Raw genomic sequence first — 144,179 nt, 5'->3', positions numbered from 1 at the left:
CTCGATGTAACTGTTCCCATTTACGTTTTAATTTTGATTGTGTAAGTTCATGTGATGCCTTAAAAATGTCACAGTGACTCAAAGTGAAAGATTTATCCAAGAAACAAAGGAAACAGCATTCTTTTATGCTTTTATGTTCTCATTATTAGTATTCTTACTAATGATTATCACCTTATAAATTATCATCACAGTATTATTAATAAACATTATTGGAGTATTTTTAAGAGCTTTCTGCATGCCAGACATGGCTCCAAAGGCTGGGGTAGACACAACACAATCAGATCAAACACAGAACCTGTTCCACATGGGGCTCACAGTCTTAGGGGAAGAAGGGCTGGGCATTTAGTCACCATTTTACAAATGAGGAAACCAAGTCACAGAGAAGTTAAGAGTGTCGCCCAAGGTCACAAATTGTTCTTATTGTTTATTCTTTCCTTATATGGCTATAGCTAGTCTTCTTTCCTCATCTGTCCTTAGTTTGGGAGCTACTTGATGATCAGGGTCCAAGTCTAATTCTCATCCATGTATTCTTTCCCAGCACCTGATACAGTGCTTTGCACACAGTAAGTGTTTAATAATTACTAGTGCTTCTACTACTACATGGAAAGTTTTGCCTTTTTTGGCATTGATATTGTTTCCAGTTGCTGTTTTATGTTTCTGTTCTTTTGGTATTCAAGGCTTAGAGCAGTTATGGAGATGATCATAGCAGGTCAGTATGGGGAAAAAGGTTCATTTGTCTAAAAAGTGATGCATTTCCCTGGTAGCTGAAAATGGGGATAATGTTTCCTACTGAACTAAATTAGAACAGCTCTGCTTTCTGATTTTTCTCAGTTGCTTCAGCTAGCAAGTAAGAATATATACTGATGTGGATTTCTTTTGAAGACCATCTCATCCTGCCAAGTTTGATGGAGTAGAATTCCAATCAAAAGTAAGCAGCTAATTCCAATCAAAGGGAAGCAGCTTGGCCTAGTAGATAGAGCCCAGGCTTGGGAGTTCTAATCCCAGCTTCATCAAGTGTCTGCCATGTGACCTTGAGCAAGTCACTTCACTTGTATCCCCCCCAGCGCTTAGAACAGTGCTTGGCACATAGTAAGCACTTTACAAATACCACCATTATTATTATTATTATTATTCTCTGGGCCTCATTTACCTCATCTGGAAAATGGGGATTAAGACTGTGAGCCCCACATGGGACAGGGACTGCGTCCAACCCGATTTGCTAGTATCCACCCCAGCGCTTAGCACAGTGCCGGGCAGATAGTAAGCACTTAACAAATACCACAATTATTATTGTTATTGTTATGTGCTACATAGTCTAATAACTGGTGGGCTGCCTAGCCTAAAGATTCCTTCTATGAAAGTAAATACGCGAAAACTCAAAATAATTTATGGAATGTACTCAACTCTCCCTCGACCTTCTTTCACCAGACGGTGGGGAAAGAGGGGGGTTGCACAGCTACAGCTGGGAATCCAGTTTGGTAAGCGCTTGACAAATGCCACGATTATTATCCTTATTACTTAGATTTAGTATAAAAGTCCAGTCTGCGTACTATGTTGGTGCTACAATGTTAGACGTTACTAGAAGCCAGCACATACTCGCTTCTGGTAGCGATCCCAGCGTCTGCCAAATTACATTGCAGTTCACATTCTCGAGTGAGATCTGAAGAGGACCGTTGCACAGGAACACATCTAAAGAGGCAGAGCCGTAAAGATGGAGACTCCCTCCGCTAAACCCAGGGGTGATAGCCGCTAGCCAGGGCAAGCTATAAACGTTTCATCCTAGAGAGGGCTACGGAACTTGTTTAGTCTGACTAGTTGCACTCATGAAGGAGCAGAGAAGATCTGCTCTGTCATCTTAGTGGTTGAATTCTCTCCAAACTTATTGTCCCCCTCCTCTCTCACCCCATCCCCCTCATCCTTTCTTCCATGGCCCTCTGGGCCGCGAAACTATAGACACAAATAGGTCACGACCTTCCCAGGTTAATCTCTGTTCATGCTTTCATTCACTTGTATTTATTGAGTGCTTACTGTGTGCAAATTATATTTATTGACCACTTACTGTGTGCAGAACACTGTACCGAGTGCTTGGGAAAGTGTAATATAACAATAAGCAGATACATTCTCTGCCCACAGCGAGCTTACAACCTCATTCATTCATTTAATTGTATTTATTGAGCCCTTGCTGTGGGCAGAACACTGTATTAAGAGCTTGGAAAGTACAATTCAGCAACAGAGACAATCCCTACCTAACAATGGGCTCACAGTCTAGAAGGGGGGAGACAGACAACAAAACAAAACAAGTCTTGAGGGAAAGACTGTTGTAGTGTACTCTCCCAACTGCTTAATACAGTGCTTTGCATACAGGAAGTGCTCAATAATATGGTGGAATAAATGAATGAATGAGACAGACATGACTATAAACAAATAAATGACAGATAGGGACATAAATGCTGTGGGGCTGGGAAGGGGGATGAATGAAGGGAGAGGGAGAAGAGGAAAGAATGGCTTAGTCAGGGAAGGCCTCTTGTAGGAGAGGTGCCTGCAGTAAGGATTTGAAAGAGGGAGAGTGCAATTTTCTGTCTGATATGAGAAGGGAGGGTGTTCCAGGCCAGAGGTGGGATGTGGGCGAGAGGTTGGTGGCAAGATAGGCCAATGCGGACCGTTGCCTTCATCCCCACCCCCACCTAAATTGAACTCAAATCCTCTCTGACCTAGAGCCCACCCCTAAAGTTCTCCAGATTAGACTCCTGGGGAGAATTGCTGAGATCACACTGTCAGGAATCTGAAAAGATGGCTGGAGCCCTCTGGATTCAGGTTTGGCCCAAGAATCCCTTCCTGAGAGAGAAGATAGGACCGCTTGTCACAAGCAGATGGTATTTGTTAAGGATTCGCTATGTGCCAGGCACTCTGCTAAGCGCTAGGGTGAATACAAGCAAATCAGGTTGGACACGGTCCCTGTCCCACACGGGGCTCACTGTCTTTATCCCCATTTTACAGATGAAGTAACTGAGTCACGGCAAAGGAAAGTGAGCTGTCCAAGGTCACATGTCAGACAAGTGGCAGAGCTGGGATTAGAACTCATGACCTTTTAACTTCTAGGCCCATGCTCTATCCACTCTGTCTACACACGCTTCAGTTCATCTGATGGGCAGGTCATTTATGGGCTATGCTCAATGTCAGGTGACAAAACAGAATGCATCAGGCTCCTTGCTGACCGCTCAGCCTCCTGTCTCTCCCTACTCCAGTCCATACTTCACTCTGCTGCCTGGATCATTTTTTCTACAAAAACGTTCAGGCCATGTTTCCCCTCCCTTCAAGAATCTCCAGTGATTGCCTAACCGCCATCACTTCAAAGAGAAACACCATTGGCTTTAAAGCACTTAATCCCCTTGCCCCCTCCTACCTCACTCGTCATTCTCCTACTACAACCCAGCCCACACACTCTGCTCCTCTAATGCCAACCTTCTCACTGTGCCTCGATCGCATCTACCTCACCGCCAACCTCTAGCCCACATCTTGTCTATGGCCTGGAACGCCCTCGCTCCTCGTATTTGACAAATAATGACTCTCCCCCACGTCAAAGCCTTATTGAAGGCACATCTCCCTAACAAGTCTTCCTTGACTAAGCCCTCCTCTCCCTGAATTGCTCCTTTTATTCATCTCCTCTACCAACCCCACAGCACTTATGTACATATCTGTCATTTATTTATTTACATTAATGTGTGTCTCCCCTTCTAGACCGTATCCTCCTTTGGCCGGGGCAAGTGTCTCTTGTACTGTGTTGTACTCTTCCAAGTGTACTCCGCACAAAGTGAGTGCTCAAGAAATACGACTGACTGACTGACTGAAGATCGGATCTTAGACAGTCAAGTTCTTTAATGCAGTAGGTCTCCTAGCATCGAAACTAGGTGGGACTCAAGAAGAGAATAACCCAAACTGCTCCTTGGAGAGCTGACATCGTGGAATCAAAAACAAAGAGGGCAGAGGAAACAGTTTGAGGACATAATAAAACAACGCCTTTAGACAATGCTGACCCCCAACTGAAGACTGAGAGTCACTTGCTGAGGAAAGATCAGCAAGATGCACTGCTAGCAAGAAAGAAGCAGCTCTTTTGGAGCCAAATTTCATAAGGAGCAAGAGACAGGAGGGAAAAGAGGAAGCAAGAGTAGAGGCTGTGAACATTAAACACGACAAGACAACAATGAAAGCCTTTTTGTGTGCACGTTGTAACTGGATATGTGGTCCTGTTTTGGTCTTTTGCATCACAGACCCACTCATAGGTGAATTTCACCGTCCCTGCTCTCCTTTCGGGAAGCAGCGTGGCTTGGTGAAAAGGGGATGGGCCTGGGAGTCTAGGACCTAAGTTCTATTCCTGGCTTTGCCTCTTGTCTGTTATGTGACACTGGGCAAGTCACTTAACCTCCCTGGGCCTCAATTTCTGCATCTGTGAAAGGGGGATTCAATACCTGTTGTCTCTCCTCCTTAGGCTGTGAGCCCCACCTGGGACAGGGACTGTGTCCAAGCTGATGATCCTGTATCCACCCTAACCTGTAACCCATAGAATGGTGCTTGGTACACAGTAAGCCCTTAACAAACACCATAATAATAATAGAAATAAATGCCACAGTAGCAATACAAAGGACAGTAATATATAATATTGACTAGTTGAAATAAAGGAGACTTTCAGTGGGGTTTTAAGTGTGTGCGTGGTGGTGGGGGGGAATCTTAAAATTTGGGTAACGAGGGACATGAACATGTGGATATTATTATTTTCTCCTTAGCTGTGTTGTATTATATAGTTCTTCAGACTAACCCAATGTAATATTGCATTTTATTCAAATGCGTCTATTTTCTGAATGCCATTCAGCAACATAACTATCTTAAACTAACAGAACATTCTCCTTCCTTCTTCCCTGAAAAATCCCCTTGGTTTTCCCTGTTTTAAATATTATATCTATTCATTTAAATACTACATTGTGGTGATTTTTTTGCAGTTCTGATATTTATTCTAATATACTAATATGGGATGATATTGTGAAAACCAAAGTGTACGGGTAATAGAGCGCGGCCCTGGGAGTCAGAAGGACCTGGGTTCAAATTCTGACTCCAACATCTGTCTGCTGTGTGACCTTGGGCAAGTCACTTTACTTCTCTGTGCTTCAGTTACCTCATCTGTAAAATAGGGATTAAGACTGTGAGCCCCATTAGGCTCCTGTCCAATCTGATTGAATTGTATCTACTCCAGTGCTTAGAATAGTGCTTGGCACATGGTAAGTACTTAACGAGTATTATCATTATTATTATTACTATTATGGGGTACACAGCCAAGTGTAGAGTTGACACAGAAGGGAGCAGCCAGGAAAAGGACAACTGCTTATGGTCCTCCAACCGCCATCATGGCAGCTGAAGCTGAAAGTTAAATGTCATGATGGCAGTCACATTTTCTATTTTTGTTCTTGCTAATCCCAGCTCCACCACTCGTCTGCTGGGTGACCTTGGACAATCACTTCACTTCTCTGGGCCTCAGTTACCTCATCTGTAAAATGGAGATTAAGACTGGGAACCCTATGGGGGACAGAGACTGTGTCTAATCGATACCTTGTATCTACCTCAGTCCTTAGGATGGTGCCTGATACACGGTAAGTGTTTAACAAATACCATTATTATTATTATCATTATCATCACATCCACCAAACTAGCTCTCTTCCCCCCTTCAAAACCCTACTGAGAGCTCACTTCCTCCAAGAGGCCTTCCCAGACTGAGCCCCCCTTTACCTTTGCTCCTCCTCCCCTCCTCACCGCCCTGACTCTTTCCTTCTGCTCTATCCCGCCCCGGACAGTACCTGTGTATATTTGTACATATTTATTATTCTATTGATTTTATTAACGACGTGTATTATCTATAATTCTATTTATCTATTTTGATGCTATCGATGCCTGTCTACTCGTTTCGTTTTGCTGTCTGTCTCCCCCTCCTAGACTACGAGCCCATTGTTAGGTAGGGATTGTCCCTATCCGTTGCCGTATTATACTTTCCAAGTGCTTAGTACAATGCTCTGCACCCAGTAAGCGCTCAATAAATACAATTGAGTGAATTGAATAAAATGAATGAATTGAGCACTTACTGTGTGTAATGCACTGTACTAAGCACTGGGAGGGTGCTATCCGCCAATAAACGGGACACATTCCCTGCCCACAGTGAGTCTGCAGTCTAGAGGCTGTAACAGTTCCTATACGTTTGCTCAGGCGGAGGATAATCTGAAAGTAAAATGATCATTACCCATTGAAATTTTAATCCTTTCAGCAGGAAGATGATTGTGTAAGTGTAAGATAGAACGGATCACTTTGAATGGCCTTAACCTGCTTAGTTTAATCCTCAGGGGTAAGCAGAATAATTGATTGAACTTGGGCTGTGTGTTCTGAACCCCCACTGTCCCGCATGATGGCGAATGGAAGGCTTCCATGTTGGTAGAGAAACCAAATTGGATAAATTGTTCTTCCTATTCCATTTGAATCCTGTTCAGTGCCTGGGTTATGAACTGCTAAGGCCTGCACTGCTGGGAATCAGTCCTAGAATCAGAAACAAATGAGGAAAGGCGTCTTTAATAATAATGTTGGTATTTGTTAAGCGCTTACTACGTGCAGAGCACTGTTCTAAGCGCTGGCGTAGACACAAGGGAATCAGGTCGTCCCACGTGGGGCTCACAGTCTTCATCCCCATTTTACAGACGAGGTAACTGAGGCGCAGAGAAGTGAAGTGACTTACCCACAGTCACACAACTGACAAGTGGCAGAGTTGGGATTCGAACCCATGACCTCTGACTCCCAAGCCCGCGCTCTTTCCACTGAGCCACGTTGCTTCTCTTTGGGCGAGGAGAAGATGGAAAGGACAACTAGGACTCCAGTAGCTCTTTATTTTGCAGTGCATTCATTCAGTCATATTTATTGAGCACTTACGGTGTGCAGAGCACTGTACTAAGCACTTGGAAGAGGACAATATAGCCATAAACAGGGACATTCCCTGCCCACAGTGAGCTTACAGTCTAGAGGGATGTCAGGGCAGGGTGGGATTCAGACGGTAAGCTTTTCAGATGAGATGCAGCGCGGTCCAGCGGATAGAGGGTGGGCCTGGGAATTAGAAGGACCTGTGTTGCCATTTGTCTGCTCTGTGACCTTGGGCAAGTCACTCAACTTCTCTGTGCCTGTTCCCTCATCTGTAAAATGAGGATTAAGATTGTGAGCCCCATGTGGGACTCGGACTGTGTCCGATTTGCTAAACCTGTACCATAATGAGGGTATTTGTTTGTGCCAGGCACTGTTCTAGTCCAGTGTTTAGTACGGAGTCTTGCACATAGTAAGCGCTTAACAAGCAGCATTAAAAAAACCAAAAAAAAAAAGTCAAGTTCATTCATTCATTCATTCAATAGTATTTATTGAGCGCTTACTATGTGCAGAGCACCGGACTAAGCGCTTGGAACGGACAAGTCGGCAACAGATAGAGACGGTCCCTGCCGTTCGACGGGCTCACGGTCCGATCGGGGGAGACGGACGGACGAGAACGATGGCGATAGATGGAGTCGAGGGGAAGAACATCATCAGCCCGGGGAAGACACTGGAGGTACGGCCTTGCGGCACTTTCCGAAGATCAGTCAAACAGTCGTATTTATTGAGCGCTTACTGTGTGAAGAGCATTGTACTAAGCGCTTGTACTAGAGAAGCAGCGTGGCTCAGTGGAAAGAGCCCGGGCTTGGGAGTCAGAGATCGTGGGTTCGAATCCCGGCTCCGCCACTTGTCAGCTGTGTGACTGTGGGCGAGTCACTTCACTTCTCTGTGCCTCAGTTACCTCATCTGTAAAATGGGGATGAAGACTGTGAGCCTCACGTGGGCCAACCTGATGACCCTGTATCTCCCCCAGCGCTTAGAACAGTGCTCGGCACATAGTAAGCGCTTAACAAATACCAACATCGCTTGGAAGAATACAGTGCAACAGTTTTGGTAGACCCATTCCCTGCGCATAACGAGGTAATTACCACACCATCAGTCAGCCATTTGGCCAGGAGATATTAGCTACAGAATGGCAGTGGGATGGAGGAGATCTTTTAACTTGATGCATCCATTAGTGACCCATTAACATCCTTTGAGGATCTATTAACATCAATTAGGGTCTTGGGGCTAAGTCGCCCAGGGTGCCTGATAGAGAAGCAGCATGGCCTAGTGGAGAGAGCACGGGCCTGGGGGTCAGAGGTTCATGGGTTCTAATCCTGGCTCCTCCACGTGTCAGCTGTGTGACCTTGATGGTGATGATATTTGTTAAATGCTTCCTGTGTGCCAAGCACTGTTTTAACCTCTGGAGTAGATACAGGGGAATCAGGTCGTCCCCTGGGGGGCTCACACTCATAATCCCCATTTTACAGATGAGGTAACTGAGACCCAGAAAAGTTCAGGGACTTGCCCAAAGTCACACAGCTGACAGGTGGCGGAGTCGGGATTCGAACCCAGGACCTCTGACTCCCAAGCCCGGGCTCTTTCCTCTAAGCTACGCTGCTTCTCTATGGCATATGTAAGGTTTAGTAATAACAATAGTAATAATGTAGCACTGGGGTGGATACAAACAAATCGGGTCGGACACGGTCCCTGTGCCACGTGGGGTTCACGGTCTCGATCCCCATTTTCTAGACGAGGTAACCGAGACCCAGATAAATTAAGTGATCTGCCCATGGTCACACAGCAGACAAGTGGCGGTGGCAGGATTAGAACACATGACCAGTGGAAAGAGCACGGGCTTTGGAGTCAGAGGTCGTGGGTTCGAATCCCGGCTCTGCCGCTTGTCAGCTGTGTGACTGTGGGCGAGTCACTTCACTTTTCTGTGCCTCAGTTACCTCATCTGTAAAATGGGGATGAAGACTGTGAGCCCCACGTGGGACGACCTGATTCCCCTGTGTCTACCCCGGCGCTTAGAACAGTGTTCCGCACATAGTAGGCGCTTAACAAATACCAACATTATTATTACCTTCTGATTGCCAGGGCCATGTTTATTGGTTTCCTACCTCAGTAAAGCAGACCGTCTGGATCTGTGCCTGGGCTTGGTAAAGTGTAAGCGCTTAGTACAGTGCTCTGCCCACAGTAAGCACTCGGTAAATACGATCAAATATCAGACAGTTCTGCTGGGGCCAACTCAGCGTGGCTCAGTGGAAAGAGCGCGGGCTTTGGAGTCAGGGTTCATGAGTTCGAATCCCAGCTCTGCCACTTGTCAGCTGTGTGACTGTGGGCAAGTCACTTAACTTCTCTGTGCCTCAGTTCCCTCATCTGTAAAATGGGGATTAAGACTGTGAGCCCCACGTGGGACAACCTGATTCCCCTATGTCTACCCCAGCGCTTAGAACAGTGCTCGGCAGATAGTAAGCGCTTACCAAATACCAACATTATTATTATTATTATTATTAGACCTAAAATCCGTCACCTTGCCACGGAACCTTCTAGAGCAAGCTTGGCGGTGACAATCTCCCCCTAAACCAGGGAAAGGAGCGGAACAGATTCAAGTACCGAGTCTCACCCTCTTTCAAAAGTGGCACCTACAAAACACTGGGATCGATTTCTGCCCTCCGTAAACAGGAAATGTCCATCAACTCCCGGACGTTCGACGTTCATAAAGATCAGCATGAGCCAACTCAGAGAAACCGGCTCTTCACGATAGCGTGTCTCGGAGTATTTTAGATGCTGCTCCTTGCTGATCATCAGGTAATCCTTCTGTCACATAATTTATCCGTACAAGTTAAAACTTTGCATATGTATACGCAATTCAGAATGGAGCCATAAATTGGTAACCTAGCCTCCTCTCTAATGGCCTCACATCATCACCTCTTTCAGCAAGTCGGGACTAAGGGCACCCGGTAAACGCCTATGATTAATCTCACACCATGATCCATTCCATATTTCAATATCCAACTGGCACATTTGGCCTTTAGAGGAAGAGAGGAGTTCGCTTTCCAGTGCTGTCAGTCTCTGTACCTTCCTGCCTACAGCAAACTTGAAAAAAAAATGACTTGTGAGAGATGTTAAGCAACCAAACCTTTTATAAAACATGTCAAGATTAATTGCTGGTTTCACTCATGAGCCGTAGACTGTTTTCTAAGGTTCTCATCTTATTAGATACAGTGATTCATATTCGCTTTCTTGGCAAAACATCTGCTGCTTTGCAGATATCGCCATCAATAATATACGTAACGATCGGGTTATTCCGCCAACATCGGCTCACTGGGAAAATCAGAAGAATAAAAACCATGCTAGAAATCTCTTTGGTATTTGGTATTTGCACTTTAAGCGTTTTCAGAGTGAACTTATTCCTCTGACAAAAGAAATGCTCGTGGTAATTTGACTATAAAATTTGCCTCCAATTCAATCCCAGTGATCAAATTCTGAAATTAACTGTCTTTGCTAAAGACTAAATTAACTACGAAACACTTCCTTCACTCTCTGGTATCTTGGGCGAGTCACTTAACGTCTCTGTGTCTCACTTTCCTCATCTGTAAAGTCAAAAGTAGGCCACTGTTCTCCCTTCCCCCTAGACTGTGAACCCAGCGTGGAATCTGGACTGTGTCCGACGGGATTATCTTGTAGCTGCCCAGTGCTTAGTACAGTGCTTGGCACATAGTAAATTCAGGACAAATATTACTATTATGAGGATGATGCTGATGATGATAATCTCTAAGTCTCCATGGAGCTTTTGATCCTGAGTCAGGAAAATTACAGCTATCAATCAATGAATCAATCGATAGTACGTCCTGAACACCTACTCTGTGCGGAGCACTGAGCTAAGTGCTTGGGAAAGTGCAGTAGAATGGGCAGACATGATCTCTTGAAGGATCTTACAATCCGGCGGGGGAGATGGATATTTAAAGCAACATAGTGTAGAGTTGAAAGATATGGACATAACTGCTTTTGGGGTGTGCAGGGCAAATACCCAAAGGTTTAAGGGTGAGAATTCAATTGCACTGGTGATGGGGAAGTGTTGAAGAGGTAGTAGAAGGGTGGAATAGGGTGAGGAGATATTAATCAGGGTAGGCCCTCTGGAGGAGATCTGATTTTAGGCTATAGATTGTAAACCCCTTGTGTTGTAGTAATTGGTAATAATAATAATGATGGTATTTGTTAAGCTCTTACTACGTGCCAGGCACTGTACTAAATGCTGCGGTGGATACCAGCAAATCGATTTGGTCACAGTCCCTGGTCCACATGGGGCTCACAGTCTCAATCCCTATTGTTCAGAGGGGGTAAATGAGGCACAGAGAAGTGAAATGCCTTGCCCAAGGTCACACAGCAGGCAAGTGGCAGAGCCGGGATTAGAACCCTTGACCTTCTGACTCCCAGGCCTAAGCCCTGTACACTACATCCTGCTGTTTCTCTAGTAGCCCAGGACTCAAAAATGAAATAATTCAACTCTCCCATACCAAATGATTGTCTATTTAGACATTCTATGCTACGATATCTCTGAAACAGCCTCGGAGGATAGAGACAGTCCCTGCCCTTCGACGGGCTTACAGTCTGATCGGGGGAGACGGACAGACAAGCGCAATGGCAATAAATAGAATCGAGGGGAACAGCATCTCATTAGACCAATAGCAAATAGATAGAATCAGGAGGGTCTGATATGACTCTGACAGCTGGAAATATTACAAAAGACATACCGACTTCCTAAAGATTTCACTAGTGGCACCAAGAAACCATGCTTAACATCAAGTGTCAGAACAAGATTTCCAACAGTGTGGTCTTGGAGTGCGTCAGCTCGCCAGTATGGAAACAGTGGTCCCGGAACACAGCTCTGTTGGTCAGTACCTTGAAGGAGAATGGCTGAATGAATGTATACACGATCAGGAAGGTCCCAATAGGAGACCCAGCAGTGGACTGAAAAAGGCCGCCGCAGTGGACAGACTAGATTGGTGGCCAGTGAACAGGATAGTGGTGGCTCTCCTTGAATTACCGATTGGGGTTCCAAGAGGTAGGTTTGAAATCAGAGACAGATCCTGTAAGGGACACATCCATCAGCCCAACCAGGATGCAGCTTTAGCATAGAAATGTGGCCTGGTGCACTGGGAATTAGAATACCTGTGTTCGAATCCTGGATCGGCCCCTTGCCTGTTGGGTGACCTTAAGCAAGTCCCTTAACTTCTCAGAGCCTCAGTTTCCTCATCTGTGAAATGGGGATTAATGTCCATCGCTCTTCCTCTTAGGCTGGGGAATCCCAGGTGGAACAGGGAGGGTCTTTGAGCTGACTGTATTGTATTTATCCCAGCAATTAATAATAATAATAATAATAATAATAATGTTGGTATTTGTTAAGCGCTTACTTTGTGCAGAGCACTGTTCTAAGCGCTGGGGTAGACACAGGGGAATCAGGTTGTCCCAAGCGAGGCTCACGGTCTTCATCCCCATTTTACAGATGAGGGAACTGAGGCACAGAGAAGTGAAGTGACTTGCCCACAGTCACACAGCTGACAAGGGCGAGTCACTTAACTTCTCCGTGCCTCAGTTCCCTCATCTGTAAAATGGGGATAAAGACTGTGAGCCCCACGTGGGACAACCTGATTCCCCTATGTCTACCCCAGCGCTTAGAACAGTGCTCTGCACATAGTGAGCGCTTAACAAATACCAACGTTATTAAGTGGCGGAGCCGGGATTCGAACCCATGACCTCTGACTCCCAAGCCCTTAAAACAATCACTATTATTGCATGTGAACAGTGCAGGAGGGAGGATTGGTTATATATATCGATCTTCTCAGCTACATTCGCGTGCAGTAATGAGATGTCTTCCTCAGAGGCATCCTGTTTGAAAATGGACACAGACACACATACGCGCGCACGCACGAATACACAACACCTAGCAGATACTGTGAGGACTAGAGCTTCTGGAATGAATATTTAAACTCCTTTGGGCAGGGAACACATCTACCAACTCTACTCTATTCTGCCGAGCACTTAGTACAGTCCTCTGCACACGGTAAGCACTCGGTAAATACCGTTAATTGATTTCACCAAACTTTCTGTTCTCCGCGGTTTAGTTATTTTGTGACGGGCTCTTGTCAAGGTATGGCCTCACATGATATCTATGGGGAAACTGCTGTTTCATCTAACTATAAAATGAATGATCAATGAGAGAAGGAAAATAAACCCGGTCTTGATAGCCTTCATTAATTCTGAGTCACACCTTCTTCGTGGTTGAGGTTGGATTAAGGGCAGGACTAGAACCACCTTTTGTCTGTCAACGTTACACAGGCCTTACTCTTCCTTCTCAATCTATTTAGTTGCCATTGTTTTTACGAGATGTTCTTCCCCTCGACTCTATTTATTGCCACTGTTCTTGTCTGCCCGTCTCCCCCGATTAGACCGTAAGCCCGTCAAAGGGCAGGGACTGTATCTGTTGCCGATTTGTACATTCCAAGCGCTTAGTACAGTGCTCTGCACATAGTAAGCACTCAATAAATACTATTGAATGAATGAACGAATGAATGAATGCTACAGCTGCCTGGGTGAAAAAAAAATAGCCCTAACTTTCCACAGAGTCTCTCAAAGCTGACAACAGTTGTAACAGTGAATGACACATAGTAACCGCTTAACAAATGCCATTATTATTATTATTATTACTCTCACACCAAGGCCAAGTTCTTCAGATTTACACAGATGCCTTAGCTCATTAGTAGGCAGGTGAAACAAATAAGGCTCTAATCTGGGGATGGGTGAGGCTGTTTTGAGGGACGGAGGGAGGAAGAGCCTAAGATCTGATAGGAAAGAGGAAGCAGGATCTTTCTGTAAGTGTCCTGGAAAAAGGAAGTGAAAAAGGATCCACCTTTGCCAGAAATCAGGGTAAGAAAGAAGGTTGTATCTGAGAAGTTGTATCTGAGGATGAAGGAGGGGAAGAGAGAACATATCTTTTACTGAAGGAAAAATGGATGAGTCAGGTTTGGGATCTGATGAGTTTGGGTTTGAAATTCCAAGAAGATTTTTGAATAGGGAATTGCCATGTAGAAGAAAATATGTGTGGTGCTTCAGTCTAATCTCTTGTGTGTTTACTTAGATTTAATTGTCAAATCAATCATTCAGTAGCATTTATTGAATACTAGTGTGTGCAGAAGATGATATGAAGTGCCTGGGGAAGCAGCATGGTGTAGAGGTTAGAGTAGGGGCCTGTGAGCCTGAAGACCAATTATTATTGTTATTATTATTACAATACAAAAGACTTGGTACAGATGTTACCTGCAGATCTATGTGCAACCCCTAGAAAGGAATAGATACTTCTTGGAGCTTTTGTCTTCTGTGTTTAAACTTTCTGCGTTCAGGATTTGTTTCAGGGATTGTGTAGATTGTTTAATATACATCATTGCTAATAATGCTTTAAAAGTGATATCAAAAAATTAGACTGTGTAATCTCACAAATGATTTTCATAACCGGCCTGATTTTAAGATGTTATCTTCTGGACTTGGAAGATCATTCCTAGCAATTGGAAAGTTTTTCCATAGTCAGCAACTCTCTTAAAATCTAGGCAGCGTAGGTCAATCAATCAGTGGTATTTATTGAGTGTTTAGTATCTGCAGAGCACTGGCCTAAGAGCCTGTGAGAGTATATTAAGACAATTAGCAGAATACGACAGAATTAGCAGATGGATGAGGATAAGTCTATTTTCCAAATGGAGGTGGCAGAGAATTTTAGTGATCTGTCAGAAGTCACAACTAGTCATCAATAGAATGTAGATAAGTAGACTTCCCACAGCCCAGGTAATTGTCACATAGCTCCACAGGTCATCAATGGTAGCTCAGACTCTAAGCACTTGATTATTGCTTCCTGATAATTAAGAATTTGTCATCTTTCCAAGCAGGGAAATACATGTTCTCCTTCCCATCAATGAGCAACAGAATTTGTGTGTATTTTGCAGAGTAGCTTCTACTTCAGGCTGCATTTCCACCTCTTCATCCGTAATTCCATGCTGGAAAATCCTAAAATCTGACCGGGAAACTAGGTCATAACGAATATCATAAAGTATTCAATGCTACTCATGACTAAGGATAGAGTTATGTGGTTCAAAATTCTATATATTTTTTTCCAATCTTGATGAGGTACCTACTGTTAATCTATGTCCTGAAGATCTACCATCCACTGTTAATAAGATAAAACACACACTAAGAAACTTAAACACTTCAGAGAATATTAAAGAAAACAAACGTCTACCCTACAAATAGAATTTTAGGTAAGTCCGCAAATGTTTTAACATGAACTTTATCATTTCCTTGATAAAGCTGTAGCCAAGGGAAACAACTGAACCGAAGAGCAATGTTTTACATGTCTATTTTTGTTCTTGGGAAAAGCCTTACACTAACATGTAACCTGAATAATTTTGCATAGCAGAACTTTTCAGTTTTAATCTTCTATACTCAGTAGATCAGCCTCCTTACAATCGGGAGGGTTCTTGTTTTGAAGTTTGTGCTCTAAGCGGCACCCCATTTCTAATTGTATACCCGCCGTCTGTCCACTTCCATGGCTGTTGAGACAATCCTCGGCTTCCCAAATGTACTCAAAGGTTTCAGTAGCCTTATGCCTACCGCTGAAGCAAAAACACTTAGCTATTGTCATTGTTAACTCATCAGCACCAACAATGACAAAACAATGAAAGCAAAAAACTCCAGCAGCATCCGGGAAGAAGATCCATTCCAAAACATGGAAAAAAGTGATCAGAACCCCCTGGGATGGGAATGCTAAATAGCAATGGTCTATTTTTGCTAAGCAAACGATGTTATTATTGTATTAAGCGCTAACTTTGCGTCAAGCGCTATTCTAAGTTTAGAGGTGAGTACAAATTAATCAGATCAGACGCAGTAAGAGGGAGAACAGGCATTGACTTTCACTTTATAATCACCAACACCGTTTCACCTTCCAAATAAGAGGAAGACAACGTAGATGTATCCATGGTATAAACAGCGACATCTCCTCATCCGTCAGTGTGACAACCAAAGATGTGAAACTGCAGCCATACGAATATAATGATAATAATAATAATGTTGGGATTTGTTAAGCACTTACTATGTGCAGATCACCGTTCTAAGTGCTAGGGGAGATTCAGGGTAATCAGGTTGTCCCACGTGAGACTCATAGTTAATCCCCATTTTACAGATGAGGTAACTGAGGCCCAGAGAAGTGAAGTGACTTGCCCACAGTCACACAGCTGACGAGTGGCAGGGCCTGGATTCGAACCCATGACCTCTGACTGCCAAGCCCGGGTTCTTTCCAATGAGCCACGCTGCTTCTACGAAGTGCCCACTGGCTCCTATGCTTCACTTGTAGACTGGTGTAGAAAGAGTCCTCGGTTCCTTCAGGAATTTACACCCTTGGCCGAGAAGACCCCCGGAGTCCTTGTGACCTCAACCTAGCCGGTTCTTTCCAGACCAGCTGGGCCTGGTGGGTGTAGATAAGGCAGCTAGAGGTAGAGATAAGATTGAGTCAAGACAGCCAGGCAGGACCCAGGTCTTAGCTGAGAGAAGCAAAATCAGGGTGCTCGGCATCCACAAGGACCATGAGGAGTCCTGTGCAGCGGTGAAAACCTGGGTGACAAAATCGAAAACAAAATAATAATGTTGGTATTTAAGTGCTTACTATGTGCAGAGCACTGTTCTAAGCGCTGGGGGTGATACAGGGGAATCAGGTTGTCCCACGTGAGGCTCACGGTTAATCCCCATTTTACAGATGAGGTAACAGGCACAGAGAAGTTAAGTGACTTGCCTGCCCAAGGTCACACAGCTGACAAGTGGCAGAGCCGGGAGTCGAACTCATGACCTCTGACTCCCAAGCCCAGGCTCTTTCCACTGAGCCACGCTGCTTCCAAAGTAAACAAGGTGGAGTTGTGGTTGAGAAGTGAAAATCGACAGTGAGAACACAGTAGATCCAGTGTCTCTGTCCCTGCAGCCAAGAAGAGACAAAGCTCGTTAAAGCAAATCCACATCCCTGGGCTCCCTCTCTCAATAGCCCCACTTTTGGGGGGTATTTGTAAAGCGCTTACTATGTGCCCATTACTGTAATAATAATAATGTTGGTATTTGTTAAGCGCTTACTAGGTGCCGAGCACTGTTCTAAGCGCTGAGGGAGATACAGGGTAATCAGGTTGTCCCACGAGGGGCTCACACACTTTTAATCCCCATTTTACAGATGAGGGAACTGAGGCCCGGAGAAGTGAAGTGACCCACCCACAGTCACACAGCTGACGAGTGGCAGAGCCGGGAGTCGAACTCATGACCTCTGACTCCGAAGCCCAGGCTCTTTCCACTGAGCCACGCTGTAAATGCTGGATAGATACCAGCTAATCAGGTTGACTACGGTCCATGTCTCAAATGGGGCTCACGTGTTAATCCCCATTTTTACAGATGAGATGTACGAAGCACAGAGAAGTAAATTGTCTTGCCCAAGGTCACCCAGTAGACATGTGGCAGAGCCGCAATCAGAACCCAGGTTCTTCAGACGCCCAGGCTCGTGCTCTATCCTCTAGGCTCAACATGAGCAAGACTGAGCTCCTCATCTTCCCTCCCAAACCCGGTCCGCTCCCAGACTTCTCCATCACCGTGGATGGCACGACCATCCTTCCCGTCCCGCAGGCCCGCGATCTCGGTGTCATCCTTGACTCGTCCCTCTCGTTCACCCCACGCATCCTATCCGTTACCGAGACCTGCCGGTTTCACCTCTACAATATCGCCAAGATCCGCCCTTTCCTCTCCACCTTACTATTACGGGCTCTCGTTATATCCCGGCTAGACTACTGTGTCAGCCTTCTCTCTGACCTCCCTTCCTCCTCTCTCGCCCCGCTCCGGTCTATTCTTCACTCCGCTGCCCGGCTCATCTTCCCGCAGAGACGATCTGGGCATGTCACTCCCCTTCTTAAACAACTCCAGTGGTTGCCTATCGACCTCCGCTCCAAACAAAAACTCCTCACTCTAGGCTTCGAGGCTCTCCATCACCTTGCCCCTTCCTACCTCTCCTCCCTTCTCTCTTTCTACCGCCCACCCCGCACGCTCCGCTCCTCCGCCGCCCACCTCCTCGCCGTCCCTCGGTCTCGCCCGTCCCGCCGTCGACCCCCGGGTCGCGTCCTCCCGCGGTCCCGGAACGCCCTCCCTCCTCACCTCCGCCAAACTGATTCTCTTTCCCTCTTCAAAACCTTACTTAAAAATCACCTCCTCCAAGAGGCCTTCCCAGACTGAGCTCCTCTTCCCCCTCTACTCCCTCTGCCATCCCCCCTTTACCTCTCCGCAGCTAAAGCCTCATTTTCCCCTTTTCCCTCCGCTCCTCCACCTCTCCCTTCCCATCCCCACAGCACTGTACTCGTCCGCTCAACTGTATATATTTTCATTACCCTATTTATTTTGTTAACGAATTGTACATCGCCTTGATTCTATTTAGTTGTCATCGGTTTTTACGAGATGTTCTTCCCCTCAACGCTGTTTAGTGCCATCGTTCTCGTCTGTCCGTCTCCCCCGATTAGACCGTAAGCCCGTCAAACGGCAGGGACCGTCTCTATCTGTTGCCGACTTGTTCATCCCAAGCGCTTAGTACAGTGCTCTGCACATAGTAAGCGCTCAATAAATACTATTGAATGAATGAATGAATAGGCCACAAGGGCCAAGAGGAGTCCTGGGCAGTGGTGAAAAACCTGGGTGACCAAATCTAAAACAAAATAATAATGTTGGTATTTGTTAAGTGCTCACTATGTGCAGAGCACAGAGAGTTGCTTCTCTGACCCCTTCCGAGATTTCTCTTGGATAATTTGGGCGGAGAGACTGGCTCCTTTGTCCAGTAGGGAAAAAGTTCTACATCCTGGGAAGCTTAGTTAAGGTCGAGCTTCCTGTTGACTGGGAGGGGTTTACTGCTAGACTGTAAACTCCTTGTAAAATTGGAAACCCTTTGAGGGCAGGGATCCTGTCCACCCACTCTGTTGCACTGTACTCTTCCAAACGCTAAACACAGCGCTCTGCTCAAAGCGAGCCCTCAGTAAATGCCACTGACTGCTCCGAGACCAGCCAGAAGAGCCCTGATGTGGGCATCTAGTTCTCTCCTCCCCTCTCAGGGTGGCACCTAGATAGTTTCCAGTCCTCTACCAGTCTCGGCTATGGGAGGGGGAGTCAAGCAGAGGCCTGTCCAGTTCATTCCTAGCTTGGGCAGTGGCTAGCCACTCGTCAGCTGCGTGACTGTGGGCAAGTCACTTCTCTGTGCCTCAGTTACCTCATGTGTAAAATGGGGATTAACTGTGAGCCTCACGAGGGACAACCTGGTTACCCTGTATCTCCCCCAGCGCTTAGAACAGTGCTCCGCACATAGTAAGCGCTTAACAAATGCCAACATTATTATTAGCCAGGGGAAGGCAATCTGCTACAAGTCAAAACTCACCCATGCTGGGCAGCAGGGCACGGGAGAGAGTTCATTCGTTCATCCAATAGTATTTATTGAGCGCTTACTATGTGCAGAGCACTGTACTAAGCGCTTGGAATGGACAAATCGGTAACCGAGACAGTCCCTGCCCTTCGACGGGCTTATAGTCTAATCGGGGGAGACGGACAGACAAGAACAATAGCGATAAATAGAATCGAGGGGATGAACATCTCATTAAAACTAGCAAATAAATAGAATTAAGGTGATATACATTTGAGGGCGGAGATTCAAGTTTACTGCGCGGAAGGCAGCGGTGGTAACCACTTCCATATCTTCCCCAAGAAAACTCTGTGGCTACACCACCAGAAAGATTGCAGATGAAGAATGGGAAGTACTGGGAGAGAGATGCCCGTGGCATCGCTATGGGTCAGAAACGACTCGACGGCATAGGACAAGTTCTCTCCTCCTGAACTATATTTGGGGTAAAAAAGCTAGAATGGGTTAATCTGATTATGATCTTAATTTGAGGATTATTTTAGACTAAATACTATCCCAGGCCTTTCCCCAAGCCTAGCACACAGTTTAACATAGGAAAACCTTCATGTCTGGGCTTAACCAATCCTCAGCTTGGCCCTGACCGTCTTAAACCTTGGTGGCCGTAAATAGTAATCATTTAGTAGTATTTTATTAAGCACTATACTGAGCACTTGGGAGAGTTCGATAGAGCAAGAAGACGTGATTCCTTCCCTCAGTGATCTTACAGACTAGTGGAGGAGATAAATGGTAATGTACATAAGTGCTGTGGAATTATCCTTAAATTCTATTGCCTCGCAAACATTTCTTTAATATTCTCTGTTGAAACCTCTTCCAGTCTGTGTTACCGGCGACTTTGATCTTGATCAAAGTCCCACGAATGCTAGGACTTTCACAGAACTATGCACTGACTCCCAGTGGGAATTTTTAATTCCTTATCTGCCTCGGATGATATTGAACACAAGGTATTTGGTAATTTTAGCTCAAGTTCAATGGTATTCAACTAAGCAGCCCCAATTTTGATCTTCCAAGGAATAAATCTCAGTGGAGATCAAATAGTCTCCTTTTCCCCGTAGCATCCGTGGGGGGAGGTATGGTGGTCAAACTGAAGCAGCAGGGTTTTGCGGATAGAGCACAGGCCTGGGAATCAGAAGGTCATGAGTTCTAATCCCGGCTCCGCCACTTGTCTGCTGTGTGGCCTTGGGCAAGTCCCTTGACTTCACCGTGCCTCCGTTGCCTAATCTGTAAAATGGGGATTGAGGCTGGGAGCCCCACATTGGGACAGGGACTGTGTCCAACCCGATAGGCTGGTATCCACTCCCAGCACTTAGTACAGTGTCTGGTACATAGTAAGCACTTAACAAATACTACAGTGATTATTATGTCGCGACCTGTTCAGTCGATGACTTTTGTGCCCCAGATGGATCGCGCGTTGTGAGCAGGGATTATTCATTCATTCCGTAGTATTTCTTGAGCGCTTACTATGTGCAGAGCACTGTACTAAGAACTTGGAATGTACAAACTCACCTCCTCCAAGAGGCCTTCCCAGACTGAGCTCCCCCCTTTTGCCCTCTGCTCCCTCTATCCCGCCTTCACCTCTCCGCAGCTAAACCCTCTTCTCCCCCCTTTCCCTCTCCCATCGCACCCCCTCGGCACTGTACTCGTCCGCTGGACTGTATATATCTTTATCACCCTATTTATTTTATTTTGTTTAATGAGATGTACCTCACCCTGATTCTATTTAGTCGCCATCGGTTTTTACGAGATGTTCTTCCCCTCGACTCTATTTATTGCCATTGTTCTTGTCTGCCCGTCTCCCCCGATCAGACCGTAAGCCCGTCAAGCGGCAGGGACCGTCTCTATCTGTTGCCGACTTGTTCATTCCAAGAGCTTAGTACAGTGCTCTGCACATAGTGAGCGCTCAATAAATACTACTGAATGAATGAATACAAATCGATAACAGATAGAGACAGTCAGTCCCTGCCCTTTGACGGTTTTACAATCTAATCTAAGGGATTAGGGCTGCCAACTCTGTTATATTGTACTCTCACAAGTGCTTAGTACAGTGCTCTGCACACAAGCTTTTAGTCAATAAGATTGATCACGTCTGGGAGGGTTGACAGTGAGTGGTGGTAGAGAAAATAACTGAGAGTCAGCAGATGATGGGGGTTAACTCCAGCTTTACTTCTCTGGGCCTCAGTTTCCTTATCTGTTAAATGGGATGGGGACTGTGAGCCCCCCCATGGGACAGGGACTATGTCCAACCCGATTTGCTCATATCCACCCCACTGCTTAGGACAGTAAGCGCATATTAAGCATTTAACAAATACCACAGTTGTTATCATCACCGTAATCCTCGCAGGATTTTGTTCCTGGAGTTTCAGGCCCGAGGTTCTTCCATGGTTCTTGATAGTAACCTTCATCATCGTCATTATCCTTCCCGTTGGATACAGACGAAATGATTACTTTCCAGGGATTGTTGGATGGAGTAGTGAGGACCACCAGTGTTAATAGTCCCTGATTCAATTAATGCGGATTTTGGTAACTCTTCAAAATAGAAATACAGCAAAATCTAGAGAGTAGTTGTGTACGTGTACTGAATTCAGCAACTCAGTTTGAGAAACAGTCTGGCCTAGTGGAAAGAGTGACTACTTGGGTTCTAACCCCAGCTCCACCACTTACCTGTTGTTTGTGACCTTGGGCGAATCACTTCACTTCTCTGGGTCTCAGTTCGCTCATCTGCAAAATGGGGATTCAATACCTGTTCTCTCTCCTACTTAAACTGCGAGGCCCAGGTGGGACCTGATTATCTTGATTCAGTGCTTGGCACAGGGTACTTTATTATTATTAAAGAATTATTATTAGAGAAGCAGCGTGGCTCAGTGGAAAGAGCCCGGGCTTGGGAGTCAGAGGTCATGGGTTCGAATCTCAGCTCTGCCACTTGTCAGCTGACTGTGGGCAAGTCACTTCACTTCTCAGTGCCTCAGTTACCTCATCTGTAAAATGGGGATTAACTGTGAGCCTCACGTGGGACAACCTGATGACCCTGTTTCTACCCCAGCGCTTAGAACAGTGCTCTGCACATAGGAAGCGCTTAACAAATACCAACATTATTATTATTTATTCAAAGTAACTGCCAAAATGGATGCGGATTTTTAGAAAATGCCGCCGCTTCTGGGGTTTGGTGTCTCCTGCTCTGTTTCAGGTGTTGAAATCCATAAACTAGATGCTCTTCCTTATCAAGTCTTTAGGAGAATCCTGTAGAAGTAGTGTGTTTACTTCACTTGTTGTAGCTTGGCATTTACATCTAGTCCTGCACTAAAAGGGAGAGCAGAGAGTTATAAGAAAATGAAATGTACAAAATTACACATCACCTTTGTTGTCTAAAAACCATCCAGTCCACATACTTTATAATGAAGGGGAGGTTCTCATTTTTCACCAGTCTAGTGCTGGTGAAAGGGAGGTAGAGGAAAGACAAATAACAGAAGTTCACAACTGGGAGTCTGATTAGGACAGAATAACCAAAGAAATTCTGAGATTTCAATGTTCGAAAATAGAGAAGAAACCACAGAGAGGATCAGTTAGCTGCCCCAGGCCTGAAGGAAAGCGAGAATTAAAAAATTCCTGGATCAACTAGTCTGGAATTTTAAAACCGCAGGATACTGTAGCCCCTCGGGGACTTTAGCGATTTAGGCATCTGTTAGGTAGCAAACACAGTTAAACGTGGACCATCAAAGGCATTTTTAAATTAAGTAGGATTTTAGTAGAAAGTCAGCAACTGGAGAAGTTCTGGTAGGCGGTTACCGGTGAGGAAGGGGGTCAGTGAAATAATAGAATTAGATGACAAAATCTGTGTGGATGATAAACGTGGATCTGAAATTTACCAGAAATAAACTAGTGTATATGTGGAACACCAAAACATCAAGGGGATTTGGGAAAGATTTGAAAGACCGTGATATATGATTTCTTTCCTACTTGGGAGGGAATTTACGGCAAAACTAAAATCCATCAGTAGGAGCTAAGCAGTCTGAGTACCCTAAAATATTCCAAGTTGAGTGTAAATATTTCAGGTCTATTGAAAAAGGGAACGTTCAAAGGCATTGAGACTGGTTTCAAGGGAAATTAACAAAGCCGGAGGGAAACTGAGGAGAGGAGTGCTTTTAAAGCACTCGATCGGTTTGCCCCCTCCCACCTTATCTCACTGATCTCCTACCACTGCCCAGGCTGAACATTTCGCTCCTCTAGTGCCAACCCGCTCACCGGGCCCCGATCTTATCTATCTTGCCGCCGACCTCTTTCCCTTGTCCCTCCTCTGGCCTGGAACTCCCTCCCTCTTCCTATATGCCAGACCACCGCTCTCTCCAACTTCAAATCGTTTTTTTAAATTGTTTTAAAATTATGGTATTTAAGTGCTTATTATGTGCCAGGCCCTGTATTACACCCTGGGGTAAGTACAAGCTAATCAGGTTGGAAATGGTCCCTGGCTGACACGGGGCTCACAGTCTTCATCCCCGATTACAGATGAGGTCACTGAGGCACAGAGAGAAATTAGGTGACTTGCTCAAAGTCACATACCAGACAAGTGACAGAATTAGAACTCAGCTCCTTATTAAAGTCATGTCTCCTCCAAGAGAGCTTCCCTGATTTAAGCCCTCTTTTTCCCTGACTTCTTTTTCCTTCTGTATCATCAATGGATTAGTGCTATATCCTTTGGACGTTTGATATCCACCCCACCCTCAGCCCTACAACACTTAGGTACACATGTGTACATTATTTATTTTGATGTCTGTTTCCCCATCTAGACTGTAAGCTCGTTGTGGGCAGGGAATGTTTCTACAAACTCTGAACTACATTCTTGCAAGTGCTTAGTACAGAGCTCTGCACCCAGTAAGCCCTCAATCAATACAATTGATTGATTACTCTCCCAAGCATTTGGTGCAGGGCTTTGCACACAATGGGTGCTCAGTAGGTACTGCCGATTGATCGCAAGCCACTTTGATGAGCTTCAGCCTCCTCATCCACAAAATGGGGATTAAAAATACCTGTTCTCCCTCCCTCTTAATAATAATAATTATGGTATTAAGTGCTTTCTAAGTGCCAGGCACTAGACTAAGGGCCGAGATGGGTCTAAGCAAATCGAGTTGGACACAGCTCCTTTCCCACGTGGGGCTCACACTTTCAATCCCCATTTTACAGATGAGGTAACTGAGGCCCAGAGAAGTGAAGTAACTTGCCCAAGACCGCACAGCAGACAAGTGGCCGAGCTGAGATTCGAAACCAGGATCGTCCGACTCCCAGGTACCTGTGAGCTCTATATGGAACAGGGACCAGAGTTTAGCATTTCCTATGTGATAAGCACTGTGCTATTTATTATTATTTTATCATTATTATTATTTTTGTTCCCAGAGTTTGAACAGTCTTTCACGAGCTCCTGTCCACTCTGTGGCTTCATGGGAATGGTCTTCCCTTGTGTGGTGGCAGGGAGAAGAGGGCACGAAATGGAACCCTTCTCTGGATCCCTGTGCAATAAGCACTTAGTACAGTTCTCTGCACTCAGTAAGAGATCAATAAATCACCACTGACTTGAAAAAAAAATGACATCCCCAAGACCTCTAATTGCTGGCAGTTCAATTCTGGGTCTTAAGAAAATTCCAAAGGAGATTCAAGGCACAATATGATTTGGCATTTGATTGTACTTTTTCACCTATCCTTTGGACCATTAGAAATGAAAAAACAGCAGTGCAAATAGGAAGATGTGACAGGGAGATAGTCAAAATGGTAGTACAATATATGTGTTGGAATTTTTTTTTTCCTTTTAGAGTAAATTCTTCATTATTAACCTGGTTGATTGAAAACATATAAAAATTTGAACCAGAACTTTCAATATTTCAACAATTGCAACATGTTTATCTAAGCTCTATTTCCAAGCTTGTTATCTAGACTACAAGCTCACTGTGAGCAGGGAACGTGCCAAACAACTCTGTTGTATTGTCCTCTCCCAAGCGCTTAGTACAGGGCTCTGCGCACAGTGAGTGCTCAATAAATATGATCGATTGAACCTCATTAGCGTGCAACAAGGAATCTTGGCTCTGAACTCAGTGATTCTGTAGTTTTCAAATAAGCATTTTACTAGTACAGTGCTTGACTGTAGAATCAGTCACTGAAGATTCGTTGCCCTTAGAGTTCTTTTATGGTTCTCTGGGTATTTGGGAACTTATTTACGCCTTCCTTAGCACTCAGTTATTCATTCTGACCACATAAGTTGCAAATATTTCTGTTTCTCTCTCCCTGTTAGTGTAAAGCTCCTTCTGGGCTGGGAACACGTTATTTTAATTTCTATTTCCCAAGTATTTAGCACTGTGTACACCAGTTCCTAGACCGAGAGCCAGATTCAGTTGGGTAAGGAACTGTCTAATTTGATGGTATTGGATCTAACCTGATGCTTAGCACTGTGCTCGATGCAGACTAAGGGGTCAGCAAATACTACAATTGTTAATAATAATGATTAATATTATTATGTGCACTCACTAAGTTCTTCTCTATGTTACTGCTATTACTGCTAGATGCAGTAGCATGAGCTGAAATCTGTGTGATCCTTCCCCACAAATAAGCTCTCTTTTGCTCAGCTCACTTGCCCCTCCGTGTCGCCTATGCACTGAAACTTTTGACCTTTGGACGCTTGATATTCCCCCCACCGTCAAACACGGGGCACTTATTTATATATCTTTAAATTATATATTATAAATCATTCATATTCATGTCTGTCTCCCCCTCTAGACGCTAAGCTTATTTCGGGCAGGGAACGTGACAGCTAATTCTGCTGTGTTGTATTCTCCCAAGTGCTTAGTACAGTGCTCTGCACATAGTAAACTCTAAATAAATAATGATTGATTCAATTCAGTCATTAGCCCAGCTTGGGTAGTTTGTTTCAAAATTGGGTTTATACTGGTAACATTCTTTAGCTTGCATCCCGAATTCAGTGAGCTCGGTTACGACAGAAGAAAATCCAGAGTACGACAGTTCTCTCTTGCCATTCCTGCTTTTCCAGATTTTCGCATTAAACTGTGGGTCGAGGCATAAAGTTTTTGCTTTTCAAATGTCAGCTGTTCTTTTCTTTTGCTACTGGTTGAAAGCCAGCATTGTCAGATAGGAGACAAGTTGGCAATTATCCTAACTACCAGTGGGAATACATCGTCTCTCCTGGACTTATATTCTTAAATGCTACCTAAAAAAAAATCTGTATATAATTACCTCAATGATCTTGAAAATATTAATTAAAGAGCTAATAATTACTCTGCTTGGGGCTGAAAGTGATATAATTAGCTTTAAACTGCGAGGTTTTATTTGGAATCGATTAAGACATTTATTCAGTGGATTACTTGGCAGAGAACGACTTCCCAATCCTGTTAATAAGTCTTTACCGGAACAGAAACATAAACAGGGGCAAATGTTTGTTTACTTTTGGGTTCTGTTATCTGATTTAGGTTTCTTTTAATTACTCGGAGGTGGATGCCTTGTTGAGCCCGAAAGTGTCGCAGGCATGTTAGAGCAGAGGGAGCAGCTTGGGTAAAATCTGGAAAAAAATTGCTTTTGTCTCAAACTGAAACCTATTCAGTTGGCTGAAAGGTTTCTTGAAACCTGGGAAATTTCAGGAGAGTCCGTACCAGTTTTTCCTCGTCTTCCATTTCCAGTGAGAGATTATAATGGTGCCAGCCTCAATAATAACAACAATAATGATAGTAATAATGGTATTAAGTGCTTACTATGTGCCAAGCATGTTCTAAGCGCTGGGGTATATACAAGGTAATCAGGTTGGACACGGTCCCTGTCCCACGTGAGGCTCACAGTCTCAATCCCCATTTTACAGATTAGGTAACTGAGGCCCAGAGAAGTCAAGTGACTTGCCCAAGGTCACATAGCAGACAAGTGGCAGAATCAGAATGAGAACTGCTGTCCTGACTCCCACCATGGTACACTACGCCATGCTGTTTCTCTGAGTTTCCAAGGAGGCTAGGAGCCACCTGGATTTGAACCAGGGACCTCTTGATCTGCAGTCAAAGACTCCATTTACTCATTCAGTCATATATTAAGTGCTCACCCCTGTGTAGAGCACTGTACTAAGTGCTTGGGAGAGTACAATATAACAGTAAACAGACACATCCCCTCTAGACTGTGAGCTCGTTGTGGGCAGGGAATGCACCTGATGTTATGTTGGACTCTCCCAAGGGCTTAGTACAGTGTTTTGCATGCAGTAAAAGCTCAATAAGTATGATTAGATTTATTATTATTAATAATTACATAATAATTTCTTGCCCACAATGAGCTGACTCCACCCCTGAACCCTGCCCCCTCCAATTGAAGTGTGACTTTCCTGAGGTGTTACAAGTGGTTCTGGTTGTCCTATCGGATCGACCAATCCCTAGTAGAAAATGTTGAATTCTGACCCAAGTTGGCTCCGCGTCCCCTCTGCTGTCTGCCAGTCCCAAGATGCAATCTGGTTCTGGGCCGGTGCTCGCCCCCAGGTCCACTTTCTGGTCAGTTCTTGAGGAAGGGGCCGGGCGGCCCCTTCCCCTCCAAGGCTGGGTGGACCTGTGGAAGAGAGTTCATAGGTGTTTGAGAGTGGAGCATCCACCCCCGCTCCACTCTCCACCCACACAGTCCACATTCGATCATATTTATTGAGTGCTTACTGTGTGCAAAGCACTGTACTAAGCGCTTGGGAGAGTACACTGCAACAGCAGATACATTCCCTGCCCACAACGAGCTCACAGTTTAGAGGGAGAGACGGACATACATAAGTAAATGACAGATATATACAATGTGCGGGGGGGATGGGAGGAAGGATGAATGGAGGGCGACGCAGAAGGGAGTGGGAGAAGAGGAGAGGTGGGCTTAGTCAAGGAAGGCTTCTCGGAGGAGATGTGACTTCAATAAGGCTTTGAAGTAGGGGAGAGCAATTTTCTGCCTGATATGAGGAGGGAGGGCATTCCAGGCCGGAAGTAGGAGGTGGGCTAGAGGTTGGTGGCGAGATAGACGAGATGGAGGTACAGTGAGAAGGTTGGCTTTAGAGGAATAAAGTGTGAGGGCTGGCTTGTAGTAGAAGAGGAGCGAGGTGAGGTAGGAGGGGGCAGGGTGACACGCGATTCTGGCGGAAGAAACCACGCTCCAGAGATCCCATCCTCCCTTCCCCCACCATGGGGATCAACCCTGGAGGAGAAGAGGCTTGGCGTAGTGGATAGAGCGTGGGCCTGGAAGTCAGGATTCCAGGTCATGGATTCTAACGCCGGCTCTGTTACTTATCTGTCGTGTGACCTTGGGCAAGTCATTTCACTTCTCTGGACCTCAGTTACCTCATATATAAGATGGGGATTGAGACCGTGAGCCCCGTATGGAACAGGGCCTGTGTCCAACCTAATTTGCTTGTATCCACCCCAGCGCTTAGTACTTGGCGCACAGTAAGCACTTACCAAATATCATAGCTCTTATTATTCTTATGAGACCTGGAGTGATACGAAAGACATACTCGAAAGGAGGGTAGATTCGTATTCATTCCTAAATAATTGAAAGAGGGAGAAGGGCCTAATTTAAGTATTTGAAAATTCTCTTCCCCCCCATTCCTCTACCCACCCCACCTTCAGTTCACCGTGGGACCGCCTCTGATCCATGCACCCAGTGCCGGGGGAGGGGTCTTGTAGGCGGCCTGGATCCCTTCCTCAGGAGCTGATGTTCGCAGAGGGCAGAGGCCACCCTCTTCTCTGGTGCTGCCCCCCGGCTAGTGAGGTCCAGCGACTTGGTCATTTCATTTAAACCACCAAACCACTGATAAACGGTGCCAACGTATTCTGCTCGATTCTCGGATCATCTTGAAGGACTCCACCTAAAATTGTAGCACCAATCTGCTGTGGAACCTGCTGAAATATTTTACTGAACACAGTGCTCGGTACGTAGCGCTTAAAAAAATACCGCGATTATTATTTCAATGGAATTCATGAGGCAGGGGTGAAGGGGAACCGATGTATGCGCCTGAAGAAACAGTAAAACCATGTCAAACAGAAATGATGCTATTTTGAAAGGCTCCAGTGTTGACAGATACGGTGATAGTCTAGGAACGTTGATTGTCTGACCCTGCCCCGAAATGGGATTGGTGTTTTGGATGGTGATATCCTTGTGAAATTCCAACCCTGACTCCGACTGCAGAGAACCTGACCGCATCAGTCAACTCTGCTGCCTGAAGCTGTGAGGTCTACCCAACCTCATTTTTATTTTTTTTTTTTAGTTTATTCCCACCTAATCCAGGCTGATCCTCAGAACCTTTTCAGCTTCTCTTGTCACTAACTGTTCCTTCAAATGTGGTGATGAATTTGAGAAATCCTTTATGAAATCAGGTTGTAATTTTATATCTCTGCCAAATGACCGATCTCTGAGACAACAGACTCAGATAAATCAAATGTACCGCAGATGGACAGGGTGGATAGAGGCCTCACCCAAGGTTCTGGGTGAGGCCAAATTGGAAATGGATTAGAGCTGAGGTTGAAGCGAGAGTAGAATGAGGTGAGGACGGAAAGGTATTTTTAATTGAACTGCAAAACGATGAGACTAAGAGGAAAGAAATAATTCCCTAAGAGAACTCCTGATTTAGTGGCCATGTTTATATGGTACAAATCTAATGCCAGCTAGAAAATGTCTTCTGAATTTTTGTGTTTTAATTGTATTGTCTCTTGTCAGCCAGATAACTAAGAGTGGGGCATTTGAGAACAGTAAGAAGCAGTGTTGTGTAGTGGAGAGAGCGCGGGCTTGGGAGTCAGAAAGACCTGGATTCTAATCCCTACTCCCCCTCTTGTCTGCTGATCGACCTTGTGCAAGTTATTTAAGTTCTCTGTGTCTGTCTCATCTGTAAAATGGGGATAAAGACTGTGAGCCCCATGTGGGACATGAATTGCGTCCCACCTGATTAGCTTGTATCTACCCCATTGCTTAGAACAGTGTTGGCACATAATAAGCATTTAACAGTGCTTTCTTGGGCAATCCAGCCTGGTTGGGACTGAGATATTAGATTACGGTCATGTAGACTGGATCCTATTTTCATGACCTTTGCATTCTCACAAATGTAGACAGCTCACTGTGGGCAGGGTATGAGAAGCAGCGTGGCTCAGTGGAAAGAGCATGGGCTTTGGAGTCAGAGGTCATGAGTTCGAATCCCAGCTCTGCCACTTGTCAGCTGTGTGACTGTGGGCAAGTCACAACTTCTCGGTGCCTCAGTGACCTCATCTGTAAAATGGGGATTAAGACTGTGAGCCCCACGTGGGACAACCTGATTCCCCTGTGTCTACCCCAGCGCTTAGAACAGTGCTCGGCACATAGTAAGCGCTTAACAAATACCAACATTATGTGTCTTTCAGCTCTGTTACATCCTTATACTGTACTCTCCCAAGTGTTTAGTACACTGCTCTTTTCCAATCTATCCCTCCCTTTTTCAGAAATCTCCAACTACTTCTTTTCCTCATCAAACACCTGACTGTCTCCAAATCTTCCCTCCAGCTCTGTCCTTATCTTTTTTTTAATGGTATTTGTTAAGCGCCTACTTTGTGCTAGACACTGTATTACTCACTGAGGTAAGCACTAAAAAATTCCACAGTTGTTGTTGTTACTAGAAGGAAAAGCAGAGGAATCATTTTTTCTCCCTTCTCACCACTGGTGTGTATTTATGGTATTTAAGTGCTTACTATGTGTCAAGCACTGCCCTAAGCACTGGGGTAGTTACAAGCGAATTAGGTTGGACACAGTTGATGTCCCATTTGGGGCTCACAGTCTTAATCCCCATTTTACAGATGAGGTAACTGAGGCCCAGAGAAGTTAAGTGACCTGCCCAATGTTACATAGCAGACAAGTGGCGGAGCCGGAAATAGAACTCAGGTCTTCTGACTCTTGCACTTGTGCTCTTTCCACCAGCCCACACTGCTTCCTTAAACACATCTCTTTCTTTTCATGGTATTTGTTAAGCACTTACTGTATGCCAGGCTCTCTACTGAGCACTGGGGTAAATAAAAGCTAATTAAGTTAGACACAGTCCTTGTCCCACATGGGATAAGGTTCACAGTCTTAATCCCCATTCTGCAGATGAGGTAACTGAGGCACAGAGAAGTGAAATGACTTGCCCAAGGTCACAGGCAGCAGACAAGTCAAGGAGCTGGGAATAGAACCCTGGTCCTTCTGACTGCCAGCCCCATGCTCTATCCACTAGGCCACCCTGCTTCTCACTTGGTTTATACATTTGGTTTAAAGCTCTCTCCTGGGTGATACTCCCTCCTTTAGTTTTCCCACAGCCATTTTGGCTGGGACTTCTTAAAGGCATCTTATTCCTGGGGTCCAGCCAAGAGTCTAGTAGGCCACCCAGAAATGTAGCATTCAGATTAACCTTTGACTATAACCATTGCTCTGAAATATAAATGACTTTCCTTCACTTTTATTCTCTTGGTTTCGGTGTTCTCATCACTTGAGGCTTTCCAGCCAGAGCCAATTTGCTCATTGCAGAGGCCAGAACATCTCTAAAAAGTGTACTCTTACATTTATTTTTCTCCTCTGGGCCTTTTCCTCGAAATATCTGCCCTCTGAGCATTGTCTTCAATTTCTTTGTCAACATGCCTTATAGTGGTAAACCACTGCATGTAGTTCATATACATGACCTGTGGTTTGGTGTAATAATAATAACTGTGGTATTTAAGTGCTTATTATATGCCAAAGACTGTATTAAGCCCCGGGGTAGATACGAGATGATCAGATCGGATGCAGTTCTGTCCCAGTGGAGCTCAGTCTCAGTAGGAGAGCAGATATATTGTACAGATGAAGAAGCTGAGACCCTCAGAAGTTGTCACTTAACAAAGATCACCCAGAATTTTGGTCTTCTAAAATGCTAATTGGAGACTGTTCTGTAGTACAGGTGCTCTGCACACAGTCAGCGCTCGATAAATTCGAGTGATTGTTCCATATGCAACCTGGGTAGCAGAATTCAGGGAGACCATTTAATGCTGGTCTATGGTGATCCTTGACTGAAAGAAAGGATTGATTTGTAAAATGATGAGCAAATCTTAACTTTTCTTTTAAGGTCAGATAACTGTTCTTTTGTACCTAAAGAAGATGCCACTAGCAAGACAATTCACCTGTGGTGCACATGAGCCTGGGTAGGATAATATAGAACCCACAATCTTGGCTACCTCGTGCATATACAAAGGCTGACCCTTGTTTGTCATTTGCTGTGCCTCTTGCAGTTTTCACTTTACCTCCTTGTTACTTGATCTGTCTGAAGCTTCTGGTCTGGATGGTAGCCCACTATATGTTGGTGAATGGTAATGGACTCAGTTTTCAGCAGGGATTTAACATTGTTCAAGACTGGATTGCATTCTTAAACAGTGTTTAACACATAATAAGTGCTTAACAGATACCATTAAAAAAAAGTTCCAATTTCAGCTCAACAATAGAAGATCTGTTTGGGGTACCTGCTGATATCTGTTCTCGCATGTCCCACCCAGTATGGAGGGGTTTAGATGAGTAAACATCAAAGCTGGGAGACTGAATTCCTTCTAGCACTTAATCATTAGTGATCTTCTCTTGCCATTTCATGAGAGTTCCCAGTACTCTACCAGTCTTGATTATAAGAGGGAGAGTCAGAGGTCTGTCCATTCCATTCCTAGTTGGGCAGTGGCTAGCAAATGGAAGGCAATCTGCTACAAGTCACCTGTGCTGGGCAGCAGCGACATGGGAGAGAATCAAGGGTGAAAATTCAAGTTTACTGGGCATGTGGAGGCAATATTTTCATATTTTTACTAAGAAAACTCTATGGATCCACTACCAGAACGATTGCAGATGGAGGTGGGGCGTATTGGGAGAGATGTGTCCATGGCGTCGCTATGGGTCAAAGACAACTTGAAGGTATAAGGCAATAGGGTGTAAACAACATTAAAGGAACTGCTCGAGAAATCAGATGTACCTATTGTTTAGATTATATTCTGCCAAGTGCTTAGTACAGTGCTCTGCACACAGTAAACACTCAATAAATATGATTGAAGACGTAGGGCAGCATTTCAGCTCTGTAGATTTTAGTTTGTTCTAAAGTTTAATAGCACATTCCTGTCACACTGTTGGATGGAAGTTTTTGACATGGTTTTCTACTTCCTTGTCTATCATTACCATTGGCCAAAGTGCTCCCTTTGATACCAAATTCTGTGATAGCATTTAGCTCTGATTTAACTCTAGGCAGATACTGGAGAAGATGGAGGAGAAGGAAGAGAAGGAGAAATCGTTGTAGAAGGAATTCAGGTTTGACTGAATTTAGTTGAAGATGGCGATGACTCATCTCTTTGAAAATATCCCAGAGGAAGAAGGAGAGATGGCATCGTAAGGTGCGTGAGCTACCGGAGTTGATGAAGTAATTTGGGAGTCAGCCTCATGATGGCTGGAGTCATATGAGTGGATGAACTTCCTGAAAGAGTGAGTAGAAAAAGGAGTCGTGAAACTGGAACAGAGGCTTATGGGGCTCCCCCAGGCAAGGTTGAGGAGAGGAAGAGCCAGCATATGAGATTGAGAAGGAGCAGTCGGAGAGAGAGGAATGGATGGCAGTGAACTGGGGAAATGAAGGCTGGGGAGTTTCTAGGGGAATTCTGGGGAACGAAGGCAACATAGTTGTCTAGGATTAGATAGTCGATGCCAGTAGACTTGGCCAATAGGAGGTTGTTAGATACTGGTGAAAATAATTTGGAAAATGAAGGGAGGAACAACCAGATTATAATAGAAAAGAGAGTTGGTGGAGAGGAATTACGTCCAGAAGAGATAATATTAATTACGGTATCTACTAAGTGCTTACTTAATGTCAAAACTGGGTTAGATGTAGATACAAGATAAACGGATCAGACCTAGTCTCTGTCCCACATGGAATTCACCATTCCAGAGCCAGGAAGAACGGCTATCATATCTCCGTATATAAGATGAAGAAACGGAGATGCAGAGAGGTTAAGTGACTGGGTCAAGGTCTCACGGCAGCAGGTGGCAGATCTGGGTCTAGTATATGGGCTTCCTGCATTCCAGGCATTGGGTTCTTTTCAGTATATCATGCTCCCATTTAAGGAGTTAGAAGGCTTTGCCTAGGAAAGGGAGAGTGGGGAGGTGATAGCTGGAAGATGAAGTGGGAATCTAGACTAGGCTTTTCTAGGGGAATTTGAGCATGTTTGAAGGAAGAGGAGAGCGAGAGGTTGAAAATGGCATTAAGGATGAGGAGGTGGGTGGGCACAGATAGGGAGGGTAGATTTTTTTTTGTGTGTGTGTGTGTGTGGGTGATCTTTTAAGAAGCAGCTGGGAAGAAGCTACTACTGGCATTTAATAACAGTGATGATAATAATGATATTTAAGTACTTACTATGTCCCAAACACCATACTAAATGCTGGGGTAGATACAAGACAATCAAGTTAGACACAAGAATTCCTGTCCCTCTTGGGGCCCACAGTCTAAGGGGGAAAAGAAAACAGGAATCTTATCCCCATTATAAGGAAACTAAGGTACAAGAAGTTAAGTGACTTGCCCAAGGTCACTCAGCAGGCAAGTAGCAGATCAGAGATTGAACCCAGGTTTCCTGAGAACTTGAAAATTAAGATGTAAAAAATAGCCGATTCCAGTGCGTGCAATCTAAAGTAGAAATTACCTACATAGACATGTTAGGAAGAAACTTATTCAGCGCAATTGACTTCTTTTTTTAACTTGGGAGAATATTTTGTTCAAAAAGAGTTTCATAGATCATCTAAAGCACATAGTTGATAAAATAAGAATGCCAACAATTGTTGATGTTCACTACATTGTTCAGCTAATTATGCCTTATGAGTTGTGACACTGCCTTTAATTTGCCTCACCTTATGATAGCTGCTCTTGTCTTGCCTTATGCCGTCGAGTCGTTTCCGACCCGTGGCGACTCCATGGACACATCTCTCCCAGAACAACCCGTTCTCCATCTGCAATCATTCTGGTAGTGGATCCATAGAATTTTCTTGGTAAAAATACGGCAGTGGTTTATCATTGCTGCCTTCCGTGCAGTAAACTTGAATCTCTGCCCTCAACTTTCTTCCATGCCCTGCTGCCCAGTATGGTTGAGTTTTGACTTGTTGCCAATTACCTTCCACTCACTAGCCACTGCCCAAGCAAGGAATGGAATGGATAGGCCTGGTCTAATGGAAAGAGCTTAGGCCTAGGAGGCAGAAGTTCGTGGGTTCTAATGCCCGCTCTGCCACTCGTCTGCTGTGTGACCTTGGGTAAGTGACTTAACTTCTCTGTGTCTCAGTTGCCTCATCTGTAAAATGGGGATTAAGACTGTGAGCCTCATGAGGGACATGGACTGATCTGATTGAGTTGTAAGAGAAACAGCGTGGCTCAATGGAAAGAGCCCGGGTTTGGTAGTCAGAGGTCGTGGGTTCTAATCCCACCTCCGCCGCTTGTCAGCTGTGTGACCGTGGGCAAATCACTTAACTTCTCTGTGCCTCAGTTACCTCATCTGTAAAATGAGGATGAACACTGTGAGCCCCATGTGGGGCAACCTAATTCCCTTGTATCCACCCCAGCGCTTAGAACAGTGCTTGGCACATAGTAAGCGCTTAACAAATACCGACATTATTATTATTACCCCAGCGCTTAGAATAGTGTGTGGCATGTAGTAAACATTTAACAAGTAGTATTATTATTATTTTTATTAGGTATACAGCCAAGTGTAGGGTTGACACAGAAGGGAGCAGCCAAGAAAAAGACAACTGCTTATGGTCCTCCCATCACCACCATGGCAACTGAAGCTGAAAGTTAAATGTCATGTGGCAGTCACATTTTCTATTTTTATTCTTGCTTCTCTGCAGCACAGGGGTGAGGGTGTGTGTGTGACTTTTCTATAAGGTCCTTTTGGGCAGAGATCATCTATAACTACTGTTTTGTATGGTGTTCTTCCAAGTACTTAGTTCAGTATTCTGCACTTAGTGATCGCTCGATAAACACCATTGATTGATTGAACTCAGTGCTCTCTTTGGTGGGATTTGGAGAAAAGCAGGTGGAAGTGACAACGTGAGTGCAATGTGGGAAGAAAACACCATTGGGGGTTGGCAGACCTGGGTTGTAACTCCAGCTTTGCCACTTGCCTCCTCTGTGATCTTGAGCAAGTCAACTTCCATGTGCCTCAGTTTCCTCACCTGTACAGTGGAGATAACATCTCTGTTTCTCCCTCCCCATCAGCCTGTGAGCCCCATGGGACCGATCTGCTTATATTGTGTCAACACCGGCGCTTAGAACAGTGCTTGGCACATAGTAAACACTTAATAAATGCTATAATTATTATTATCTGATTTTATTGAAATTCCCTCTTTCCCTCTGCATCTCCTAGGTTCTTGGATCTATACCTTTTGAGAACTTGATAATCACCTTGCCCTCGGCCCCACAACACGTGCACATATCCATAATTTATTTAGATTAATGTCTGTCTTTCCCCTCTTGTTTGTAAGCTCCCTGTGGGCAGAGAACATGTCTACCATCTCTGTTGTACTCTCTCAAGCATTAGTAAAGTGATCAGTACATAGAGTGATCAATAGATTCCATTGAGTCAGAGGCCTTGGGTTCTAATCCTGGCCCCGTCACCTGTCAGCTGTGTGACTTTGGGTAAGTCACTTGACTTATCTGTGCTTCAGTTACCTCATCTGAAAAACAGGGATTAAAATCTGTGAGCCCCACGTGGAAGAACCTGAATACCTTGTATCTACCCCAGTGCTTAGATCAAAGCTTGGCACATAGTAAGTGCTTAACAAATGCCATTATTAATGAATTGATTGATTAACCTCCAATTATTAGTGTTTCCCTGCACTCCATTTCCCTGTGCCTTCCTCTGTACAGATTTCACCAGTCATTTAAGTTCATACAAAATAATGCATCTAGTTAGTATATGGTGAGACCACGAGTAAAGTCAAAATCATAAAGAATAATTTTATAAAAATAGTTTTGTTGAAAATGTGCTGCCTATTATGACCAAACTTCACATGGTCTGTGCCACTGTTTTGGAAGGAAACTTTCTTCACTTTACCCCTTCCCGCTCCCCTCCAAAAAATGCAACCATTTTTGTAATTTTTGTAGACTGTGACTCCAGAGCATGTCTATAAATATGTGTGGATAACTCACTATTACTTTAGACTAAACATGCTTGAACAAGCTACCTTTCACATCTTAATTTTCAAATGCCATTAATGGAGTCTCCAGTAAATCTTAATACCAATTATTTCTATCTGATTTAACTGGCAATCCTTATTGACGCATGGAAAACTGGTGGTCTGTTTTCTGAACGATAATTATATTGTGCTGTTGTTAGAATTAGAGCGTCACTTCTTTGTTGAAAGCTGGTCAGGGCAAGTTTTGAACTTGGTCTTAATACCACTTGTCTCCTATCAGCCGAAACATCTAGAGTCAAGAAAAAGACTTCAAATAGTACTTCAGCAAATTCAAAGAACTTGAATGGTGACTGCCAGAAATGTACTATGACGATAACATCTATTTGTGACACTTTTCCTAGTAACAGAATTTAGCCATCTAAATGTATTCAAGAGAAAATGCGCTCGTTAATGGTCTCTCTCTGGCAATAGAAACCTTGGTTTTAGTTCTAACTTTCTAAATAGAAGTTACGCTACGGAAAGCATAGTTCACTGAAGTTTATGACAACTTGATGCCACAAAACTGGTGCTAAAATGTCCCAAAAGTTCACATCAAGCTGCTTTCGAGAGAAATAGCTTTTTCTCTGGTATTTTTTCTTGTATCTCGAAACCTTACTGCTTTTTAGTAACCATATTTATACACCTATATTATTGCTTTATGTGACTCTTCCCCCTAAACCCACGTATTTGTCTTTCACCCTTTTTCTCCAAACATTTCTTTTTTCCATCACCATACGAGCTTCTGAAAGAATATTACTTTAGTCTTGACTTTTTCTGCCATTTTCTTCAATAAAGCGGCCGACTTGAACAAAAGCAGTACTGTACCTGCTCCTGGGAGCCAGAAACAATGACGAGCTCCTTGATAAGATTAGATGTAATTTTAAATGCATCTAGGACAAACTGTTCTTCCCACTAGGCCCCATTCCTCTCCCTCAACTTTAATTCCACCACAGAAAGCAGTTGAAAAATTACTGACAAGAGCCAGACGGCTTTGGTGTGTGCCACCTCACAGACATAGAAACATGATCTGCATCATTTTTAGCCTTGGCAGACATTTTGTGCGTCTTAAAAAAAAACACGAAAGAAAAGGCAATCTTATAAACCCAGGCGTGCACAAACTTTCGACATTCCTGGTTTTACTGTTTCAGGAAGACTTTAAATGCGGAATATCAAAAAACTACACCGAAAGCTTACGTGGTATCAATCATGCAGTAGGGTCTCCTTCCAAACATTAAATGTTGCCTTATTTTGAAGTTAATTTACTGCAATTTCAAAGGCTTGGTTTTGTTTTTTCACCTTTTAGCCTTGGATTTCTTTTTCTCTTTACTGTGTGATTGTATCAGTGATTATATGGAGAAAATGGTGGTAAGAATGGTAATTTGTTGAGTGAGTAGAAATTTCTAGGTATTAAACTTTTTTTGTCATAAGATGGGAGTTCAGTCAAACTGCAAAATGATTCAGAATCCTTGCTCCCACACGTATCATGAAGGGATCAGAAAAGCTTTCGATTGTAATATTTAGACTCTATACTTTTTCCCTTCTATTCCCATTTTCTCCCAACAAATAAGACCCAAAGCTGAGTTGTATATTATTTTATTCATAGTTAGCAGGAAAATATATGAATACAGAGAATGAAAAGCAATTTCCAAACACTTTGCTAGTTTTTTTGATTTTTCTGTCTGAAGTTGTGATCTCGAACCAGGACACGTTTCTTTAGCTTACTTCATTGCAATTAATCTCCATTATCTTTCACACTAAGATGATTTTTGATTTTGAGTTTGGCTGGACTTTGGGCAAGGTGAACAGCATTATCTAACCCACAGATTGATGAAATATTTAAAAGGGCAAGGCTTCCATTTCTTTTTGAAAACTTGCAGAAAACAGAAAACATTTATGAAATCTTAATCCTCTTTCCATCTCATCCCAAAATTCTATTGTTGCTACTGTTATGGGTGGGGAGAAAGATGGTGAGAGGTTTCACAGGATGTAAACAGCTGGAGTTTTAAACTGTGAACCCCAAGTGGGACATCTACCTTAGTGCTTAGAGCAGTTCTTGGCACATAGTAAGTGCTTAAATACCATAATAACAATACTATTAATAATATTGGCTAATCCTGCCTGCATGCTCTCCAGGGAGAAGAGGGAGATGTGTTGATTCCTTGGCATTTTCATGACAAAGTTTTTGTTTTTTTTCCAGTAGATGTAGCCAAATGTCCAGGATACGTTAGCCATTCCTGAGTAGGAGACATACTAGATTTCAAATTTTAACATTGTACATAATCCTTAGTTTTAGATCGTATGCTTCTTGGCCAAGAGTTTATTAAAGACTGTAATGTCTCTTATAACTTGGTAAGACCCCAAATTTGGGGAGGTTGACAATCATCTACTTGTGGTCCCAACAATAATTACGGTCTTTAAGCACTTATCACATGCTAAGTGCTGGGACAGTTAGGAAATAATCAGATCGGACATGGTTTCTGTCCTACATGGGGATTATAGTCTAAGAAGGGGGAAGAACAGGCATTCTCCATTTTATAGATGAGGAAATTTTGAGGCACAGAGGTGTTTGAGCTATTGACAGAGCTGGGATTAAGCCCGGGTCCTGTCTCCAAGCTCTGTGCGCTTGCCAATAGTTTCTTCTTGTTTTCCACCTTGCTCTTTTTAGGGTAAAGAAGCTCTGAAATCTCCCCCCTCACCCCAAATCACACACACAAACACACACACGCACACCCTCCCCCTCCCCCCTCAGTAACATTAAAGAAATGTTGCATGGTGTCTGCCCACAATTGGGGGATTTTTTTTTTCTTTTTGGTTTTCAAATATATGTATGTATATATATGTATGAGTGTGTATATATTTATACACGTGTGTATATATATATGTGTATCTATATACACACACACACACACACAAATGCTTGTATATATGTATATATGTGTGTGTGCTTATATATGTATATTTATACACGTATATATGTGTGTGTGTGTACACACATATGCGTGTATATATGTACACACATAAGCATATATATACACATACACATATACACCCATACACATATACGCATATACACACACACACACACACACATATATATATATATGTATATATATAAAATGTAGTACTTGTTAAGTGCTTGCTATGTGCCAAGCACTAATACCAGTTAGATTGAATACGATCCGTGTCCCACAAAGGGCTCCGACTCTTAATCCCCATTTTACAGATGAGGTAATTGAGGCCCAGAGACCCGAAGTGACTTGCCCAAGGTCACACAGCAGACATGTGGCTGACCCAGGATTAGAACCATGACCTTCTGACTCCCAGGCCGGTGCTCTATCCACTCAGCCACACTGCTTCGTGATTACATAGAAAACCTTTACCCATCCTACAATGAATACTCTAGAATTTTATCTGGGAGAAAGATTTGAACTATTTCAAACAGTTTAGGTAGAAATGCATGAACTGCTAGTTGCAGCTGTAAACCTTTCAACACTCAAATAGCATAAAAAAAATCTTCAAAGTGTGAATCAAGTGAAGCATATGCAGATTAAATACATTAAGGACATTAGAAAAACTCTTAGAATTCGATTTCAAATCCAACTGCTAATTACTTAAAAATAAATTTGTTTCTATCTTTAATTTTCAATTTCCATCTCCTTATAGGTAATAATAATGTTGGTATTTGTTAAGCGCTCACTATGTGTCGAGCACTGTTCTAAGCGCTGGGGAAGACACAGGGGAATCAGCTTGCCCCACGTGGGGCTCACAGTCTTAATCCCCATTTTACAGATGAGGTAACTGAGGCACCGGGAAGTTAAGTGAGAGTTTTACCTTGTAAAAGCTCCTAGGGAAAGATCAGTACTTTATTGATCAGGGATCTTACATGTATTAGAATGAAAACTAATCTTTCATAACAGCTCATTTTCAAAATTAATGCTTTATGTAGACCTAACTGTATTCTGAGGTGAATTGAAATTACCTGTTCTCCTTCCCACTCAGACCGTGATCCTCATTTGGGATTAGGCCGGTCCTGATCTGATGCATTTTATCTATCTCAGTGCTTAGTACAGTGCTTGACACATAGTAAGTGCTTAAAAATATTATCATTGCTATTACTTTTTAGTTGCTTAAAATTGTATGGAAGGCAACAGCACTCATAAGAGTCACTAACTTTATCACAGGGAACTTTATCACATAGTAAGCATTTACCAAATGCTATTATTATTATTATTATTATTATTATTATTGTCACAGGATTTATTGTGGAAATTGGGTTTTTGAGAAATCCATTCATATAATAACTGTGGCATTTTTTAAGCACTTACTATGTGCCAGACACTTTTCTAAGCGCTGGGGTAGATACAAGCTAATCGGGTTGGACACAGTCCCTGTCCCACATGGGGCTCACAGTCTTAATCCTATCTTCAGGTTAAGGAGTTGAGGCCCAGAGAAGTCAAGTGATTTACCCAAGGTCACACAGAAGACAAGTGGCAGAGCTGGGATTAGAAGCGATAACCTTCAGACTCCCAGGCCTGTGCTCTACCCACTATGCCATGCGGCTTTTCTAAGATCTTAAGTCATTAGGCTAAAACTTGTACTAGGATTTGGGATTTAAAAAAAATCAGTCCGGCGCTTAAAAACAAAACAATACACCAGCGACTTGGGCCATCCCTCCCAGTGGCTTAGTGTAAGAGCACGGGCTTGGGAGTCAGAGGTCGTGGGTTCTGATCCCGGCCCCGCCACCTATCAGCTGTGTGTCTTTGGGCAAGTCACTTCTCTGTGCCTCAGTTACCTCATCTATAAAATGGAGATGAAGACTGTGAGCCCCACGTGGGACAACCTGATGACCTTGTATCTCCCCCAGTTCTTAAAACAGTGCTTGGCACATAGGAACCGCTTAACAAATAGCTTCATCGTCATTATTATTATTTAAAAATGCCTTTCGAAGACATCAGTGATCTTCATTTTGATTTTTGCTGCTCTTCTCTCGAAAGGAAAATGAAAGCGTTCACCGTCCACCATTTCTATTGCCATTGCATTAAGAGAACCCCTGTCATCATGGGTGACCCCTAGAAAGGTGAAGAGGATCCCATTAGACTCTTCCCTCCCTTCCCTCCTCCACCCCTGATCCAGCACACGTGTGCACATGCACGCACACGCACACACACTCACACACTCTGCATCCTGCCTCTGAGACTGGACAGCCCCATCTAAAAATAATCCCGGAAGGTGTCGAAGATAGCCCCCAGGCCCTCAGAAGGGATTGAAGGGAGAGTGAACTCGGTCCTGGACTCCCCCCCCCCCCGCCCTTTCTTTACCCTATTTCATGCCCACGGTGTCTCCATTTGACTTGTTAACATCACTAGTGGCATAGTGTTCACTTTAATTGCTGCTTTCATTGAAAGCTTGGCTCTCTCACTGGTGCTGGAAGTGTACTGGCAAGAAGCCAGGTTTTTATTTGTCTCTACAATACCTGCCAGGAATATGAGTCTAAACTTCCTCAGCATCATTTGCATTCCAACTTTTCTTTCCCACATCATGTGGCCGTGACTGTTTATTATTATTAGTTGGAATAATAATAACAATAATAATGAAATTTGTTAAACCCTCTCCGTGCCAAGCACTGGAGCAGATACAAGATAATCAGGCCAGATCCAGTCCCTGTCCCACATGGGACTCACAGTTTAAGCAGGAGGGAGAACAAGTACTGAATGCCCATTTTACAGATGAGGTAACTGAGGGGCGGAGACACGACTTGCCCTGGGTCACACAGCAGGACAAGGGGCAGAGCTGGGATTAGAACCCAGGACCCTTGACTTTATTGGTCTGTGCTATCAATCAGTAGTATTTGAGCACTTACTATATGCAGAAAACTGTTCTAAGTGCTTGGGAGAGTAGAATACGAGAGAAATTAGCAGGCACGCTCGCTGCCCCTAATGGTATTTTTTTTTTGTTAAGCGCTTACTGTGGGCCAAGCACTGTTCTAAGCGCTGGGGGATACAAGGTGATCAGGTTGCCCCCGTGGGGCTCACAGTCTTCATCCCCATTTTCCAGATGAGGGAAGTGAGGCCCAGAGAAGTGAAGTGACTTGCCCAAAGTCCCACAGTTGACAAGTGGCAGATCTGGGATTCGAACCCAAGACCTCTGACTCCCCAGCCCTGGCTCTTGCCACTGAGCCATGCTGCTTCTCTAATAATGAACTATTCTGTATATATATTCTATATAAGTTCTATAATGAACTGGTAGTCTAGAGGGGGAGACAGGTATTAATGTGAATAAATAAGTAATTCATAATAAACAATTTAAAGATAGGTACCTAAGTACTGTGGGGGGAGGTGAATGTCAAATGTCCCCAAATCACAGATCCAAGTGCAGAGACGCCACAGAAGGGGGATTGGGGAAAAGGGGGCTTAAATGGGGAAGGCCTCTTCGAGGAGAGATGACCTTAATAACACTTCGAAGGTGGAGAAAGTGGTGGTCTGGGGTATATGGAGGGGGAAGGAGTTCCATTGTAGGAGGAGGAGGTGGGAAAGGGGGCACTGGCAGTGAGGTAGACAAGATATCTCCGTGCTTTCCATTATATGTGTAGCTCTGAGAGCTAGTTTACTCCCGGAGAATAGCTCCGGTGCCTGTCAGGATCTAAACAAGACACATCCTGGGCCTCGTTTGTGGGTACAGGTTCAGGAGCGTGGAAGGATAGCGGTGAATCAGCAGGGAGTATCCTAGAGCAAAAGAGAGACACAGCATGATTTGAACGGGATGGAAGGTTGCCGAGAGAGGCATCTCCCTTTTGGCCCTCCCTCACGTCAGAGAAATCAGAAACTCGTGTTGATGAAATCAGAAATAATTAGGAAAGCTCACGGCACCTTGACTTTTAGCTTTTGAATGCTGTCTGGGGACTGAATAGATGGATAAATTGGTGGGCCAAGGATTGGGTTACCATGGGAATGATGTCAGGAACAATAATAGGTGATATTCGCAAAGTATTTACTATGTCCCAGGCACTGTACTAAGCGCTGGGGTGGATACAAGCAAATCGGGTTGGACGGAGTCCCTGTCCCACATGGGGCTCACAGTCTTAATCCCGATCTTACAGATGAGGTGACAGGCCCAGAAAAGTGAAGTGATTTGTCCGAGGTCACACAGCCGACGAGCGGAGGAGTCGGAATTAGAACCCAGGTCCTTCTCACTCCCGGGCCTGTGCTCTATCCACTAGGACATGCTGCTTTGTTGTCCACAGGGGTGGACGGTGGGGTCAGAGTGGGGCAGCTCTTCAAGAATCTTGTCTATTAAGAGTCCTGTGGACTCTGAGGCAGTATGTGATAGAACGGACTGCCATAATGTATCGATGGTATTCATTGAGCACTTGCTTACTTTACACAGAGCGCTGTGGTAAGCGCTTAGGAGAGTAGATGATTCCTGCCCTCAAAGAGTTGACAGTCTAGTTGGGGAAGACAGACGTTAAAATAAATTACAGGTAAGGGCAGCAACCAAATATAAGGATTTGTACATACGTGTTTAGGGTTTGGGATTAAGTGCATGGACAAGGCGGTAGGGGGAAAGAGAGGGTATTCAGAGAAGGCTTCCTGGAGGAGATAGGACTTCAGTAGGGCTATGAAGAAGGGAAGATTGCATCGGCATCTTGCATAGGAAGGGGGAGGGAGTTCCAGGCAGGTGGGAGGGTACGGACGAGGGTTCGATGGGGGTTGAGGCGAGAGTGTGGAAGAACGAGTAGGTTGGTATTGGAGGGGTGAAATGCCTGGGCTGGTTTGCATTAGGAGAGAAGCCTCCTGCGGAGGCTTCCAATTTCAAGAAGCAGTGTGACCTGAAAGTCAGAGGAACTGGATTCTGATCCTGGCTTTACTGCTTGTCTGCTCTGTGACTTTGGGCAAGTCACTCATCCTCTCTGGGCCTCAGTTTCCTCACCTGTAAAATGAGGTTTCAAGAGCTGTTCTCCCTCCCTTTAGACTGTGAATCCCATGTGGTACAGACAGGTACTGTCTGATAGTACAATGCTCTAGACACAGTAAGTGCTCAATAAATACGATTAAAAGAATGAATGTATATTTTATCTGCCCTAATGCTTAGTACAATACTTGGTACTTAGTAAGTACTTAATGCTCTAGTTATTAATGATGATAGTTATTATTATTAAGCACTGTATTAAGCTCAGGAGAGGTACAAGATAATAATAATGCCACATTATTAATAATGTGGGTATTTGTTAAGCGCTTACAATGTACAGAGCACTGTTCTAAGCGCTGGGGTAGTTACAGGGTGATGGGGTTGTCCCAAGTGAGGCTCACAGTTAATCCCCATTTTACAGATGAAGTAACTGAGGCACAGAGAAGTTAAGTGACTTGCTCAAAGTCACACAGCTGACAAGTGGCAGAGCCGGGATTCGAACTCATGACCTCTGAGACTCCCAAGCCCGGGCTCTTTCCACTGAGCCACGCTGCTTCTCTGATCACTACAAGATGATCAGGTCCCAAATGGGGTTCGCGGTCTAAGTAGGAGGGAGAACAGGTATTGAATTCCCTTTTAGCAGATGAGGGAACTGAGGCACAGAGAAGTTCAGTGATTTGCCCAGTGTCTAACAGCGGACACGTGGTGGAGCGGGAATTAGAAACCAAACCCTCTGAATTCCAGGCCATACTGTTAGATTATAACTTCTCATTACCTCAGACCTGCTCCTTCCTTCCTTGGTCTGTCTTTCCGAGGTGGATAGAATCAGTCACGGTGAGGGAATGAGGTTCGAGAAGAGCCTGGAAGGAAGGGAGAGGCCCCAAACGATTACAAATATACAAGGTGACATGTCCTTGAAGAGACAGGCCGAAGCCTTTCACGGAGCGTGTATTCCCACAGAAGCCCACTGACCTTTTACTCTGGGTTATGTATTCACTAATTAGGTTCTAAAGGCTTTCAAGGAGGAAAACGTTTAAAGGATAGAAGTCACGCAGTTCCCGAAGCCCCAGGGCAGCACTCCTTTTGTGTGAACGAGGATGAGGTAGGAAAACATCAAAGCTTGTCAGCTTGCTGTTTAGCCCAAGTAGCTAAATTTTTTTTAATGATATTTATTATGCTCTTATTATGTGCCAGGCACTGCACTAAGCGCTGGGGTAGGTACAAGATAATCAGGTGGGACATAGTCCCTGTCCCCATGGGGCTCACAGTCTTAATCCCAGAGAAGGTAACTGAGGCACAGAGAGATGAAGCGACTAGCCCAAGGTCACACAGCAGACAGATGGCAAAGGCAGAATTAGAACCCAGGTCCTTTGACTCCCAGACCCGTGTTTTATCCACTAGACCATGATGTCATAGGTGTCTACCTGTCTGGTGTCTTCGAAGGCTGTCTGGAGCCATGCTATTCTGAGGACAAGATGGAGGTTGTCCTGGAAACCGGGATGTCCCGAGAGCCACTCCAAAAAACGAAGGTTCATTCAATTCAGTTGTATTTATTGAGCACTTACTATGTGCAGAGCACTGTACTAAGCGCTTGGAATGTACAATTCGGCAACAGATAGAGACGATCCCTGCCCAACAACGGGCTCGCAGTCTAAACTATGCAGTTTTTCTTTGGACTACAACCACTCTACCCATTTGTCTTTGACTCTTGATATTTTGAATTAAAAAGATCACGATGAAGGTTAAAATAATTCATTCAATAACATTTGAGTGCTTAGTCAGGGAGACGGACTGTATGGAGCATTCTGCCTTTTGTCTGCTGTGAGACCTTGGATGAGTCACTTAACTTCTCTAGGCCTTTGTTTCTTCATATGTAAATTGAGGATTCAATACCTGTTCTCCCTCCTTCATAGGCTGCCAGCCCCACGTGGCACAGGGACTGTCTGACCAGATTAACTTGTATCTACCCCACTGCTTAATGCGGTGGTTGAAACGTGTTAAATCCTTAACAGATACAACAATTATTACTATTAGTTGGTGCAGAGAGCTCTGCTGGGCACTTGAGAGGTGGCAGAGAAAACATTTCAGTTGAAGTCCTAAAACGTAAACTCCTTGAGGGCAGGATTCATGCCTACAAGCACTTTTGTTCCCTCCCAATGCTCAGCACAGTGTTTTGTACATAGAGCTCAATAAATATAATTGATTTTTCAATTGGACCCAGAAGCAAAGGGTGAGGCTTATTACGGGGTTTTTTTTAATTGTTAACTGTGGTTTTTAAGAGCTTACTTTTTACCAGACACTGTTCTAAGCACTAAGGTGGGTACAAGCAAAAATGGGTTGTACAGAGTCCCTGTCCTAAACGTGGCTCACGTCTTAATCCCCATCTTACAATTGAGGTAACTGAGGCATAGAGAAGTGACAGGCCCAAAGTCACACAGCAGACAAGTGGCAGAGCTGGGATTAGAACCCAGATCCTTCTGACTCCTAGGCCATGCTGCTTCTCAGTTGGTTGTCTTAGAGTTCAGTTGTTTGAACATAGGAGCTTGAGTGAGCAATTGAAGAAATAATTTGAAGCATAAATGATAAGCTCCTTGAGAGATGGGATTATGTTTGCTAACTCTATTGTATTCCCCAAGATCCGCATAGCATATGGATTCAATTAACTCAATTTACTTGGTCTCAGTTCAGGATTCACGCTGATTAATGACCATAGAAAGATGTTCAGCGGGATGGGTGAATCATCCATTCAAATTTTCAAGTTGTAAAAATCATTACTATTAATCATTGGTATTTACTGAGCACTTACTGTATGCAGAGCATTGTATTAAGCAATTGGGAAAGTTCAGTACAATAGAATTGGTGAAAATTATTATTATCATCATTATTAGTATTATTATGGTTTTTATTAAGGACTAGATCTGTGTCAAGCACTGTTCTAAGTGCTGGGGTAGATACAAGTTAAAAGTCAGTTTGGATACAGGCCCTGTCCCACATGGGGCTCACAGTGTAAGTATGAGGGAAAACCGGTATTTAATCTCCATTTTACAGTTGAGGAAACTGAGGCACAGAGAAGTTAAGTGAGTTGCTCAAAGTTGCACAACAAGCACTTGGCAGAGGTAGGATTAGAACCCAGGTTCTCTGACTCCAGGCCCTTGCTCTTTCACTAGGACACGGTGCTTCTTTGCTTATCGTATACAAGGAAAGATGGACATTAAAACAAATTTACAGTTAGGGGAAGTAGAGTATAAGAACATTTACATAAGCGCTGTGGGGCTGGGCTGCTAAGTAACTAGTTGGAAAAGGGAGGGAAGATAGGAGAAATGAGGGCTTCGGGAAGGCCTCTTGGAGGTGTCAGTTTTCGTAGGGTTTTGAAGGTGGGGACAGTGGTTGATATAAATGAGAAAGGTGTTTCAGGTGAGAAGGACATTGTGGGCAAGGAGTTGGTGGTGGGATAGATGAGATCGCGGTACTGACAGGTTGGCATTAGAGGAGCAAAGTATGCATATTGGAAGCAGCACGGCATAGTGGATAGAGCACAGGTCTGGGCGTCAGAACGTCATGGGTTCTAATCCCGGCTCCGTCACTGGTCTGCTGTGTGACTTTGGGTCACTTTGCTTCTGTGTGCCTCAGTTACCTCATCTGTAAAACAGGGATTGAGACCGTGAGCCCCACGTGGGACAGGGACTGTGTCCAACACAGTTTGCTTGTATTCACCCCAGGGCTCAGTACACGGCTTGGCCCATAGGAAGCGCTTAACAAATACCTCAATTACAATTACTGTAGTAGGAGATCAGTGAGGTCCGAGCCGATTGTGCAGATGATAAGGAGTGTCTGTTCGGTGAGAACATGGATGGGCAATGAGTTCAAATCCCAGCTCTGCCACTTGTCAGCTGTGTGACTGTGGGCGAGTCACTTAACTTCTCTGTGCCTCAGTTCCCTCATCTGTAAAATGGGGATTAAGACTGTGAGCCCCACGTGGGACAACCTGATTCCCCTGTGTTTACCCCAGCGCTTAGAACATTGCTCTGCACATAGTAAGCGCTTAACAAATACCAACATTATTATTAATCACTGGAGGTTTTCGAAGAGATACAGACTGACGGTTTTTCAGCAAAATGATCCGGGCAACTAAGTGAAGTGACAACAAGAGGGGAGAGGCAGGAGGCAGAGAGGTTAGCAAGGGTAACGATGCGGTAGTCAAGACGGGAAATAAGTGCTTGGATCAGTTTGGTAGCAGCTCGGACGAAGAGGTGCGGCCTTTTCTGGAAGTCCTGCTCTTCCACTGTCCTTCCTAATCCTTGTCCCAGTCACCCACTCTTCCAGTCATCTCCTGATCCATTCAAATTGAGAAGGAATCTCTGCTCTAGCTTCTGTTGTTGCCCCCGATTAACGTTGCAAAGATTCATTCATTCGATCGCATTTATTGAGCGCTTACGGAGAGCCGAGCACTGTGTTAAGCTCTTTGGAGCATACAGTACGACAATAAATAGACGCACTCCCTGGCCACAATGAGTTTATTCATTCAACAGTATTTATTGAGCGCTTACTATGTGCAGATCACTCTACTAAGTGCTTGGAATGTACAATTCGGCAACAGAGACAATCCCTGCCCAATGAGAGGTTCAGTTTACAGTCTAGAGGGGGAGGCAGATATTAATAGAAATGAATAAATGACAGATTTAGACATCAGTGGTGTGGGGCTGAGAGCGGGGGTGATTGAAGGGAGCAAGTCAGGGCAGAAGAGGGAGGGAGAAGAGGAAAGGAGGGCTTAGTCAGGGAAGGCCTCCTGGAGGAGATGAGCCTTCAAAAAGGCTCTGAACGGGGGGAGAGAGAAATTGTCTGTTGGATTCGAGGAGGGAGGGCGTTCCAGGCCAGAGGCAGGACGTGGACGAGAGGTCAGTGGCGACATAGAGGAGATCGAGGTACAGTGAGAAGGTTGGCATAAGACCTCCGATGTGTGTGTTTGGGGTGGACATTATAATGCAGGAGAGGCCCACAGAGTCTAGTGCAATGTACAGCTATGCCCGCTGAAGAGCCTCCCTTAATGGCATAAACCCTTTTATCATTCTAACAGAAAGAACAAGAAAATACTTGTTTGGAAAAAAAAAAATCCGTATGTTCATCCTAACTTGGTCTCCCTTGGCTGAGCAGATTTGTCAGATATTTCAACCAATTGATTGTTCTTCCCCCCCCCCCCCCCCCCCCCCCCCCCCCCCTATTATTTCAAGGCCCTTAAGTATGTGAAGCCTTAAGCTGTAGTTTATTTAGATTGGGCCTAAATCCTGTTGGGCTCCCAGTAGGCCCTCAAAGGCTGCTGCTGCTGTTTAAGATGATGATGATACATAATGTGTCAAGTAACCTCTCTGCTTCTTAGCCTTTTGGAATTAGTGTAAGAATTCACCTGGAGGATATATTAAGTCACCTAAAATCATTTCTAGGTGTCAATTTTTCAAAGTAGCTTGTTTATGCAAGGAGAGAGGTTGGGGTAGTGGAGAGAGCCAAAAACATAAGTCTGGGAGTCAGAGGCACTGGGTTCTAGTCTCAGCTCCGCCACTCATCTGCAGAATGACTTTGGACAAGTCGTTTAACCTTTCTAGACTTCAATTTCCTTCTCTCTAAAATGGGGATAATAACGCCCAGCCTCTTCCAACATTATAAGTATGTTATCAATCACTGATATTTCAGTGTCTGTTATTAATCAATAGTATTTACTGTGCACTTTACTAAGCACTTGGGAGGATACGATAGAGTTAGTAGACGTGATCCCTGCCCTCAAAATGCTTATCACTTCATGGGTGACACAGACACGAAGCAGCATGACGTAGCAGATAGAAGATACTCCTGAAAGTCAGAAGGTCATGGGCTCTAGTCCCGGCTCCACCACTTGTCTGCTGTGTGACCTTGGACCAGTCACTTCACTTATCTGTGCCTCAGTTACCTCATCTGTAAAATGGGATCGAGACTGTGACCCCACGTAGGACAGGGACTGTGTCCAACTTGATTAGTTCGTACTTACCCCAACATTTAGTACAGTGCCTGGAACATAGTAAGCGCTTAACAAAAAAATGCGTTATCACACAATGTTGGAAATATATAGTGGGATCCCTCAGTCACCCTGTAGCTATCACTGGAGAAATTTGGGAACATCAAATTTGGGTGCATTTATATTGTAGTCTCCCAAGTGTTTAGTACAGTGCTCTGCACAGAGTAAGTACTCAATAAATATGAATGATCAAACATTCATCCATACTAGGAAAAAATCCTTGGTCCTAATCTCCATTACTGAGGCTTAATGTTGGCATTTGTTTACTAACGTGTCCTCCGGGCTCATAATAATAATAATAATGTTGGTATTTGTTAAGCGCTTACTATGTGCAGAGCACTGTTCTAAGCGCTGGGGTAGAGACAGGGTAATCAGGTTGTCCCACGTGAGGCTCACAGTCTTCATCCCCATTTTACAGATGAGGTAACTGAGGCACAGAGAAATGAAGTGACTTGCCCACAGTCACACAGCTGACAGGCGGCAGAGCCGGGATACGAACCCATGACCTCTGACTCCCGAGCCCAGGCTCTTTCCACTGAGCCACGCTGCTTCTCTGTTCTAGGCTCATGTTTTATCCACTAAGCCATACTGCTTCTCTATTTGCCCTGCCTGCTGCACTGTCTATGCAAGCTAAGGACTTTACCCCACAACACTTATGTACATATCCTGATACTCCGATTCTTCCCTCATCTGTAAATTATTTTAAGGTCTGCCTTTCCCCTAGACTGTCAACTTCTCGAGGGTAGGGATTATCGACCAACTCTAGTGTATTGTACTTTCTCAAGTGCTTAGTAAAGTGCTGTGGACCCAGAAAGTCCTCAATAAATATCGTTAATTTGATTCTGACAACCCTACTGGTAGAATAATAAAAATTGCGGTATTTGTTAAGCGCTCACTATGTGCCGGGCACTGTACTAACTGCTTTAAGAGAAATCCTACAACCCAGAATTGACATCTTTTTAAAACTTAAAATCTAACATCAGGGGACATTAAGAATGAAGGACTGTGGTTCACTATTTTCCCAGAAAAGTCTCAACTTTTCATGAAATTCAAATAAAACATAGTGTTTGCATTCCATTGGGCAAGTGCATAGAAAAAGCTAAGTCTTGGAATGAACTCACTGAAAAAGAAGAAAAAGAAGAATGACTTTGATATCCTATAGTACAATTTTCATCTAGATGTGAAACAGGGATTCAAACAAGGGTGTTTGAAACAAAATAACTCCAGAGTTATAATAGCTATTTCTAATTCGTAAGTATGATCAGAATGATTTAGTTATTGTATCAGAAGGTTAAAAAAAAAGAAAGCAGAGGACTAGCTTAATCCTGTAAGAACATTTTTATGTGCTGTGGAATATGCCTTCAATACGTACAAAAATGAATCTAACAGGTGTGACCGGTGTCAAATCTATAGCCCCAGTTCAGTTAAGGTACTCACTGTAAATCGACCAGAAACCTTAGCCCTTCTTTGAGCCAAGAGATGTTATGACAATGGGTAAGTGAATAAGAAAAAGAACTTCCCTTGAACTTTAAAACGGGGTTATTCCCAGCATTATGCTGACCTCTCTCCTCTTTGAACTGCTTAGGGATTGAGGGCCTCTGGAAACATAAGAAGACTGGTGATGTTTTCAGTGGCAGTTGTGGAGAAGGTGAAAGGACACATTACACAAAGTTTCCCCCTCTGGTTTTGTCTGTGAAGACCACAGAGATGCAGATATCCCCTTTTAAGAAAGAAACCCTTGTCCGTTGTCATTAATAAAGGATGGAAGAGGTAAGGAATTTTGATTCTAAGATGCGCTTCCTTAAGTGAAAACTGCTTTTTTTAGCCTTGGTACCAACTTTTGGACTACTTGATTTCTTCGTTACGTCAGTCAGTGGTATTGAGCACTTACTGTGGGCAGAGCACTGTACTAAGCACTTGGAAGAATACAATATAACAATAAACGGACACATTCCCTGCCCACAGTGAGCTTAGAGTCTAGAAGGGGGAGACAGACATTACTATAAATAAATAAATCATATTCGTCTCTTTCTAGGAAAAAGTTGGTTTGCTTTTGGAATATTTCTAATTCAGCACTTATAAATTGGGCCGGGTCCTTAAAGAACTCATTCTCTGAGAAGCAGTGTGGCCTGTGGAAGGAACGTGGGGGCTGGGAGTTGGAGGACCTGTGTTCTAGTCCTGCCGTGTGACCTTGGCCAAGCACTTAATTTCTCTATACCTCATTTTCCTCTTCTGTAAAATGGGGATTCAATACCCGTTCTCTCTTCTACTTGGTCTGTGAACTACATATGATAGGGACATGTGTCCGACCTGATCACCTTGAATCTACGCCAGTGCTTACTACCGGGCTTGACACCTAGGCTTATTATCGTTAGTATTTATGAAGCGCTTACTACGTTCTGTAATTCATTTATATTGACGTCTGTCTCCCCCTCTAGACTGAAAGATCACTGTGGGCAGGGAATGTGTCTGTTTATTGTTTTACTGTACTCTACCAAGCACTTGGTACAGTGCTCCGCACATAGTAAGCGCTCAATAAATATGAATGACTGACTAAGCCCTGGGAAAAAATACCCAAGTGGGAATTAGATACAGTCGAATGACTGCCCATCCTCTCCCACCTCACAGTACTTTCTTTGCACCCTGGTATGCTCCCTATCTGGCACCATTTCCACGGATGCACTGTTTCTAAAATTGCAGGTAATGTTGAACCCTGAGGGCTCCTTGGAGTCCATTAGTTGAACCTTCTGTACTACTACTACTAATAATAATGGTATTTAAGCGCTTACTGTGTACCAGTGTACTAAGCGCTAGGGTGGATACAAGCAAATCGGATTGGACACAGTCCCTGTCCCACCTGGGACTCACAGTCTCAATCCAGCAGCGTGGCTCAGGGGAAAGAGCCTAGACTCGGGAGTCAGAGGTCATGGGTTCGTATCCCGGCTCTGCCACCTGTCAGCTGTGTGACTGTGGGTAAGTCACTTCACTTCTCCGTGCCTCAGTTACCTCATCTGTAAAATGGGGATGAAGACTGTGAGCCTCACGTGGGACAACCTGATTACCCTGTCTCTACCCCAGCGCTTAGAACAGTGCTCTGCACATAGTAAGCACTTAAATAAAAATAAAAAAATCCCCATTTTACAGATGAGGGAACTGAGGCACAGAGAAGGGAAGCGACTTGCCCAAGACCACACAACAGACAAGTGGCGGAGCCGGCTGTTAGAACCCACGACCTTCGGTCTCCAAGGCCCGTGCTCTATCCATTACACCATGCTGCTTCCCAGTCTGCATGATTTGAAGTCTTGCCTCTCAGGGTAAAGAGGGCATTCAGCGTTCAGAGATCATTTCATTCTTCACCAGAGGCTGCTGCTTGTGCTACAGACACCTGCCTCGTGGAAACAAAGCTGAGACCACCAACTCGCTTTAGAAAGACCACCACGCAGCTGTCAGATGATGAAGACTTTTAAGTTGCTACCGAACAACCTTAATTCAAACCCGTGACCTAGGGGTGAAAAACCCATATCCTATTACGTCCCCTCAAGCAAATGAAACGTTCTACTTCTAAATGGGAATTTCACTTCAGTGAATGCCAAAAGCGTGTCTAGCCGAGGAAATAAAAACAGTTTTATCCTGCGGGAGAGCTTTGTCTACGAACTCTGTTGTACTCTCTCAAGCTCTCAGTACAGTGCTCTGCACACAGTAAGCGCTCAATAAATGCAACTGACATTATCTTGGTCGGCTCCGATAACTCTTCCGTGAGAGAATCATAGCGGACAGTGGGCCCTGGGCGGTTTTAAGACTTAGAAAGGTCTTGAAATTAGCAAGGCTGATGGGGCAGGGTGGCCTATTTAAAAATGACAACTTTGCCCTTCCGTATCACTCTCCTGCAAGGTTATCATGGAAATTTCTTCCATTTGAGAGAATTGTATTCCTCAGTTCAAGTGGCCACCCCACAGTGTGAGATGACATGCGACTTTTTTGTCGGGGGGAGAGGGGGATGCGCTCAAAAGATTTTAGTTGTCTGTCATCAGGCACAAGTTTAGATCCTGCCAAGCCAAAGGGGCTTGGAATGTGTCGGTGAAGAGGACACTCCAGATGGTACAATACGCTTGTCTACAGGGGAAACGTGAAAAAGAATGCTAAGAGGTTGTAGCAATGTTACTTCGCTGGTGTAAGTTGCAGAGAGGAGAGTAGGAGCTCTGGAAATGAGTCTCGGTGATGAAATGGTGCACTTCAACCTTTCAGTTTGTACACAAGCTTCAGTGCAGCAGCATTATCTGGCAATTGGCCTTCTTATGCTTAATTTTCAGCCTACAAGTAGGAGTCAGGTTGTTGAGGATATCCTCACCATTAGAGTTATTCAGTTTGCATAAAGACTCTACTTAACACTTTAGGAGGGAGTGCTGATTTCTAAAGTGTTGAATTGCTCTGAGGCTATTGTTGGGCACACTTCAACTAAGCAGTCCACCAAGAGTTGGAGATGCCTTTAAGATAAACAAAGAGTTAAGGCCTCTAATAATGAGAAAGCATTTCAGGTAAAGTAAGACAGCTGCTCTCTTGTGCATGTGTGGGTGCGTGTTTGTGTTTTTCTTAAAAGTTAGCTAATTCCTTCCTTTCTCAGGTCTGGAGAAACCTTTTGGAGAACTCTTAATGTTACTGAGGCCATCAGTCATTTATATGAAGAAATACCAAGAAAACTAATATTTAGGAAAAAGGAAATTGTGTCAGAAATAGTTTGGTGCTCAAACGTTTGAATATTTCTATATTATTCAGCTAGAGGTATACATGAATTAATAGAGGGGGTGGATGACACACCAAAAAAAAAAAGCAGACTGTTTCCTTGCAGGTTAGAAAAAAAAGTGAGAAAGTGAGAAATCTTTTTTTTCCTCACCTGTGAGGAAGCAGAGCCAGTTCTACTCTGTGAGAAGAAATTCAATAAGGTAGTGTGGATCTTCTGAATTCATCAACAGTAAACTGGGTTAGTTCAGTATGTGGGTGCAATGAGGTGGAGGCACCTTAAAAAATGCCGATGACACAGAGGAAGAGTATTTTTCTAATGGTATCAAGCACTCACTATGTGCCAGGCACTGTACTGAGTATTTAGGTAGAAACAAGCTAATCAGGTTGGACAGTCCCTGCCCTTCCCGGGCTCCTAATCTTAATCTCCCTTTTACAGATGAGTTAACTGAGGCACAGTGAAAAGAAGTGACTTGGCCAAGCAGGCAAGTGGTGGTGCCTGGATTAGAACCCAGGTCCTTCTGACCCCCAGGTCCCGTGCTCTATCCATTGTCTTTTCTTATGCTGTCTAGTCATTTCCGACCCATAGTGACACCATGGACACATTTCTCCCAGAACACCCCACCTCCATCTGCAATCATTCCGGTAGTGGATCCGTAGAGTTTTCTTGGTAAAAATCAGGAACTAGTTTACCATCGCTTTCTTCTGCGCTCTATCCATTAGGTCACAGTAATTATTTAGAGAAAAATCTCCTTTCCCAGTGCCACTAAAAAAGTTTGTCATGTTGCCTTCTCAAAACTGATTCCTGAAAATTCGTTGTTGTTTTCTGCATAAACAGGATCACAATATTGAGTTTACTCTTGAGGAAAGATAAATTGAAACTGTCGGTCTGCACCAACTGGTAAAAATGGATAAAAAATGCTGAACCTAGAGGGTGGTGGTCATCTACTTCACTACAAATGATAATTCCTGGCAGTAAACAGGGAAATTTGTAAATTTTCTTAAAATCAATTGTGATGATAAAAAAAAGGTTTCCAATTACACTCTTTATTTTCTGTACAAAGATTCACACAGCATTCTCTTCTATAAGCAAGTAAAAAAAAAGATACCTTTTCATTGTAATAGGATGCCCATTTTAATTTCCCAAAATATATAGTAAAGCCCCTTTAGAGTGATTTTTGTATAGCAAAGAATGTCCTCCTGGAAACTCTGTAGTGCTAAATTCAAAGAATCCCCTCTCAAATTCCCTTGCTTAGAAAATCCTGGGCCTAAGCAGACATTGGTCTGAGGTCTGCCATATGTTTTGAGAACATTATAGGAGCAAATGACCAAAGTACCTTCATTAAATCCTTGCCTGTTGCCCTTTCTCTGCTAGCTTCTGAACTTAATTCAGTCACTTTTCAGGTCTCTTTAAAGGTAGAGCAATAAAGGAAGGAAAGGAGGAATTTAGGAATGTATTGTCTTGATTTAAATGTTCCCTTCCTCCTTCTCCGTTTCTTTCATTTCCTTTTCCTCCCTTTATTTGGTTGCCAATTATCCACCCATACCTCCTCCTCCTGCCTTTTTCTTTCAGAATACAGCTCGGGTGAGTTGGAACCTGGACTTGAGCCTAGAACAAGCTTACGAAACATAGGAGAGAAGTTTTTCTCTGATTCTGTGAGATCTTAATCTAGAATTGAAGAACATCTTTTATTGACCTGCGAATGAACTTGGAAAAATTTAGCGAGGCGCCTCTTTTGTTCTCTCATTAGAAAAACCCAATATGGATGGATTAGAATAAAATTGAACTAAAGGTGAGGCACGGAGTATACTTTACACCGGTCGAGTAGGATCCCTTTGGTATATGGAAAGCTTAGCCAGACCGTGAGTTACAAATGACCCTGTTTTGAGCGTAGTGTTACCTTGGTGGTCTGAGTCCTTCTTGTAGGGATGTTCAAACACATTAGAAGTCTAATCCCACCTCGGATGCATGCGTGACTTTATTTGCAGTTGTTGGAAAATTCATCTACTAGGGGAGAAAGGCTAGTTCAGTACCTCAAGTGTAACTAAATGGCAGTGGAACAGTAGAACAAGAGCTGTGCCCTGAGCTGTCTTGCTTTGTGACTTTGGATCTGTTTTAGTTTTCATGCGCTTCAGTTTCATCTTATCAAATGAAGGTTAACATTGGCTATTTTCCCCCTTCAGAAGGATCCTGTCAGAAATGATTCCAAATAATTTGAAAGCACTGTGAAAATAGGAAGTTGAATATGAATGCTTTATATTCCCTAACAGCATGGTGCATATTTCTCCACTGGTTTAATTGCTGCAGTTCTTGATTTCTTCAAATAGCCCATTTATTTTAATGCTTGAATGCAGTCTGGTCACAAATCATCTAAATCAAGACAAATCATCAAAAAACAAAATCTGAGAGTTTCAGAAGTTGACATCGGCTTGACTAGTCTTGTCAAAAAGTTGACATGGTGAAAAGTCAAAAAAAATTTTTTTTTTTAGATGTCAGCTTCATTTTTGAAATAGAACTTTGCCTCATTTATGGGGCTTTGTCTTACAAAAGTCTTGTTGACTGTATGATTTGAGCGCCTCTAGACTTTAAGTTGGTTGTGGACAGGGAATATGTCCATTTATTGTTCTTTTGTACTCTCCCAAATGCTTAGTACAGTGCTCTGCACACAGTAAGCACTCAATAAATACGATAGAATGAATGAATGAGCACCATTCTCGACTTCTGACTATGAATTAAGCACCACTGTGTATGAAGCACTTCACTAGATGTTTGGGGAATATATAAAATAAGTAGAAGGTGTGATCTCTACCCTTGAGGAGCTACGTGGAAACACCACAGACTCGGTGAATATTCAGGTGTTGAGAAAATGTTCTCAATGTTCTCAATGTTCTCAAAAATCCCAAGCAGTATAAATAATTCACAATACAAATTCACTCGTCTTTTGACTTTGTGATTAGATTTTTAGCACTCTTATTAGTTGGTCAATCCTGTTAGTGATGTAATTTAATCTGTAGTATTTCAGGAAACTTAAAAAAACCCACTCAACCTATTCAGTGAATAACAGCAATAAAGGCATTTTTTTTTTCATTTGCTGTGATAGATGCTTTCAAATGATGAAGGCGGACTCAACAGATTGATTGCACAGATGATACGAATTGCAAAGTTACTCTCTCTTATCCTGCTTACTGGTGAATGCTTTACTGACACCGAAAATATTTAGAATTGAATCAGCACTCAATTCTTAGGGAAAGAAAGCAATTGTTTCTTTGCGCTGTCATCATTTATAAAGCCTTTAATAGAAGTTGATATGAGGTGTCATTTATGTGTCAGGCTGGTTAGCGAATCTTTTGATACTTAGGCTTATTTGTCAGGTAGCAGATTCCTAAAATGCCTCCTCACCTTTAAACAGACATTTCCCTTTTGGGAAACAGTGCTGCTATATACCCTGAATTTGGATGTTCCAGGCTCGTATCGACTCTTTAAGGCAGTCGTTGATTTGTAAATACCTATCATTCTGAGCTTGTGAATTAGAGCAGACGTAGCTATGGGGAAGTAGGATAAGAGAAAATTTTTAGCTGTTTGTAACTCACAGAAACAATAATTATGGTATTTATGCACTTTGTGACCAACGCTTTACTAAACACTGGAAGAGCTGCAAGATAACTGGGTTAGACACAGTCTCTGTACCGCATAGATCTCATAGTCTAGTAGGGAGGGCGAACAAGTGCTCTGCACACAGTAAGCGCTCAGTAAATACGATCAAATGAATGAATGAACAAGTATTTAATCCCCTACTTTACAGATGAGGAAAGAGGCGCAGATGAATTAAGTGGCTTGCCCAAGGTCACGCAGCAGGCAAGTGGCAGAGAAAGGATTAGAATCCAACTCTCCTGACTCCCAAGCCCATTCTGTTTTCACTATGCCTTTTTTTAATGGTATTTAAGCACTATGTGCCACTCACTATACTAAATGCTGGGGTAGATACAAGCTAATCAGGTTGGACACAATCCATGTCCCACATGGGACTCATGGTCTTAATCTCCATTTTACAGACCAGGTAACTGAGGCACAGAGAAGTGAAGGGACTTGTCCAAGGTCACACAGTCCACAAATAGTAGAGCTGGAAAATCCAGGCCTGTGCTCTTTCCACTAGGCCACGCTGCTTCTTGGGTTTTTTTTTCCTCTTTTGGAACCTAACAAAACACAGAATAAACAATACCATTTTCTTCTTGTCCCTTAGTGTTAATGGGAGTAAGAAACCTGATTTGGGGCAGAAATCATACTCACGATTCTAAATGATCATCTTCTTTTTCATCATTAGTAAATGGAATATCTTCATAAAATTTGATTTAATATTATAAAATACTTATTGTCATAGTCCTAATATGTGATCATTTCTGGATTTGACTAATTGCCCCTTTAAACCATCAAATCTTTGGAATTAAATGATCTTGGCAAACTCTTCTCTGGGGGAAACCCCAGCCATAAGAGAGATCGGATTTCTTCTGGGTTTCTAATAGCCCTGGCTTTTTGCATTGACTCCCAGACTGTATTTGGAAAATAGGGAATTAGACGTATAAATTGCTCGTCAATGTTCCGAGGCCTCCTCACTGTATTTTCTTGAAATTAAATAGGCGATTTCTAGGAAAGTATGATGTCTTTGCATTTCTAATGTACTGTATCATGTGATGCTTTTATTTTGCCACATATAAAAATGTATAATATATAATGTATATATAATTCCCAAAATTACTTTCAGAAAATGGCTAATATATTCAGAACCTGGGTTTAGACGTGAAAGACCTTTGCAGTGCATTTGATTGTACATGTTAATTGAATAACCTTTTGGCTCCGGCACTTCTGAAACTTATTCAGGCCTAAAACTTCAGATTTCAGTACTGCAAAGGACTTAGATTTTTTTCCAAGAAGGTGCTAAGGCACTTTTCCGGAGACTCTTTTTTTTACCCCCCAAGGAAAAAGAGGAATTTATATAAATACCGAACCGTGAGGTCTGTCAGCATTATCCCATTGCCGAGAGTGACTCCCTCATTATTTTGGCCATTTCATTACTAACTGGGAATTAAAGGGTTACCGAACGGGCGAAGTTCAGCGACAGATTAGGGTTTCCCAGCGGCACATATCTCTAGCAGCAAGTGTGGAAGCCAACTCGGAAGAAACACGTTTGAAGTGGCAGAACTAATCATGCAGAAGCAATTTGCGATTTTCTCTCTCTCAGCCTAGATAAAGCCGAGCATTATGACATTGGAGTCTCTGAGCAAGGTCAATTTACTGTGAAAAGGCAGCTATAGACTCTAACTTCAAATAGACTTTCATCCTGCATAGCTAAAAACAGGATTTAGCCTATTGCTTACACTAAAGAATAGGCAAAATGAAGCGGACAATTCAATTAAGATGCACCTTTTGGGGCCCATTATTATTATTATTTTTTGGACTGTTTCAGAAATTCAGGTTGTAATTCGATCGCCATCTACTTCTCTAGCAATTCTAGTGCAAAAGGCAGACTTGGTTGCTTGTGCAGTTGTGTCGCTTCATTAGTTGTCTTCTAAGCTTCTGAGTTTAAAAACTGCTAAGAATTTGTCATTTGAGTTGTTGCTTACTAGTCCACTGTCAATACTTCCTCTATTCCGTATGATTAGATTTTTTCCATTTGAAAATAACAAAATTGCTCTTCAGTAGATCCCACTCACTGTTTTTAGAGCAAGTAAGATTTTTTCAAACACTTCCATTTAGAATGTATAATGTGATATTAAAGGTCAATTTTAGAGTGACGGGATTACTGCCGAAAGGTAAAGCTACTGGCCAGAGATTGTTCTCTTTACAACTCTGGGTTTGTAAAACTTTGGAGGTAATTTCATTAGTGGGCCCATCATAATCACTGTGTTGCTAACCCCACTGAATACACATACCCCTTCTTTAAGCGATGGAAAAACCTCTTCTACCATCCGATTTCTGGATGATGTCCAAGAAAGATTATTCTTGTGAAAAATGAAACACGAGGACACCTTAATTAGAAGCTCAAGGTTCCAGCAGCCTGGAAAGACGTGGTCTAGTGCATTTAACTTTATTAGTTGCATCTATTAAATTTATTTTCCATAATTTATGCTGATAATGATGCCAATAATCAGTTATATTTGGAGTTTTATGAATGTGTGATGGGAACTGTTTTGAAGGCAGAGCTAGAAAGTAAATGAAGATATGATTAAATGTCATTCCTGTGATAGTTCATATTAAAAAATGTTCAGCCAGTCCAAAGGCAGAGTAGCTCAATGGGCTAGTCTGAGTCTTTATGCCCCACAGCCGTGCGATTCTAGTTTGAGTTCGGCTCCAGGAATGGTATGTGTGCTTGCTTACTGTTGTATGGTCCTCTCCCAAGTGCTTAGAACAGTGCTCTGCACAGAGTAAATGCTCAATAAATACGATTGAATGAATGATGATGGTATTTTTTGAGCACTTACTATGTGCCGAGCACTGTTCTAATTTGCTGCGGTAGATACGAGGTCGTCGGGTGGTCCCACGTGGGGCTCACAGTCTCAACCCCCATTTTACAGATGAGGGAACTGAGGCCCAGAGAAGTTAAGTGACTTGCCTAAAGTCACACAGCTGACAAGTGGCAGAGCTGGGATTAGAACCCATGACCTCTGACTCCAAAGCTTGTGCTCTTTCCACTAAGCCACTAGCGGGGTTGGCCCAAGTCGCTGGTGTTTGGTTTTGTTTTTAAGTGCTGGACTGATTTTTTTTTTTAATCTCAAATCCTAGTACAAGTTTTAGCCTAATGACCTAAAATCTTAGAGAAGCAGCATGGCATAGTGGATAGAGCACAGGCCTGGGTGTCTGTAGGTTATTGGTTCTAATCCCAGCTCTGCCACCTGTCTGCTGTGTCACCTTGGGTAAATCACTTCACTTCTCTGTGCCTTGGTTCCCTCATCTGTAAAATGGAATTGAAGATTTGGAACCCTATGTGGGACGGGACTGTTTCCAACCCAATTACCTTGTATCTACCCCAGCGCTTAGTACAGTGCCTGGCACACAGTAAGTGCTTAACAAATACCACAATTATTATTATTATTATTGTTAGAGTGCCTTATGCACAGTAAGCATTCAATAAATACTTTTGATTGCAGCCTTCTACCTAATGTTTCTTTTGGGTTAGCCAAAGGGTCAAACTGAGCAAACCTCTTTGCCTGTATTATGTGAATTGATCCAGTTCTTCTGCAGTCATGAAACCCTCTAGAAATTCACAGTAATAATAACTGTGGTATTTAAGCACTTACTATGTGTCGAGCACTGAACTAAGTGCTGGGGTAGATACGGAGTAATCGGGGTCCACGTGTGGCTCACAGTCTAAGTAGGAGGGAGAAGAGGTATTGAATCCCTATTTTGTAGATGAGAGAACTAAGTCACAGAGTAGTTAAATGACTCGCTCAAGGTCACAAGGCAGAAAAGTGGCAGAATGGGGATTAGAACCCAGATCCTCTGGCTACTAGGCCCATGCTCTTTCTTTTAGGCACCATTGCTTCTACTGGCCAGAGGAGCAGAGGCTCATATTTCATCCAGGTCACAAAAGAATAAAGATTTTTTTGACTTTTTAAAAGTCAAGTATAAAGCATATAATAAAGAGTGGACTTTGTTTTATATTGAAATCTTGATGATGTAGAATCTGAGGAATTAAGATTTATGGTTTTCAGGAAATTCTTTTCAAGAAGTCTTTTTTAAAAATTATGCTTAGGGCATTCATTCATTCAATTGTATTGAATTCTTATCGTTTGCAAAGCACTGAACTAAACACTTGGGTGAGTACACTATAAAAATAAATAGGCACATTGCCCACAACGAGCTTACTTAAGACTGAAAGGCTTTGCGAGATGATTATACAACTGCTAAAACAGTTATATTTGTCCTTTTCCTCTATATCTGAGCCTCTTTGCTTCTACTGCAGGAGATTTTGATTCCATGGAAAAGCCTAATAATATCTTGCACACCCCAGTGCAGTTTCATTAGTAGTGTGTCTGTATATCATTTTGAATAAAGCTTTGAAAGTTAGGTTCCGCTATCATCTTCACATTTTTACTGCTGTCCAACTTTTTTTATGGTATTTGTTGAGCACTTAGTACGTGTCAAACATTGTTCTAAGCAAGTCCTGGGCAGGTACAAATTAATTAGATCCAACACAGTTCTTTTCCCCCATGGGACTTCCAGTCTAAACTGGAAGGAGAACAGATATCCCCATTTAAATGAAAAGAAATCAAACTCTTGCTTCATTCCATTTCTGGAAATGTAACATGACCTGCTCAGGATTTTCTGAACTCGATCACTTGTGACAACTTCGTGTACGAAACCTGTCAGGTTTAACTTGTTTGTCCCAGGCAGGTCTCTACAATCTGGAATCCAAATTTAATTTCTGATGGGGGTTTTGGTTGATTTGGGATTTTTCTAATCCCATCCCAGGGGAATTTTCAAACTGAAGTGGGATGCTCCGCTACGAGTCAAGCAGATGCTATACACAGACTACTTTTACAAAGGGTCAAATTTTTAGCTAGTTTCAAAATGCAGGGATGATATTTCAGCCACAGTCACAAAATGAAACTCGAAAATAAATCTAAAGTACTTTTATATAAGGAGTGACATACGCTTGAGACACATCCAAAATTTTAAAACGTTCCATAGAATATTCTTTTTCATGAATAAGTGTTCATGATGATATTTTAGGGCTGAATTTTGGAAGGAATTAATCATTTATTGAGCTCTTACTGTTTGCAGAGCACTGTACTTGGGAGAGTACAATAGAACAATATAGTAGACATATTCCCTGCCCAGGATTTTATTTGAAATGTACCCTCCATCATTGCCTATTCGTCGTCAAATTACCCTTTAAATACAAATGCATGTAATTAATAGCATTTTGAGTGCTTACTCTGTGCAGAGCACTGTACTAAGCACTTGGAACAGTATTAGTAGATATGATCCCTGCTAATGAAAATAAATGGTTTTGATTAGACAACTGTATTATCAGTCATTTATTAACTGTGTTGGTATAACTAGCACCTCAATGAATCTTGTAGTAGAATCTTATGCTTGAGTGAAAAGCACACTTTTTTTTATCTTTTTTAAAATCTGTTCAGAAGCCTTATGTCTAACAATTATTGGCACTTTATTTGCAAACTCAAATTACATTTTTTTATTGTGAGCATTATGTTGCCTCCCCATAATTAGTAAACAAATGATTTTACTTTCCAACCTCCCGTGATCACTGAATTGACTAATGACATTGATTTTTCTCAATCACATATCCTCATAATTGTAACTCTGGTGTTTATTAAGCACTTACTATGTGCTAAAATCTAGGACTGATACAAGAAAATCAGATCAGACAGTCCCTGTCCCACCTGGACACAATGAAGAGGAAACTATCAGAGAAAACCTTTTTTTATTCTTGTCCTTGTTAAAAAAAAAAAAATTACATTACTCTTTGAGGATGTATATACACATACAGTTTGACAGTTTCATTTTAGGTATATAATTATATATCTCTCTATATGCATATATATATATATACGGATTTATATTTAGAAACTGGCTCAAAATGCATATGTTCAAAGGAACAAAAGTAAGTGCCTGGTACCACTGTACGAAAAACTCCCAGTTTCGAATTTTGAAAACTATACTAGACTTCACCTGCCATTTCATAGAAAATGCATTCCAGCTTCCATTTTCCTTCTGAAAGCTGGTGTCCCCTCAGAAATTCATTTTGACCTAGCCTGCCACGTTGTACAATCTTATCAGTATTTCAAAATATCCCTCTGCAAGCATTTATCTAAATGTATTGCCCAGTGTAAGAAATTCCTTACTGAGCTTACTTAATAATAAGGGTTTAGCCATACAACACCAACTTAAAAGTTCGGTTCCAACCTGGTAGGACTTGTCAGACTCGCTGTTAAAATAGGGAATAAAAAGGAGAGGTGGAGGGGTTTTTTTGACTTTGAAAATATGCGTTCTGAATGATGAGATAGGCAGTTGTGTTCAGAATTAAAGGTGCAAAATTAGAGCATCAAAGAATTGTTAATCTGCTTAAGTGCCTATAAACAAAGGCACAGGGAAATATGAGAGGAGATAGAGGTGCTAGTAAATAACCCATGATGTTGCAGGAGAAATCTTTTACTGAAATGACTATTAACAAGGCTGAGTTCAACTGATAGAGGAAAACAGACAGGAGGCAGTGGCAATTGAGCAAAATATATTAAAATTGTCTTGTCTTATGCCATTGAGTCATTTCTGACCCATAACGACATCAAGGACACATCTCTCCCAGAACTCCCCCCTCTCCATCTTCAATCGTTCTGGTTGTGGATCCGTAGAGCTTTCTTGGTAAAAATACAGAAGCGGTTTACCACTGCCGCCTTCCACGCAGTAAACTTGAATCTCCGCCCTTGACTCTCTCCCATAGCGCTGCTGCCCAGCACAGGGGAGTTTTGACTTGTAGCAGATGGCCTTCCACTCGCTAGCCACTGCCCAAGCTGGGAATGGAATGGACAGGCCTCTGCTTGCAACCAAGACCGGTAGAGTACGGGAAACTCTCCAGGTGCGACCCTGAGAGGGGGTATTAAAATTGGCCAGGGAAAATATTGAAAATGTGGAAATGTTTAGGAAGGAATATTTTGAAAGGAAAGTATGCTTTCTAATTGAAAACCAAGGAAGGCAATGGGAGAAACAGCTTAAGGATCAAGCTTTTCCAAACACAAGATCACCCTATCATCCTGGGCCTGAATTGGTGAGGTTTTCAGTTATAACTAAATAAGGAACCGTTTTGGCCAGTTATTGACAGGTGAGTAAGGAGAAGAAGAGCCAGGGGGGAATGAGGGGCAAAGGGGATGAATGAAAAGAATTATTCCTTCTGTTCTCTCCCTTGGATTCCATTTCCAGTTGAACTACCAAAGTAGGATTTAATCTTTTTGACTCTCCCTGCCTGCCTTGAGGGATCAGGGATGAGACTAAGGCAAAGAAAAGAGAAGTAGGTAGTGAAAGAGAGACAGAATAACACTTCATCTCTGCTAATATTAGTGCCACCAGGAGATAAGGGCCATGACCTATAGGTACCACTTAAATAATGAAAATCATAATCCAGGAATATATTAAGAGCTTACTATGTGCCAGGCAGTGTACTAAGTGCTGGGGAGGGTACAAGAAAATCAGGTTGGACACACTCCCTGTCCAGCATAGGGCTCACAGCCTTAACCCCCATTTTACAGATGAGGTAACCGAGGCACAGAGAAGTGAAATGATTTGCCCAAGGCCACACAGCAGACAAGTGGCAGATCTGGGAATAGAAGCCTTGACCTTCTGATTTCCAGGCTCTTGTTCTATCCACTACGTCCCCCTGCTTCCCGCTGCTTAAACCACCCTTGGTTCACAGTTGCTGCTTGGGCTGGGGGTGGGGATTATAATTTTTAGCTGTTTTTATGGGCATAACTGACCAAAAGCACATGGACTACTGTAGTTAACTCTCGGGTTGTTAAAAGTGGTATTACGGGTTGGTTTCTCGAATTGTCAACCCACCATATATTAAGGAAAAAAAAAGAAAAACCTGCTAACGTGCCTTCTGAAGTTAAATTATCCCTGATATCCTTCTCAGAGATTGAATTGAAGGTAGATTGATGAGGGATAAAAATCCCACATCACTAATGTTAAATAATGATTGTTTTGAACCACCCAAATCCTGATTCGCACTATGGGCAACTTCACAACTTAGAGTTTTGTGCATATGCTAGGATGAAAAACCACCCTGGAATCATTTATTAGAGATATAAAGGCATTAAGAAATTGGGAGGCAATATTTCTGAGGATAAAGCAATATGCTTCTGACATATCTTTCAGATAGACTCAGTTTTCCCTTCAGCAAAGTGGGTTGATTACCTATCCCCTGCTTATAGCTTGTGATGTGGGACTATATCAGAGACTCTTTTGGAATATTGATATCTCGTCGGTAGAAAGAACATTTATAAATTCAATGTACACTATTGTTCTTTTTATGAGAAACTCGGGGCAAATTCTGCCAAATTGAAACACATTTTTGTGAAATGAAAAATTAAAGGAATTTGACTCAGTCAATACAGTTTCAGAAAGGACTACGTGAACGAAGCAGAATAAATAACCCCTTCTCAACTTTGTATCTAATACATAAGAGAAGGCATTGGGCTGATATGGAGCATTCCAGAATTCTAATCCCCAGTCTAGACTGGTGAGCTCATTATGGACAGGAATTGTTACTGCCTATTGTTGTATTTTACTTTCCCAAGCACTTTATACAATGCTCTGCGCACAGTAAACACTTAATGAATACGACTGAAAGAAAGATTGAATTTTTTTTCCCACATTTGATTATTCTCTAGTTTTCTCACTTTTTTGTCATTTTATTTGTTCTAATTCAGAGAATGAAAGATGTTTTCAAATGACTTGCATTGTTTTATCTAAATGTCTGATCTATCAAGATCACATTCTTTTTTTGTTTGTTTGTTTGTTTGTTTCTCCTGGCCTATATCTACCTGCATTTTAAAACTTCCCAAACATATTCAGTTAGCTTCCACTCTCAGGTTCAGGGGTAAGCAGCTAAGTATAAAGGCAAGAAAGTAGCAGTATTGTTTATTTATAATAATCGTGATCTTGGATTGTAAGCTTCCCTCCTCACCTGACAAGGGACAGGGAATGGTGTCTAATTCAATTGTATTTATTGAGCACTTACTGTGTGCAGAGCACTGTACTAAGCACTTGGAAAATACAATTCAGCAATAAAGACAATCACAGCCCACAGTGGGTTTACAGACTAGAAACGGGTTTACTTTGTATTCTCTCTCAGCACTTAATACTTGTAAAATACTTGTAAAATGCTTGTAAAATACTATTGGTGCTATTACCGCTTCTTCTACTATTTCAGGATCACTTACTGAGCGCCAAACACTGTACTAAGCATTGGGATAGATACAATAAAAACAGATCAGACATAATCCCTGGCCCGTAAGGGGCTCACGATCTAAGTGGGAGGGAGGATAGGTATAGAATACCCATTGAACAGATCAGTCAGTAAGTCATAGGTTTCATCCCGGCTGTATAACTTGTCTGCTGTGTGGCCTTGGGCAAGTCACTTCACTTCTCTGTGCCTCAGTTACCTCATCTGTAAAAGGGGAATTAAGACTCTCAGCTCTGGGTGGGATAGGGCCTGTGTCCAACCCGATTTGCTTGTATCCACCCCAGTGCTTAGAACAGTGTCTGACACATAAGTGCTTAACAAATACCATAATTATTCATTATTATCATTATTTACTGAGCGCTCGGTGTGTGCAGAGCCCCATGCTAAGCGTTTGGGAGAGTGCAATAGCAAAATCGTAGGCATAGGCACAGACACATTCCTTGACCACAACGAGCTTACACACTAGAGGGAGAGACGGACATTAATACAAAGACAGATGAGGAAACTGAGGCAGAGAGAGGGGAAGTGACTTGCCCAAGGGCACCCACTGCAGCCAACAGGCAGAGCTGGGGTGGGAATCAAGTCAATGCTCTTGCTACGAGGCAAGTTCCATTTCTGACTTTGCTTTGTGCTAAGCAGTGAAATGAGCACTGGGAAAGAAAAGTGTGAGCCCCAGGTGGGACAGGGACTGTGTCCAACCTGATTAGCTTGTATCTACCCAGCGCTTAGTTCAGTGCCTGGCACACAGTAAGCGCTTGACAAATATCATGCTTTTTAAAATTAAAAAAACCAAGTGCAAATTAGGCACAGTCCCTGGCCTTCAAGGGCTCTAACCCAGACATTCTTTCCAGCCACAAAATCCATGGGTTAGGTGGAAGAATCTTTTTCCAACTTGGTTGACAGAGCTGCAATATCCCAACAGATCTTTAATTTCATGTAAAGATCGACTGTGCAGTCGAGAGCCAATATCTCAGAGCTAATGGGAATGGTTGACCTGTTCATTCCAAGCGCTTAGTACAGTGCTCTGCACATAGGAAGCGCTCAATAAATACTATTGAATGAATGAAAGTACAAGAGGCTCTTCCGCTGAGTGAGCCGCTGCTATCCTCTCAGTGGTAGGCATAACTACTACTACTAATAATTGTGGTCCTTAAAGAACATGGGCTTGGAAGTCAGAGGTCGTAGGTTCTAATCCCGACTCTGTCATTCATTCAATAGTATTTATTGAGCGCTTACTATGTGCAGAGCACTATACTAAGTGCTTGGAATGTACAAATCGGTAACAGATAGAGACAGTCCCTGCCCTTTGATGGGCTTACGGCCTAATCGGGGGATTAGATAAGCTGTCACTTATCAGCTGTGTGACTTTGGGCAAGTCACTTAACTTCTCTGTGCCTCAGTTCCCTCATCTGTAAAATGGGGATTAAGACGGTGAGCCCCACGTGGAACAACCTGATTACCTTGGATCTACCCCAGTCCTTAGAACAGTGCTTGGCACATAGTAAGCGCTTAACAAATACCATTATTATTATTATCTCCCACCTACTAGACTGTCTCTTTCCTTCTAGATTGTGAGCCCATTGTTGGGCAGGGATTGGCTCTATTTGTTTCTGACTTGTTCTTTTCAGGCGCTTAGTACAGTGCTCAGCACACAGTAAATGCTCAATAAATATGACCGAATGAATGAATATACCAAGCCCTAGACGGAGCACTATGTTAGAATCAGGTAATCAGGTTGGACAGAGTCCCTGTCCCACGTGGGTGTGTCTCAGTCTAAATGGGAGGGAGGACAGGTATTGAATGCCTGTTTTCTAGAGGAGGAAACTTAATACCATTGATTGAGGCCCAGAAATTTAGTGACAAGCCTAAATGACAACGCAACCAACCAGCAGAGCTGGGATTAGAACTCAGGGTTCTCTGACTGCCACGTCCATGATTTTTCCACTAGGCCATGTGGCTACTCTACTAATCCAGCAACTCAAAATTAAAAGAGACTGGCTGTTTTGGCTCCCACGATATCATCTAGTTATCAGTAGTATTTACATATACCCCATTCTCATCTTCTATAACCCTCTGCTACTCTTAAATACCATTGAAAAAACAAGCCCCCAAACTTCAGGTATTCTTTGGACTTAATAAGATTTTTTTCCTTTTCAACAGCGTAGGCACATGACAGGAATTTGCCATCGTGTACGTTACTTTTTTTTTTTTTAATTTGAGGTTTGCGATCATTGCCGACCACATTTGACTTTTTTTATATTAACTGAATAGGTGTCATTTAAGAGCGTTTTAGAGTCCAGTTTTTTGAACGTTATGTATTTTTTTCTAAAGACATTGCCTGCAGTGCAAAAATTTGGCCAGGACATAAAGATAAACTGCATGGAATGATCCATTTTGAGTGAGGGGAAAAATTGGAATAAGTGATCTAATGTACCTCTTCATATTTGGTGAAAGTGATTTAGGGAATCAGTATTTAAAATGAATAATCCAGCCATATGTTATGATTTGAGACATTCAAAGAGATTTTTTTTTTTTTTACAAGTTTTTATGGCGTGGCCTAACGGAAAGAACATGGGTCTGAAAATCAGGTGACCTGGGTTCCCAATCCAGATCTGCCCCTTGTTTGCCAGATTCCCCCATTCCCTTACTCCTTCCCTCTGCTCTACCCCCTTCCCCTCCCCACGGCACTTGTGTATATTTGTATATGTTATTTATTACTCTATTTTATTGATGATGTGTATATACCCATGCTTCCATTTTGATAGTATTGATGCCTGACTACTTGTTTTGCTGTCTGTCTCCGCCTTTTAGACTGTGAGCCTGTTGTTAGGCGGGAATTGTCTCTATTGCCGAACTGTACATTCCAAGTGCTTAGTAGAGTGCTCTGCACACAGTAAACGCTCAACAAATAGGATTGAATGAATGAATGAATGGTGTGTGGCTCTGGGCAAGTAATTTCTTTCTGTGTGCCTCAACTTCTTCATCTGTAAAATGGGAATTAAATGCCTGCTCTCCCTCTTAGACTGAGGGACTGCAACTGTGTTTGAACAGATTCAATTAGTACAGTGTCACTATTATTAAACATTTAATATACATTATTACCGGGGTGACAATATTCCAATTTATTTTGTAAATAATAATAATGATGGTACTTGTTAAGTGCATACTGTTTCTCAACACTGGGGTAGATACGCATTAATCAAGTTGGACACAGTCCCTGTCCCACCTGGGGCCCACAGGCTTAATTCCCATTTTAGAGATGAGGGAACTGAGGAACAGAAAAGTTAAGTGACTTGCCCAAGGTTACACAGCAGACAAGCGGCGGAGTCGGGATGAGAACCCGGGTCCTTCTGACTTCCAGGCCCGGGCTTTATCCACTAAACCGAAGCCCTAGCAGATGTGAATCGGTTTTAAAATCATTCTTAAATTACAAACTTCTACTTCAAGGGCTGCAAAGGTGCTCCACTTCTAGGCCGTAAACTCCTTGTGGGCAGGAAGTGTGTCTGTTTATTGTTAGAGTATACTCTCCCAAAAGTGCTTAGTACTGTGCTCTGCATACAGTAAGTGCTCAGTAAACACCACTGAATGAAGGAAGGAATGAATACTTTTGATAACTGTGGAATCTCCTGTTGAGAACCTTGGATGAGCCTTTCAGGATACAGAATCTGCATGAGAGGAATTGAATATAGACTGTAGACAGTAAGTTCATTGTGGGCAGGGAATGTATCTGTTTATCGTTATAGTGTACTCTACTAAGCACTTAATACAGTGCTCTGCACATGGTAAGTGTTCAATGAGTATAAGTGAGTGGATGAAGGAATGAATACTTTTTGATAACTATGGAATCTCCTGTTGAGAACCAGGGATAAGCCTTTGAGGACACCGAATCTGCATGAAAGGAATTGATTATAGATTGTAGACTGCAAATTGATTGTGGGCAAGGAATGTGTCTGTTTACTGTTGTATAATAACTCCCCCAAGCGCTTAGTACAGTGCTCTGCACACAGTAAGTGCTCAATACATATGACTGAATGAATTGGAATGGTTTGCTCACTTATCCTTTTCGATTATTTCATCTAGAATCCAGAATGCCCCAGATCTTCGAACACGTGGCAAAGCGACAAAGACATTTTATATGCAAAATCCATTTTCAGTCGATGAGGCCGTTTTATCGTGCCGATGCCAGGCCATAAGCCCCTAGGGAGTCGGGATTATGCCTGCCAACTCTTAGAACAGCACTTTGCAGATGGTGAGTGCTCAAAAAATACCGCTCCCTGGTTGATGCTGCATATTAGCAGTGTTCTAACCCAGCAGGTGGTTGCCATGGTAACAGTCCACCTTAAGTAGCTAATTTTAATTTTTTAGGATTCCTTCTGGGCTTATCAATCATTGTTATTTACTGAACACTTCCTGGGAGCAGAACACTGTGAACAGAGCTCATGGAGGAATACAAAGAGGTAAGTAGAGACCATCCCTGCACGTAAGGAGATTTCGCTAACTTGCAGAACTCCTCTGTTGGTTCTTTGCTCCAAAAATGACACCACAGATAACAGCATTTCAGTGGGAATTTCCCTACTTGCAGAGGATATCGCCTCTGCCCCGTCTGCTGGGTGACCTTGGGCAAGTCACTTCACTTCACTGGGCCTCAGTTACCTCATCTGAAAAATGGGGGCTAAGACTATGAGTTCCATGTAGGACAGGGACTGTGTTCATCTGATTTGCTTGTATCCACCGCAGCGCTTAACAAATACCACAATTACTATTATTATTTGAATCCATGTTTCTTGCCTTCTGGAGACGGGGTATGTCCAGTGAACCATCAGAGGGGATTTCTTTATGATGTTTAAAAGACAAACCCATTTTCTTTGAATGTCTTATTCAAAATGCATCATAAGGCTAATTCTGCAAAAATTTAGCCTTTGTAATTGGGCTGCCAGGCTCTCTTGCCCCAACTAATTGCTTCTCTGCTCTGCCATTCTAGGTCCACAGTCTCTCTAGTAATCGTACTGTATTGTCCTCTCCCAAGCGCTTAGTACAGTGCTCTACACAGGTAAGTGCTCAATAAATGATCAATTTGTTGTGGAAATAATATAATGGAGGGTAGAGGTTATAGGCAGAGCAAACACATGCATAACCTCTTAGAGAAAGAATTGTTATGCACCCTAAGCAGCTGCAATTCAGGTAAATATATTTTTCTTTGGAAGAGTGACAAGTTAGGCACAAGAGAAATGAAGAAATGGAGAAGCAGCAAGGGCCTGGAAATCGGAAGGACCTGGGTTCTAACCCCAGCTCCACCACTTGTCTGCTGTATGGCCTTGAGCAAGTCACTTCACTTCTCTGTGCCTCAGTCACCTGTTCCGGAAAATGGGGATTAAGACTGTTATCCCCATGTGGGACATGGACTGTATCCAACCTCATTAAGTTGTATCTATCCCAGTGCTTATTACAGTGTCTGGTACATAGTAAGCACTTAACACATACCACACACCAAAAACAATGGTAATTATTCTTTCCCAGAGAAAAATAGTTAATTGTGAATTAGTTGCTGTGTCTGGGAGATCGAGGGTGGAAAAAAAATCAGGAACGTGTCCACATTTTATCATTGCTTCTTGATGATAATCCCCGTGGTGTTTGGAACTGAAATGAGTCCAAGTGCTGGAGGGATGAGATCCGGAGCTGGGTGAAGAACCGAACCTGTAGAGTAAAAAGTTCGAAGTTTAGGCTACACACAACTTCTCCCTCCCATCAACCCCGACCATACATCAAAATTATACTACTAATACTAATTACGGTACTTGTTAAGCACTTACTACGTACCAGGCACTGCTCTAAGTACTGGGGTAGATACAAGCTAATCAGGTTGGACACAGTCCCTGTCCCACATGGGGCTCACAGCCTTTATCCTCATTTTACAGGTAAGGTAACTGAGGCACAGAGAAGTTAAATGACTTGCCCGAGGTCACACGGCAGACAAGTGGTGGAGCCAGAATTAGAACCCAGCTTCTTCTGACTCCCAGATCTGTGCTCTATCCACTAACCAAGCTGCTTCACAGACTCCATCTATTTTTTTTCTTATGTATACATCTGAGTTTCAACAGTGCCTAAAAAAACCCCCTTCCTTCAGCTGTAGCCACATTTTTCCTTGAATTTAGCATCTTAACCCTCTTGCTGTTGAAGGCATATTCGTATCAAAAGATAGCACAGCTTCAATATCAAAATCAATTTTCATTCATGAGATAAATGGTACTTTCATTTGGTGAAGACACCTTTTGGAGGATTGTTTTTCTTTTAATCTTTTCTAAATTTCCCACTTGGTTCCTTTGATGGGGAAAAGCACTCTGAGAAATGGAGTTTAATATTTATTTTGAAAAATGAAACTGTGATTCAATCTTCCATAATCAACTTTCAATTGGAGGTAAAAATGTCTTTGGAATGATTGAATTAGGAATTTTTCCCATTATTAGCAATATATAGTGGTGGTGGGGGGGGGGAAGGTACTAGTTGTGCAGTTATGAATGTGAAGAGATCCACGGAGTCATTATTTCTGTATTTTCCCTGCAGTGCAGTGCCGAAGTGCTTTGGGGAAAGGTGGGGGTCCTGATCACATTTCCACGTTAGCTGATTTGATGCTTCTCTTTCCTGGAAATAAAGGGATGGCGCCTCTCAATTCCTGGCTTGCTGACTCAGTTTTAACCCTATAGAAAAGGCGTGCCAAAAAGACAGAGAAACAGCGTGGCTTAGTGGAAAGAGTCCAGGTCTGGGAGCCAGAGGACCTGGGTTCTAATCCAGGCTCCTCCACTTGCCTGCTATGTGATCTTGAGCAAGTCACTTAACATCTCTGTGCCTCAGTGACCTCATCTGTAAGATGGGGATCGAGACGGTGAGCCCCACGAGGGGCAAGCGGATTTGGTCGTCTCCACTGGGAGAGATTTGCCCATGGCATTATAAAATAATAATGTTGGTATTTATTAAGCGCTTACTATGTGCAGAGCACCGTTCTAAGCGCTGGGGGAGATACAGGGTCATCAGGTCGTCCCACGTGAGGCTCCCAGTTAATCCCCATTTTACAGATGAAGTAACTGAGGCCCAGAGAAGTGAAGTGACTCGCCCACAGTCACACAGCTGACGAGTGGCAGGGCGGGGAGTCGAACCCGTGACCTCTGACTCCGAAGCCCAGGCTCTTTCCACTGAGCCACGCTGCTTCTCTCATGGGTTGGAGATGATGACGGCATAAAACAGGAAGACCCCAGCGCTTAGAACAGTGCCTGGCATAGTAAGTGCTTAACAAATGCCGTTATTATTATTCTTGTTATAGGAAGCGCTTAACAAAGAACACAATTATTGTTATACGACAGGGAGGGGTGGCTACAAAGCGATTTACCTGACATGGTCTGGGGAATGCGACTGTGTATGAAATCCACCAGTTACGGCACAAACTCTGGGTAGAAAGTGAAAAAGATGGCAAATGTGTGCTTGTTGTCGAGCCATTACTTTGACCCTAGAACCCCAGCTTGATGAGGTGGTACCTTCCTCGGTGCTTAGTACAGTGCTTGGCACATAAGTGCTTAACAAACGCCACTATTAGGAATTATTATGATTAAGTGACTGTAAGCTCTTGGAAGGGATCGGGGTAGGGTTACCGGTGAGACTCACTGATCCTTGCGTACAAACTACTTGTTGTTCCAGCTCTGTGTGCATTATGGCCCATTGTGGGCAGGGAATGTGTCTGGCAACTCTGTACTGTACTCTCCCAAGTGCTTAGTACAGTGTTCTGCGCCACGTAAGTGCTCAGATACCACTGATGTTGGTTATAGGATATAACTATCCTATATCCTAGAGAAGCCGCGTGGCTCAGTGGAAAGAGCCCGGGCTTGGGGGTCAGAAGTCATGGATTCGAATCCCGACTCTGCCACTTGTCAGATGTGTGACTGTGGGCAAGTCACTTCACTTCTCGGTGCCTCAGTTCCCTCATCTGTAAAATGGGGATTAAGACTGTGAGCCTCACGTGGGGCAAACTGATGACGCTGTATCTACCCCAGCGCTTAGAACAGTGCTCTGCACAGAGTAAGCGCTTAACAAATACCAACATTAAGTAAGCCCCACTTTTCTTCATCTTCCCCTCTCTTCTGCATTATCCTGACTTGCTCCCTTTGCTCTTCCCTCGCCTCCCAGCCCCAAAGTACTTAAGTACATATCTGTAAATTTAATTTATTTGTATTGATGTCTGTCTCCCTGCCTGTAGATTGTGAGCTCACTGTTGGCAGGGAATGTCACCGTTTATTGTTGTATTGTACTTTCCCAAGGGCTTACTACAGTGCTCTGCACACACTAAGTGCTCAATAAATATGATTGAATACAGTTTATGAATTCAGAAGTGTAGGGTTATACATATTTGATAAAAACTATCTATCGCCTCATTTTTAGATTCAGCTCCTTAAGAGATCATCGATCACCATTATTTGATAATTCTACAGCAATTAGGTCATTTTCTTTAATTCAGTAGGTGCTCAATGAATATTTCTGATGATTCCTTAGACTGTGAGCCCCACGTGGGGCAGGAACTGTGTTCTATCCGATTGTACCGTTTCTGCCCCAGTTCTTGGCACAAACTAAGTGCTTAATGAATACTACAATTTTATTTTTATACTATGGTGTCATTGAAATTTCTCCTATTCAGAGGTGATACCATGACCATGCACTTTTTTTTCTATTTCCCTCCCACTTTAACAAAATTGGTCTCCCCCATTTTTACAGAAGATATTGTAAATTAGGATTGGGGTTTCAAATTCTAAAGGACAGCAATAGTAGCGTGGCTCAGTGGAAAGAGCCCGGGCTTGGGAGTCGGAGATCCCGGGTTCGACTCCCGGCTCTGCCACTCGTCAGCTGTGTGACTGTGGGCGAGTCACTTCACTTCTCTGGGCCTCAGTTCCCTCATCTGGAAAATGGGGATTAACTGTGAGCCTCACGTGGGACGACCTGATGACCCTGTATCTCCCCCAGCGCTTAGAACGGTGCTCTGCACATAGTAAGCGCTTAACAAATACCAACATTATTATTATTATTATTAGGATCATATTTGTTTCTTGTAACTTAGCCAACATCCTGCAAAACCATTATATTCATTATTCAAATAATACTCCTTTAAGCACTCTGACTTTCAGCCCAAACCCACAACACTGATGTTCATATCCTTATACACTAATAATAATGATGGTATTTGTTAAGTGCTTACTATGTGCCAAACACTGTTCTAAGCGCTGGGAGAGATACAAGCTTATCAGGTTGTCCCTGGTGGGGCTCACAGTATTAATCCCCATTTTGCAGATGAGGTAATTGAGGCGCAGAGAAGTGAAGTGATTTGCCCCAAGTCACACAGCTGCCAAGTGCCGGAATTAGAACCCATGACCTCTAAAATGCAGCATGGCCTAGAAGCAACGGGGTTGGGAGTCAGAAGACCTGGGTTCTAATCCTAGCTCCGCTGAGTGCTCTTCCAATTGCTTGCTGTGTGTCTTTGGGCAAGTCACTTAACTTCTCTGTGCCTCAGTTTCCTCAACTGTAAACGGGGATTCAAAAACTGTTCTCCCTCATACTTAATAATGATAATAGTAAAAATAATGGTATTTGTTAAGTGCTTACCATGTGCCAAGCACCGTTCTAAGCACTGGGGTAGATTCAAGGCAATAGGTTGTCCCACATGGGGCTTACAGTCTTAATCTCCATTTTACAGACGAGGTAACTGAGGCACAGAAAAGTGAAGTGACTTGCCCGTGGTCACACAGCTGACAAGCGGCGGAGCCGGGATTAGAACCCACGACCTGTGACTCCCAAGCCCGGGCTCTTTCCGGACAGGGACTGTGTCCAACCTAATCAACGTGTGCCTACACCAGCGCTTAGAACAGTGTTGGACACATAGTAAGTGCTTAACAAGTATCATAAAACGAATGAGGGGCTTGCGGTATAGATGGAGAGACAGACATTAAAATAAATCATGGATCTGTACATAAGTGCTGTGGGGCAGAGGGTGGGGGGGTGAATAAAGGGTGAAAATCCCGGTGTGAGGGAGATGCAGTAGAGAGAGAATTGGGGGAAATGGGGAAATGTTTTGCTTTACTGTTTCCCCCTTTTAGACTGTGAGCTCGTTGTTGGGCAGGCGCTGTCTCTATCTGTTGCCGAACTGTACTTTCCAAGCGCTTAGTACAGTGCTCTGCACACAGTAAGCGCTCAATAAATGCGATGGAATGAAATGGGGACTTACCTGTGACCAGTGCCTCCTGACTCTGGAGTGAGATCAGAATTTGTCCGGGGTTCTTAAAGCAGAGTGAAGCGGGCCTGCCTCCAAACCGCTGCCATTTTCCTTTCAAGAGAAATAGGTTTCCAAACGTCAGGGAAAAAGAAACCGAAGGTAAGATACGTTGGTTTTGAAAATGCAACAAGTGGGAATACTGTACTTCTGATATTACTGCGACCTACTGCTTTAAAAAGCAATTCACCTCCACTTCTATTTGCACCCAGGCCCTTTACGATATGAAGCGGCAAAAAGATTTTAATTCTATAGTAAGGACTGTATTTTTCTATGGTTCCATAATATCCTATTAATGGACACATTACATTCTCCTTAAGAGGCGAGCGGTAGAGTATGAACCTATTTTAACAGCGAACTTGGGGGAATTTTATAGGCGAAGTCATTCAATAGCAGTGAAAAGATGGCAAGGCTTTGCTGGATAGGAAAAGGAGCGGGCAAGAGGATTTCATTTTGGACTCAGGCTTCCTTGATTTCTTCAACGAAGAGAGTCTGCACAGTATCACCAGAAAGAGAGGAACTTTTTTATGAATAGAGCTTTAATACTGAACACCAGTTCAAATAACTGACATTTTCAAAATCTTATGATCTGGGATCACACCCTGGTGGTTCTACAACACTTATTGCATTCGTTTGGATTTATTGCTTTTCTCTTTCAGGAAGAGAGGAGGAAGGAACGGGAACCACTTGCTTTAAAAAATGGAGGGACATTTCATTTTCTACTTCTCCTTCTAGAAAATGACAAGTCTAATGGATATATTTTTCATTACCCTATTTATTTGGTTAATGAGATGTACATCACCTTGATTCTATTATTTTGTTAATGAGATGTACATCACCTTGATTCTATTTGCTATTGTTTTAATGAGATGTTCATCCCCTCGATTTTATTTATTGCTATTGTTTTTGTCTGTCCGTCTCCCCCGATTAGACTGTAAGCCCGTCAAAGGGCAGGGACTGTGTCTGTTACCGATTTGTATGTTCCAAGAGCTTAGTACAGTGCTCTGCACATACTATGCGCTCAATAAATACTATTGAATGAATGAATGAATGTTACCGAATATATCCACATATGTATTAATCTTTGACTCTTCCAGTTTTACACATGTATTATAACTTCTATTCAGTCAGTCATATTTTTTGAGTGCTTACTGTGTGCAGAGCGCTGTAAGCAGCGTGGCTCAGTGGAAAGAGCACGGACTTGGGAGTCAGAGGTCATGGGTTCGAATCTCAGCTCTGCCTCTTGTCAGCTGTGTGACTGGGCAAGTCACAACTTCTCTGTTCCTCAGTTCCCTCATCTGTAAAATGGGGATTAAGACTGTGAACCTCACGTGGGGCAACCTGATTACCCTGTATCTACCCCCGTGCTTAGAATAGTGCTCTGCACGTAGTAAGAGCTTAACAAATACCAACATTATTATTATTATTATTATTATTATTACTAAGTAAGCGCTTGGAAAGTACAATTTGGCAACAGAGACAATCCCTACCCAACAACTGGCTCACAGTCTAGAAGGAGGGAGACAGACAACAAAACAAAACAAGTTTCAATAGCATCAATATAAACAGAATTATAGATATATATGCATAATTAATAAAGTAAATAGAATAAAATAAATAGAATAACTACGTACATATATACATAAGTGCTGTACGGCGGGGAGGTGGGTAGAGCAGAGGGAGGGAGGGATTCCCAATATATAAGTTTTCAGGGTAGTCCATGTCGTAGAGAACATACTATACTATAACTCTACTATATACTATATATACTATTATTATAACATTTTCCATTCTCCTTCCACAAATCGTTCCTCCCTCTGGATAGGTTGGTGTTCTTGAGATCCGGAGAAGAATGTGCGATGAGCAAATAAACTTTTTTTTCCCCAGTCTGGGAAGAAGAGATCCTATTAGATTGGGACCAATCAATCATATTTATTGGGCGTTTACTGCGTGCAGAACACTGTACTAAGTACTCGGGAGAATACAAAATAACCAAGTAAGCTTCTCAAATAAAACAGTTTTGATATGAATTTTGAATAAAAGAAGGGAGATAGCTTGGGAGATGTAAAGTGAGGGGCTGTTCCGAACATTAAATCCACCTACACGTAATGATGATCTTAATAGAACTATTCTTGTAGGACGCAGACCTAATGAAGAGAAAGAGAATGCACTCAGCGCTATAGAGGAGAGACCAAAATAAAATAGCAATAAAAGAAATAAAATGTAACCAATTGCCACTCAAATACTGGCTGCTTAGTTATAGGCCCTGAAAGCTAAATGCTGGTGTTAAATACAAGACACTGCTTTGAGAAATGACTCCTAAAAGATAAGGCTCTGAACTACCAGTCATTGAATTGATTATACTCCGTTCCGGAGAACAGAAAAATAATTGTATGGTATCAATTTTAAGATAGGATGTGGTGCCGGTTTGTACCCCTTTCCTGTCCAACCTTAAGGTTGAAAAGAGCTTGAATTGCTCCCACGAGGGTTCAGGAGCTTCTGTGAGAGTTTGAACAAGAATAGGCCTTGCAATTGACCTTGGGAGAAGATGGGCAACTGTGATCTTCCTAAAAGTCATCCATAACGAGTGCATTATAATATGGCACCCACAGAATATCAAAATGAGGAGGATATCTTGCCCAGAATGTAAAATCGTTACTCCTCAAAGATGGAAGGGAAGACAGAAACTCAAGACTAAAAATCTAAAAATGGGAAAAGGTCTTTTATAGCACTGTCTTAGACTCCAATACCTTACGACGTTAATGTGTTCCATCTCATTATTCTCTATCTATCCCAGGGCTTAGTACAGTGTTTGGCATACAGTAAGGCCTTAAATACCACAGTTATCATTATTACTATTACTTTACCCAGTTTTAGTTGCCCAAATCTTTTCCTGGTAGGATCCTGAAAAGTAATAGGGCAAACATTCTGGCTTTCAGGAAGAGGAGAGAAGACAAAAGATGAAGAGATGTAATTTAGAGCGCATTTGAGTTTTCCATTTTTTTCTGGTACATCCTGCAATTAAGAAGCTAATACATGCAGTAGTTAACAATAGCTCATTTTCTGGGAAATATAATGGAAATAAACATTATAAAGGAAAATGGCAGTACAGAAGAAAGATGTTACATTAAATTCATTTTTATTTCCCTTTCTTGGTCTTCATTTATCCTTTCCCTCATATCATGCTTATTGCATTTTCCATTTAAAGGACAAGAAATATTTCCATAATAAAAGAGAAATCTATTTTTTAGATCTGTAAAGAAAATCAAAATGACTAGAAAAGGCAGAATGACACTGGTTTCAAGGACTCTTGGGGAGTTGTGGGAAACGTTGTCGGCGCCAAACAAACTTCAGGTCATGGTCAACATGGGTAGAAGATAAAAACAGGTCTTCTAGTTGACAGGAGTGTAGACAAACAACATTTCGGTTGAACAAACCAGATTGGAACCCTCTAGACCAAAGGCCAACTTCAATCCGTACCAGGTTTCACTTCCTTCCCCTGAAAACTCTGAGCTGAATACGACGACATTCCTGGATCGTCCAGCCTATCTAAAAGTGGCTGAGATGGTAGGATTTAGTCAGAACCGGAAGCAGCACGGTGTAGTGGACAGAGCACGGGCCCGGGAGTCAGAAGGTCATGGGTTCTAATCCCGGCTCCGCCGCTTGTCTGCTGTGTGACCTTGGGCAAGCCACTTCACTGCTCCATGCCTCGGCTACCTCATCTGTAAAATGGCGACTGAGATTGTGAGCCCTACGTGGGACAGGGACTGTGTCCAAGGTGCTTTGCTTGTAATAATAAATAACAATAATGGTGGTATTTGTTAAGCGCTTACTATGTGCAAAGCACTGTTCTAAGCGCTGGGGGGATACAGGGTGATCAGATTGTCCCACGTGGGGCTCGCAGTTTAAATCCCCATTTTACAGATGAGGTAACTGAGGCACAGAGAAGTTAAGCGACTTGCTCAAAGTCACACAGCTGGCAAGCGGCAGAGCCGGGATTAGAACGCATGACCTCTGACTCCCAAGCCCGAGCTCTTTCCATTGAGCCACTCTGCTTCTCTATATCTACCCCCAGCTCTTAGTATGGTGCCTGGCACATAGTAAGTGGTTAACAATACCGTAATTATCATCGTTATTACTGTTATTCACTAGAATCATAGATTATCACTGGCAAGGGGGAATATATATTTTAAATGAAAAGGTTTTAAGGAACAACTAAGAAGTAATTTAAAGTACAAGAAAAAGAATATAAAGATAATTAAATTAAAGGCTGTGCCCAACACCATCGCTACTGGTTTATCAATCAGTTATTCAATCAGTAGTAATTGTGGAGTGCCTACTGCATATAGAACACTGTACTAAGTGCTCGGGAGAATATTAGATCAGCGCTGTTGAAATTCATTTTCTCTTGGACTTAGCATCCCCCTAAGCTAAGAAGGGGTAATTTGGATTTTATGCCATATTTATTAAAGGAAAAATGGTTCTGGGAGACACATGGGATATCATTAGTAGCATTTGTACTGAAATTATGATGATGTAGGTTAATGGTCCTTAGTGAAAGCTGAGTGCATTATTTTTGGTTCCAGGTTGTTTCACAGAGTTAACTAGAAATTTTTAAGACATAAATGGAAAAGCTTTCAGATGAAGCCTTTAAATGCCAATTTTTCAGTCTACCTTGTGCCTCTCACATCCATATTTTTTTTTCCTACATCAGATTGCACCAAGAGGCTACAACATCTTGCCACTACATTTTGTGCGATATTCCATTTGCCTAAAAGGGGATTTTTTTTTGTCTGTTTGTCAGCGGGGCAGGTTGAAGATTGGAAAGAGTTCGTATTTTGCCTCAAAACATCTTTCAAACCTGAAACAGGGCGGAAACATTGTCACTTCTGGGACAAAATGATTGACTTCTGTTGTTTAGGTTGACACCAAGAAAAATGTAATACTATTATTTCTATTGCTAAATCTCTTATTTACACTATTTTGACTCCCGTGCATTTTGATTTTCTTCCTATACAGTTGCTCCTTTGTCATCAAACCTTGAGATCGTTCCTGTTCAACATAAAATTATCTGCCAAGACAGAGACATGTGGAACAGATAAGATACTTCGGTAATTTAGATGCTTATTCTAAGAATATTTCGTAGATTCTTTCTGTCTAAATGGGAGTGAGCAGAATGGCTAGGGATAGCTGATCTTACTTTCCATAGCTATTTCATGTTATGAGTTATTTTAATTTTCATAAATGTATCTAAAATGGAAAATGGAGCACTTTACTCTAATGTAGAAGTAGTTCGTAACATGCTATCTTCTCCCTGGTAGCTGATTGATAGTGTTTCTGCACTTCCATTACTAACAATGACCATTAAGGAGAAAATCAAATTTCAAGGCACAGAATTTTTTTTTTTTTTGGCTTAAAGTACGTAAATGACACAAGTTCCAGTTGAACACGAGTCCCGAAATTAACGTTACACTACAAAGTACAAGTTGTACTGAAATGTAGCTACTTTTAAAGGATAAAAGACAGCGACTGTGCAAGGTAAGAGTTTGGAACTTTTCACTAGTATTGTTGAAAATATACATCGCTTTTCTATGAGAAGATTTGGTTTATTAGGAAAAGTCTGGGTAAAATTTCAGGATTTAAGAGAATGCCAATAAAGTGAAGATTGATGTTAACCAGACCAGGCTATAAATACCACACAAAGAGACCAAACAAGTCTTCTAGTGACAGCACGGGGCCGCCTCTTGACTTCACAACAAACCTATAATGAAATATACTGGAAAGGAACCTGTTGCTTTTTTTAGGATAGATTTAGCGGAGTGAGTTGCTTAAAATGCTGTTATTTAGAGCTGATCGTTCAGTTCGTGTTTACATCTGATACTGCGTCGGTCCTGCGCGTTAAATGTCAGAGTGATACATGTGTGCTTTTCTTACCCCCAGAACCTTTCTTCTCAAGTTGCTCGAAGAAATACGTGAAATTTTATTTCGCTTCTGAGGAGCAGGAGTATGAGCCAGTCATCCGAAAAAGAAGTCTACAAGTCTGTATATCTATAGAGAAGCCTTTATATTTTTCAAAGTTATTTGAAAAAAAAAAACAAGTACTTTGCTCTCAGAAGAAAAAATGCAGCTATGTTTTGTCAAATGGGTTAACGCTACCTGAAATGTTAGTAGTCCAAAATGCTTTTCAGTCTATAAAGTTGATTTATGGATCTTGATCCAATTTTTACCCTGACCTAGCTGCATGGGCACTGTTACCCTTACTTAGGGAATGTTTTTGCCATTTGATTTTGGGAAAAATTAACACTAAAGAATGTCGATAGAGTATGGCTGTCTTTCCTTTTCAGATCCAGCATCCAAATCCAAGGTGATTGCATTGCCAGAAGCTAACTAGAAGAAGAATGACCTAATATTTTCTTTTTTTTTTTTAAAATGGTGTTTGTTAAGCACTGGAGTAAATACAAGATAATCAGGTTGGACACAGACCCTGTCCCACATGGGGCTCACGCTCTAAATTGCAGGGAGGGTTTAATCCCCATTTTCAAATGAGGTAACCGAAGCACAGAGAAGTTAAGTGACTTGCCCAAGGTCACATAGCAGACAAGTGGTGGAGGCAGCATTAGAACCCAGGTCCTTTGTCTCCCTAGCCCATGCTCTTTCCACTAGCCTACATAACCTTTCTATGAAGCCTTCCCTGACTAACTACCCCCTCTCCTACTCTGGCCCTAAATTAACCCATCCATCCCAAAGCTCCCTTAAGTTTTATCCTTACATTCAAACCTATAAACTGTGTGTGCATGGAGTACCATTTATATGTCATCTAGCTTCAAGTTCGGCTCTTGTATTTTAAATATCTAGCCTCCTAGTGCTACTTTTTCTTTTGTTTTCCTTATCTTTTTCCACACTCTCCACTCTCTCTCCCCCATCCTCTGGCTCACACTGTTTCCCCAACACCCTCCCCGCATGAGAAAACCCACATCTCCCCCACCCCCTCCTTTAAATCCAACTTCCTCCAACGTGCCTTCCCAGAACCCAGAGCCACATCACCTCGTCGGGCAATTCCAGCACTTTGACAAGCTTCGGTGGGAGAAAGAGCACTTAGGAACATCGATACATAGATGTTCGGATGATGACACGGTCAGTTTTGAAGATGACACTACAGCCTGTGACTTTTTATCCACGCGACACCGAGTGGCTGAAACGGCTGCTCTACAAGAGACCCCCTCTGTTCCACCTGGGTCCATCTGCCCTACGCCGAGTTCTGTTTCTTTACGTTTTCAAGCCTGCCTCTTGATCCTCTTGAAACTGCCACTTAAGCAACTCCTCTCCCAATCGATAGTGTCAATCAATCACTCACTTTTGAGTGCTTTTTGCGGAGCACTGTACTAAGCCCTCGGGAGAGTCCAATATAACAGAGTTGGTAGGCACATTCCCTGCCCACAACGAGTTTACCATTTAGAGGGGGAGACAGACATTACTATAAATAATTACATTACAGATATGTCCTTATGTGCTGTGGGGCTGTATGTGTGAAGGGCAAATAAAGCAGCGCGGCTCAGTGGAAATAGCATGGGCTTGGGAGTCAGAGGTCATGGGTTCGAATCCCGGTTCTGCCACTTGTCAGCTGTGTGACTGTGGGCAAGTCACTTCACTTCTCTGTGCCTCCGTTCCCTCATCTGTAGAATGGGGATGAAGACTGTGAGCCTCCCGTGGGACGACCTGATGACCCTGTATCTACCCTAGCGCTTAGAATAGTGCTCTGCACATAGTAAGCGCTTAAATACCAACATTATTAAAGGGAGAAAATCAGGGTGATGCAGAAGGAAGTGGGAGAAGAGAAAATGAGGGTTTAGTCAGGGAAGTTCTCATGAAGGGGATGAACCTTCAATAAGGCTTTGAAGGTAGGGAGGGTGATTGTCTATTGGATATGAAGTGCGATAGGGAGGAGGGGGCATTCCAGGCCGGAGGCAGGACGTGGGCGAGAGGTAGGCAGCCAGGTCCCAGCCCTAGGTGCCCACTCCATGAGGGTGATTGCCCCGACAGCTGTTGTAGTGGGATTTCCGGGTTTCTAACGAGGCCTGAGGGTTTCCAGTGAGGGCCAGAGAGACCCCAAATGGTAGCTTTCCGGCCTAAAAATCAATCACCATTTTGGGTCTCTTTGACCCCCACAGCTGTTGTAGAGGGATCTGCATGATTCTGACAGGGCCAGAGACTTTCCAGTCAGGGCCGAAGAGACCCAAAATGGTGACTGATTGATTGAGAGGCTGGAAAGTCACCATTTTGGGTCTTTCCAGCCAGTCAGTGACATTTCACTGCGTGCTTACTTGGTGCAGATTACCGGTCGTTTTATCCCCATTTTACAGATGAAGAAGCTAAGCCACAGACAAATTAAGTGATTTGCCCAAGGTCACACAGCAAGCAAGTGGCAGGTCTGGGATTATTTAATTTATCCCTTTGCTCTCCTCCTCTCCCAATCCCAAAGCACTTATGTACATATCTGTAATTTTATTTGTATTGATATCGGTCTCTCCCACTCTAGACTGCGAGCTTGTTGTAGGCAGGGAATGTCACTGTTTGTTGTTATAAAGAGCATGGGCTTTGGAGTCAGGGCTCATGAGTTCGAATCCCAGCTCTGCCACTTGTCAGCTGTGTGACTGTGGGCAAGTCACTTAACTTCTCTGTGCCTCAGTTCCCTCATCTGTAAAATGGGGATTAAGACTGTGAGTCCCACGTGGGACAACCTGATTCCCCTGTGTTTACCCCAGCGCTTAGAACAGTGCTCTGCACATAGTAGGCGCTTAACAAATACCAACATTATTATTATCATTATTATATTCTACTTTCCCAAGCACTCAGTACAGGGCTCTGCACACCGTAAGTGCTCAATAAATACGACTGAATGAATGAATGATTAGAAGCCAGGTCTTCCGACTCCCAGGCTGGTGATCTTTCCGCTAGGCCTCACTGCTCTCAAATCACTCTGTTGCCAACAAATTCTCAGTCTCCCCAAATTCCCACCGGACTTTTCAATTTTATTTTCTATCTCTCTGCCTATCCATATTTTGAGGCAACTACATCCCTGTATCCACCCCAGCGCTTAGAACAGTGCTCAGCACATAGTAAGCGCTTAACAAATACCAACATTATTATTATTATGTTTAGGTAATAAGGTTTGCTAAGAATCTAAATACTATGTTGCAGATGAAAATTTTGATTGTGCACAGGGTTTCTCTGTGAAGATTGGCACAAACTTAGTTTTCTTCCATTTATTTTATGCACAGAGCATTGGCCCCCAAACACAATTACACGATGATGGGTTACGTGAAGCAGATATGGGGATTCAATCCCTGTTCTCCTTCCTGCTCGATCTCTGAGCCCCACGTGGACCAGGAACTGCGATAACCTAATTGCCTTGTACCTAGCCCAGAGTTTAGTGCAGTGTTTGACAAATACCAAGTGCTTAAATACCACCTTGGCGAGCTAATCGGATCAGACACTCCCTCTCCCATATTGTGGCCTTGGCAGAAGAACCTGGGTTCTGATCCCAACTCCTCTGCTTGGCTGCTGTATGACTTTGGGCAAGTCACTTCACTTCTCTGTGCCTCAGTTACCTCATCTGTAAAATGGGGATTAAGACGACGAACCCCAGGTGGGACAGGGTCTGGCACACAGTAGGTATTTAATAACAAATATGACAATTATTATTATTTATACTATTATGAGCCAATCACCAGTTAGAAAAAGAGATGTCCTACTCATTTTTGGCTATTCCGGTCATTTTAACCAAACTGCCCATTGAAGAACGGCCGTAATTAGGAAGGGTAGACACTGCTGTATTTTATTCCCCCAAGCGCTTAATACAGTGCTCTGCACACAGCATTGAGCTCAATAAATACCATTGATGACGATGAAGGATATAAAAAAACCCAAACAAATGACATCATTTTGCTATTCTGTGAAATCTTGGTGGGGAAAATGAGCAGGTTGCCATTTTGTCTGAGGTTTTAGAAAGGAGAAAAGAGTCTCCTTCTCCCTGACGGGTGGGTGACCAAAGGGACAATTAATTATTCCATCCAAGCACCATCACCTTCTAGACAGTAATCTCATTCTGGGCAGGGAATGTGTCTGTTCACTGTTTTAACAATAATAATTATCATTATGGTATTTGTTAAGCGCTTACTATGTGCCTGGCAATGTTCTAAGCACTGGGGTGGATAGAAGCAAATCAGGTTGGACACAATTTCTGCCCCACGTGGGGTCCACAGTCTCAATCCCCATTTTCCAGATAAGGGAACTGAGGCACAGAGAACCAGGGTCACACCACAGACAAACGGTGGAGCTAGGATTAGAACCCAGGTCCTTCTGACTCCCAGGCCCGTGCTTTATCCACTTCGACATGCTGCTTCTCCATGCTGCTTCAGTTATACTGAACTTTCCCAAGCGCTCAGTACAGTGCTTTGCACACGGTAAAGGTTCGATAAATCCGATCGACTGATCGAATGATCCTAATCATCTATCTAATCACTAAATGGGCCTTCAAGGGTGGAATCCCAGTTGGGATTTGGTCACACTGAAGTCCAGCGGAGAGAAGTCACTGATCATTATAGGGAAGCGGCCTGACCTAGTGGAAAGAGCAAGGGCCTGGGACTCAGAGGCCTGCCTTTTGTGTGACCTTGGACAAGTCACTTAACTTCTCAGGGCCTCAGTTTCCTCACCTGCAAAAATGGGGATTCAATACCTATGCTCCCCCTTATTTCGAATGAGAGCCCCATATGGGATCTGATTAGGCTGTTTCTACCCCAGCCCTTAGTACAATGCTTGGCACAAAGTAAGCGCTTAACAAATACCCCTAGAATAAATGAATATTGTCACAGTGCCAAATCGGATGCAGCTCGTGCTTGTAATCGTACCAAATGCATGCCTTACCAAGCCTTTTTAGATGAAAAAAAAATCATCAAAGGATTTTTCATCCCCCTCCTCTTACTGTTGAAAGAAATGGACACACAATGACTTCTAGTTTAACCAAAGCCAAATTAGTGTCTCTATTATCTTGGTAGTATATCATGTGTCAAAACTTGCCTCTTTAAAATAACAAAAATGACCTTTATGGTGCCACAAGTTCTTGGTGACCTTTTTAGTAGCCATAACAGTGGCAGATAAACAACCAAGATATTTCAAGCAACAGTTATTTGTTGTCAGCAGAATAAGTTGAGTTCGAATACTACCATTTACGTTTGATTGTACGTAATTTTCAAGTAGAAATTTCTCCAAAGTCACTGGATTATAAGCATAAACTTTATGACCTTGAAGCAAGTGGTATTTAAATATTTCAGTTAACATAAAGTTTACACCAAGCTGCACTTTAGGAGAACTGCCATTTTCAGAACCTACCCTGAGTGACAGAAATAGCAACATTACAAAAGCTCTATTTAGCTCAAAGCATATTTATTAATGGAAAATTAAGCCTTAATACATGGGTGGGAAAGGAGTGAGAGCGAGGTTTGGGAAAATTTCAGGAAGAGAATCAGCACCGATCATCCTTCTAAGCACTTTGAATCACACGCTGGCTGATGTTTGAAATCCCGTATCTCTTGTATTTATCAACTGCACAACACTCACCCACCTATTATCTCCGCTGAGTATAGTTTCAGATATTGTTTAGGTTTCCCCAAAGTATGGAATTACAATTATGGATCTGTATACACTGAACCTTGCTGGTTAAATGGGATGAAAGACCTGAGTAGCTTCATCGCATTCCACTGTAAAAATCATAGTCCCAGAAGACAGTGAAGTTCTATTCTTATTAAAGTCCTCTGGGTGAAATTTTATTTTTTTTAATGGTATTGGTTAAGCCCTAACTATGTGTCAGACACTATACTGGGGTAGATACAAGACTGTGAGCTCGTTGTGGGAAGGGAATGTGACTGATGTTATATAGTATAGTGCTTTGCACGCAGTTAGTGCTCGATAAATACGGTGGAATGAACAAATGAATAATGAGGTTGGACACAGTCTATGTCCCACATGGAGCCCACAGTCTTAATCCCCATTTTGCAGATGAGGTAACTGAGGCATAGAGAAGCGAAATGACTTGCCCGAGGTCACACAGCAGACGAGTGCAGCGTTGGCTTAGTGGATAGAGCACAGGCCTGGGAGTCAGAAGGTCACGAGTTCTAGTCCTGCCTCTGCCACATGTCTGCTGTGTGACCTTGAGCAAGTCACTTCACTTCCCTGGGCCTCAGTTACCTCATCCGGAAAATGGGGATTAAGACTATGAGCCCCATGGGGGACAGAGTCTGGGTCCAATCTGACTAACTTGTACCTACCCCTGCACTTAGAACAGTGCTTGGCACATATCATAATTGTTATTTTTATTTTCCGCTTCTGGACTGTGAGCCCGTGTGGGAAGGGATTGTCTCTATTGTTGCTGAACTGTATTTCCCAAGTGCTTAGTACAGTGCTCTGCACTCAATAAATACGATGGGATGAATGAGTGATGGAGCAGAGATTAGAACCCGGGTCCTTTACATCTCCAGGCCGGTGCTCTATCCACTGGAAGATAGAGAAGGTTTTGCTTTTCACAGAAGGTTTTGCTTTTGGAATTCTTAGAGTTTTCAACTCTACAGGTTATCAATCGGTGGTATCTAATAATAATGTTGGTATTTGTTAAGCGCTTACTAGGTGCAGAGCACTTTTCTAAGCGCTGGGCTAGATACCGGGTAGTCAGGTTGTCCCACGTGAGGCTCACAGTTAATCCCCATTTGACAGATGAGGTAACTGAGGCACAGAGAAGTTAAGTGACTTGCCCACAGTCACACAGTTGACAAGTGGCAGAGCTGGGATTCGAACTCATGACCTCTGACTCCCAAGCCCGGGCTCTTTCCACTGAGCCACGCTGCTTCTCGTGAGTACTGACTGGGTGCAGAGCTCTAAACTAAGCGCCTGGGGGAGTACAATACGGAGTTGGTAGATACCTCTCCTGCTCACAGTGAGCTTACAGTCCACTTACGTATTAAGTGCTTAGCATGTGCAAAGCACGGTACTAAGCGCTAGGAGAAAATACACAGATGGAACTAAACAGGTGGGGCTCACCATCTGAAAAAGATTAGCTTCAATTGGGGTTCTGATGTCATTTAGAAAATCAGCACAGAATGGGGAGTCAGGAGACCCCAGGTCTACCACTTGCCTGCTTTGTGACCTTGAACAAGTCACTTCACTTCTCTGTGCCTCAGTTCCCTCATCTATAAAATGGGGACTAAGACTGTGAGCTCCACGTGGGACAACCTGATAACCTTGTATCTGCCCCAGCACTTAGAACAGTGCTCGGCACAGAGTAAGTGGTTAACGAGTACCAACATTATTATTATTATTATTTCCTCATCTGATAAATGGGGACTAAATACCTGTTCTCCCTCCCCTTCAGAATGTGAGCGTCCCCATGGGACAGGAATTGTGTCCCCCCGAATAACTTACATCTACCCCAGCATTTAGAGTTAATCAATCATATTTATTGAGGGCTTACTTCCTGCAGAGCACTGTACTAGATGCTTGGGAGAGTACACTGTAACAGGGTGGGCAGATGTGACCCTGCCCACGATGGACATGCTTGACACATAGTAAACACTTAAATAATAACAGTAAGAATAATGGTATTTGTTAAGCGCTCACTATGAGCCAGGCACTGGGGTGGATTTGTATCCACTCCATCCATTTGGGGCTCACAGTCTTGATCCCCATTTTACAGGTGAGGGAACTGAGGCACAGAGAAGTGAAGCGACTCGACCGAAGTCACACAGCGGACGAGTGCTGGAGCCGGGATTAGAACCATGAACTTCTGATTCCCACGTCCGTGCTCTATCCGCTATGCCGTAATTTTATCTACCGCAATGCTTGGCACAGCGTCAGCATTTAACAAATACCGCACGTTATTATTTACATCTCTCTGGTGATATTTCCTTTTCGGTTCTTTGGTGTATTCGCTATTATCGTTCCTCTAGACTGTAAGCTCCCTGTGAGCAGGCAACCGTGTCTACCAACTCTGTTATATTGTACTCTTCCTAACAGTACAGTGCTCGGCATGTACTTAAACACTCAGTAAATATGCCTGGTTACAAATCACTAGCAAATTTTTAAAAATTGATGTGTGATTACACACCTCGGCTATTTTCCATTATAGATTTTAATAGCCCTTTACGGTGAGACAGAAAAATGCTTACTTACTAATTTCCTTCAGCAATTAAAACTTGAACAAGACATTATAACCATAATAGATATTTTAGGGTGTACCCCATATACCTATTAGGGACCCCTGTTGGTACCAGGTTTTTTTTAATGGTATTTGTTAAGTGCTCAAGATGTGCAAAACCCTATTCTAAGCCCTGGGTTTGCTACGTCAATTACTTGTTTTGTTTTCTGTCTCCCCCTTCTAGACTGTGAGCCCGTTGTTGGGTAGGAATTGTCTCTATCTGTTGCCGAATTGTACTTGCCAAGCGCTTAGTACAGAGCTCTGCACACAGTAAGCGCTTGATAAATACGATTAAATGAATGAATGGATGAAAGGTTGGACACAGTCCCTGTCCCGCTTGGAGTTCACAGTCTAAGTAGGAGGAGAATAGGAGCACTGAGACACAGAGAAGTGATTTGCCCAAGGTCACCCAGCAAGCATTTGGCAGAGCGGGAATTAAAACCCGGGTGCTCTGACTCCCAGGCCCATTCTCTTTCCACTAGGCCCAGGCTGATTCTCCTAAATTAGTGTTTTTTCTCCCCCTTGAGTTTTAAAGTCTTCTGAATCTTCATTCACCTTCCCCCCCTTCCCACTGAACATCGTTGCCTTTACCTGATCCCACCCACGAAGACATCGTATCCCAGGCTAGGCAACCCTTTCCATGCCTCAAACCGCCTGGTAATTAGTTTATATCGGATTCCAGGATTTTCTTTAGTAAACTCCTGAAATCCAACCTTTCGAGTGAAACATTCTACTCCTAGTCCTCCGTTCATATTATGTGACAAAAATCCCCCTCTGCACCATGTGTATATGTGACCTCAAAACACACATTTTTCAAACAATACGGTATTTAGTTACATTCAGGTTACAAGGTCTATGATCCACTTCCAAAAGCTGAAAGTGAAATTCCAGCCAATTCATTTTACTCTAAGATTATTTTAAGAAGATTTGCTTTCATAATTCTTCATATAAATAAGGACATTGTCCTAGTACTTATAGACATATATATATATATAAAATTATCATACGTACAATTACATATATAATTATTTAAGTTTGTAGAAAGCAAATATAAAATATAATCAGTATGATACACGGGAAATTAATTTACAGAAACTTTCCCAGTTGTAAAAACATCACCTAGAAATCACTTTTATGATGTTGGAGAATTTGAAATGAAAAAAAAATTGGTGCAAGCTAAAAAATTCTCATACCCTGGATCATCATTCGATCAATGGTATTTATTGAGGGCTTATTCTATGCAGAGCCCTGTCGTAAGTGCTTGGGAGAGTACCGTACAAGAGAAATTAGCAGACACATTCCCTCCGCTTAACGAGTTTACAGTTTATAGGGAGCTTATTGACAGTGTCTGGTGGATGATCTAAGTTTACATCTCTCAATTTCCATAAACGATATTTTTGTTCTCTTCAGGGTCATGAGAATCCCCTTCAATGACCACCTTGCCTCAATCTGATAATTATGAGAACACTTAAACCGCTTGCTTTTAAAATAATCGACAATAAGGTCAGATTTCTTTCTCCATTCTGGTCAGCAGTGGGTAGAATTGTCAGCACTGGCGTTCTGTGCCAGACAGACCTTTGTCTGAAATGTTCTAAGCCCTTGTACACAACCACCAGATCAAAAGTCAAGCAGTGGTATTTTTTGAACCCTAGGGGAGCAGTATGCCTTGGTGGAAATAATCATAATGATAATAATTATGGTACTTGTTAAGCACTTACTATGCACCAAGCACTGTTCTAAGTGCTAGGGGTAAATACAAGATAGGTTAGACACAGTCCCTGTCCCACATAGGGCTCACACTCTCTTAATCCCCATTTGACAGATGAGGTAACCGAGGCCCAGAGAAGTGAAGTGACTTGCCCAAGGTCACGTAGCAGAAGTATAGCGGAGCTGGGATTAGAACCCATGACGTTCTGACTCCCAGGCCTGTGCTCTATCCACGAAGCCATGTTAAGAGCACAGGCCTGGGAGTCAGAGGACCTGGGTTCTAATCCCACTTTGTAACTTGCTTGCTGTGTGACCTTGGGCAAGTCACTTCATTCATTCATTCATTCAATTGTATATATACATATATACATATACACTTCACTTCTCTGTCCCTCAGTTTCCTGATTTGTAAAATTCCAGTTCCGCTCTTACTCAGACTTCGAGCCCCATATGGGACAGGGACTGTGTCCTATCTGCTTACGCTATATGAACCACTGCTCTTAGTACAATACTTGGCACATAGTAAATGCTTAACTACAACTATTTTATACTTATTATTATTGTCATTATTACTGTTGCCAGAGAATTGTACAAAGTACTCGAGAGGGTACAATGGAATAAACTGGCAAGATTTTGGCCCCAAATGATTTTACAGTCAAGTGGAAGGAAGTAACAAAAAGAAGGGTAGTCTTGGCCTCCTAGGAGTCCTGAGGCCCAGATAAGTTAAGTGATTTGCCCAAGGTCACCCAGCAAACTTGTATTCATTCGTTCATTCATTCAATCATATTTATTGAGCACTTATTGTGTGCAGAGCATTGTACTAAATGCTTTAGAGAGTACGACGTAAAAATAGGTTCCCCGCCCACAATGAGCTTACAGTCTAGAGAGGGAGATAAACATTAACATAAATAAATGACAGATGTATACATAAGTGCTTTGGGGCTGGAATGAACAAAGAGAACAAGTTAGGGTGACACGAAAGGAGTGAGATAAGAGGAAAGGGGAGTTTAGTCTGGGAAGGCTGCTTGGAGAAGATGTGCCTTCAATAAGGCTTTCAAGGTGGGGTATTTGCTGGATACGGAAAGGGTATTAAAAATGCTGCTACTTCTCTGGAGGGGAGGCTGGGTTTTTTTTAATGGTGTCTGTTAAGCGCTTACTGTGTGCCAGGCACTGTTTTAAGCACTGGGGTAGCTACAAGGCCATTCATTCAATCACTCCTTTATTCAGTCGTATTTATTGTTTCCTGTGTGCAGAACACTCTACTAAGCGCTTGGGAGAGTACAAAACCACAATAAGCAGATACATTCTCTACCCACAATGAGAATAGAGGTTGGACACAGTCCACATCCCACCTGGGGCTCACAGTCTTATTCCCCATTTTCCAGATGAGGTAACCGAGCCCAGAGAAATGAAGTGACTCGCTTAAGGTCACGCAGCGGACAGGTGGCAGAGCCGGGACTAGAACCCAGGTTCTTCTTACTCCCAGGCCCGGGCTCTTTCCACTAGGCCAGGCTGCTTCTCTGTGTGGAGTTTCTGTTGGCTCCAGGGGGTGGGAGAAAGGTGGAGTCTCCCTTTGACCTTAGCTGGCCTCAAAGAATCCAGTCAGGAGCCCATGCAGACCCTCGGACCGCCAAGCCAGGCTGCCAGCCTGGAGAAAGTGGTTACCCAATCCCAGGAACAAGGTTAATAATAATAATGTTGGTATTTGTTAAGCGCTTACTATGTGCCGAGCACTGTTCTAAGCGCTGGGGTAGACATAGGGGAATCAGGTCGTCCCACGTGGGGCTCACAGTCTTAATCCCCATTTTACAGATGAGGGAACTGAGGCCCAGAGAAGTTAAGTGACTTGCCCACAGTCACACAGCCGACAAGTGGCAGAGCTGGGATTCGAACTCATGAGCTCTGACTCCAAAGCCCATGCTCTTTCCACTGAGCCACGCTCAGGCTGGCCTGGTGTTGTGGAGAGAGCATGGGTTGAGAGTCAGAAGGTCACGGGTTCTAATCCCGGGTCCACCTCTCATCTGTTGTGTGTCACTCCACTTCTCTGTGCCTCATTTCCCTCATCTGTAAAATGGACATTGAGACTGTGAGCCCCACGTGGGACAGGGAGCGTGGCCAACCTGATTTGCTTGTATCTACCCCAGTGCTCAGCACCGTACTGGGCACACAGTAAGTGCTAAATGAATATCAGTGTTGTTATTATCATTATCCTCTGTGCTGACTCCTCTGTGTTGAAGCAGGGCGGTGGGGGAGGGTGATTTTATGGTTTTTGTTAAGTGCTTACTATGTTTCAAACACTGTTCTAAGTGCTTGGGTTAGTACGAGTTAATTAGGTCAGACACGGTCCCTGTCCCTTATAGGGCTCATAGTCTAAGTAGGAAGGAGAGCAGGTATTTAATTCCTATTTTACAGCTGAGGAAACTGAGGCACAGAGAAGCCCAATGGCTTGTCCAAAGTCACAGAGCAAGAAGATCCTCTGACTACCAGCCTCATATTCCTACCTAGGCCATGCCACGTCCCTCTTACTTCCCCTACTCCTTCTCCTTTCTGCATCACTTTTGTACTTAGAGAAGCAGCGTGGCTCAGTGGAAAGAGCCCGGGCTTGGGAGTCAGAGGTCACGGGTTTGAACTCCGGCCCTGCCACTTGTCAGCTGTGTGACTGTGGGCAAGTCACTTTACTTCTCTGGGCCTCAGTTACCTCATTATTATTATTATTACTTTTATCTGACACTTGGTCTTTCTCATTTTAAACTTTTCCCTCCTTATTGCTCCTTCAGCTTCCTGAGGCCCCACTCACACACATCCAACATAAGCAGAATTTTGGTCATTTGATTTTCTCCTGGCCCAGCGTGGCAACCTGGTATGGACTCCTCCTTATTGAGCATTTACTGTGGGCAAAGCACTGTGCTAGGGAGGGTACAATAGAGTTAATACAGACATGATCCGGGCCCTCAGGGATCTTTTTTTCTTTTTATGGTGTTTAAGCGCTTACTATGTCAATCATATTTATCGAGTGCTTACTGTTTGTAGAGCACTGTGTTAAGCGCTCGGGAGAGTACGATACAACAACAAACAGACACATTCCCTGCCCCCGACGAGCTTATGTCAGGCACTGAACTGAGCCCTGGGGTAGATCCAAGCTAATCAGGTGGGACACAGTCCCTGTCCCACATGGGGCTCCCAGCCTCAATCCCCATTTTACAGATGAGGCAACAGGCACAGAGAAGTGAAGTGACTTGCCCAAGGTCACACAGCAGATGAGTGGCGGACCCGGGATTAGAACCCAGGTCCTCCGCCTCCCAGGCCCGGGCTTTATCCACTATGCAATACTGCTTCTCTCATAAACTAGAAGGTGGTGGGAGTGCGATTCTTTGAGCCCATTGGGTTTTGGGTCGGGGGTGGCGGTTAAAGAACCCTCTCCACCACCAGCGTCCAGTAAGTAGTGTAACCACTGGAACGGAACGATTTAAACGGCGACGAGGACACCCTGATGTTCACCACCTCACGTGGATGTGGGGAACGTTAGCTTGATTTAAGACGATGGGGAAGTCTCGTTTCCTCAGTAAGATCTTTCGGACTCTTTGGGCTTGATTTCTAATGTGTAGACAACTGAGTGTCAGAAAGTTGAGAGGACCATCCACTGTGAATTTCACAGTTTAGCAGTAATGATCTTAAAAGCAACAATCAAGGAAACGGTCAGATCTCGGGAAATAGCGGGAGGATTAGAGGCTCGGCTAGAAAAGGTCTATATAGTCATTAACGCTGGGAGAGGGGGCTGTTTACTGTGTGAGATGCCGAAACTTCAGCTTTGGGGGAAAGTGCTGAAGTATCATTGTTCACCATTCTATCAAAAACTGTCAATAGAAGAGACTCAGCTAGACGTCCTTTCAGGAATTTCTTTTGAGAATTCTCAGTCTTTACCCAAAAACGGAGATGGAAAAAGAAAGGGATGGTCTGTAAATGTGGTGGAAAAGCAAAAAGAACCAAACACAATTTCTGAGATTCCAGCCCTCTTGAAAATGCATTTCAATTCTATCCAAAGGGAGATGTTCCCTGAGAGGGGTAAGAAGATAATAAGAGAACTCTTTGGTTGTGGAATTGGAAAATGGAAGACGGCGCCTTGGAAAACGAGTGTAGCCTAGTGGAAAGAGCGCAGGACTGGTAGTCAGGAGACCTGAGTTCTGATCCTGGCTCTACTGCCTGCTATATGACCAGTCTTTCCAATTCATTCGATTGTATTTATTGAGCGTTTACTGTGTGCAGAGCACTGTACTAAGCGCTTGGGAGAGTATACTACAACAATAGACACATTCCATGCTCATGACGAGTTACGACAGTGCTCTAGAATGCAAGCTCATTGTGGGCATGGATCGCGCGGCGTCTGTCAACTCTGTTAATAGAACAGTGATGATAACAATGGTACTTGTTAATCACTTTCTATGTGCAAAGCCCTGTTCTAATCTCTGGAATAGATACAAGTTAATCAGGTTGGACATAGTCCCTGTCCCACATGGGGCTCGCAGTCTTAATCCCCATTTTACAGATGAGGTAAATGAGGCCCAGAGAAGTGAAATGATTTGCCCAAGTCAGCCGTCATTGGAGAAGCCGGGATTAAAACCCATGACCTTCTGACTTCCAGGGCCGTGTTTTATCCACTATGCCATGCTGCCTTTCTTGCAAGCATTAGTACAGCGCTCTACACACGGTAAGCACTCGGTAAATACGACTGATTGACCTCAGTTTCCTCACCTGCAAATTGGGAGCTCAACTTCAATATTCTTTTACTTTCTTTGGTTCTTAAACTGGCTTTTACCCATTGAATCAGCTTGGCTTAGTGGAAAGAGCACGGGCTTGGGAGTCAGAGGACGTAGGTTCTAATCCCAGATCCTCCACCTGTCTGCTGTGAGACCCTGAGCAAACCACTGAACTTCTATGTTCCTCAGTTACCTCATCTGAAAAATGGGGATTAAGACTGTGGGCCCCACATGGGACAAACTGATTACTTTATATCTACCCCATTGCTTAGAACAGTTCTTGGCACATAGTAAGCGTTTAACAAATACTATAATAATAATAATAATGATAATATCTTTCTCTCTCACGCCTTAGACTGTTAGCCCCATGTGGGAGAGGGGCTGCATCTGATCTGATTATCTTGCGTCCATCTCAGTGCTTAGCACAGTGGTGTGCCCATAGTAAGTGCTTAAATGCTAAAATCATTATCAATTACTGCAAGCCCACAGAGATGAAACCCTCATCGCTAAGTCTTTTGCTTATAAAGGCCTAATTCGTGTTATTAAATTACTTATCACTGCAGCACCCCCCAGCCTGATCACAGGGAATTAATGCCCATATTTGAGGGGTTGTTGGGGGGGGGGGGGTCAATCCTCATTCCTTCAATCATATTTATTGAGTGCTTACTGTGTGCAAAGGACTGTATTAAGTGCTTGGGAGAGTTTAATATGACAACAAACAGACACATTCCTGCCCACAACGAGCTCAACGGTCCCAAGAAAACTGACTCAATGTGTGGGCTGCGGATTTTTGTTTTAATGGTATTTAAGTGCTCACAATGTGCCAGGCACTTTACTAAGCGCTGGGGCATATACAAGCTGGCCACATTGGACACAGTCCTGTCCCACATGGGCCTCACACTCTTAATTCCCATTTTACAGATTAGGCAACAGATGCAGAAAAGTTACTGACTTGCCCAAGGTCATACAGCAGACAAGCGATGGGGTCAGAATTAGAAATCAGGTCCTCTGACTCCCAGGCCCATGCTCTCCCCATTAGACCACCCTGCTTCAGATGAATATAACAATAATAATAACAATAATAAATTATTATTATTCCTCTGCCCAGAGAAACAGTTCATAAACTTGAATGAAGGATTATGAGATGCCAGTAGGAGCTATTTTTCAGTTCTGCCTAATTTCTGGATGTTACAGACATTGCCCGTTCATATTTTTTCAAGCCAAACTATTTCCTGCTGCTTCAGTGACACTGGGTAAATAAGCTAAATGTAACAGGTAAGAAAAATGTGTTGGGTTGAATAATTAATATAGTGGGGTAACCCCATTCTACAGGGCCTGGAGTTTTTCTTTAGACAGATACAAATCCACTCCTCCCTCCCCTCCTTTTCAATTGCTGGATCTAAATCCAACCTTTATTTAACCCTGGGCCTTTTTGTTTATTGCTTTTAGTTTTCAGATCCAGCACAGTTCAGTCAAACAAGTATAAACTTTTGAAATGTCTTGACAGATTTTATGGTGATTCATTTTAGTCTTTGAGAGGATTATGTATTGGCAAGGGGAAAAAAAATGGGTTTCTTGTAGAATAAACACATTTTAAGGGAAAGGAAAGCAGCGTGGCCTAGTGAATAGAGTACAGGCCTGGCAGTCAGAAGGACCCGGGTCCTAATCCTGGCCCCGCCACTTGTCTGAGGTGTGACTTTGGGTAAGTCACTTCTCTGTATCATCTGTAAAATAGGGATTGACTGTGAGCCCTATGTGGGACCTGGACTGGGTCCAACGCATCTTGAATCTTCCACAGTGCTCGGTAAGGTGTCTGGCACATAGTAAGGATCTAACTACCATTTTAAAAAACCCAAACAAACCAACCCCAGGAAATGTGCTTGCTGCTGAGCTGGGGCAAACATTCTTTTCTTTTAGAGACGTGAATCAGTGTTCTCATAGCTTCACTTGTTCTGCCCAGTTTGGGATTAATAACAAAATGTGTGATGCCAGGATATAACAGGGTGAAAAATAGGGTGGGAATTTTCATAGGAAGAACATATGGGGATTGGGCAAATTTCCTCTCCAATCCTCACAGATTCCAGGCTAAGAAGGGAAACTTTCAAGATATAATAATTAATAACAACAAAAATGATACTTGTTCATGTTTATGGTGGGTCAAGAACTGTGCTAAATTCTGGGGTAGATGCAAGCAGATTAGAAAAGGTCCCTGGGCCATGTGGGACTATGGTCTAAAGGGGAGAGGAATAGCTTGGTCTAGAGCACAGGCCCACAAATCAGAAGACCAGCTCTGCCACTTGTGTGCTGTGTGACCTTGGGCAAGTTGCTTAACTTCTCTGTGCCTGTTACCTCATCTCTAAAATGGAGATTAAGACCGAGACCCATGTAGGACACGGGCTGTATCCAACTTGATTATTTTGTATCTACCCCAGCACTCTGTACAATCCTTGGCTCGTAGTAACTACCTAAACAAAAAAAAATGGAAAAAAAAAGCAGGCATTTAATCCTCATTTTACAGATCAGGAAACTGAGGTGCAGAGGAATTAAGTGACTTGTCCAAGGCCACATATCAGGCGAGTGGTAGAGTTGGGATTAGAACCCAAGTGCCCTGACTCCCAGGCCCCTGCTTTTCTACTAAGACAACACTGCCCCAATGTCAGGGACAGAGAAAGTGTAAGGATCTTTGAATGGCTTATTCCCCAAGACCTGGAGGGGAAAATTATACCCAAGTCAACAAATCTTGCTTTGAAAATGAAATTAGGTACTCAAACCAACAAATCTTGGAAGATGAATATAACTCTTCAGTCACTCAAAATAAAACAAAAATCCCCGCTTCTACCCCTCTGATTCATTTTCTCACTCTCTGTGCCCAAATAGGAGGAAGAATCGTTTTGGTATTCTTTCTCTTGCTTTGGAGAAAAAGCTTATTTCCATATTCTGTTTTTCAGGCTGACATAAAAACCTTCTTGCATGTTTTAAAACACACTAAATTTGAATTTAGCACCAGAGAAATTGATAGCTATGCAGGCAAATTTCTTCAGTCATTGTAGATAAAGGCTAGGAAATCTGGAGCAGCAATTTCAAAGCCTGCTGGGTTGATTTCTCCATTTTTAAAATTCTTGCCTGTGTGAATTCTTCAAGTCTTGCAAATAATCAGGCTGTATTGTATGTAGAGATGGACAGCTCCTCACACTTGGATACTTTCTTACAGAGCTAGTGTTAAAACAGAACCCAAACAGTCTAACATGATACCTTTCCCCCCTTCCAATTAACACCGAAAGGAATGACCTCACTTGTTAACCTGTTTTGACTATGATCAGTACGGTGTTACGAGCCTGCCACCGTTCTCTAGAAATATATTTTTTCCTTGGAAAAATAAATGCTTTTATTACCTTAGAAGTAAGTAGTCGCATTTCAAAGGATCACTTTTAATAATAATGTTGGTATTTGTTAAGCGCTTACTATGTGCCGAGCACTGTTCTAAGCGCTGGGGTAGACACAGGGGAGCAGGTTGTCCCACGTGGGGCTCACAGTCTTAATCCCCATTTTACAGATGAGGGAACTGAGGCACAGAGAAGTTAAGTGACTTGCCCACAGTCACACAGCTGACAGGTGGCAGAGCTGGAATTAAGTAAATACAAAGTAAACTTTTTTTTTTATAGCATAAGGGTATCGTTTATGAAAAAATCACATTTAAAGAATCCCCATGTTAGAGTATTCCTGACTATCCAACTCAACTTCTCTGTGCCTCAGTTTTCTCATCTGGAAAATGGAGTTTAAGACTGTGGTGCACGGACGGTGTCCAAATTGGTTAGCGTCTATATACCCAAGTAAACAAAAAGTAAACACTTGACAAATACCATAAAAAATGTCACATGCCTCCAAACTGTACCAAAACAATCCCATCATCACTACTAGAGTTGAAGAAGGAGTCTTAAAGAATGGCAACAAACACTGACAATGCTAAATCATTTCTTCCCTCCCTGCATCATGTGTTTCCAGATGGATGTATTATTGTCAGAAGAACATTCCTTAATTCTTCATGCGTGTCCTATCCAAAGCAGGTGAGAAAAGCACAAACTCTGGTACTTTCACAAGTGCTTAGTACTGTGTCCTGCCCACAGTATGTGTTCACGAATACCATTGATGATGACAGAACAGACTTTCAATGAACAGTCAAACTTTAGCTAAATTTCCCTCCTTTCAGTTAATAATGAATAATTAAAAAATAACTCCAATATACTGGATTGAATCTGTAATAGAATCCCTAGGAAGTATAGCCAAATGGAATTCAATTCCTCTGTTTGAATATTTTCTCTCCTGGGAGTGAGGATTGAATTAAAAATGCTTGCCTGTGACAGTTTGAGGCTGATCTAAGTGTATCTAAGTGGGCTTAACCAGTAATGAGCGTGGCAACGATACACAGATTTTTACAGAAATGAAAACATCTACCTTGATTAACTGATGAGGTCTTCCTATTTCTGAACACAAAGCTTTTGGATATAGGTTTCAAAATAATAACAAAAAACAAATGAAACAGACCTTCCACAACTGCCCACTAGCATTTCTCAAAATCTGCTGACCTTATGCTCTGAAAAAGAAGCACTTTCTTTTTTAAAATGGTATTTGTTAAGCACTATGTGCCAGGCACTGTATTAAGCTCTGGGGCAGATATAGGCTAATCAGATTGGACACAGCACCCTGTCCATGGGGCTCGTAGTCTTAATTCCCATTTTACAGATGAAGTAACTGAGGCACAGAAATGACTTGCCCAAGGTCACACAGCAGACAAGTGGTGGAGCCGGGATTAGAACCCAGGTCTTTTTGATTCCCAGGCTTGTGCTCTTTCCACTAAGCAACACTAAGCTTCATATGCTCCCTCTATGAGTGACACTGTTCCCGATAAAGGAAGATTCTATGAGGATCTGGACAGACCCAATCACAGCAGTATTGTTGTCTGTTAAACTGATTCTACTGAGAGATTTCAGTGCAGTTCTGGTGGATATTAAATACTCAATAAATACCACTGATCGACTGATTGATGGATTTGGGGGTGGGAGAAAAGTGCTGAAACATGAAGAAAAAAAATTCATTCAGTCACTGTGTCAGAGCACTGTACTAAGCGCTTGAGGGAGCACAATACAACCATAAACAGGAATACTCCCTGACACTGGATGATACCATGGGATTGATAAATTCCTTCTGAGTGAATGGACCAAAATCCAGCCCACAATTACCAATGCAAGTCACTCAACTTCTCTGTGCCTCATTTTTCTCATCTGCAAAATGGATATTTAATAATAATAATAATCTTGGTATTTGTTAAGCACTTACTATGTGCAGAGCACTGTTCTAAGCACTGGGGTAGATACAGGGTAATGGGGTTATCCCACGTGAGGCTCACAGTTAATCCCCATTTGACAGATGAGGTAACTGAGGCACAGAGAAGTGAAGTGACTTGCCCACAGTCACACAGCTGACAAGTGGCAGAGCCAGGATTCGAACCCATGACCCCTGACTCCCAAGCCCCGGCTCTTTCCACTGAGCCACGCTGCTTCTCTAAGACTGTGAGCCCCATGTGGGACAGGGATTGTGTCCAATCTGATTAGTTTGTTCTTAGCAGAAGGCCCGGCATATAGTAAGCACTTAATAAACACCATTAAAAAATGCCACATAGGGGCCCCCACACCAAAGACACCCCCATAAAGTTGACTCCATCACTATCAGCGTTGAAAAAGGGGTCTTGAAGAGATGGCAACAAATGGTGACAAGGTCCACGAGAGAGGTTGATGTCTTATAAAGAGTAAATTTGGGAAGATGTCATTTTTGCTCCAACGTTCAATCACCACTCTAATCAGAGCCGTGAAGAATGGCATGACTCATGGATCTGATGGTAGGCCAGATGGATTTTATAAGGAGATGGGCTGCTTAATAACAGTGACATATTTATTAATTGCTCACTATGTGCCCTAGCACTCAATTACCTGCTGAACTAGCAATGAGGTTATCGGAGCCAATGCAGTCCCTATCCCACATAGGGCTCACAGTCAAAGTAGAAGGAGAACAGGTATTGAATCCTCATTTTACAGATGAGGCAAGTGAGGCATAAATAAATGAAGTGACTTGCCCAATTTTGCACAGCAGAGGAGGGATTAGTAAGTCTGGTCCTCTGACTCCTAGGCCTAGGCCACTTTCCACTAGGCCAGGCTGCTTAATCACTTGCAAAAGCTCTTCCTCATCATTAGAACACTGAAGAAATGCAAAATGATTTCAAAGATGTCACCGTGATCACGATTTTCAGATTTTGAAGAAGAAAGTCAGGAGAGCTGACAAGTGGGGGGAGCAGAGATAAGAACCCATGACCTTCTGACTCCCAGGCCAGTGCTCTATATACTACACCATGCCGCCATTTACTATAATCATTAAGTGCCGTTCAGTCGTTTCCAATTCATAGCGACTCCACGGATATACTCTCTCCAGAACGTCCTGTCCTCTGCCATAATCCGCAATCTTTCTAACGGTTCTTACATTATGGTTGCTATGGTCTCTACCCATCCTGCTGCCTGTCTGCCTCTTCCACGTTTTCCCTGGACTTTTCCTAGCATAGTGTGTTCTCCAGAGAAATAGTCCTCCTGATTACGTGTCCAAAATATGCTCATCTTTATGGCTGACAGAGTACTTCTCACATGTAGCGGAAAAATCTTCATTTCGGGTTTGGAGTGACATCCTTAAAGACCGCAATTAATAGTGACCACCCACTGCAATTTTACAACCTTGAGGGTGTTGCATTCATTTAAGTAGATAAGATCAAATCTGCAAGCCCTCAAAGGTACCTATATTATCCCCCACATGCATACTCCTCTCAGAGTAATTAGCTTCTGCAAAATATTGTTTCTATGATTCATGCAAATTGACGCGCAGGGTTGTTTGGACAATCTTATTATATTCAAAGATAAAAACTTCCATCAAGAAATTATACAACAGAAAATGGACACACCAGCTGGATAAATCTATCAGACTCGGGGATAAAATAAAGGCAACAAGCACTTTTAATTAGCTGAGTGAATGCAGTTTGCTGAATACAGAAAGCCCAGCCGCACTCATATTAAAATCTGCCTAATTTTCTGTGAAAAAGTCCCATCTGAACAGCCCTGACCACAGTCAATCACACTAAAAGCCACTGGCGCTTAATTTGATTTACCAATATAAAATGCAAATTAGGTGATTAAGTGGAGTGGCAGACAGAGTAGAGGCCCCTTTCAAACCGTCAAGTTAAATGCGAGCAGACAGCAAACTGGCTGTGCAAAGAAAATTTTAGCATATTCGTTTGATTAGTGCTACAAAAATTTAATTAGGTTAGCTAATTACTTGACAAATTGCTCTACACTAGAGAAAAGGCAGAGGGGATTTTTTTTTTTCTTGCAAAAATCCGGTGTGTATTTTTGCCCAAATGCTCTCTGCCAATTTGTAAAAGCATTATTAAATGAATGAGAGACGGGACACCAGTCTTCAACAAATGGCAAATTGCATAATGCACATAATTAGGCAAGCCACATACAACTGAATCCATATGTTCATACGCTCGCGGGTCTAAAAATGTTGAACACAATATTTCCACGTAAATACTGTCAAAACAAATTATTAAAAGCTGTTAGTAGTTTGTCAGAAAACCACCAATGCCTAGAATAGGGGACACAGCGCCCGATTTTTAAATCGTATAAAGCAGTTTGTTCTGGGAAGCATTAAAGGCCTGGAACATTTGGAATTGCCTGATATTTAAAGTAAAGCAGAACGGAGTAGTCAGCGAAAAACTGGAACCTCTGGCCCGTGTTTAAGATACGCCAAGATAGCTACTGGTTTCATGATAGAAGGAGAATACACGGAAAAGTAAGTAGGCCTTTAATTTTAACCGTTCCTCTATTTGGGTTAAAACAATCCACGAATCGAATGGATTACACACGCTCTCGGTTTGTAAATATGTTTGCCGTGTCACATCTTCCCCCTTCCCGTTGTCCCCATTTTAAATATGGGAGAATTTGACTAAGCAAGCACCAGCTGCTGGGAAAAGGTGAGGGTCTTGGGCGTTCGTACAGAGAAGGGGATTGATGACAAGGTTTCACTGATTGGCTAACGTTGCTTTTCCATTCTAATAGGGAGAGCGGGAGAAACTCCTCACGAAGGAGGCTGACCGCTTTTTGAGGCTTACCGAAGGTAGCTGTCAATTTTTTTCCACATGCTTACATTTAGTTCTGGTAATTGTGAATGGCACGACTTGGCCTCTCCTAATTTACCCACTGGCTCAGTGGAAAGAGCCCGGGGTTGGGAGTCAGAGGTCATGGGCTCGACTCCCGGCTCTGCCACTTGTCAGCTGTGTGACTGTGGGCAAGTCACCTCACTTCATTGTGCCTCAGTTACCTCATCTGTAAAATGGGGATTAACTGTGAGCCTCACGTGGGACCACGTGATTACCCTGTATCTACCCCAGCGCTTAGAACGGCGCTCTGCACGTAGTAAGCGCTTAACAAATACCAACGTTATATCTACTCGATCTACTCAGTTGGCAACAAATAAGTATCACATTATCTAAACATAATGCCATGCAGTTAGCAATTAGGTATTGCATTTAACTCAGGCTAAAGCAAAATCTGAGGGAACCCTGAGATTCCTGTGAACAATCATCGTTTTTGTGCATGAAGGCATCAACTGTTATTTTTTCCAAATTTCAAATGTTCAACTTCAGTTTTCGAGCACCAACTTAAAGGGACCGACAACGTGCTGCACGCTGAAAATATGGACACAATTTCTAGACTTTTCTAGACTACTTCTTTAATCATACATTTTATTTTTATCCATATATTTTATGCCTTAAGAATAGTTTCGCTCAGGACACTGCAAAGGGAATTTGGGTTGTTGAGAAGCAGCATGGCGTGGTGGATAGATCCCGGGCCTGGGAGTCAGAGGACCTGGGTTCTAATCCCAGCTCTGACACTTATTTCCTGTGTGACGTCAGGCAAGTCCCTTCACTTCTTTGGGCCCGTTACCTTATCTGTAAAAAGGGGATTGAGACCGTGAACCCCACATGGGACAGGGACTGTGTCCAACTTGATTTGCTTGTATCCAACCCGTGGCACAGTGGAAAGAGCCTGGGCTTCGGAGTCAGAGGTCATGCGTTCGACTCCCAGCTCTGCCACCTGTCAGCTGTGTGACTGTGGGCAAGTCACTTCACTTTTCTGTGCCTCAGTTACCTCATCTGTAAAATGGGGATTAACGGTGAGCCTCACGTGGGACAACCTGATTACCCTGTATCTCCCCCAGCGCTTAGAATGGTGCTCTGCACTAGTAAGCGCTTAATAAATATCAACATTATTATTATTAAGACAGTGCCTGGCACATAGTAAGCACTTAGCAAATACCATTATCATTATCCTTATTATTAATCAAGCCACAAAACTGAAAACAAAAACCTTTTTCAACACTATCATATTCATTCTTAGCACTTCTATCTCAATACACCTTCCTCGCTCATCTCTCTTCCTCCAGTTTCTCCCCCAAACCCAGCCTACACTTCTCTCTGCTGAATGGATCATTTTTAGAGGAAAAGAACAAACAGAACAATTGTTTCATGAACGGTTTCCTACCAGAAAAAAACACCAACCACCAGTGATTCCCAATCCAATTCTACATCCGGTGGAAATTCCTGACCATTGGCTTTAAGGCGCTCAATCAGCTCTCTCTCTGCTACTTAATGGCCACTACTCTCCCTCTGTAACTAAGTCACACTCTCTCTAGACTGTAAGCTCGTTGTGGGCAAGGAACGTGTCTGTTATATTGTTATAGTGTACTCTCCTAAGTGCTTAGTACAGTGCTTTGCACACAGTAAGTGCTCAATAAATAGTATCGACTGACCGGTCCTCTGATGCCAAGCTATTCATTATGCCTTGCTCTCATGTCTCTTATCATTGACTCTATGCTCACACTTTTCTACCCGCCTGAAACTACTTTTCCTTTCTATCCGGCAGACCATATCCGCGGCTTGAGAAGCAGAGTGGTCTAGTGGATAGAGCACGGGCCTGGGAATCAGTGGGACCTGAGTTCTAATCCCGGCTCAGCCACAGTTCTGCTGAGAGACCTTGACTCTAAGACTGTATCTCTAGACTGTAAGCTAGTTATGGGCAGGGAATGTGTCTGCTAATTCTGTTGTTCTCCCAAGCGCTTAGTAAAGTGCTCTGCACATAGTAAGCACTCAGTAAATACAATTGACTGACTGAAGTCACTTCACTTCTCTTGGCCTTAGTGACCTCATCTGTAAAAGTAGCAGCGTGGCTCAGTGGACAGAGCACAGGCTTGGGAGTCAGAAGTCATGGGTTTGAATCCCGGCTCTGCCACTTGTCAGCTGTGTGACTTTGGACGAGTCACTTAACTTCCCTGTACTTCAGTGACCTCATCTGTAAAATGGGGATTAAGACCGTGAGCCCCAGGTGGGACAACCTGATTACCTTGTATCCCGTCCAGCATTTAGAACAGTGCTGGGCACATAGTAAGTGCTTAACAAATACCATTATTATTATTATTATTATTATTATGGGGATCAAGACTGTTAGTCCCATAGGGACTGTGTCTAGCTTGTATCTACAAATATCATAATCATTATTGTTATTACTATTATTACCCCACCACAGAACAGTATCTGGCACAAAGTAAGCATTTAATATACCATAAAAAAACAAACAAAAAATCTTCAAAACCCTTCTAAAATCTCATCTCCCAGAAACCTTATCTAACCAATCCTTCCTCTCCCCACCTTATCATTGCATTGTATTTTCCCAAGCATTTAGTACAGTGCTCTGCACATAGTAAGCGGTCAGTAAATGCGATGGAAAGAATGAATGAGCATTCCCTTCCTACTGCCTGATCTTGGCACTTAGTCCTACCCGCTTAACACTTCAATATTCACCCCTTCTACAGCATTTTCTACCTGTCCTTATACTCAGTTGCCTCCCCTACTTAAGATCTGTCTCTCCCACTAGACTGCAAGCTCACTGTGGGCAGGGATCGAATCTACTTTGTCTTATTCTTCCAAGAGCATAGTACAGCACTTTGCAGGACAGTCAGCACTCAATAAATACCAGTGCTTATCACGCAGCCAGAAATGTGAGGTATGTAAATGCTTTGGACCATATAAAAAATCCATGTAAAAACAACCTCAAATCAAAATTAAATCCAAATCAAAGCGAAACTACCTTCCCTTTTATATCCAGCACATCACGGCTCTTCCCGCCTTCAGAGAAGAAGCATAACCTAGTGGAAAAAGTAGGGGTTTGGGAGTCAGAGGACCTGAGTTCAAATCCCAGTTTCACCACCTGTCTGCTGTGTGACCTTGGGCAAGGCACTTGACTTCTCTCAGTTCCCTCATCTGCAAAATGGAGATTGAATAGGTATAGATTATAGAATAGATTCTCCCTCCTATTTCGACTGCGATCCTCATGTGGGACCTGATATATCTTGTATCTATCCCAGAGCTCAGTACAGTCCTTGGCACATAGAAAAGCCCTTAAATACCACAATTATTATCATCATTATTCAAAGGCCTTCTGAGACCAGATCTCCCCCAGGAGACCTTTAACTTCTAATACCTCCAATATGCACATTGGCAACTTGGTGCCACGTAAGTGCTTAAATACTTACACCCCCCCTTTCTTTCTTCCCTCCCTGTTTGTTCCCTCTTTCCCTTCCTTCTTTTTTCCTGTGATCCCAGTGAAAGTTCTCCTAGTCACATTAGTAAGCTACTTGTCACTTCTCTGGTCCACTAGGGTTCATTTAAATGAACAAAATCTCTCTTTTTTTTTCGCAGAAATAATTTTTCACCAATGTTGTTTCAAGGACACAGGAAATTCTTAAAAATACTATTACCGTTAAGAAAATTAATAAACGTTGGAAAGTTCTTAATTATTTTCTTCCTTATTTTTGCTGGTGCAGCTACTATAGGTGATATTATTTGATGTGGCAATTCTTCCCGAAGGTATATTTTTGAGCACGTCTACATTTCTGCAGAGTTCATGGCTTCCCAATAGCATATTTATCCTTTAAGGCATATTTTACCTTTGCTGCTACCTAGAGGTGAAGCAGTCAGTGGAGGTCACTTTAACAAAAGCCCACCTGTACCAAGATTTAAAAGAAAAATCCATCTAGGTTTACAGTTATCACGAATGGCGAGCATCGATCAGCCTGCATTAAATCAATCAATCAATCTGCATTAAAAGCAATCCTCCTCTCTCAAAACAATTGCTAAAGGCCCAGCCGTGGAAGAAAAATACCTTGGGAAGTGTCAATAGAATTTTAAATAGGAACCCAATAGATCAGCAATACAGCTGTGATTTATAATATCAAATAACCATCCACTGATGGGAAGAGATCAACAGAGTATTTTCTGAGTACTGGAACTAATGAACCAGTTCCATTCAGAGTCACCAGTTCCTTCAGAGTCTGTTTACAGCTGAGAATAATAATGTTGGTATTTGTTAAGCGCTTACTATGTGCAGAACACTGTTCTAAGCGCTGGGGTAGATACAGGGTAATCAGGTCGTCCCACGTGAGGCTCACAGTTAATCCCCATTTTCCAGATGAGGTAACTGAGGCACAGAGAAGTGAAGCGACTCGCCCACAGTCACACAGTTGACAAGCGGCAGAGCCGGGAGTCGAACCCATGACCACTGACTCCGAAGCCCAGGTTCTTTCCACTGAGCCACGCTGGGCCTACTGGAAAGGGCACAGGCTTGGGAGTCAGGAGGACCTGGGTTCTAATCCCCTTTCCACCACTTGTCTGCTGTCTGACCTTGGACAAGTCACTTCTCTGGGCCTCGGTTCCCTCGCCTGCAAAAATGGGATTCAGTACCTGTTCTCCCTCCTACAGCAACTTTGAGTCCCACGTGGGACCTGATCATTTAAATCTACCCCAGGGTTTAGTACAGTGCTTGATACATAGTGTTTAGTAATATTGCTACCTGAGTGGTACTTGGCTTCCTTCATTGCTCTCTAGCCTCTAAAATATCAGTGCCAGATAAAGATATATGAAATACGTCCAGGCTTTCATGAAACACTGCGAGAGAAGCAGTGAAAGAGCATGGGCTTGGGAGTCAGAGGTCGTGAATCTAATCAGCTGTGTGACTGTGGGCAAGTCACTTAACTTCTCTGTGCCTCAGTTACCTCATCTGTAAATTGAGGATTAAGACTGTGAGCCCCACTTGGGACAACTTGATTCCCCTGTGTCTACCTCAGTGCTTAGAACAGTGCTCTGCACATAGTAAGCGCTTAACTGATACCAACATTATTATTATTATTATTACTGTTAATCCCAATCCGCCACTTGTCAGCTGTGTGACTTTGGGCAAGTCACTTAACTTCTCTGTACCTCAGTTACCTCATCTGGAAAATGGGGATTGAGACTGTGAGCCCCACATGGGGCAGGGACAGTTTCCAACCCGATTTGCCTGTATCGATTCACTCATTCACTCAATCATATTTATTGAGAGCTTATCATGTGCAGAGCATTGTCCTCGGCACTTGGGAGAGTACAACGTAAGAGTAAGCAGACACATTCCTTGCTCACAATGAGCTTATAGTCTAGACAGACGTGAATATAAATAAATTGCAGATACAATAAATCCAGCTCAGCGCTTAGTACAATGCCTGGCACGTAGAAAGTGTTTAACAAATACTATTATTAGTATTTTATTATTATTATTATGGGGGGAGGAGAAGGAAGCTGCAGTAAAAAGAGTTAACGGATCCCTACCATCAATTTTCAAGGGAGACTGATTCGGAAGAGGAGAGAGCAGATAGAGTTCTTCTAGAAATACGGCTGTCAAATGGAGAAGGCCCAGCAGCATCAAGGGTAAGTAAGAAATACTTTTCAGTGACCTCGGTAAACTGAAGAAAACAAGTGAAGAAACAAATGAAATGAAGTTAAAACGCGTGTCGGGAGAACATGGGCTTATGGTGAAAATACAAGAGAAATCACACCACATTCACTTCTTGCCACTGGTCTCTTCACATCCGGGAGGCCAGAGCCCTCCCCATCTTCCAAGGTCCATGTGAAGCTGCATCCCCTCCAGGAGGCCTTCCCTGATTATTCCCCCAACTGCTTGGGAGTCAGACGTCATGGGTTCGAATCCCGGCTCCGCCGCTTGGCAGCCGCGTGACCGTGGGCGAGTCCCTTCACTTCTCTGTGCCTCGGTTCCCTCATCTGTCCAATGGGGATTAACTGTGAGCCTCCCGTGGGACAACCTGATGACCCTGTATCTCCCCCAGAGCTCAGAACAGTGTTCTGCACATAGTAAGCGCTTAACAAATACCAACGTTATTATTACTGCCATTTCAATACTCGCTATGCGTTTGAGTCCTCTTTGTCTCGGCATTTGGGAGATCACCCCATTTCCCGCCCGACAGTATCCCTTATGTCCATATCTTTACGTCCATACGCTCTCCCCTACCTGGAACTTATTTTAGTGTCGATCTCTTTGCTAGACTGTAACTTCCGTGAGAGCAAGGAATCACGTTTACTAACTCTATAATTCTCAGTAACAGTACTCAGCACCCAAGCACTCGGTAATAGTGTTCTGTACAAAGTACTCAATAAACACCACCGACTGAAAATGGGGAATGGCCGGGCTATAAGTGAGTCGAGAAAGAAGAGCTAAACATGGCGAGACTGAGCTGGAAAATAAAGGCCAAATTCTGACATGTATAAAAGACAGAAATAAGAGGAGAGTCTGTAGATTTTACCAGTTTACAGAGAAATATCTTCAGTTCTGATTCATCATCTTAAGAGGATGGAGAAGATTCAAAGATGATAAGGGCTAGAAATTTTTTGTGTGTGTGGTATTTGTTCATTCAATCATATTTATTGAGTGCTTACTGTGTGCAGAACACTCTACTAAGCGCTTATGTGCCGGGCACTATACTAAGCGCTGGGATAGATAAAAGCTAATCAGGTTGGACGCTGTCCATGTCCCACGTGGGGCTCACACTCTTCATCCTCATTTTATAGTTGAGGCACAGAGAAGTTAAGCAGCGTGCCCAACGTTACACGGCGGACAAGCGGCGGATTAGACCCAGGTCACGCATTCATTCAGTGGTATTTATTGAGCGCTTACCGTACGCAGAGCACTACACTAAGCACTTGGGAGAGTAAAATGTAACAATAAACAGACACATCCCCTGCCCACAATGAGCTTACAGTCTAAAGGGAGGCATTCTGATTCCCAGGCCCGTGACGGATTCGCTACGCCACGATGCTTCTCAAATTCATTCATTTATTCAATAGTATTTATTGAGCGCTTACTATGTGCAGATCACCGTACTGAGCGCTTGGAATGTATAAATCGGTAACAGATAGAGACAGTCCCTGCCCTTTGACGGGCGCACGGTCTAGTCGGGGGAGACGGACGGACGAGAACGATGGCAGTAAATAGAATCGAGGGGATGAACGTCTCATTAAAACAACAGCAGACAAGACCGAATCTCAAATGAGACCGAAGAGAGGGATTTAGCTTTCGGAAGATGATTTATTCAATGTTAACTATTTTGCAAAGTTTATAAAGCGGGAGTTGGTAGCCAGCCACTCATCGCCTCTGTTGAGAACGGCTGAGGTGTTTGATCTATATCAACCACCCTGATATTTGAGTGTCTATGCTGTGCAGAGCACTCTACTAGGTGCTTGAGAGAGTACGACAAAGAAAGTTCACCCATTCGCTGCCCTCAAGGACCTTCAATCTAGAGAGAATAAAAAGTATTTAACTGGGTGCTTATTGGGGGCAGTGTACTGGATTAAGAGCCCGGGCCTGGGAGTCAGAAGTCATGGGTTCGAATCCCGGCTCTGCCACTTGTCAGCTGTGTGACTGTGGGCAAGTCACTAAACTTCTCTGTGCCTGTTACCTCATCTGTAAAACGGGGATTAACTGTGAGCCTCACGTGGGACAACCCGATCACCCTGTATCTACCCCAGCTCTTAGAACGGTGCTCTGCACATAGTAAGCGCGTAACAAATAGCAACAAATACCGACATTATTACTAAGTGCTTGGGGGAAGCCAACTACAGCTGTCATCCACCAGCAGTGAGTATTTGAAAGGGAGCTTCTTGGCACAATGGATAGAGCACTGGCCTGGGAGTCAGAAAGTCATGGGTTCTAATCCGGGCTCTGCCATTTGTCTGCTGTGTGACCCTGGGCAAGTCATTTCACTTCTCTGGGCCTCAGTTACCCCATCTGAAAAATGAGGATTGAGACTGTGAGCCTCACCTGGGACAGGGGACTGTGTCTAACCTGATTTGCTTGAATCCACCCCAGTGCTTAGTACAGTGTCTGACACATAGGAAGTGCTTAATTTATACCATTATTATTCCTATTATTAATTATGATAATTGCGGTATTTGTGAGGTGCTTACTCTGTGTCAAGCGCTGGGGGTGATAGAGTATTCGTTCTTTCAGTGACATTTATTGAGCGTTTATGGTGTGCAAAGCACCGTGCTAAGTACTAGGGAGAGTACAATATAACAATAAAGAGACACATTCCCTGCCTACAGTGAGTTTACAGTCTACAGTGCCATCAGAACGGACAAGGTTCCTATCCCACACGGGGCTCACAATCTAAGGAGAACGGAGCTCCCGTATTAAATCCTCATTCTACAGATGAGGAAACTGAGGCAGCGAGCATTTAAGTGACTTAACCACAGTCACACAGCAGGCAACTGGCAGAGACAAGATGAGAACTCAGGTCCTGGATTTTTTCCCACTCCCAGCCAAGGGGAGATTCTTTATCAGTCTGAAGGCTTAATGAAATCAACCTGCTTTTCCTCCGTCAAAGCTCCTTAAGGATACTTGAGGAATTTTTTAAAAAATAGTCTGTTTTCACCACGCTCGTCCGTGTATTCAAGTGCTTAGTGTCGTGCTCTGCACGCAGTCAGCACTCAATAAATACCATTATGGATTCATCCGGGCCTGGTTTTGTTACGACCCTCTTATTCAGAGGAGGACTGCTCCAAAATATGAGAGCTCTGTGATGATTCCAAAAAGAAAAAATAATACGCCACACTGATATAATAATCTATGGTATCATCCCATCCCTACAGAAGGCTCGCCACTTCTGTAGTAGTGTCTGAAATATGCAATGCTCAGGTTCAAGCAATTTTGTTTCTGGCTTGTTTTTCTCCTATTTCCTTTCCTCTTTCTCCCTCTTCATCTTGTAATAGCTGGAAGGTACCGTAGAAGAAACTATGGAGTATCTGGAGAAGAAAACAAATATCATACTAATGTACTAAATTGTGACTTTTCAAATCCTTCACCATCTTATTTTGTCAGAAAAGCACCCAGACCTACACACACCTGCGTATATTGTACCATTTTAAAGACACGCTCATCTTTCTCTCAAATAACACTTACGACTTATTATCTTTCATACACTTCAATACCTTGCACACATCATCCTGCATGTTCATTCAAAACCCTGAATAACTCTCTGAAGCTTATGCATGCTTAAAGGCTTCATCTCCAACACATAATGCAGAATTTCAAGTAGATAAACATCACTCTTCCCCGACCAGCCTTTTAGATCAACTTGAACCGGGAAGGTGGAATCTCCTATAGAAAAGCATCTTTTCTAACATCTAACATCTTCTCATCTTTTGTTCTACTACTCTATTAAAGATCAGACACCTGTCACGCAGAATTGCACGGGGCCTTCTCCGGATAGCGTCTGCGTTCTATTTTCCACAGATCCTCGAAGAACGGTAAGGCCGCTGAGAAATTACATCAGATTTGAAAGAAAGCGAGAAAAGTCTTATGAATCATTTTCTGGAACTGTAATATGCCTGACAGGTGAAATGCAGTAAATCGGCCGATGCCAAAATTAACTGCGAGACGGACGATAAGAAAGCAGATAAAGCTCACGGTGAAAAGTAATTGTTTCCTTCGGTGGCTGGCCCCTTGTTATGATATGGGTTCGAATTCAGGCTCCGCCACTTATCTGCTTGGGCAAGTCACTTTGCTTCTCTGGGCCTCAGTTACCTCGTCTGTAAAATGGGGATTGAGACCGGGGGGTTTCATTTGAGTCAGGGATTGTGTCCAACTCAATTTGCTTGTTTCCACTGCAGCGGTAAGTACAATACCTGGCACAGAGTAAGCACCTGACAAACGCCACAGTTATTCTTATTATTACCCTAGGTGATTTGCGCTTGGGGATTATTCCCGTAGCGATCGTACTGGCTCTAATGCTGCGGCCTCGGGAGTCTGCCCTTTATGCAACCGTGAGAATCGGCCTCACTGTGCCAAATGATACCTGTTCTAGTCCAAGTCTAGTCTAGACCTCGAGTCTAGACGCAAAATAAAAATGTCACCACTCTGCAACGGAAACATTCATCATATGCTTATCTACATTGATTCGCCAGGGCAAAAAAAATGACCTAGGCTAAGAGGCTTTCATGAGTAGGCCCCCATTTCTTCCTCATCCACCTCACAGCACTTATGAACGTATCCTTACACTCTGCCATTTCCTCTATCTTTAATTTATTTTAATATCTTTCTTCCCAGCTAGACCGTAAGCTCCTTATGGGCAAGAGTCCTGTCTACCAATTCTTCCACATTGTACCTTTCCAAGTGCTTACAGTGCTCCGCGTGGCCTAGAGGCTAGAATATGGGCCTGGGAGTCAGAAGGACCTGAGTTAATGTTGGTATTTGTTAAGCGCTTTCTATGTGCAGAGCACTGTTCTAAGCACTGGGGTAGACACAGGGGAATCAGGTTGTCCCACGTGGGCTCACAGTCTTAATCCCCATTTTACAGATGAGGGAACTGAGGCACAGAGAAGTGAAGTGACTTGCCCACAGTCACACAGCTGACAAGTGGCAGAGCCGGGATTCGAACCCATGACCCGCTTCGCCACTTCATTCATTCATTCAGTAGTGTTTATTCAGTGCTTACTGTGTGCACAGCACTGTACTGAGCTTTTGGAAAGTACAATTCGGCAACCAGAGACAATCCCCTACCCACTTGTCTTCTGTTTGACTTTGGGCAAGTCACTTTGCTTCTCTGGGACTCGGTTTCCACATCTGTAAAATGGGGATTGAGACTGTGAGCTCTCTGCGGGACAGGGACTGTGTCCAACCCTATTCGCTATTTAGTACAGTGCCTGGCACATAGTAAGTGCTTAATGATACCAAAATCTTTAGTAAGCCCTCAATAAATGCCCTTGACTGAACTTTCTATGGGCCTATTAGTATTTCCCACCAAAGACAAACAGGATTTTTCATGCAGCTGAAGCCAAAAGATGAAGTTAGGTTTGTAGTCTGTGGATTCACTCATCTGCCTGGTTTCTTTCTTAATGCTAGTGGTACTTAATAATAGTAATAATAATGATAATTATGATATTTGTTAAGCAATTACTCTGTCCCAGGCACTGTATTAATCACTGTGGAAGATACATCCCAGCTCTGCCACTTGGCATCTGTGTGACTGTGGGCAAGTCACTTCACTTCTCTGTGCCTCAGTTACCTCATCTGTAAAATGGGGATTAACTGGGAGCCTCACTTGGGACAACCTGATTACCCTGTACCTACCCCAGCGCTTAGAATAGTGCTCTGCACATAGTAAGCGCTAAAGAAATACCAACATTATTAATATTATTCCAAGCTAATCAGGTTGGACACAGTCCCTGTCCCACATGGGGCTCACAGTCTTAATCCTCATTTTAAAGATGAGGGAACGGAGGCCCAGAGAAACGACTCGCCCAAGGTCACACACCAGATACGTGGCAGGGCCGGGATTAGAACTCAGGTCCTTCTGACTCCCAAGCCCATGCTCTATCCACTAAGCCGCGGTACAACACAATAGAGTTGGTAGAAAAAATCCCTACCCTCACTGGATGCAAATGTGAATATTCAAATCAATTTGCTCAGGGTGGGAAGGAGCAAGTAGTTAGGTGGGAGGATGAGACTCGGAGGAAAAATAAATCGGGGAAGACTTCTTGGAGGAGGTGAATTTTCAGGAGGGCTTTGAAGAAGCAGTGTGGCTTGGTGGACAGAGCCGGTGCCTGGAAGCCAGAAGAAGCTGGGTTCTAATTCCTGCTCGGCCACCTGTCGGCTGTATGACCTTTGGCAAGTCACTTCACTTCTCTTGGGCCTCAGTTACCTCATCTGTAAATCGGGGATAAGACTGTGAGGCCCACGTAGGACAGGGACCGAGTCCAACCTGATAACCTTGCATCTACCCCAGCTCTTAGAACAGTGCAAGAACAGCTCAGAACACAGAACTTAACGACTACCATTATTATTATTAATAAGATGGGGAGAGTTGTGACCTGGAAGATGGGAAACGGGAGGAAGATCCAGACAGGGGATGTCAGTGAACAAGGGGCAGAAGATCAAAGAGAGCAAATACCAAGTCCGTAGCAGAGAACTGTGCCGAAGTGACAGCCCACTCTCTAAAAATGTCGTACCAAATCAATAGAGTTATCCAGTACTTGCTTTACGGAGAAAACTGTACTAAGCACTTGGGACAGTTCAGAATTGGAAGACACATTCTCTGCCCCACAGGAAGCTTGCGGTCTAGAGGAAGAGAGAACGAAAAGTTTTGTTGTTTTGACTTGCCCTCTTTTCACACAATAGCAAGGCAAGATGAAAAGCTGTTTCCCCAAAGGGAGGTGTTCAAGAGGCACAGGAACAACTAGGGGCTCCACCTGTTGTAGCAAAGACTCTTATCATATTCATCTGCTGTTCCTTGGCCAGCTGCTCCTGTTTGGTTCCACTGGAAATACAACTTAACTCATTATGAGCCCACGCTGTATCTTTGCTTCCAACACGAGGGTGGAGATCTTCACCACATAAAATCATGAGAAGCAGCATGGCCTAATGGAGAGAGCAAGGACCTGGGAGTCAGGAGGACCTGGGTTCTAATCCCAGCTCTGCCCTACAGCTGCTGTGCGACCTCGGGCAAGGCACTTTACTTATCTGGGCCTCAGTTACCTTATCCGTAAATTGGGAATTAAGACGGCGAGCCCCATGTGGGACAGGGACTCTGTCCAACCCGATTTGCTTGTATCCACCCCTAACGTCCAGTTCAGTGCCTGGCACAAAGTAAGAGCTTAACAAATACCACAATTATTAATTCTTATTATTATAATATATCTAAACACAAAGACCCTCCCTTATTAAGCCCTCATTTCCCCTACTCCCTTTCCCTTCTTTAAGGCATTTAGATCTGTACCTTGAAGCATCTGATATTCACCCACAGCACTTATGTACATATCCGGAATTTATTTAAATATCTGCCTCTCCCTGTAGACTGAAAGCTCCTCGTAGGGAGGGAACTTGTTCACCAACTCTGTTGTACTGTGCCCTCCCCCCCCCCCAGCACTTATTGTACTCTCCCAAGGGCTTAGTATAGTGTTCTGCACATAATAAGCACTCAATAAATACCATCGATTGATGGTTTGATAGTTAGTGCTCTGTATTCATTCATTCAATAGTATTTATTGAGCGCTTACTATGTGCAGAGCACTGCGCTAGCGCTTGGAATGTACAAATCGGTAACAGATAGAGACGGTCCCTGCCCTTTGACGGGCTTACGGTCTAATCGTGACGGGCTTACAGTCTATTCAGTAAGTGCTCAGATTCCACGGATTAAGTGAAAGGCCTAAATTTCATATTTTATATAATTTCATTTCACATTTCATTTAAGTGCTAAGTACAGTGCTTTGCACACAGTAAGAGCTCAATAAATGATTGAATGAGTATAATTTTCACATCAAATTTCATATCATAGATTTCCCCTCCTACCTTACCTCCCTGATTTCCTACTCCAACCCAGCCTTCACACTTTGCTTTTTAACGCCAACCTACTCACTGTACCTTGATCTCATCTATTTTGCCCCTGACCACTCGCCTGCATCTTGCCTCTGGCCTGGAATGCCCTCCCTCCTCATATCTAACAGACAATTACTCTCCCCACTTTCAAAGCATATCTCCTCCGTGAGGTCTTCCCTGACTAAGCCCTCATTTAATAATGTTGGTATTTGTTAAGCACTTACTATGTGCAGAGCCCTGTTCTAAGCGCTGGGGTAGATACAGGGTGATCAGGTTGTCCCACGTGAGGCTCACAGTCTTCATCCCCATTTGACGGATGAGGGAACTGAGGCCCAGAGAAGTGAAGTGACTTGCCCACAGTCACACAGCTGCCAAGGGGCAGAGCCGGGAATCGAACCCATGACCTCTGACTCCCAAGCCCAGGCTCTTTCCACTGAGCCACGCTGCTTCTCACTTCCTCTTCTCCCACTCTCTTCTGCATCACCCTTGCACTTGAATTTGCACCTTTTATTCCCCCCTCTCTCAGCCCCACAGCACTATATGTACCCATAATTTATTTATTCATATTAATTTCTGTCTTCCCCTCTAGACTGTCAGCTTGTTGTGGGCAGAAAACAGGTCTACCAACTCTGTTATAATGTACTCTCCCAAGTACTTAGTACAGCGCTCCACACACAGTAAGCGCTCAAAACGTATAACTGATGGACATATGCGAATTTCAGGACAATTCATTTCAGTAGCAGTTTGGCTACGGGTAAAACCCAATCCAAGCTTTAGATTTTTTGAGCAAGTCTCATCCTCAGTTAGTTACTCAGGAAGAATGTTTCCTAAGAACTGATATTTCTAGAATTTTGATGGAATGAATGAGAGACTCTTGTGGGTAAAAGTGAACACCGAAGAAAATGTCTTTGCACCAACCGCCAACACAATAATGCAATAATAGTTTTATTTGTTAAGCATGTACCATATGCTAAGCACTGGTCTAAGCGCTTGTGAAGATAAAAGATTAAGAACAATCAATCACTTGTATTTATTGAGCATTCACTCTGTTCAGGACACTGTACTAAGCGCTTGGGAGATGATAACGATATATCTAACATATTACCTGCCCACACGAGCTTACAGTCTACAGGGGGAGGCAGGCATTAATATAAATAAATTACGGATGTTTATGTACGTGCTGTGGGGCTGGGTGGGGGGGGGTGTGAATAAAGGGAGCGAGTCAGGGTGACGCAGAAGGGAGTGAGAAAAGAGGAAAGGACGTCTTAGTCAGGGAAGGCCTCCTGGAGGAGATCTGTCTTCAATAAGACTTTGAAGGTGGGGAAGGTAGTTTTCCTTCGGATATGAAAAGGGAGGGCGTTCCTGGCCAAAAGCAGGTCATGGGCAAGAGGTTGGTGGTGAGATAAGAGGAGATCGAGGTACAGAGAGGAGGTTGGCAATAGAGGAGCAAAGCGTGCAGGCTGGGTTGTAGTAGGAGAGAAGTGAGGTGAGGTAGGATGGGGCAAGGGCACTGAGGTCTTTAAAGCCGATGGTCCCATTGAGGCTTACATTCGAAGCGGGAGGACAAACCTGTATTTGGTCCCCATTGTGCAGAGAAGGAAACTGAGTCACACAGAAATTAAGCCATTTGTTCAAGGTTACATAGAAAGAGAAGGAAACTGAGTCACACAGAAATTAAGCGATTTGTTCAAGGTTACACAGAAAACAAGATGTGGATCCAGGATTAGAACTCAAGTCCTCTGACTGCCAGGCCCATGCTCTTTCTACTAAATCACGTTACTTGCTGCCTGACTGTCCATTCTTACCAAAAACATATGCAACCGATGAAACTAATGAGATTTTTTTTATTCTGACAGTGAGAACCTGGAGGCAATAAGTAACTACATTTCTTTTGCTGAAAGAAAGCAATAATCTAAATATAAGACTTTATTTGGGCCTGAAGATTTTTCTTTTCAGAAAGCTCTGAAAGTACAAGTTGAGCGAAGAAGACTATAAAGAGCTTCAAGTTTGATTTGCATCTTAAGAACAAAGAAACTGAAATGTGACTATTGTCTTTATCTTCAGTGACTATATGCAGGATCCTTCTAAAATCTTTCCTTGTAATGAGACTTAATAACCGCCTTTGAGATATTAATGGAAATTGTCACAGACGACGAAGATATTATTGCAGCTAATGAACCAAGGGAAGGATGAAAGGAAAAAGGAATAATAACTGAAACTTGAACAAATAAAATCATTTAACTTGGTCCTAAAGTTTAACCCTAGAAGGATTATTAGTACCTAACAATTTCAGACTAGGAGAACACGCTGCTAGTTGGGGTTTTGAAGTCATAAAATCAATTGGTAGTATTTGAGAGACTATTGTATTTTCAGAGACAATTTGAGAGACTTTATAATTATTCAATAAATACAATAAATTTAATTATTATTATTGTTACCCTTTCTTCACCCCAACCGGAGCCCCACAAAATTCATGCCCATATCTAGATTATAAACTCCTTGACGGTCTACCAACTCTTTCTTATTGAACTCTCCCAAGTGCTTAGTACAGTGCTCTGCACCCAGCAAGTGCTCAGCGTGGCTTAATAGAAAGAGCACGGGCTTGGGAGTCAGAAGTCGTGGGTTCTAATCCTGGCCCCGCCACTTGTCAGCTGGGTGACTTTGGGTAAGTCACTTCACTTCTCTGGGCCTCAGTGACCTCATCTGTAAAACGGGGATTAAGACTGTGAGCCCCAAGTGGGGCCACCTGATTGCCCTGTATCTACCCCAGTGCTCAGAACAGCGCTTGGCACACGGGAAGCGCTTAACAAGTACCATTATCATTATTAATAAGCTATTGATTTGACAGATCAGAAGCTGTCATTTAACAGGATATGCAAATACGCCTTACGAAAGCAGAGAAGAAGGAGGGCTGTGGAATTTCAAGCAGTGGTGTAGCACCATCTAATCACAAGACTTACAACTGAACCTTCGACGGGAGAATTATGAGTTTGGTGAGCGAGCTATGCTTGCATCCAGAGTTTTCAGGGCAGAACGAGCAGTAAATAATGCCATCCCGAACCTCTCGAGAGTTGAAGAAGTATGCCGGATTTCTGCCAGAATAACATTTAGATGCCTAATTGAAGTAGGGGTTGTTAAAACGTCTCCTTTTATGGGCCTGAATAACGTGGAGCTAATGAACTGATTCTACTTTCGATTTGGGAAACCCGGGCTCTAACAAAGAATATTTGCCTTTGATTTCAAGGCGCGTTCCGGGCAAAACCGAGGGCCAGAGGATGGTCCGGGATCCTCCTGAACTGGTTCGTTAGCTGGTAGGTCTGGAATGTTGCATTCCATTTTCATCCACGTTTCTACACAAGAAGATAGAACAAAAATGGATTCCAATGCTTTCTCTTCTTTTTTTCCTGACTTTCAGACAGGTTGCAGAGCATTCCCTACATTTTTAGACAGTTAATGCTTATCCCGTGCTTAAGCAGAAATGCTTATTTTTTTTCTTCAACTGTGGATATTACAAACAGAGATTAGTAGCTCCTCACTTCAGAGCTGTCAGTGTTAAAGTGACATAAGCTATTAACATTCTATTGTAAGTGGTCAGAAGCTTCCTTTGGCATTCTTGTCAAAGGCCACTAAAACCTCCAGTTTGTGCTGTTTTCACTAAGATAATCCATTCCTGACTCCTTTTGATTGGTTAGTGACATTCAATCTGTCACATTTACTAATGATCCTACGCAACTACTGAATCTCTTCCACTTAAAAAAAAATAAAATAAAATAAGCTGAGTCCAGTTATGCCTTTGTTGGTGATTCTCGGCCTTTCGGGAACACTTTTATTTCGTGAAAGATGTGTGCACTCATTTATTTTGACCACTTTAGATTTTTTTTTTTTTTATGTTTGTCTTCCCCGTTAGAGTGTCCGGTCCTTGTGGGCTGGGAATGCGTCACCCCTTTGCAGCACGGCTCAGTGGAAAGAGGCCGGGCTTGGGAGGCAGAGGTCATTCATTCATTCAATAGTATTTATTGAGCACTTACTATGGGCAGAGCACTGTACTAAGCGCTTGGAATGTACAAATCGGTAACAGATAGAGACAATCCCTGCCCTTTGATGGGCTTACAGTCTAATCGGGGGAGACAGACAGACAAGGACAATGGCAATAAATAGAATCGAGGGGAAGAACATCTCATTAAAACGATAGCAAATAGAGTTCGAATCCCGGCTCTGCCACTTAATAATAATAATAATGTTGGTATTTGTTAAGCGCTTACTATGTGCAGAGCACTGTTCTAAGCGCTGGGGGAGACACGGGGGAATCAGGTTGTCCCACATGGGGCTCACGGTCTTAATCCCCATTTCTTGGCAGCTGTGTGACTGTGGGCAAGTCACTTCACTTCTCTGGGCCTCAGTTACCTCATCTGTAAAATGGGGATGAAGACCGTGAGTCTCATATGGGACAACCTGATTACCCTGTATCTACCCCAGCGCTTAGAACAGTGCTCTGCACATAGTAAGCGCTTAACAAATACCAACATTATTACTTACCCAGTACTTAGCACAGAACACTTAGCACAGTAGATAAATATTACTACTACAACTACTGCAGAAAAGACCGTCTAAAAGTGGGATTATCCCACTCATGTTGGACTCTCCTCATCACCCGGCCTCCCAAATTGAGCATACGGACTTCTTGGGAAACACAAAAGAAAAAATAGTCCACGAGACTGATTTTAGTAGCCGTGGTTCTCTTATAATACATCATACGTTGATTTGCACTAATTCTTTAAGCTGGAGGTTGTCGGTCAGGGGCTTGTGAAAGCCTGGGGGTAATTCTAAGGACCTTAGTGAGTGCAATTGAGAGAAATAGTAGGTACTCTAGGATGGAATTTTTTTTTAATGGTATTTCATTCATTTATCCATTCAATCTATTTATTGAGCACTTACTGTGTGCAAATTTGTTAATAATAATAATAATAATTTTGGTATTTAAGCGCTTACTATGTGCCAGGCACTGTACTAAGAGCTGGGGTACATACAACATGATCTGGTTGGACACACTCCTAATTCCCATTTTACAGATGAGGTAACTGAGGCACAGAGAAGTGAAGTGACTTGCCCAAGGTCACACAGCTGACAAGTGGCAGATCCGGGATTAGACTGTAAGCCCGTCAAAGGGCAGGGACTGTCATTATCTGTTACCGATTTGTACATTCCAAGCACTTAGTACAGTGCTCTGCATATAGTAAGCGCTCAATAAATACTATTGAATGAATGAATCTCAGATAGAGAAGCAGTGTGGCCTAGTGGCAAGAGCACGGGTTTGGGAGTCAGAGGTCATGGGTCCTAATTCCGGCTCCTCCATTTGTCAGCTGTGTGACTGTGAGCAGGTCACTTAACTTCTCTGGGCCTCTCAGTGACCTCATCTGTTAAATGGGGATGAAGACTGTGAGTCCCTCGTGGGGCAACCTGATAACCTTGTATTTATCCCAGTGCTTAGAACAGTGCTCGGCCCATAGAAAGTGCTTAACGAATACCATCATTATTATAATTATGTGGACACTATGTGTTCAACACTCTGAGTGGTGGAATAGATGCATCAAATAATAGCTATAATAATAATTGTAGTATTTGTTGCTTAGTTTATGCCAAATCACTGTACTAAACACTGGGGTAGATATGAGGTCCTCGGGTGGGACGCAGTCCCTGTCCCACATGGGGCTCACAGTCCAAGTAGGAGGGAGAACAGGAATTGAATCCCCATTTTACAGATAAGGAAGTTGAGGCATTGAGTAATTAAATGATTTGCCTAAAGGGATTAGACCTGTACTCTTTCCCCTAAACTGCACTGTGAAGAGGGGAAGGGTATTGATGAGGTTATTTCAGGTGAAAATGGTTGAAAATGATCTGAAGTTCTTGTTTAATTCTAGGTCATGTTAGCAGTCAGGTAACAGAATCTTTCTGCCTCATTGGTCACATCTGCAGAGACAATAATTACCTGAATGGACCAGGATTCATTAGGGGAAGCAGCGTGGCCTAGTGGATAGAGCATGGTCTTGGAATCAGAAGATCATGGGTTCTAATCCCAGCTCTGCCAATTGTCTATGTGACCTTGGGAAAGTCCCTTTGCTTCTCTGTGCCTCAGTTACCTCATCTGTAAAATGGGGAGTGAGACTGTGAGCCCCACGTGGGAAAGGGGCTGTGTCCAACCCCAGTTGGTTATATCCACCCTAGTGCTTAGTACTGTGCCTGGCACATAAGTGCTTAACCAACACCATGATTCTTATTATCATTATTTTTAGGTCAATTTGGAGGTCTCTGAGATTTTCTGAGATGAGGCTGAGATTTTCTTCAGTGAGATGCAAAATTCTTTTGGGAAGCAGCGTGGACTAATGGATGGAGCATGGGCTTGGGAGTCAAAAAAGACCTGGGTTCTAATTCCGCCTCTGCCACTTGTCTGCTGTGTGACCTCGGCCAAGTCACTTCACTTCTCTGTGCTTCAGTTTCCTCATCTGTAAAATGGGGATTAAGATTGTGAGCCCCATATGGGATAGGGACGCTGTCCAACCTGATTAGCTTGTATCTACTCCAGCACTTAGTACAGTGCCTGGCACAGAGTAAGCGCTTAACAAATACCATTTAAAAACAAACATTAAAAAAAATACCAACTTAACTTGGCTGAGGGCAGTAGTAACTTTAATGATCGTCAAGAGGCCTGTGGCCACAACCTGCTTGTGACATCTAAAGCTCTCTCTACCATCTCCAGCCTTCTGAAAATCCTCTTCACAGAGGGTTTTTAACACAGTTGTCAAATAATGTCACTATTTTTAACTACCTCATTAAACTGCCTTTTAAAAAGCAGTGTCTCCTTGTGCCTGGACTATTTTCTTGGTTCTAGAGAATACAGCCTTTTAAAAGGCTTTTACAAAATGTTGTTAAAACAATAGCAACTCCATTTAATGGTCTCTAAGAAAAAGATCTTTACCATCAAGCCACACTATCCAGGGAAGATCCTAATTTTAAAGAAGAGACTAAAATATGTTGTTAAAATTAAGGAGAAGAGCGTCACCTAAACGATTTTTGCACCCTACTTTCCTCCATTCCCTGCTCTCTCCGGTCTGAGATGCTACTTTAGTGGATTTCGAGAGGCTATGCTAACTTCAAACGGTGATCGCTCGATTGCTGCGAAGTAATTTCTTAGGTTAATGGGATATGACCTAGGTCTAACTCTGACCTCTTGCCAGCTTCTACAGAAGACAAGGGAAGTGGCCAAATTTATCCCTAACAATATAATGGATGGCGGTATAATCTATTTTATGCTCTTAGAATCCTCTGTATCTGATAACTCCTCTCTCATTTTCTTCTGTAGTTTTTTTTTTGTTTCATCGTCAACCACTCTTCCTGGAAGCAGTGTAACCTAAAAAGAACAAGCATGAGTTTGGGAGTCTAATCCCAGCTCTACCGATTGCCTGCCTCAATGTTCTCAGCTTTAAAAAGGGGGATTCAATACCTGTGTCCCTCCTCCTAGAATGGGAGAGCCCATCTTCTAGATTGTGAGCCCGTCGTTGGATAGGGATTTTCTCTACCTGTTGCCAAATTGTACTTTCCAAGTGCTTAGTACAGTGCTCTGCACACAGTAAGCGCTCAATAAATATGACTGAATGAATAAATGAGTATGGGACAGGGACTCTCCGACCTGATGATCTTGTATCTAGTCCAGTGCTTAGTATAGAGCTTGACACATGGTAAGCACACAATAAGCGCTCAATAAATACAAATGACTGACTAATTTAAATGCCATGATGATTCATTCATTCAGTAGTATTTATTGAGCTCTTACTATGTGTACTAAGCGCTTGGAATATACAAATCGGTAACAGATAGAGACAGTCCCTGCCCTTTGACGGGCTTACGGTCTAATCAGGGGAGACGGACAGACAAAAACAATAGCAATAAATAGGATCAAGGGGGTGAACATCTCATTAAAACAATAGCAAATAAATAGAATCAAGGCGATGATGATGATAATGATACTTTCGTCACATCCCTTGCCTCCACACTCCTGGACACCCCCTTTCTTCTCTCAAACTTTCTTTCTCTTCACATCCTGAAAACCACTAATCTCCCTTTCTTCAAACCTCTTCTGAAATCATAGCTCCCTCAGGAAGCCTTCCCTGATTAATCTTTCATCTCCCCCATCCCGTTTGCCCCCTTTACTGCAACTTCAGCATTTCCAAATCACCTAAGCACTTGGGTATTCATCATCCCCTCCCTTCCGCAACACTTATACAATTATTTATTGAGCACTTACTGTGTGCGGGACACTGTACTAAGCGCTTGGGAGGTACAATATGACAATAAAGAGACACATTCCCTTGCCCACAAGGAATTTACAGTCTAGAGGAGGCAGAGAAAACAATGATACCAGTGATTGATTTATTCACGGGCCCTCCCTCTGCAAGGAATATGAACTTGACTTTGAACCCCGTTTAGCACTTTGATACTCACCCCAGCCCCATAATACTTATATAAATGTTTTTATACTTTACAGTTTCCCCTATCCCATTATTTTACTTTAATATCTGTCTTGCCCTGTAGACAACAAGTTCCTTGTGGGGAGGGAATGTGTCTACCAACTCGGTTGCTCTGCACACAGAAAGCACCCAGTGAATACCATTGAATGATGGAGTAATACTGTCTCTTATATGCTTGGACACTGAGTCCATGAAAATCAATGATAGACCCTTTTTTATGGTATATGTTAGGGGTATACTATGTGCCAGGCACTGTACTAAACTCTGGGGTAGAGACAAGCTATTCAGGTTGGATACAGACCATGTCCCAAGTGGGGCTCAGTCTTAATCCCCATTTTACAGAAGAGGTAAACAAGGCACTGAGAAGTGACCTGCTCAAGGTCACACAGCGGCCAAGCGTAGCGGGCAGAATTAGAACCCAGGTCTTTCTGACCATTTCCCTGCCCACAGGAGCTCGTAATGTAGAGGGCTGCAGACACTAGTGATGAAGGAGAGAAAGTTAGGTTGCCAAAAGTTAAAACAGAAAAGGGGATGGAGAAAGAAATACATCCCTTTATAGCTACCATCAGTGGAAAAAGATAAAAACCACCAGATCTAGGGAGGAAAAAAAATGGTATTTATTGAATGCTAGTTGTGTGCAGAGCACAAGTAGGTAGATACAATCTCTGCCCTCAAGTACTTTACCATCTAATGGAAACTGGGTAGATGAAATAGATCTCCTGCAATGGTGGAAGCAAGAGGAATAACATAAAATTCTGAAGGAAATATCATTAACTAGAATTACAAGGCCGTTTGAAAACCCAATTGAAATCAGTTTAAAGTATTTATCGTAAACGTTATTGCTGTAATATAAAAGTATGTTAAATACAGTTAGCATTTTTAATTGGTTCCATGAAAATGGAGTGTAAATGCTAAATGAACTATAGCTTGCCAGTGGAAATCATGAAAAGTGCATTAGTGTGCCAAACATCAACAAATTTGACTCAAGTAGTATGAATATATTAGAAAGCAGTGTTAAAACTCACAATATAGTTACAAGATCAAACAGCAATATAAATTTGTACGATTATTATTATTTTGATATTTGTCAAGCACTTACTATGTGTCAAGTACCGTTCTAACCGGTGGGGGAGAGAGAGAATTTAATCAGGTTGGACACAGTCCTATCCTACATGGGGCTAAAAGTCTAAGTAGGAGTGGCAACATATTTCACCCCCATTTTACAGTTGAGAAAACTAAGGCACAGGGAAGTTAAGTGACTTGTCCAAAGTCACACGGCAACCAATTGGCAGAGCCGGGATTAGAAGCCGGGTCCCCTGACTCCCAGGCCCATGCTTCTTCCCCTAAGCCATGCCACTTCTCATAATACAATAGGACTTTGAATTTGATACTTTTTATATGTACATTTGTAAATAATTTGTAAAGTATTTACTTTCACATCCTAGTCAGTGAAATTCTCCCTAAGTATGATGTACTGTATTTAAATTCTTAGAGAGCAGAAGTGTAAAATATGCTCCCTGCCCACAAAGAGCTTATTTTCTAATAGGGGAGACAGAAATGGTCTGCCCCAGTGGCATCAAAATAAATGAGGTTGAACCCAAATGCCGAGATTGGCATAAATAAAACAATACATTAATTTGGGAGGCAATTGAGGATTTGATAAAATTGGAGATGTTGAGAAGCAGCATGGCTCAGCGGAAAGAGCCCAAACTTGGGAGTCAGAGGTCATGGGTTCTAATCCCGGATCCTCCACTTGTCAGCTGTGTGACTTTGGGCAAGTCACTTCACTTCTCTGTGCCTCAGTTACCTCATCTGTAAAATGAGGAGACTGTGAGCTCCATGTGGGACAATCTGCTCACCTTGTATCCCCCCAGGGCTTAGAACAATGCTTTGCACAAAGGAAGTGCTTAAGAAATGCTATTATTATTATCATCATTAATTGTTAGAAGGGTTTTGAAGGTGTGTGGGGTCAAGGCCTGTAAAACTCTAAGGGACAGCAAGTTCCAAGTCCAGAGAACAATGAGGGCAACGGGTCAGAGCATTAGATAAGGCACACCTTGTTAAAATACCCAGAGTGAAAAATAATATCACTCCAAACAAGGCATTCAAAAGTAATAAAAGAGATGTGGAATCTAGCCAGAACCCAAAGGAGCACTCTGCCTGAGTTCTTTAAAGAACTGTAAAACTCCAGTTAACCACACCTGCCAACAATTGATAACCTAATCCGAGAATCAATCAGAAAGAATGCAAGAAAGTCAACTCACACCAAGATTTGAAACCACAAAACGTACACCGGGAAAATTCCAAAATAAATCATGAATTTCCTCTTCCCTGGTCCTTGTACCCCTCAGCTTAATGAAGAGAGCAAGGCTTACCTAGGCGAATCCAGCTCTGAAGTGACTCCTCACTTAACAGGTGGCAGGAGGAAAAGAGAGAGGCTGATTTCTTCCTCACCTACATCCTGCTCTGGTGCAGAGAGATCAGCGCTCATGTCCCTTGGCTTTCTGGGAAATGTAGTTTCTCCTTTTTCTCCCCCACCATTCCCTGGCCTACAACTTCTTTCCTATGATCCGATCTGGATCTTAAAACACAAATGCCAATATAGAGGTGAGGAGGATGCAGCTAGGAAGTGGATTTAGAAGGAGTGAAGACTGTGATCAAAGTGCAGCCAGTTAGTAAGACTGAAGCCAAGTGTAGGGAAGTTTTACTTGATGCACAAGTAGATGGGTAATTAAAGAACTGTCATTATCTAATGCTAAACTGAATGGTCATTATTATTATTATTATTACTACCAATAATAATACTACTTGTGGAATTTTTTAAGTGCTCACTATATCAGGCCCTGTAATGATAATAATAATAATAATTACGGTATTGATTAAGTACTTACTAAGCATCATGCACTGTTTCAAGCTCTAGGGTAGATAACAAGACAATCAGGTTGGGCACAATCCCATTCATTCATTCATTCATTCATTCAATAGTATTTATTGAGCGCTTACTATGTGCAGAGCACTGTACTAAGCGCTTGGAATGTACAAATCGGTAACAGATAGAGACGGTCCCTGCCCTTTGACGGGCTTACGGTCTAATCGGGGGAGACGGACAGACAAGAATAGCAATAATTAGAATCAAGGGGATGAACATCTCATTAAAACAATAGCAAATAAATAGAATCAAGGTGATGTACATCTCATTAACAAAATCAATAGGGTAATGAAAATATATACAGTTGAGCGGACCAGTACAGTGCTGAGGGGACGGGAAGGTAGAGGGGGAGGAGCAGAGGGAAAGGGGGAAAGTCCCTTTCCCACATGGGGCTCACAGTCTTAATATCCATTTTACAGATGAGGTTACTGAAGGACAAAGAGGTTAAATGACTTGCCCAAGGTCACACGGCGGACAAATGGCAGAGCAAGAATTGGAACCCAGTTCCTTCTGACTCTCAGGCCCATTGAGAACCTTGAGAAGGGGGGTGTTTAGGCCAAAGTAAATTTTGCAGCCTTATCTTGAAATGAGAGAGAGTTGAAAGATAAACCGGCATGAAAGCTTAGTAGTATTATTGTGAAAGAGCCCTAAAAGGAGAGTGTTTTTAAGGGGGAAGGAATTGAAATACCTACTTTTAAGAGGGAGCTCATGTTGATGAGTCAGACGATTCTAGGACAGAAAGAGGGCATTAGATAGCAGCGGCAGCAGCAGCAGAATTGACCGTATCCAACCCCGAAAGCTTGTCTGTAGCCCAGTGCTAAGTACAGAGTCCGACACACAGGAAGAGCTTTACAAATACCACTAAAAAAAAATAAACTGAGCTTGATCCAGGTTCACCTGTAAATAGTTAATCATAAATTAGTTCGTTGTACTTTAAACATTCATTCTAAAAATTGCTTTTTTCCAGCCTACACCTCCAGGTTTTAACTATGAGAAGCCAAAGATTTCTAAAGTACCTCAAGTCGTACGGATTCAACTTTCTCCCAGATTTCCCATAGGAACTTTATTTAGGAATGTTAAGAAACGGTACTCGATGAAAGATTTGAATTTTAGCTACATTTTTCATGTGGTCTATGGAGGACTTTCTTTCAAACATCTACCACCAACTCTGATCCACAAAGCACAAGAATATAGCATCCTTTCAAAGTTATTGCTCTTGCTCACACCGGTTTCCAAAATGCATGTAACTGGTCTTAAATGGGCAAAATTGTTGGTTCCCTTGTGTCTCTGATCACCACTGGAACTACAAACCAGTGGGTAGTTACCCATTTATATGCATTTATAATAATAATGATGGGATTTGTTAAGCACTTACTATGTCCCAGGCACTCTTAATGATAATTATGGTCTTTGTTAAGCGTTTACTATGTGCAGAGCACTGTTCTAAGCACCGGGGTAGAGACAAGGTAATCAGATTGTCCCACGTGGGGCTCACATTTTTTTTTTTTAAATCCCCATTTTGACAGATGAGGTAAGTGAGGCACAGAGAAGTTAAATGACTTGTCCAAGGTCTCACACAGCACTCTTCTAAGCACTGGGGTAGATGCAAGGTAATAGGGTTGGATGCAGTCCCTGCCCCACATAAGGCTCTCAGTCTTAATCCCCATTTTATAGAGGAGGGAACTGAGGCCTAGAGAAGTGAAGTGACTTGCCCAAGTTCACGCAGCAGATAAGGGGCGGAGCCGGGATTAGAACCCACATCCTTCTGACTCCTAGGCCCGTGAACTACCCACTAGGCCGTGCTGCTTCTCATTTATATGCCAACTAAGGGAGTCATCATTCTCATCATTAATAGCAGTATTTATTAAACAGGACTCCATTTTAGGAACTGGGTTAAAATACTTTAGACCCTAAAGATGCAGTCCTTGCCCTTCAAAAGCTTACAGTCTAACAGGTGAGAAAGTGGATCTACTTTCTAAAGAGGCAGTGGGTTAAAAAGGATATAAATAGTGAGAACAAAGGAAGACACAATAAAATGGGAAAAAAAGAGACACATGTGAGTGTTTCACTGGCCAAGGGGTAGTGAGGGAGCTGTAGCATGGAAGCAAACTGTCAGCTGGGGTAGGGGACTATCATTAGGTTTATGGGTGACCTTGGGTGAGTCACTTACCTTTTCTATGCCTCAGTTTACTCATCAGTAAAATGGGAATTAATAATAATAATAATAATGTTGGTATTTGTTAAGCGCTTACTATGTGCAGAGCACTGTTCTACGTGCTGGGGGAGATACAGGGTAGTCCGGTTGTCCCACGTGAGGCTCACAGTCTTAATCCCCATTTTACAGATGAAGTCCCTGAGGCACAGAGAGGTTAAATGACTTGCCCACAGTCACACAGCTGACAAGTGGCAGAACCGGGATTCGAACCCATGACTTCTGACTCCCAAGCCCAGGCTCTTTCCACTGAGCCACACTGCTTCTCTAAGTACCCATTTGCCCTCCCCCTTAGTCTGTGAGCTCCATGTGGGGAGGGACTGATTATCTTTCACTAGCCCAGTGCATAGTACTGAATAAACACCTAACAAATGCCATTATTATTATTTTTATTAATGGCCTAATACACACTAATGTATAGAAATACGATTTTTTATGATTTGCCTGCCGGGAGGCATTCTTTGGCCTTACATACTTGCGAGGCCGTATAATCACATATAAACTATTAAGCAGGTTGGTTACTAGCTTCCTCCACCCATTCTTATTATTAGTCCTGGGTGGTCTAGATAAGGCGGCCCCAATTGGTCTTTCATTGCTCCATTGACAGTTAAATAATGAGAAGCTAATCCTCGCCGCTTTATACTCACAAAACAACTGAACGCAAGACACAAGATGATCAAAACGCCTAGACTTGTTCAAACTGGTTTACGTAAACTAAAATATTCACATTCCTTAAAAAATCGGGACTTTTAATCTTGGACTGTTCTTTTCTTGATTTCCATCTACTCGCCTTTTGTACCTTGACCCTGTTTCCCTTTTTCCTTCAAACTAGACAAAGCAAGAAGAGTAAATCACCGGTTGTTTGGATGGAGTGTGTACTCCAAAATGTATTCTTTCCTCTGGCAGGATTTATTATTTGGATGGGACCGGATAGTTTCTTAACCTCAGTCTTTCCCTCAGTAATTCTCTCTGTTCATTGGGAATTCCAACGATAATGGCGCTGGTAGACATTTTCCTGGGGAATCTGAGACGGGATGGTCGCAGTTGGTAAAGTACGGGGCAGAGGAGACATGGATCTAGAAGACAGAAGTCTAGGAAACACAAGACCTGAGTACCAGCCCAGCTCTGCCATTAACTGGGTAGATTCTACCACTCCTAAACGTGGTATCTGTTAAGCACTTACTGGGTGCCGAGCACTGTACTAAGCGCTGGGATGGATACAAACAAATCGGGCTGGACACGTTCCCTGTCCCATGTGGGGCTCACAGTCTCGACCCCCATTTTACAGATGAGGTCAGTGAGGCACGGAGAAGTGAAGTGACTTGCCCAAGGCCACACAGCAGACAAGTGGCAGAGCCGGGATTAGAACCCATGACCTTCTGACTCCCAGACCCTTCATCTGCTAGGACAAAGCAGGTTGGACACAATCCATGTCTCCCGTGGGGCTCACAGTCTTCATGCCCATTTTACAGATGAGGTCAGGTTAGAACCCATGACCGCCTGACTCCCAGGCCCTTGCTCTATCCACTACATCATGCTGCTTCTCTTCTATTAGTACCTCCACTAAGAGCCCGGGCTTAGGAGTCAGCGGTTGTGGGTTCTAATCCCGGCTCCGCCACTTGTCAGTTGTGTGACCTTAACTTCTCGGTGTCTCCGTTACCTCACCTGTAAAATGGGGATTAAGACTGTGGGCCCCACGTGGGACGACCTGATTACCCTGTATCTACCCCGACGCCTAGAACGGTGCTCGGCACATAGTAAGCGCTTTACAAATACCAAAATTAAATTAATCAATTACTTGTATTGTCTTATGCTGTTGAGTCTTCTCCGACCCCTGGCGCCGCCATGGACGCGTCTCTCCCAGAACGCCCCACCTCCATCAGCAGTCGTTCTGGTAGTGGTTCTGGTAGTGCTTTGCACAAAGTAAGTGTTAAGTCAAAACCATTAATTGCTTATTATGGGCCAGGTGGCAAGACTAGTGTAGATACATTACAGTCCCCTTTCCTCCTTCTACCTTGCCTCTCTGTGCTCCTACTATAATCCAGCCACACACTTCGCTCCTCTAATGCCAACCTACTCACTGTACCTTGATTTCGTCTATCTCACCCCCGACCTCTCACCCACGTCCCACCTCTGGTCCGACAGACCGCCACATTCCCCCCCATTCAAAGCCTTATTGAAGGCACATCTCCTCCAAGAGGTCTTCCCCGATTAAGTCCTCCTTTCCTCTTCTGTCACTCCCTTCTGTGTCACTTTTTCACTTGGATTTGCTCCCTTTATTCAACTCTCCCTCAGCCCCACACCATTTATATACGTATCTGTAATTTATTTATTTCTATTAATGTCTGTCTCCCCCTCTAGACTGTAATCTCTTTGTGGGCAGGGAATATGTCTGTTTATTGTTATAGTGTACTCTCCCAAGCGCTTAGTACAGTACTCTGCACACAGTAAGTGCTCAATAAATGATTGATTCATTGATTGACGTAACGCCGTTAGGTCTGAGAAAGAAAATGAGCTATAAACGACGGGTCCTCGCCATCCAATCCAAGCTGATGCCCTCCTTTCGACGTGAGCCGGCACCTCTAAAATGCTCGTTTCCTTTGTGGAAACTGGCCAGATTTCTTTCAGGAAGATTCTGGGCCACCGTTAATCTGTTCGACTAGTGGAAATCCCAGGGTGTTTCATGAATTCCCAGGATTTAACAGTCTACAAATATTTTGGGCCGACAGGAGTATTTTGTGGACCATCTCAAGTGTTGATTGCTGATAAGATTGATTCTGTGAGGTTGAATTTCTAACACAGGATCCCATACAAACCAGTCTCTAGATACTTAGGCTTGGTATTTCTTTCAATTAATAAAAATATAAAGTATTATTAGCCCGATCACATAAATCAAGATAAGAACTCATATCGCTGGGGTTACGACACACTCAATCTTACTTGTGAGTATTTGTTTTAAGTGAAAAAGCTGTTTTTTATTCCTAAAAAATGTTTTCGATGACTGATTAAAACAGAATTAGGACCCAGGATTTCCTTTTCACAGTATTTGTATGTAATTTATAAAGGCTTATTTGAACCTGAGGGGTTTTTACAAAGCTTTCAGTGAGTCTGGATATGCATGCTTTACAATTCATACACAAAATGCTGCTGCATGAAATATTTATAAGGAAAACTTTAAATTATGCACCAAACAACCAGACTACTCTCGTTGTCACACTTTTCATCTGGTAAATATCCCAGCAGGCAGAGTCGATTCATTCATGTCTCACAAAGAATTTACCAGTGTATTTCAATTATTTATTTCATAGGACAAACCTGCTTTTTTTCTCATTTTTTTCCCCCTGGTTTCTGTCTTTACCTTCCTTTCTGTATCACATAACCGTGGTTTTTAATGCAGCAGAGCTTTTGATTTGTGGATTCATACAGATTTCAGAGAAAATTACTATTTTCTTTTTCTTGGTAAGGCATTTCCATCCTGAAAGTGGTGTTCAGTGAAAAGGAAATCATGAAGTGTTTAAATACTTTTTAAAAATTTTTTTCCAATATCATGAGTTACAATAAGTAGCCCACTGAGAAAAAATGAGAGTCGGATCGTCTATGCCAGAGGTAGGTTTCCCTAAAATGATCTGTAATTTATTTATCTGTATTAATGTCCGTCTCCCCCTCTACACCGTAAGTTCATAAGGGCAGTGAATGTATCTTGTTTATTGTTACACTGTACTTGCCCAAGCACTTAGTACAGTGATCTGCCCACACTAAGAGCTCAATAAATACGATTGAAAGAATGAATGAATGAATGACAACAGGAATGCCAAGTGATTTAATGAAATGATGCATGATTTGTCTTGCTTTTTTTAAAACTCTGAATATTCATTGCTTAAAATAATCAATAGTATTTGAGCTCTGACCCTGTGCAGATCACTGAACTGAGCTTTTGGGAAGAGTACATTAGATTTAGTAGGCCTTATCCCTGCCTTCAAGGAATTTACAATCCACCTACAAATCTCTGATTTATCAGCCTGGTGTTCTCTCTCCACTTTCCATTTTTTTTTTTAATGGTATTTGTTAAGCGCTTTCTGTGTTCCAGGCTCTGTTTTAAGTAATCAAGGTAATCAGGTTGGACCCGGTCCCTTTCTCGCACAGGGCTCACAGTCTTAATCCCCATTTTACAGATGAGGTAACTGAGGCACAGAGAAGTGAAGTGACTTGCCCAGGGTCACACAGCAGACAAGTGGCGGAGCCAGGATTAAAACCCAGGTCCTTCTGACTCCCAGGCTCGTGTTCTATCCAAATAGGCCACGTTGCTTCTCAGGAATCCGCTCGATCCTGCCTATCACACACGGAAGCCTGGAAGTTGCTCTGATCAGCAATCTTCACCACTGACATCCCCTTACGTCGGCTTGTTTCGTTTCTCCACTACAGTGAAGTGTGGACTGGGCCGTTGAGGGAGAGGAGTTTGCTAAAATTTAATAGACACCAGCACACACTGAGTCTGAAAATTCTACGTAACTTGCGGCATGACCGTTTTTATACTATTTAAAAAATCTCTGGGCCCCATAGCTCTGTTAATTCATAGGGATAGCATGCAGCAATCAATCGATCAATAGTATCGATTGTATTCTCTCTCTGTAGTGCACTGAATTCTATTTAATGAGGTTTTGAAGGTGGAGAGAGTGTTCATTTGTTGGATATGAAGAGGGAGGGCATTCCAGGCCAGAGGCAGGTTGTGGGTGAGGGGTCAGTGGTGAGATAGTTGACATCGAGGTGCAGTGAGTAGGTTGGGATTAGAGGAGTGAGGTGTGAGGGCTGGGTTGGAGTAAGAGAGCAGTGAGATGAGGTAGGTAGGATGGGGAGGGTGATTGAGTGCCAACGATGAGGAATATCCGTTTAATGCGGTGGTCGATGGGCAAACGCTGGAGCTCTTGAGTAGGGGGGAAACCCGGACCCAACGATTTTATAGAAAAATGATCCAGGCAGCGGAGTGAAATATGGACTGGAGTGGGGAGAGGCAGGAGGCTGGGAGGTCAGCAAGGAGATCGATGCTGTAAATCAAGGCAGGATCAGTGCTCGAATTGACGTGGTAATAATGATAATGATAAGGTTGGTATTTGTTAAGCACTTACTATGTGCAGAGCACTGTTGTAAGCACGGGGGGAGAGACGGGGCGATCAGGTTGTCCCGCGTGAGACTCACAGTCTTAATCCCCATTGGACAGATGAGGTAACTGGGGCACAGAGAAGTGAAGTGACTTGCCCACGGTCACACAGCTGACAGGTGGCCGAGCCGGGATCTGAACCCATGAACTCTGACTCCCAAGCCCGGGCTCTTTCCACTGAGCCACGAAGTCCACCACCCCACTAGGACAGAGAAAAGCAGGCTGAGCCAAAAGCCACCTCCACACAACCTCGGGAAGACTGTGGCAGCTGCCGCTGTAGCGGATTCATTCATTTATTCCTTCCGCCGAATGTGTTGAGTGCTTACCGTGCGCAAAGCAGCGTACGGAGCGGTTGGTAGGATACAGTCCAACAGTAAACAGATACATTCTCTGCCCACAAAGAGCCCACAGTCTAGAGATGCTGTGGCTGTGTTTGCAACTCCGAGCTGTGAAGAGCCTGATATTCCGCTCCCCTAAGCCACAGTACCCGGCAGATCCTCGAGTTCTGTCTCTATGTTGCTTTAGTACTTCTTTTCACCTCTGTTTATGTATGTGTTACCCATGACCTCTCTCCCGTTTTTTTAGATTGTCAGTCTCCTGGGGGACGGGGGCCATAACAATCATAATAATGTTGGTATCTGTTAAGCGCTTACTATGTGCAGAGCACTGTTCTAAGTGCTGGGGTAGATAGAGCATAATCAGGTTGTCCCGCGTGGGGCTCACGGTCTTCATCCCCATTTTACAGATGAGGTCACTGAGGCCCAGAGAAGTGAAGTGACTCGCCCACGGTCACAGTGCTGACGAGTGGCGGAGCCAGGATTCGAACCCATGACCACGTTGATTCCCATCTGGGTTTCCTTTCCTGGCATTTCGTACAGTGCTCTGCACATCGTAATAATAATGATTGTGATATTATTGCCTTGATTCTATTTAGTCGCCACTGTTTTTACGAGACGTTCTTCCCCTCGACTCTATCTATCGCCATCGTTCTCGTCCGTCCGTCTCCCCCGATCAGACCGTGAGCCCGTCGAACGGCGGGGACCGTCTCTATCTGTTGCCGACTTGTTCGTTCCAAGCGCTTAGTGCGGTGCTCTGCACCTAGTAAGCGCTCAATAAATACTATTGAATGAATGAATGAATGATATTTGATAAGCACTTACTATGTGTCAAGCACTGTTCTGAGCACTGCGGTAGATACAGGGTGATCAGGTTGTCCCACGTGGGGCTCACAGTCTTCATCCCCATTTTCCAGATGAGACAACTGAGGCCCAGAGAAGTGAAGTGACTTGCCCCAAGTCACACAGCAGAGAAGTGGTGGAGCCGGGATTAGAACCCACGTCAGATCCGACTTCCAAGCCCGGGCTCTGTCCACTATGCCATGCTGCCTCTCTAAGTAGGTAAGTAAGTGTTTGATAGATACCATTACTAGGGAGAGGAAAAAAAAAACCACCTGAATTTTTGTTACTTCCAGGGAGTTTTCTGGGGTTAAGTGGTGTGTCATTCACTCCCCCTTCCTCCCCCAAACCTTCGACGGGATTATCAATCAATCAGTGGTATCGATTGCTTTGGAGAAGCAGAGTGACCTGGTGGATAGAGCCCTGGGCACGGGAGTCAGAAGGACCTGGGTTCTAATCCTGGCTCCGCCACCGTGTAACCCTGCCTCAGTTTGCCCGTTCGGTCGTATTTATTGAGCGCTTACTGTGCGCAGAACACTGGACTAAGTGCTTGGGAAGTACAATTCAGCAACAAATAGAGACAATCCCTCCCCACAACAGGTTCGCTGTCTAGAAGAGGGGAGACAGACAGCAAAACAAGTAAACAGGCATCAGTAGCATCATAATAAATAAATAGACTTGTAAGTCACTTCACTTCTCTGCGCCTCAGTCCCCTCATCGGTAAAATGGAGATTAAGACTGTGAGCCCCACGTGGGACAGGGACTGTGTCCAACCTAATTCGCTTGTATCCCGCTCAGTGCTTAGTACAGTGCCTGGCGCACAGTAAGCGCTTAACAAATAACTCAATTTATTTGATTTATTTTTATTTATTGAATGCTTACTAGGTGCAGAGCACTGTTCTAAGCGCTTGGGAGAGTACAAGGGAATTAGCAGACACGTTTCCTGTCCGTAACGAGCTTACAGTCTAGAGAATTGGACCGTGATCTCCGTGACTAGTGTTAGCATCGAAGAACTGACTGGCTGTCACCCGAAGTTCTCAACTGCTGGTTCGGTGTAATAACTCTTAGGTTTTATGATTCAGTTGGTGGTATTCATTCATTCAATAGTATTTATTGAGCGCTTACTAGGTGCAGAACACAGTACTAAGCGCCTGGAACGGACAAATCGGCAACAGATAGAGACAGGCCCTGCCCGTTCACGGGCTTACAGTCTAATCGGGGGAGACGGACAGACAAGAACGACAGCAATAGCAATATTCTCATACTGTTCCTCGGTAGAAGTCCCAAATCACCCCAGAAAGTGGTGATATGTGAACGTCTGAAGACCCAAGTAAACCCTAACAAGGTCAGATCCTTATCCAGGGTTTGTGTAACTTATATAAAACATCTCCGCCTAATTACCTTTAAAGGTCAGCAGCAAGTATTTGAAGTTCAGCTAGGAAGATGTGAGGATATTTCTGTACGCTTTGTCAGCAAGGCTGACCTCCTATGATTTCTTTTGCAAACAGTTATTTGTTTTAAATTATCACCTGGGATTTCTTCTTTATTTTATCCATGACCACATCCACTGGGGATCTTCGCCTGCCAAATAATAATAATGTTTGTATTTGTTAAGCGCTTACTATGTGCAGAGCACTGTTCTAAGCGCTGGGGTAGACACAGGGGAATCAGGTTGTCCCACGTGAGGCTCACAGTCTTAATCCCCATTTGACAGATGAGGTAACTGAGGCCCAGAGAAGTGAAGTGACTTGCCACAGTCACAGAGCTGCCAAGGGGCAGAGCTGGGATTCGAACCCATGACCTCTGACTCCCAAGCCCGGGCTCTTTCCACTGAGCCACGCTGCTTCCAAATGTACACCGAAGGGAGAGCAAGAAATGCCGGTATTTCGTGAGATATGTTTTGCCACTGGTCTGGTTTTGCAAAGGACTTCTAATTGTTGCCGCGATTACAAGTGGTAGTCGGTCTTCTCCCCTCTCGGGATGGCAACTGGAGAGTTTCCAAGTCCTCTTCCAGTCTCGGCTATGGGAGGGGGA

General features: G+C 43.2%; 1 long non-coding RNA gene across 2 annotated transcripts; it reads right to left on the bottom strand.

Annotated features, from left to right (window-relative positions):
- Positions 1 to 74,690: 74,690 nt before the first annotated feature.
- Positions 74,691 to 134,420, bottom strand: LOC120638213. 2 transcript variants are annotated; one of them, XR_005659748.1, is made up of 3 exons: positions 134,296 to 134,420; positions 79,557 to 79,655; positions 74,691 to 74,995 (listed from the first exon to the last, which is right to left on the bottom strand). It is a non-coding gene; the product is annotated as an uncharacterized LOC120638213 (long non-coding RNA). The 2 variants fall into 2 exon arrangements; XR_005659749.1 differs by lacking the exon at positions 134,296 to 134,420 and adding an exon at positions 133,050 to 133,252.
- Positions 134,421 to 144,179: the final 9,759 nt, after the last annotated feature.

The sequence above is a fragment of the Ornithorhynchus anatinus genome, chromosome 1, assembly GCF_004115215.2.
Source record: "Ornithorhynchus anatinus isolate Pmale09 chromosome 1, mOrnAna1.pri.v4, whole genome shotgun sequence".
Taxonomy (NCBI): domain Eukaryota; kingdom Metazoa; phylum Chordata; class Mammalia; order Monotremata; family Ornithorhynchidae; genus Ornithorhynchus; species Ornithorhynchus anatinus.
This window is presented reverse-complemented; position numbering and strand designations above follow the sequence as displayed.